The 144,179-nt window shown below is 44.4% G+C and overlaps 1 protein-coding gene across 2 annotated transcripts; it reads left to right on the top strand.

Moving 5' to 3' along the window:
- Positions 1-11,031: 11,031 nt before the first annotated feature.
- CDX1 (caudal type homeobox 1) lies at positions 11,032-70,822 on the top strand. Of its 2 annotated transcripts, none has more exons than XM_078653583.1 (3): positions 11,032-11,567; positions 68,486-68,631; positions 69,540-70,822. In XM_078653583.1, exons 1-3 carry the CDS (start codon positions 11,111-11,113, stop codon positions 69,744-69,746), a joined length of 810 nt encoding a protein of 269 aa, XP_078509709.1. In that variant the 5' UTR covers positions 11,032-11,110; the 3' UTR covers positions 69,747-70,822. The 2 variants fall into 2 exon arrangements, with proteins under 2 accessions (XP_078509709.1, XP_078509708.1); XM_078653582.1 differs by having other exon boundaries at positions 11,034-11,624.
- The last annotated feature ends 73,357 nt before the right edge of the window (positions 70,823-144,179 follow it).

The raw sequence follows: 144,179 nt of genomic DNA on the forward strand, positions 1-144,179 counted from the left end.
AAAGTGCACGCCTTTATTGTCCAAGAGGGATCTGTGGTGTTTCTTCAGGACTAGTGATGTGTAACCCTACCCTTCATCAGGGTCAGGTGTGTGATCTATGGTCTTCTTCGCAAGAAGGACAATCTGCCCGCATTCTTTTTACCTATACCAAGGAGACCCTCCATTAAATCCATTGTAGGGTACCCCTTATGTATTTTAACCACTATTAGCACCTATACTCTGCACACTCATAATCGCGGCTGTATCAAAAGATCTCTGCCAAAGAGCTCTCTTGCGGGGCCTGTGGTGTACTGAAACACGACTCCATGAGGAGCAAAGTCCGATGATGAAGCATGACACTCTGACGGGTTTGTGAGGGCATAACTTCCTTATAGGGAAGCCGCCCATCACCCTCCAACCTTGTGCTTTATACACACTGTATATAACTCTTTTCTTTAGGAACAGCTACCACCCTAAGTCATGATCTTGGCTACTCTACATATGCTCATTCTGGTGGGTATCCACTGAGGGTCTGATTTACAAATGGCCTCCATAGTCATGGCAGAGGCATCACAGTCGCTGCAGGGGGGTCCACTCTCTAACGGGACCTCTGCAATGGGAAACTGCTGTAAGGAGGTCTGCCACGAGAGTGGGACCACTGCAACGACTGCAATGCCTCCAACACAACTGCAGAGGCTGTTTGTGAACAGAGTCCTCAGTGGTGTCCTCAGTGTCATTTTGTGGTTCCTCTTCAGGACTACTGTATGAAGTAGTGAATGGGCAGGACCAGAGGCAGAAAAGTTTTGCTGAGGCAACCACCACCATTTCAGGAATCAGGGATATGGGAATAAAACACTGCAGATAACTCCTAGGTTCCCAGCAGCACCATAGCCCCCGGCACAATATGTACACACAATACCCATGGAAAGTGATGGCCGCAGAGTCATAGGAGAACAAATCATTTAGCAAATGGGAAATACAGCACAAGAAGATGGTATGCTGTAGTACGTAGGAACACAATCAGGAAGTGGTAACAGAGTTGATAGAATTGATAAAGAAAAACAATGCCCTATTCATAGAAAAATACATTTGAATGTTACTCACTTCCTGCATAGGCTGGGGACTGCTGTCCTACATGAAGTGAAGGAGACTGTTCCTATTAGAAACAACTAATTACAGAAATGAAGTACAATCACCCAGAAACAAAGACCAATCCCTGTGAGAACTAAGGGCCTGATTTAGATCTTGGCGGAGGGGAATACGCCATCACAAACGGGACGGATGTCTCGTCCGCCATATTACAATCCCATGATATCCTATGGAGATCGTAATACAGTGGGCGAGATATACGTCCTATTGTGATGGAGTATTCCATCCACCGAGATCTAAATCAGGCCCTAAGTCAAGGGAAGGGATGTGAAGAAGACAACAAACGTGAGCAAGGGAGGAGCCAGATGACGAGCACCACTGAAGAACAGAAAAACTATCAACTAACAATGTTGCCAGGCAGTGTGGCTTTCTAACCTTCGCCTTTTTTACTGTGAGAGGTCAATTATAATACAAATGCTTTCAACCTCAAATACCCTGATTATGGATTCCACAATATTTGGTTCAAAGAGATGAATCCTCAGTGTGTTGAGCCTGGCACGGTTATCTAAATATAAAACAATTTTTGAAAGATAGTCTGTCATGGCAGCCCTTTATGACATGGCAGGCTGTAGTGGGCCATTTCAGATTCACACTACTGCTAGCTAGGGTATTTGCCGCCCTTGGCAGCAGGCACATTAACCCAATAAACTGACTTGTGCAAACAGAATAACAATCTCTAGAGCAGATTCATTATCTCGCCAGGCTATATTTCAAAACAGGCCAGTGTGGGCTAATGCCTGTCAAATGTAAGTCGTATCTGACTTCTGATAACTCTGCCCCAGCACAAAAGGACAATAGAAGCACCATACCATATTGGAATAGGAAGTTTCCTGATTGGAAATTGTTTCAGATGACTGGTAAGTTTAGGTAGTGACAACCACTTATCTACCAGGAATTGGAAATATTGTGAAAGTTAGTGGAGAACAACATGACTCAATGTCCGGTACAGTTGTGCAATCTCTTCACGCCGGAAATTCTTGTTTGACATACCATACATGAAAGGTGAGACTGGAGTTCTGCTAATGCCCACTGAATTCTTGGCATCATATTAGTGATAGTAAACTAGTGTTGGTACTACCGTTTATATACGTTTCCCACACATAACACTGTGGTGTCCCACAGAGGTCCATCATATTCCCTCTATTATTCAACATCAACCCAACCCACTTACCAAACCTGATTAAATCATTCAACCTCAGCTGCTACAACCATGAACATGACACCCACATTTTAAAAAATTATTGTCAGGAAGACCTCTGCAACTTGATGACTTGCTTGGGCCATAAACACATGGATGATGACTAACCTTCTGAAGCTAAATACCACATGGACAAAGCTTATGCCCTGCGGATGAAAATATCAGACTACCTCTGTATGGCCTAAGGAACATGAGTCCCCTCCAACAATGTCAAGAGAAGTAAGAAACCTAGTGGCAACCATTGATTCAGACCTATATTTGATACCACATGTTACAACGTAAAACAGAATTCCCTTTACACAATGCAAACACTATGTTACATTCTCCCATTCCTTGGATACCAACAGAAACTGCAAACCATCCTCCAATTTTGACTGTGCTGACAGCTTTTACCTTGACACACCTGCATTCATCATATGCACAATACAACTTATCCAAAATGTTGCTGCAATACTTGTTCCCTGCCTTCACCCAAGAGAGCCCATGACTCCAGTCTTGCAGTCACTCCCCTGGAAATCTATAGATAGATGGGCAATGTTCCAGGCACTTTGCTTTGTTCACAAAGCCTCCAATGAAAAGGACCACTATACCTAGAAGATAAATTCAAGCAGTTTAAACAAATCAGGACATTGTGCTCCAGGCTTGCAACGCTTACCATCATTCCATCTTACCATAGGAAATTTGTAGGAGGTAGTGCTTTCCCAGTGCAAGCACCCAACATCTGGAGCTCACTACCAGCCGGCATTGTAAGCATCCAGGAGCCCATGAACTTCATGTGACTGTTTAAAACATGGATATTTCCAAGACAACTACACCACCCACATACCAGCCTCAGAACCTGGAAAGACAGTCACACTCTCAAGCTCAATCTTTAGTTTACAATCCACAGGCTGAAAACAATCCAACCAGCAAACTACTATTGATAAGAAGGTAAGTTAAGAAGGGCTGAGCTATGCTTTGCCAGGTATTATATAGTTCTGTATGTTCATTCATAACATTTCTGGCCCACACTAATACTAATGCTGTAAGATCCAGCGGCCAGCAGCCAACTGTAACTTACAACTCTTACATTCAATTGTGGCATATTTGCTACAAGGGTTGTCCATCACCAGCATTGTGCAGCCAATAAACCAGCCATCACTAAATAAACAGAAATGGAATAACTGAAGAGATCTGGCACATACTGTAGATCAATTAGAGGACTTTAATCCAGTCTATGACTGCAGGTTCTAAATATCTATTTATTTTTTTATATTTATTTTATTTAACATTTGTATGGCGCAGGGAATCATCCCCGGGGGGATCTCTCGGCGCCCGGCAGAACAGAGAAGCAGGCCCGTTGGACAGCCTAGGCTCCTAAAACATCCAGGTCTTTAAGCTCTTTTTAAAGTGTGCCATGGTTGTACAGCCACATAGTGATTCCGGTAGCCTGTTTCAATGGAAGGGGGCTAGATGAAAAAAAAAGCCCGCCCGCCATTATCACTTTCTTAATTTTGCAGGGGGCCAAAAAATGTTTGTTGCTGGATCTTAGTTGACGCCCCGGCACCTATGCTCTTACCTTCTTTTTTAGGTAAGCCGGACCCAGGCCCTGCCCAGCCTTAAACACCAAGATCAAAAGTTTAAAGACTGCTCTCTTCTTCACAGGCAGCCAATTTAAAGACTGCAGCAGAGGGTGAGATGGGGTACATCTCGGTTTATTCAAAACCATTCTGGCTGCAGTATTCTGCAGTACCTGGAGCCTGGAGAACAGATCTTCTCTGGCCCCGCCTAGTAGGGAATTTCCATAGTCCAGCCTACTCACAATCAACGCCTGAATGAGAGTCTTTCTTGCCTCCACAGGGATCCAAGGAAAAACTTTCCTTAGCATTTTCAAGATGCCAAAACAAGAGCTAGACATGATTTTACATGCTCTTTAGAAGATAAGCTGATGTCCAGAAGGATTCCCAGATTCCTGGCCTGCTTTAGTGGGGCGGGGACCCTGCCCCAGTTCCGCCAGCCACCACTCCGGAGTCCATACTTCCTCCGCCTTTCCAAAAAGGAGGATCTCCGTCTTATTAGAGTTCAGCTGGAGGAAATTGTCCCTCATCCAGGCCGCAATGTTCAACATACAGGTCTTGAATTTCATTCTGCTGACCTCGGGATCCGGATCGAGTGGGATAATCGCCTGTGTGTCGTCTGCATATGAGATCGTCTCGAATCCAGACACCCTTATAATTGCAGACAACGGAGCCACATAAATGTTGAACAACGTTGGGCTCAGAATGGAACCCTGCGGTACCCCCTTGTCCACTAGGTTGGTTGCTGACAAAAATGGTTCCAGTTTGACCTGCTGAGATCTCATTAGCAGAAAGCTTACCAACCATGCCAGAGCTTGCCACTCGACACCAATCTCCTGTAATCTGCGAAGCAGGATGGAATGGGAGATGGTGTCGAAAGCCGCCGATAGATCTAATAATACCAACACAGTAGGCGTCCCTTTATCCAGGGACATTCTAATTATGTACGTCACTTCCATCAGGGCAGCCTCCGTACTATGTCCGGCCGGAAGCCCGATTGGGCGGGATCTAATAATTGGTTCAGCTCCAGATAGCTTGTTAATTGTTGGTTGATCAACTTTTCCATCACCTTAGCCCCACACGGCAACAGGGATATTGGCCTGTAGTTCTTCATTTCTAAGGGGTTAGCTGATGGCTTTTTTAAGAGCAGTCTCACCAGAGCGCACTTTCACTTGACTGGGAAGGTGGCGGTGGCTAGGGAGATGTTGCAAACATTCCTCAATGAAGGAGCTAAGGTAGTGGCCAAGGCTGCCATAACAAAAGGAGGGGCACAGTGTGATTCTGCTCCTGACTTGGTTGCTTCCAGGGCTACTCTTATTTCCTCCGTTGTGATAGTGGAAAAGGAGTCCAACTTGGGTAGAGAGGAGTCCCTCGCCCTTGGATTGGGTGGATTTATGCTCTTTCCTCCCCCCAGAGAATTATAGATGATATCTATCTTTTCTCTGAAGTGGGTTGCCCCTTATCGCATAGATCTTGCGTATGTGGGACAAACGAACTGCTTACAGAGGGGTTCGTAAATTTTTTTAATATTGCAAACAGTTCCTTAAAGGAATTATTTGCTTCCCCAATCCTCCTGCTCAAATGTTCTCTTCTAGCGGGTTTACAATGGCCCAAATAGGCTCTATGTACCTCGTTATACGCCTGCTTGTCCACTGCACATTTAATTCTTCTCCATTTTCTTTCCCGCCCCCTACACTGAGCTTTCTCCTCCTTCAACTCCACCGAGTACCATGGAGCAGGTGCTCACTTTTCCTTTAGTTTAACCGTTTTGAGCAGCGCAATACTATCCTAGGCTTTCACCACCGCCCATTCCCACCTCTCCAAAGCTCTATTGCTGTCCCTGTCCTCTGACGGCGGGGCTATGAAAACTCCCCTAAGTGCTTCAGGAGTAACTTTCCTCCAGGCACTCCGCACGCCCTTCCTATCCCGGTTCTTCATTACCCTTTCTGATTGCGTGAAGGAGAACCTTAAGGCCCAATGGTCGGACCATATTAGCTCCTGGGGTATTTCTACTAACAGTCCTGGGACATTAGTAAGGATAGAGTCCAGGGTGTGCCCTGCCCAGTGCGTCGGATCCTGTACTCTGGATTGTAACCCCAATGATTCCACTGCTGAGAGAAGGGCCCTTTCAGGGATCTTCCAGATGATGATTAAAGTCCCCCACTAATGTAAAATACTCTGACTGTAAAATGTAAGGGGCGAGTGTTTCCAGAAGGGAGGCACAGAACAATTGCTTGCTTTCCCCCGGGGGATGGTATTCTACTGCCCCCATCCATCTGGTGTCTTTGAGAGAATCTAGTTGAAACACTAGTAACTCGAAGAAAGATGTAAGCACTGAGTCTATCACCTTGATTTGATGGGGCATCCTCGTCGCTACTGCTACCCCACCTCCCCGTTTACCCACTCTGTCCAGTCTGGTAACCTTATGTTCTTCAGGGAATGCCACTGCTAACACAGGGGAGGAGTGGTCATGAAACCAAGTCTCCGTCAGAAGACATAGGTCGGGCTGCCCTTCTTCCAGAAGGTGCCATAGTTCTCCTGCATGTTTGGAGACTGATCTAGCATTCATGTATAACCCCAGAAACATTCCTCTACCTAAGTGCTTGTCTAGCAAGGGGGAGCCTCCCACCCTCCCTGACTGGAACACTATGAGCGTGTGGGTTATAGGCTTTCCCAGAGATTCCGGCCCCTCCTGTTCCCTCTCCTTGCCCTCTGACCTCTACTCTCTGTAGGCTCCTAACCCTACATCCTTGTCTTAATCCCAGGAGTTGTTCTCTGGTTTAGGTGACCGGAGTCATCCTATCTTTGAACACGGGCAGCACTTCCTGGCAGCCGGCAGCATCCAGGTGCGGATGGGCGCAGACGGGCTTGCCTTCGGCGCGCCCGTTGAGTGTGTCCGCTGCGCTCTCGCATTTTGTGGCCTCTTTTAAAGCCCGGAGCCTAGAGTGGTCCCAGCTCCAATATGGCCACCGCCGCTGGCTGAATGTGTCTCTGCTCGCCCGCAAGCTCTCTCCACACAAACGGCTCTGCTGCAGCCGCCGCGGTGGACCGGAGAGCTTGCCAACACCCACACACAAGGTACCAATATAAACAGTCCCCCCAAATTCCCCCTTTAAAAACACAATACTATTTTTAAAAAGTTGCCGATTTTGCCAATTTTAGCCTGCCGGACCAAATGGCTGCTTACTGTTGCAGTGCGCCCTCGTTTTGTGGCCTCTTTTATAGCCCCGAGCCTAGAGTGGTCCCAGCTCCAATATGGCCACCGCCGCTGGCTGAATGTACCTCTACTCACCCGCAAGCTCTCTCCACACAAACGGCTCTGCTGCAGCTGCCGCAGTGGACCAGAGAGCTTGCCAACACCCACACACAAGGTACCAATATAAACAGTCCCCCCAAATTCCCCCTTTAAAAACACAAAACTATTTTAGAAAGTTGCCGATTTTGTCGATTTTAGCCTGCCTGACCAAATGGCTGCTTACGGATGTATGACGTTACAACGCATGCTTTTACCACGCATGCTGTTACAACGCAAGTATTACAACGCAAACCTTTACAACGCATAGCGCTTTGGGGTGCTGGATAGTGAATAGTTTAATTTACTATTCCAACTCCAGTCCCCGTGGACACTAGGGAAGGTGTTGGATAGTAAATTAAATCTATTCCCTATCCTAGAGCGCCCCCCAGCGCAATGCGTTGTAATGGTTTGCGTTGTAAAAGTTGCGATGTAAAAGCACTGCGTGGTAAAAGTTGCGTTGTAAAGGATGTTTCCCCTGCTTACTGTTGCAGTGCGCCCGCATTCTGTGACCTCTTTTATAGCCCCGAGCCCAGAGTGGTCCCAGGTCCATTATGGCCGCTGCCGCTGGCTGAATGTGCCTCTGCTCGCCCGCAAGCTCTCTCCACACAAACGGCTCTGCTGCAGCTGCCGCGGTGGACCGGGGAGCTTGCCAACACCCACACATACACTATGGCCACTTCTTTCTTCTCACAATGACTTTCAGATATGAGATGATAGTAACAAAGAACATCCACACAGAACTCTCCACTTCTTTCTCCCTCCAACAATGCCAGCTCTGGCCAAGAACTATACACTGGGGAAGGATTTATTAAGATTTTGTTTTAGGGTTGCATCACTTTTGTGGTGCAGCCCTGACGCAAAATCATTTTTGGTATTTATGAAGCTATGCAAAGCTGCTTTACGTGGCTTTGTGAGGTTTAGTCTGCCTAGAGTTATCTTGCATTGGGAAGGCGTTCCATGGGTTTCCATGTATCCTCCCATAGATTTTGTAGTGTCAGATTTACTAAAGATAGTAAACCTGAACATTCTTCAAAATGCTATGCCTTACCCAGAATGGCGTAAAGAGTTGAAATACCTTTAATTCTCCTTGTTACTTCCTCGTTCTAAATGAGCTGCATTCAGCAGCACATATGGAAAGAGGAACATGACTAGGCGCAACTAGAGTAAAATTTCGGGGGGGGGGCGGCTAATAAAAATTTCAGGGAGGGCTAATTCTTCCAGTATTCGGCAGAGTGAAGATGCAGGGGCCCTAAGAAGGGGTGAAAGAACAACAAAGCCTTGTTAACAAGTAATTGGTCTTTTAAAATACCTGTGAAGTACTCGGGTGCGGCTGCAATAAGACGGTTGTCAGCCCGGGAAGCTGTCTCAGCGCAGACTGACACACATGTCGGGAGGGGCTGAAGTCCTTTGAGCCCAATGGGCATTGCGTGCCTGACTCTAAGGATTGTGCTGTGCAGGAAGGTGCGCCTTCCTGCACAAAAACAATAGTGCCCTTAAAGCAGCCACCCTTGCACCATGGTGCAAGAGTGCCGGCGTTAGCGCAAGGGAGCACACTTGCGCCAGCACTAGGAGACAGTAGAAATGCTCCCTATTGCTGTAAATATGGCGCATTTCCGTGGCTTCCCTTTCACACAACGCAGCACAGCAAGTTGTGTTGCTGTGTTGAGCCGTATGAAATGTAAGTAAATCTTTCTCGTAAATACTGATTGGACAACCCAATGCAGTAACCAGCTAGTAGATTATAATCATATACTACCATAAAGGGATCTGCATAGCCGTTCAAACCCGCAAGTATACTGAAAAACATAAACGCCGAGTCTGTTTGTGATCATCCACCACACTGCTACAAGCTTTACCCCATAACACAAGAACTGAACCTTGGAGGCCATGGTGCAAAGTATGGAATCACTTCCCACATAGGATCACAAAACAAAGACGCCGCCCTTCTAACCACCCCCTCCCCCCCCTCCGGGGGATGTAGATTGCTGCCCATGTAGGTAAGCACTTCAGTGCCACACGTAGGTATAGTAAGAACTATACGAATAAAATGCAGTATTTATCTTTTGTGCATCACCACTATTTGCTTTGAGCTTATTAAAATATTTGTTTCCATCACACTTAAGAATTACAAAATAAAATGTGCTTCATTTGTGCTTTTATGACTGCCGGTATATGTTGAAATATGTGTATCGTTCATTTACAGGTTTTTATAGACATCCTACAGTACTTTCTTTCACACTCCTTGTACGCAGAGTCACTGGAAATATGTGATTCTTTGACATTTTCTCCATAATAATGAATTTGCTGCATTTTCCACATATTCCATCATCTCCTGTATAATCTGCAGAGTTTAACAATATCAAACTTTTTTCTAATTAAAAAATTACTAGAAACGCTGCAACATGTGCTGCCTTTGCAAAAATGAATACTGGTCACCTTTTAGTTATTTATACTTGTTTTGGGATGTGGAACTGGTACTAATGAAGTGAACCATTGGTCCAGACACTGCTAACGTGTAAAAATTACAAAATAGTGAAGTGAAACTATCACAAAATGTGTAACAATAAGCTGCATAGTTTGAGTTTTCTTGTAACACAATTTAGTCAACATTGCTGCATAATTTAGCCCCCCCCTCCCCCACCACTTTATAATTCCATTGGTCCTTCCTGTCTGTACCCCAGCAAGATTGTCACATAGTTCACTTTACAAAATCCTGTCAAATTGCAGTCAAGTAAACAACATTTCCACTTTTAAAAGAATAGAAAGCAACTTTACAGAAGACATAACCTGAAATTTACGAAATTTAAAATGTCTTTGGAAAATGCAGCAGATGTAGCAAAATAAGAACAAAATGTACAGGCATTTTTATTGCTCAAACACCTTCTGAACTCCTGCACATCTATACTGTGCCAGCTGCCTCGATCATTTGGGTGGTGCGGGAGGGGAGGGCAAAGATGAATTTGCCCAGATCAATGGACGGAAGGGTAGGCTCTACACTGCAAGCATATGGGTGGTTAGGCACAAAAAGGAGAAAGGTACTTTTGCAGAGGATGGGCAGGTTGCTGGATGGGTGGGTGAGTGTCTAGGTGTCTCGTGGTTGGATTTCGATGGATGAAAGGATAGATGGATTAATTAATGTGTGAGGCAGGAAGAGGGGGATGGATGGATAGATGGATGGATAGACAGACGGACAGACAGACAGACAGACGGACAGGCAGGTGGCGGAAGGATGGACGGATGGATGGATGGATGGATGTATAGATGGGTGGGTGAATGGATGGATGGGTGTGTGGGTCGATGGGTTTGTCGGTGGGTGGACGGATTGATGGACTGGTTTACTTTGAATGATAGATGATAGATAAATACTTTGGTGTCGGTTCTTTTATCTTACATGTAAATAACGCCCTGGAGAGGAGAGCGGTGCACCTGCTACGCTGTACGAGGCCTCATCCAGTCTACCACTTTCAGCTGATCCTATAAGCTGCAGGGTTTCCTTCTGCAGTTACCTCGTAGTCTGCCTGTATATAAAAATCCGCCTCCTCAACCACATTTCTCCTTAAACTCCCGAAGTAACTTCAAGGGTTCGTTAATGAGTTTTGATGCCATTGTCCCGTGCTTCCTGCAGGAGGGGAGGGGTGTCGGGCCAGAGGGAGCAGGGGTAGCCGTTCCCCCCTTGTACCTATAACATAAACACCCTGTTGTTTTCCCGTCTTTATCTCGCTGGGCAATTTGTAGTGTTTGAATTGGCCTGGTGGCCCTCGGCCTGTTTCCCAGGATCCCTTTGAAATGCACGAGGCTCCTTCCTCGCACCCTGTGGCCCAATAAAAGCCCGCGCCCGGGGTGTGGCTGCGCACAGCGGCAGGACTCGCAGGGCGCACAGAGGCTTCAGCAGGGCACCTGGAGGCAGCATGCCCTCAGCACCCCTCCTGGAAAATGTATGTGGGGTATCTTCTGGATAAGGAGTCCGCCATGTACCCTAACCCTGGCACCAGGCACCCCGGGCTAAGCCTGAGCCCGCAAGGGTACGTGCCGGCACCCCCACAGTACCCCGACTTCACCAGCTACCACCACCACCACCACCACCTGACGGGCATCGGCAGTGAGCAGCACCACGGGCAGGGGCCCGCGGCCTGGGGCGCCCCCTACGCGCCCACGAGGGACGAGTGGAATGGATACGGCCCCCCGGGGCCTGCCCAGGCAGCACCTGCCAACCCGGCACAGATGGGCTTCAGCTCCGCGGACTTTAACCCTGTGCCGCCCCCGGGCCAGGGGATGCTGCAGCCGGCCCTGGGCAGCGCCGGGCCCCAGCTCTCCCCCAACTCCCAGCGGCGGAACCCCTACGAGTGGATGAGGCGGGGAGGGGTCCCCGGCAGCACCGGCACCGCCAGTGGTGAGTGGGGAGGGGGTTCTCTCCCTCGGGGGAGCATCACCACCGCGGTGGGCGTGGGTAAGGCCTCTTCCAGTTCCTTATGGGGGTATTTAAGATGGGGCATTCCAGGACGTTTTTATTGAACAGTGAAGGTTATAAAAAACTTCTTCTTGTGGTACAGACTTCTCATAATGTCAATTGTTACGTCAACCGCTTTTTATAGAGCTGTGGGCCGGCCGACGAGCTCTATATTATGCACAAAACGCTTTGCACAGCGAGGGCCCGTGCCTCATGGAAACACGAATTTTATTGCTCTTTGTGCACGTTTCACCTGTTGATCGTCAGGTTCCTTCTGAAATCGTAGTATTTTTTACAAAGACTAGGTGTAGCCTGGCCACATTTCCAGAGCCTATAATGTCGAATTATAGCTTCCATCAATTACAGCACACCACGGATCCTGAGCGTGCGCACACACACACAGAGATCTATCTATCTATCTATCTATCTATCTATCTATCTATCTATCTATCTATCTATCTATCTATCTATCTATCTATCTATCTATCTATCTATCTCTGTCTATTTTTAGATATCCATTTTTTTTAGATATGTGGAAAGGATACTATTATTATATATTAAAATATTTAGATATGAATATAAGTGAATGCACGTATCTAACCTCTGTATTTAATGAAAATATGTGACTGCATGAAAGTGGGTTGCATCGTATGTGTCTGCCTGTCTTTAATAGGACAAGATGAGATTTCTGGCTGGGACACGGACCTGTGCACCTTTTGTGGCGTTAATATTGACACAATGAGTTTCCATTCATTTGAAAATTTTGAATGTGAATAATTACTACTGAAGAGATTGATATGGTAGTAAAGACTATCGCAGAAATATTAAAGACATAAGAATGTTTGAGACTTTTTGGGGGTTGGTTTGGTTGTAAACATAGTGTAATCTCCCAATTCCATCATCCAAATGGGGTGGCACAAAGTTAGGCAAGCCAGCTGGGCAGAGGGGGCCCAGTGTGTGGGTGAAGCTGTAACTTCTCATGTGCAGGATACAGCGGCCTGGTGAGCAGCGCCATGTGTAGGAGGAGCTCGGCCCCTTGTATTCCAGATCTGGTGATCTGCTTCTGCCAGTGCCTTCACTGTCCGTATCATCGTTTGGCCCCTGTGGTGTGAATGGATCTACCTTGATGATCCACTACCCCCTTATATGCAGATAGGCTTCCTGGCTTTGGACGCATGGAATATAAGAGATCTCACCAAGGGGAGGTGAAGGTAGCCATCACCCCGGAAAGAGCCATCACTGTTTGTGAGTTGACTCAGCTTCTGTCCAGCTCCTCTCTGAGAAGGACTCTATACTCAGAGGGGCGCAGGCCATGTCCAATATATAAGGCCAGGACGTCATATGCCTTTCTGGGACTAGGGGTTTCCTCTATATAGTTATGCAGTTTTATATAGCCCAAAGATGCCCCAGGGAAGCCTAGAGCGCTTTATGGTATGGAAGAAAGAAATCTCCAAACTGGAAGGTGACCATACAGAATGTAAAATAATATAGAGTTCGATGTAGGTGAATTGCATAACGTGGTGTAGAGGACTTTGTCACACTACAGAATTTGTCATAATCATTGTCACTTCCCACGTTCACTCACATTAAAAAATAGACAATCTATCAAGTTTTTATTTGAGTTAGACATGTTTTAATATTATTGCATGAAACATAGGGTTTCGAAATATTTACTTTGAGAGCATAGCCATTTAAATATATTCGTATTTGAATCTCGAATTGTACGAGGTTGGTGTTTTAAAGGGTCGATATTTATAAATGCTTATATTTGAGCCAATTAGTTAAATGTAAACACCAGGGACTTATGAGCCCGGCACAATCGAGTGAAATGCATTTTCGAATAGGACGTCGTTTACAATTACTGACAGGTCAGACGGCTCAAGCGGCTAGGCCATATTTATATTTGAGGAAGGCGACCTTTATGACGTTGCATTCACAGTCCGGCGCATTGCAACATCAGACATGGGCCAACCTTTCAAAATATTGACGAGGAAGATAGATTAGGGGACTTATTTACAAGCCCCTGCCCCTTGCTCAGCAGGTGCGTCCCTTTTCCCATATTAAAAGTGACGCACGGGCGGCGCAAGGGGCTAAACAAGCCCAAAGGTTCCAGAATGTTCACAACATAGAGTTAAGGCAGTTATTCTTTTCAATATACAGAAATTCAGATGCGTTAGGAGTACACAGTTCAGAGAGACGACACGAGCCAGTTTGAGTTACCCACCAAATAACGTTCATACCAAAAGGATTGTGTAGATAAAAGGAGTGAACGAACCGGGGGCAGGGCAGCTGGCATGACAGGGTAGCGCTAATAAGACGCACTTTCGTCCTCAGAACAACAGAGATTGGCTCGGTGGGTTTAACCACCCGTCCCTAAGACGTGCCTGCAAAGTGGACGAGAGGCACATCCTTTCATCCGTGCTTGGTGTATACCACGAGCACCGCTGAGTAGAGTGGGCATGGCATGGCTCTAGTTTCCAAGCGCCAGGAGACACCTCGACGTATGGAAGGTTCCAGGTCTACGGCCAACATTCATTACTCCAACATTGGCAGTCGGTTAATGGTCGGTGTGTATCCGGTTTATCGCCGCTGCGGGGTGCAATCGTCAGCTTTATAGTGGGGCATTAACATGTATGTATGTATAACACAACATCACCCACAAATGTAATTTTATTTTTAAACACACATTTGATCATGAAATGTATTGCGCCTAAATGTCTGCATCTGTGAGGAGTGGCTGTTTATCCGTTAGAAGCGCTTAGCTTTGGTGCTCAGTGCCCTACAAGGGCTCCCGCAACCAGTGCTTTTTCTTGTGGGGAAAACTCTTCACCTGAAAGCACCGAGGAGTGATAGAAAATGGATGACAGGTGACGCTGTCGGCGAGTTTCTTCTGTTCATGGAAGTGGTGGATGTAAAATAGAAAGAACACAAACCCCGTCCCCAGGAAGTGCTTTTATTGCAATATCTACATGCTCAGTGGTGGTGTCCCAGGGGCACGTGTGGCCGCAGCAGCCATCTTCAGAGCTACGTGTGCGTCACATGAGAGGGTGCCCGCTCGCGGACAGCGCTGAGGTCATTGTTCCACCGTAACCTATCAGCTGTAGGGAGACACTGACCACTAGGGCCAGGACACAACCGGAAGCAAAGACCCAAGAGCACTGCCCACTAGCTCTTCCTGAAGGATAAAAGAAGTACACCTTTATTGCAGTTTAGAAAAAAAAAATATTTGCAGTTCAGAAAAAAATTAAAGACTTGGCTGTTCTCTACTTAGGCACCATCCTTTCAATATGGTCTTCAACATTTTTCTACAGTCTGTTTTTTACATTGGACTAGCGCTAGGAAGCCCCATTGCTTGGGCACTTATGCGCTTCATAAACTCTATAATATTAAATATTGCAAGCACATTGCAAATACCAAAAGAACAAATCGGAAGTAATTTAACTAAGTTTGTCGCCATTTGTTTTGTAAATACCAAAAACCTTATGCTCCTGATTAATCACTGGAAATTTTTGCTACCTATTTCAAAGACAAACGTTTTAATCGTCTCCAAAAGATGAAAGGCTGAGCGGCGACACATGACAGCTCACATATAGACCCAGCAATCCTTGAGCAATGCAAGCCTTTCATCATAATTTTTGGACATATAATAAGAACCGATGCGGAGCGCTGATAGTGATGACCCTGCTGCGGACAGCGGTGTAGCCAAGAACCCTTGTGCAAAGTAGGGAGACCCCCCTGGTCGCTGTTTAAACTGTGAAATGTGTGTGAAATACAGTGTTAATCAGGATTCAGTGGGCCCCTCTGGCCTCTGGGCACTGCTACCCCTAATGAAAGATGCGTCCTTGACCGGGAAATAAAAGGGCCACGTCGTTTGAGTGCCAATAAATGGCTATTATTACGTGAAAATAAAACAAATACCCAAAGTAACCCAAGAAATGGGAAACATTAGAAACAGAGTTGGTAGGTGTTGAAGCATTCAGCTATTAAAGTATGAATTTTAGGAAATATGAAAGTTTTTATTTTGAAAGCATGCTTAATATTCGATCATTTCAGAAAGTGAAGTTCCTTCCGCGTGCAGGGCGTTCTCCCTGAACCCTTACGTCTGCTAGGGGTGAGGAGGGGTTGGGATTTCCCGTCTTACCCCTGCTCAGGCACCCACATAGGGCCCCCTTTTAAGAGGACGCGGCTCACATGCAATTCCAAATGAACACATGTAGCAGGAGGGCCCGGGCGGTTCAAAGGCTCCCGGGGGAGGGGGCATGCATGGAGAGGGGTCGGAAGAAAGGACCGGGAAGTGGCCCTCTGGGGCAGGCCCACGGTCGCCCCTTGTTATGCAGATGTGGGGGCTCCGGAGTGACTCCGGTGTGCCGGGAGGCCGGCAGCGGAGACCTAATCGGCCCATTGTCCAGGCCTTTGTGCCCCCTTGTTCTGGGGGCGGAGGAACATGGCCTTTGAAGTGGGGCGTCCTCCTCCGACAGCTGACCCTGCCGCCAGGTCACGCAGAATGGAAGGGGGCGACCGGGCGGGGCTTCAGAAGGAGCTTTGTGTAGCCGCACTTCCGGCCGGAATGTGCATGAAGTAGGTGAGTCTGGGGCTGTGACTGACAGCAAGTGCACGGAGGCCCCCAGAATCAGACATTTATATAACAAAATCTTCAAGACGTCCCTTCCCACACTCACTCCGGGGTTAGTTATTTCCTGCTTATCACCCGACGCTGCAGATTAAGAGTGATGACGTCAAATGAAGGACACCTGTTACAAGTGTAATAACAATATGTCGAGTTTCTTTATGGTGCCATAACCAGGTGCTGCTCGTTGACAGCAACGTAAATATCAATATTTATTATTGTCATCTGATTTCATATTAATTGTATACGACTGCTGTGGACTATGCAATGTGGTGCATTGGACTAGTAGTACTACTTCTGCAACTACCATTAAAACAACAATAATAATAATAAAAACGACCACAACAATATTACAACACTCATGATGATGAAGATGATCTGAAATATGCGGTTTGCGTCGCCGGAAGCTCTGGCTATAAGGCTGAATTCAGCGTCGCTCTTGTCTCTTCTTCGTGTCAGAGTGAGTGGCCGGTCCCACACTAACGACAAGGACACTCATTCACTCTCAAAGTTGTTTTGTCAAAGCCTTTTCTGCATTGATGTGCAACTGTGAAACAACGACGGTAACGCGAGTTATTTATAGCGCTGCGAATCTAGGACTGTCAGTAAGCACTACTTAAAACGGGTTTTAATTGCCCATGCACATACATGGCTTTCCATTTGACATAAGGCACAAGGACCCGAGGGAGGGGCTGCCGGGCCCATGTACTGAGCCCATTTCTTGCATGACTTGTTCCTCACACCACGGAGCGCACCCTCTGGTACATGTTCTCTTACTGATTTACCTGAGCTATTTATAAGGCAACCGAACGGCCGCGCAATGTTATGTCTACTTGAAGGATGAAAGGCGGAGTAGACCCTCTTCTCGAGCCAGTGAATGCCAGGTTGTTCATAGATCCGCGGAGCCTGGCGTTTTTTTTTTTTTTTTAGCAATAAAGTGTTATCCTGGATGCTCGACTTTTTTTAAATAATGGTTCCTGACAGGATCAGAGAGGCGACTTTAACAAGGTTCCAGCAGGGCTTCTAACCCCACCCTTACCATGACTGGTGCTAACAAGAAGAACTGTGCCGCCCGGGTCAATGGCGGGGACAACAGAAAGGCCGTGCGATTTTGCTGTACAGTGCATAGTTTCAATGTTAGTATTGTTTACATAGCGCCTAAACCCAAATGACTCAAAGAAGCGCCAATCCAGGCCATTAAAGCGAATGGACCGGCTAGGGTGTTCGAATTGAATCTTCCTTGTTAGCTGCCTAAACAACTGGATTCAGGTGTGGGGCGTTGGAGCACAAAGCCAGGATTCTGGAACACCACGTGACGCTAGTTAACCGATTTTAAAGACCAATGCCTTTAGAAAGAAAACGTCCACGTGGTGCCGCATCTTTAAGTCTTGGCAGCACCGTCCCCTGCCTGATCTTCACTTAAACAAGTCCCAGTAAAATCACAGTGCTGATGCGGTAATCACGCATTGAGAAAAGCCCACCCACCCAGCTGCTGCACGCACCACAAATTAAATTGTCTCAGGACTCAGGGAGTGGGGAGTGTCTGAGAAAACCCGCGGATGGCTCGTGATACTGCAAAATAAACATGGTAAAGCTGAGACGGACACTCTTGTGGAGCAGCACATATTATTTACGGGTTGGGATGTAAATTACCAACTTGATTTAGTGGAAAAACAAATACATTAAAGTGCAGTTTGTCCGACATTAACAGAACCCTCCTTGCCCCACGAAAAGTTACAAACATTAATTCACAAAAGCTGTTCCTAATGGTCAAGGTCACATAGGTTTACTGAGACAGATATGTCCATAAAACAAAAACAACACACACAGATGCATTAAAATCTATTCAAGATCAATTTAAAACATCACAAACTAATATACTTTACGTTATAGATCTGACATGCCTAAAAATAGCATATCAATTAATTATAAAGCCATCCCGTGTGTTAAAGTACCATTTTTAAAAATGCGGTTTAAAACGTTTTTTACGAATATCAGCGAGTAAAAAACAACTAAATAAAATATGTACTGAAATTGCCTTTAGTATTCACTTCAATAAGCAGATATATTTTCCATTATCCCCTTGAATTTTTGGGTGAAGCTGGAGAATGGAGAAAATTAGGCTGTAGCTTACTGTGAATTCTAAAATGCTTGACTGTAAATTGTGATTTATAAGTATATATATATTTCCCAATTCACTTAACAATGGTTCTAATTTGAAGCCAATTGACGGCCTAATTGAAATGTGAGTTGTTTTTTTAAGAACTACGTGGATCCCAGTTAGGGAACATAGTTTTAGTGTAAAATCAGAGTACTAGGAGCAAGGAAATAAAGTTGTGGAGGGGCGAGAGTATAGGAAAAAGGGAAGAGGAAAACTGAGGGTACAGAATGTGAGAACAAAATTGAAAAAGAGGCACTTGGGGTGAGAAAAACGAATTAAAGAAACGTGTAGGAGATAGATGACCCCCTAACAAAACAATAACAAGGGGGTAGGAGTGAGGTAGAAGACGTGGCAGGTAAAAAACAATGTTAAGAGGGAATCGGACTAGATGCTGCGAACCTCCTGGACATCAATTTAAAACAAGTGAAATATTGTTAATGACTGGACTGTGAAGGGAAAAGGATATATGCAAAGCTTGTTGAAAAAAAACATTAGAACAGTGGTTCTTAACCTGTAGTCTGATGACCCCATAGAATCCGCGAAGCCTACTCAGGGGGTCGACGACTGCTTAGAAGTTATATATTATTAACAGATTAATAAAGTGGATGAAATAAAATAAGCAAAATGTACAATTGAACATTTTAAAACATTCTGTAAAAGTTTGGGAATTTGAACCTGGAGGCTAAGCATTAAGTTGGTATCTTCAGACTGATTTGAGAGTCAATGTAAGAGCATCAAACAGAATATAGTATGGAAGAAGAGTGTGCTCAGTTGTATTTAGAACAGCACAAACCTTCCCATAAAAATGAAAAATGTGATGTTTTTTAAATATTTTTTGTGAATTCTTTAAAAAAAATAATTTTTATGCTTGTTTGAGTGCTTGTTTCTTTATTTTCCAGCTATGTATTGTTTTGTGGTTCCTATTATGAAAAGTGCTTAGGCCGTGGTCCCCTACTTTCGTTAACTACTCAATGTGGCCTGGGTACCCAGATTCCAATAACGATTCAGTAGGAGACCCACGGTTCCATTAAAAATCAAGCGGGGTCCACAGAAGTTAAAAGTTAAGAACCACCGCAACAGAGAGAACTAATTTTTAAGTTTCGTAGACTTTACTCCTTAAACTAAAAGCCTCTATAATACAATTTTGAATACAAAAATCTATGAATTCATGTTGGCCAAATAGCAAATACTATTATTTTGAGAAAAAATATTAAATGGTTTAACTGAAATGTAATCTATGAATTCGTTTCTCTCTCGGATCAAATATAACCTTCTAAAGAACGTGAAAGGGATGTCAGCATTTCACACACCTGACCTACATATCATGCCCTTTCTTCCTAATTGTACATATGGAAATATGAAAACGTTTTCACTTTATTGTTTTGCATGGTTGCCCATAGCACACTCAAACACCTGAAATCTGGGGGGACGGGCCAAAGTAACTGCCCACAAATTCCCCCAAGCCCATGCGAGTTTAAGTGGAATCGCCAACAATCTATGCACACCAGTCTGCATTCTGAGAAGGCACCCACCAGCAGCAAGAAAACATGAATCTGGTGAACACTCCACCACAAGAAATCCAAATAGCATGACCTGTCACCTGATCTAATTTTTAGTAGTGGTAAGATGTGGGGGCCAAGCTATAGTTTGCTCTGACTAGGAAAGAGTGCATGGTGACTAGGTCAGACCTCAATGCCAGGGTGTATAGAGATTATTGATGACAGTAGCCTACCTTTTTTGGTAGTATCAAAAAAACAATACACTCAAAAAGCTATACAGCGAGATTAAATAGAGAAAAAAGTAAAAAAAACATCAATACACATTTACATATAAATACCTCTTAATCATCCCTATTGAGCGTTATAATATTACACATTGTACTTCGTTACTTCTCCCAGATAAAGCCTCCTTAGGATAAGGTAGCTTACATATCAAAACTTCCGAATCGCCCAAGATTACCCCAAATTATTTCATATCGGGCCATCGAGTCAATTCTCTTAGAGTAGATAAATTCACAAAATTTAACTCGATTCATTTTTTGTTGCTAGTGAAGAAAAAGGAGTATCTCGGTGGATTTCCAACGTTGCTACAGACATTGCAATAAATATAAAATGGCGGTCTGCTAGAGATAAGCAACATTTTCTAAGATCATCTGTAACAATTACACAAAATACGATTGTAATGTCTCGAAAAATAATGGCTTATTTATACACGGTATAATAAAGCAAATGATGCCTAGGAAAAAATACTCAAATGAATTAAAGGAAAAAGATGCAATTAATTATCTCTTCCTACATAGATTTGATCACATGAAACAAATCTGTGTCTTCATCTATAACCAAAAGCAACCCAAAAACTAGTTACAAAAAAACAAGCTTTTTTATTTTTTTTAGCCTTTTTCTTTCAAAATGAATATGAGTAAATATTTCTTCTTTTTTCAAAACATATATATATATACACAACAAATATATATATATAAACACAATCAATATACTCAATACAAACACATATATATACATACACTATATTTACATTGTTGACAAACTAACATATATTTTGGACCTTTATGTGTCTTAGCCCACATTATTCAAAAAAAGGATGTTTCTAAAAGTATTGCAAAATACATTCCTTCAAAAAGAGATCACCATAAAATAGCGGAGCATGGGAGGTATATTATTTAGACCTCTGTTACTTATGTACTCCTTTTACATTAATTTGCAAGTTCTTGATTTTTTGATGGAGTCTTCAAAATAAATGTCGACGCGTTTCAGCCCTATCATTTTTGGGCCTCATCAGGACTAGGGCTTTCAAGGGTCTGCCGCAATGTATTTTATCCCACGCTTTAGAGATGAAGTGAAATGAAACAAATATATATACTTCTATATTTCCAAGAGTCCAAAAACAGCCAACACGCTTAACATTCAATTATTGGGGCTGTCTCTCTTCCTACAATACATGAGATAATGGACTCAACAAATTTTCACTGTTGTCCTTCTTTCCGCGTTCCTACTCCGCGTCTACCTCGGTCACCATTACGTTATTTATACACAGTGGCGGCTCCTCGAGGGAGTTCTGCGGGGCGGTGAGGCGGGGTGGGGTAGGGGCAGGGTAGGGAGTAGTAAAATCCGGCATACGGCCGAACCGAGTTAAGTACATAAATAAATAAAACAAATTACATTGCGCGCGCTGCATCGCCAATTGGGTTGCAGTGCGCGCAATGTAATTCATTTTATTTATTTATTTATGTACTTAACTCAGTTCAGCCGTATGCCGGATTTTATTACCCCCTCACTGCCCCTCCCCCACCTCACCACCCCGCAGCACTCCCTCGAGGAGACGCCACTGTTTATACATATGCCTAGGTAGGCAGCTAGCTGGTCCCAACATTTGGAAAGAGCTAGACAATGATATGAGTCAATCTCCCTTTCCTTCCAGATAGCACCTAAGCACCTATTTATAGTTGTTGGATAAAAAAGTATTCTTTAATTTAAGTGTATAATACAAAAGAGAACGTGGAAAGAAATCTATTCTCCTAAGTTGGTGGCTCTGAAGAATTTATAACTACATTGCCTACCTTGCAATGTTCATTGATTAGATGCACAGCACTCACAAATGAGTCATACAGTTGTTGGAAAGAGTACCACTATTGTGGTAAGAGAGAGAGAGAGAGAGAGAGAGAGAGAGAGAGAGAGAGAGAGAGAGAGAGAGAGAGAGAGAGAGAGAGAGAGAGAGAGAGAGAGACAAAGAGGACGAGAAAAGAGAGCTATTATTACGAGCAAGATCTGGCCAAGGCAGGTGTCCCAACAACAGAAATGGTTGATTGACTTTTGTGTCCTCATGACCTTCAAGAGTAGTGCATTTGCATGTTATTCCCCATTGCAGGTGGCAAAACTACAAATCAGAGGCAAAACCTGACCAGACGTGTGCAACTCAGAGACGTTTTAAGCAGCCGCGGGCCGTGGAGGGAGTTACGGTGGGGCAGGGTGGCGGGGAGGGGGCGGGGCAGGGTGGAGAGGGCTAAAAACCGGCACCTGGATAATTACAGGTAAGTAAACAATTTGATTAATAAAACGAATTTCGTAGTGCGCACTGCATCGCATTTTGCGATGCAGTGCGCGCTACGAAATTCGTTTTATTATTTAAATTGTTTACTTACCTGTAATTATCCAGGTGCCGGTTTTTAGCCCTCTCCACCCTGCCCCGCCCCTCCCCGCCTCCCTGCCCCACCGTAACTCCCTCCACGGCCCGCGGCTGGTTTTAAGGCATTGGCAAAGTGGCCTCTGGCCCATGGCCCCAGCCAACTCTGTTCTCAGTGAGTCTTGCCCTGATGACCTTGAATAATTCTGAAATAGATTGTTTTAAATACCGTTTCCTTTCATTTATTTTTTATGTGGGTGATGTGTGAGAGTTACAGACATTTTGCAGAGAAATGTTATGTTTATATTCCATGCAACATCCATAAAAATGTTTCTTTTAGATCAAAACAGGAACTCGAATATAAGAAATGAGAGGTTCACAGATATCATTTGCAGTATCAATAGTGAGCTGCTGCTGTGGTACAGTATTGAAAATACACATAATTATTCTTGAATATATGTTTGGCCCAGGGCACCCTTAATCGTTAAGATGTCTCTGGCAGCCTCGCCCCGTGGAAGGAGTTCCGGTAGGGCAGAAAGGCGGGGCGGGAGAGGGACAGGGTGGGGGGTGCTAAAAAACGGAATATAGATAATTGGAGGTAAGTAAACAATTTAATAAATAATACGAATTTCGTAGCGAGCCGTGCATCGCAAAATGCCAGCAGGGTGGCGGTATGGGGGTTTGGGTGTGTCAGGTATTGTTTAAGGAGATTAGAAAACATGTTAAATAAAAGGGCAAGCATTTATATGCAAGTTAATAAATGCTTGCCCATTTATTTAACATTTTCTTCTGAATATTAGTGCTCAACAACTAAACAGCAGCGGGTGCTGCTGTTCACCAAGGAGGCCGCATTTAATGGTCTACAGGGCAGCAAGTGGATCCCGGGCCGTACTTAGTATCACTGCTCTAAGTGCACATCTTGTGGTAAGGAAGCCTTTGGGCGTATGTACGCTTTATAAATTTTAATTAACATAACATAACATGAAGCTGCCTGTTAAATTAATTTAAATTAGTTTCAAATAGGCCCTGTTTTATCATTTAACTTTCCATATTCTGTCCTATTTTTTATTATTAATGTGGTGTACTGCTACTTTTTGATTTAGGATAAGACATGTGGAATTGGGTTTAAAATGGCAATACTTTACATTTTCTTGAAGTGTAAACCATTAGTTTTGCTGGCAGAATTGCAGTACATTATTACTACTGTGCTTTGTGAAATTCTAAAACTATTGAAATTATTGTCTTTCACGAAACATACCACTTTTTTGGTACAATGTAATGATTTGGGCTGCTTTGTATATCACACTCTTTGCCTTAATGGAACAAGAATTGTAATTTTTTTTGGAAGAGGTTCATAGCACAGCACAAGTACAGTGCTTTGAATCTGCTTTACACTAAGCGATTCATTCAGAATATGCCCTCTAAATGTAGCTTTTCAGAGGGGAGTTTCTAAGCACTTTTCGGAGATGCAGCCTGATAGGTATAGATTTTATCCAAAGCCCAGTCTCCCCTCAGAGAAGCACCAGACCCTCTGGAAGGAGATGCATTCTCATTTCTGTTGTTATTTCCATCTTGCCCACTGGGGTCGTTTGGGATACATGTTTCCCATCAGGTAGGCAAGACTCCCCCAAAGTAACACATGCACCAGATCAGATAAGATAGTTCAGTGAGTTTTGCACCTGCTGAAGATATCCTAGTCCATAAACCTGGCAGAATGGACTAAGCTTTTCATCTCCCTAAGGTCAATACAAGGAGGAATATTGGGTTAGGTAATAATAATAGTTTCTGCTATCAGTGATTTTAGTGTGTGAGCTATGTGAAACAGCTGTCATAAACAACTTTATGGTGATCCCCACTACTAATGGTTAGAGAATCCGCTCAGACTCGAAAGTGAAGGTGTTATTCACTTCAAGGACTATCACTGTTTAGACTCTGGCCATGCACTCTTTACCAGACTGTGAGAACTCACTGGGAGCATGGCGCCTCTCCTCTCCTTTTACTTCTTTCTGAAGAAAAAAGTGATATACAAATAACTTATATGATAACACAACAAACATACATTTCTTTGGACTTACAATATATAATTTACAAAAGTGCAATACGCATGGCCTAACAAACCACAAAATATACAGTTTAATGCACATGTTTCTAACCATAGTCACAACTCTAAAATATCAAATAAATCCTGGTAGCAAAATCCCACCTGCTTACAGTTCTGCAAAATGAGATCATGATAATTAGAGCTCCTGGTTTTATGGTATTTTTTATTTTTGCCATTTCTGTCTATATTTATCCATATTTACTTTTTGCAAATTTTACCTGTATTTATCCATATTAATTTTAGGTTTCGTGAAAAAATTAAGCTGAAATGTGTATATTTCTGCATTTATTTAACCAGTTAATAGACACACGTGCCTGAACGCCTGACAGGTTTCAATGATATTTACACACTCAGATGATAAACTATGCACTTATAAGAAAACTTACACATTTTAGTATCAAGCTTGTGCAAATCTTCTGCTGTTTAAGGCTCTTTACTAAAGTACCTTTATTTGTTTAATCCCTTGCCTTTCAATCTGCACAGCTTTTGACCTGGTAGTCATGATTGACAGAATACAGAATCATTAAAAACAACACAATATGCGTTTTTATCCACATTTAAATGCGATGCAGTGCGCGCTACGAAATTCGTTTTATTAATTAAATTGTTTACTTACCTGCAATTATCCATAGGCCGGTTTTAAAAAAGATTCCCTATGTGACAAATATTGAAATTCCAGGTTTAAGTTCTAACTGAAAGCCATTCCAAAATGTGAAGCACCTTTGGACAATGAGCGGTGCCACATCCTAGATTTGGGTACATTTTGGAGTTAGTTTGTAAAGTTAAAATGATGTTTTTGCAAGAATTACACACCCCACCAGAAATTAACACATTGCCAGACATTTAGATATAATCTTTAAATGAACAACTTTAATTGTAAGGCAGGTGATTCCAACACAATTCTTGACTACAAGGGTATTCAATGAACCGAATATTTGTATTGATTGATATACCTATTGCGTTTTTTTCTCTGCTAAAAAGCTCCACCTTTTCAGAATTTCTAGTGATACACTACACTCACTTCCATGGATGGATGTGGTCTAGGAACTGCATGGGGTAGCAGGATCGGCTGTTCCAGAAGTCTGTCGTGATCAAGTGCAGGGCGCAGATCAATGCTACAGCTCTGTTGAGCAGAAGCAACAGCAACCTCTGATTTACAATGCAGAATACAAACATTAATGTGCTCAAACGCATAACGCACATTTTATTATAAATGAAATTGAACCGCACCCACTTTAAGTGGAAAGTATTTTACTATGGCATTTTTTTAAACGTATCAGGGAGACAGAATAGATTTTAGGAACCATCCTTACTGATAAAAATAAATATCACCAAACACAAATACTAAGTGAATGCTAGGGGTGGGCAGCCTAAAAGAAAAAATGAATATTTTTTTTAATCTCATGAAGGTGAACATATTTGAGTGTTTTCAGTTATGTCTGTAGTGAAATAATCGTCTGCTGTAAAAAGCCATGTTTCTCCTTTGCTCCCCAAAATACTTTGCTAAAAAGTGCTAAAAGGACCATTTGTGTCTCTTAACAACGTTTTACTCATTTGCTTTTAGCAAACTATTTTGCTAAAAATATGGAAAAGTGAATTGATTCACTGGGTGCATTTATCTGTACGATTTGACTAAAACTCTAGAAAAAATGCCCACTGGGACATGTGCCAGGCAATGCATGTGTTATGCATGTATCATGCACTGATCACAGCTGCATCACCATTTCAAACCGTTTCTGCGTGTAAAAGAAGCGTGTCCGTCTGCAGTCTGTAAGGAATGAGGACACTGTTGCTGACTTTGTTGTGCCTTCTTTGCGAGTAAATAAAGGTTACACAGCTGCAGTGTATGCGGTATACATACTGTGTGTGAGTGTGTCTGTGTATGTAAGGAAGTCGTGTCCTGATTTTGTCCTTTTTGCACCTGTTCCTTGTGTGTGTTAAGTGTGTACTTCACCCCCTTTCTATATCTAGGCTGTGTGTGAGGGATGCATACATTTGCTACCTTTGTTATACGTGTCCGAAGGGACACTTGCTCTGTTGCTGCCGGGCCTGTATGTCTTGATTTAAACGAGAGCTTATGCTGTTGCTGCCTGCGCAGCTTCTTTGTTCGTATGTGTGTGTGTCTGGTGTGTGCGTGTGTGTCTTTTATCACTACTGCCCGTCAGGGGCGGCCTTAGGCATGTGCAAGCTGTGCAACTGCACAGGGCCACCAAACCCCAGGGGCCACCATGCCAAAATATATCCTTAATATAATAATCCTCTGAGGATGGATACATATTTGCATAGCGGCCCCTGCAAGGATTTGGCGGCCTCCGGCTCTGTTCCACTTCCAAACACCCTGACACCTTGACACCCCCCTCTTCACTGGCCTCCGCGCTCCACCCTGCCCGGACCCCCTCTTCCGGGGCCCCCTACCTACGCTCCCTGCCCAGGGCCACCATGAGCCTAAAGCCGCCCCTGTGCCCGTGCTGTACCCATCCTCTGTATGCAGAAAGCATGCACTGCTACCGCCTGAGCTGCAGCGGGTCGGTCTGTAATAGAAGCCTGCACTCTACCTCCACGTATTATCTTAGGGAAGCTTGTACAGCTGTCTCTGTGCTGGCCTGCCTATTTGTAATGTAACTTTGAACTTGCTGCCTGTGTACCTACATCTATTCCAGTGTGTGAGGAAAGCTAACACTTATATCTGTTATGTACCTAGTGTGCCTATCTGTGGGAAGCTGCACTGCTGTTGACAGTGTGATTTACGTTTAGTTGTTGTTATATTTGTGAGAATTAATAAGAGTTTCCTCGAAAAAATAACTCTTTACAACTTTGAACAGTCCTATATTTGTGCTTCTCACACTGAGGTTGCAAAGGTTTCAGAAGAAGGCACCCAAACTATACTTACAGCAAAACACTACAACGCACGACCAGCCTTGAAATAAATTCACTGGCTCCCAAGAAATAGAGGGTAAAATCTGTGTTAATCAGTGGCGGCTCCTGCGATAAGGCGGAGGAGCGTCGGGCTCACTGCTTTCTGCAGTATAAAAATAGGAAAAATAAAATGATAATCACCCGAGGTTATTATCATTTTAGTTTTCCCAGTTACGACGTCTTGTGAGGTGGGGCTGCTCTCAGAGCAGGGGAATGAGTTGTTTGCTCTTCCTATGTGAGCATGAGTGCTTGTCCGACCCTCTCGGCCCGTCAAAAACAGTCATGTGCACATACCCTGTTCTCCATGCAAGCTGCATTACATTCTGCATGGAGAACATGCCCATCCCTCCATCCCCTGGCTGAGCGTCTGCACGGCGCTCAGACCAATCACAACGTTGCATTGCAGCATTGTGATTGGCTGCAGGGAGACTGGAAGCCATGGTGCTTCCTGCTTTCTGTCTCCCTCCCCCAAGAAGCCAGAAAGAGGACGTAGAAGAGGCAGTGGCCGGCCAGCCGGCCGGGAGGAAAGTGATTTTCTAAACTAATTTTCCCCCTCCGCGCCCCTTCCCTTCACCGCACCACACTGCTGCTAACAGGTAGCAGCCGCCGCTGGTGTTAATAACAGTCACAAGGCCTGTGTTTGGAAGCCTTGAATATTATCCAGCAAAGGACACTCAGATGCCTGAAACATGTCTCTAGAGGTGCAATATACACAAATATGTTTTATGAGTATAAGCCACATTTGTGATTAACAACAAAAAATGGGTTCACACTTGCAAAATGATTCACTTACAAAGATTTTCATATGAGTAAATCTTCTCCCAAGGATAGGGAATGCTTTCCAGAATGGGGCAACCTTATAAGATGTGTGTACCTTAAAACTAGTGCACTTGTGGCCTATTCCTACCCTAGAAACAATATGAGATTTACTTTTCTCAGGACCAGGACTACATCTGTGGCAATGGTAGAGAATAAATCCGAAATACCCCCAGATTTGCTAGTGAGGTCGGGAGACATATTTTCTCTATAGACTCAAAATCCAAACACTCCCAAAACATTAATATATTTTAACTAGCGATGTAAGCATTTGTATATTTGCGTAATTCTAAAATAATTATTTTACAGCGTCCTAAAGCTTCACATTTTGTTTTAAAGATTTTCTTTGCTTATAGAAACTACTATTAAAATACAATTCCAAACTTAATTTCTCTTAAATGTTTCGAATAAAAGTTGAAATTTAGATCGTTGTAGAATCTATGGCCCAGATGCATGACAGGAAAATCTGGCGACCGGTATTTTTGCATTTGGGAAGCATCATCCTAAATGCAAAAATCGCAATTTAAGGAATCTCTAAATTGAGATTCCTTAAATTGCGATTGCATTTAAGGAATCCCAAATTGAGATTCCTTAAATGCAATGCAACAAAGTAAAAAAATTAGCGATTTCACTATTAGGGGGAGCAAATTACCATGAAGTTGAACTTCATGGTAATTTGCAAAAACTTTGAAAAATGCACTTTTGTGCATTTTTCAAAGTTTCATGTTGCGAAGGGCATGTGTGTGCGCAACATATGTGCACAGATTAACTTCAGGGGTGCAACAGGGTGTCCTTTGGACACCCCTGCACCCTTGAAATTGCATTCTCAATTTGCGATTCGCTAATTGCAAATCGCAAATTGAGAATGTCTTCTCATTCATTCTTATGGGCCTCTAGGCCCATTGGAATGAATGGGGAGGTATTCCTTAATTGCGACCGCAATTAAGGAATATTAAGAAATCGCAATTTTTTTAGCGATTTCTTCATGCATAGCATTTTGCTATTCCTTAGTAGCGAATCCTTATTTTTCGCTAATAAGGAATCGCAAAATGGATGCTTGATGCATCTGGGGGTCAAACTTTTAAACAAGTAATTCCAGATTATTTTTACCTCAAAATATTAGAGCAAAGCAAGCATAACAACAGATGTCACATACTCACTCATACATGCCCTTTTTAAAAGGGATAATATCCAGGCAAAACTGTAATTTTTCTACGAAATGCTGCTGGTCACAAAAAGAAAACTTTTTTGCTTCTAAAAAATATGCTAAATATTTTAAGTATCTAACATACAAATTTTAAGTGGCACTGATAACAGAACGAGAAGGTTACACCTTGAGTTTTAAGAGGAATTCTGAGAGTTTGTGGAATCACCACAACAACCCCTTTTAAATAGACGCAGTAGACAGAAAAGGGCTTAACAACCTTAATATAACCAGTGGCGGCTCCTGCAAAAGTTGGAGGAGTGTCACCCCACTGAACAAAAATAAAAATAAAATGATAATAACTGTTGTTATTATCATTTTAGTTTTCCTATCACTGTCAGTGACTCTTAGGTGGGGTGGGGCTTGCCGAGCAGAGAGAGGAGTGTTTTGCCTCTTGAGCTGGCCAAAAAGTCATGCGCACTTTGCATGTTCCCCACCAGGCTACATTACACAGCCTGGTGAAGAACTTGCAAATCCTCCCTGTGCCTGTCTGAATGCAAACAATGGCGCTCTGACCAATTACAACATTGCAATGCAGTGCTGTGATTGGCTCAGAGAAGCCGGGTGATTCCTGCTGCTGGCCGGGAGTCTGCAGGGAGATGACTGAGGACACATGATTGGTGGGGCCTGCCGGCCGGTGGGCTGGCCATTAAAGGTATGTGTTTTTTAAAAATGTTTTGTTGTTCCGTCTTTTACCCTGCCCCTTCCACCACCTCCCGGGTCCGGTAGCAGACGCTACTGTTTATAACCAGCCTCCAAACAACTGAGGAAGGAATGGAGGCTGTGCCTGTTAGCTTGATATGAGTGGGTTGGAACTCTGTCGACACCGGTGTCAAGTAGAATACAGTCCAGTAATGTGATAATGGAATGCTACAGGGTGCACTGCTACATGGTTTAATAAATTATGTTGCAGTGATCTACATGAAGTCTTTAGCTGGATAATCATGGTCCTAGGCACATGTTTGATTGTTGATAAAGTAAAAATGGATGGCAATGCTAGGCCAATTTCGACTCCTTGCTCTTCCTTTCAGTGTTCTATATCGACAGCAAGGTGAAATGATCTGAGCTTTTATGAGATGGGTAAATATATACAATTATAGATGGGAAGCAGTGAATATTAGGGATTTTTTTTACTAAGTCGATCTTATCAACGTCAAACAGACGATGAGAGTGAAGCTAGAGTTGTCTATGATGTCGATCAGAACCCTGCATAAGTGTCATCAGAGTGACTACAAGAGTGAATCTTGAGTTGCCTATGATGTCGCTCAGAACCCAGAGGTGAAAGTCATTTCTGCCGTTTACTTTCTACCCATCCGTAATTTGATGTTATGTATGCCCCCAAAATCATCTGCCCCTGCTTTCAACTGACAAGGAAGTTCAGTGGCGGCTGGTGAGGTTTGTGAGTGGGGGCGCGCATGCAGGAAAATAGAAGACATGGATTGCATGCAGGAAAGTGAAGGGATGCAAAGGAGCAATAACAGAGCTATCATTAGTGCACATAGGAATGCACAGGACCCTTTGTACCTCGATTTCTGTTTTTTTACTGCCTAGTCACTGGGATGGGGGCATTTCCTTGCATTGGGGTCTGTGGCAGCCTTGCTACCATGCTGATTGTTGAAGAGTATCAGCTCAACTCTGCTGCACCACCAGTCATGTCTGAGGCTGACTTCATCCATGCACCAGCACCCCTTTACACTCTTTTGTGAAGCACGAGGCTGCTGCAAACTATGCCTACAGTACTTGTAGCCCAGCAGGTGTTGGTGCAGTTATCAATCAATCAATCAATCAAAGACATTTGTAGAGCGCACTACTTACCTGGAGGGTCTCAAGGCGCTTGGGGGGGGGGGGGGGGGCGCTGCTACTGCTCGAACAGCCAGGTCTTGAGCTTCTTCCTGAAGGAGAGGTGGTCTTGGGTCAGGCGCAGGTTGGTCGGGAGGGAGTTCCAGGTCTTGGCGGCCAGGTAGGAGAAGGACCTTCCTCCTGTTGTCGCTCTTCGGATGCGGGGGACGGCGGCGAGGGCGTGGTTGGTCGATCGGAGGTGGAGTTTGGGGGCGTAGAAGTTGAGGCGGTTGTTGAGGTAGCTCGGGCCTTGGTCGTGTAGGGCTTTGTGTGCGTGGGTGAGGAGACGGAAGGTGATTCTCTTGTTGACGAGGAGCCAGTGCAGGTCTCTCAGATGTCCTGAGATGTGGCTGCGTCGGGGGATGTCGAGGATCAGTCTGGCTGAGGCGTTCTGGATCCGCTGGAGTCTCTTCTGGAGCTTGGCGGTGGTTCCGGCGTAGAGGGCGTTGCCGTAGTCCAGTCGGCTGGTGACGAGGGCCTGGGTGACCGTCTTCCTGGTCTCGGTGGGGATCCACCGGAAGATCTTCCGTAGCATGCGCAGGATGTTAAAGCAGGATGCGGAGACGGCGTTGACTTGTCTGGTCATGGAGAGGGAGGAGTCCAGGATGAAGCCCAGGTTGCGTGCGTGGTCTGTCGGTTTGGGTGCGGTGACCAGGGCGGGGGGCCACCAGGAGTCGTTCCAGGCGGAGGGCGAGGAGCCCAGGATGAGGACTTCCGTCTTGTCTGAGTTCAGTTTCAGGCGGCTGGTCGTCATCCACTCGGCTACTTCTTTCATCCCTTCATGGAGGTCGGCTCTGGCGGCGGCGGGGTCGTTGGTCAGGGAGAGGATCAGTTGGGTGTCGTCGGCGTAGGAGATGATGTTGAGGTTGTGTTGGCGTGCGATGGCCGCGAGGGGGCTCATGTAGACGTTGAAGAGGGTGGGGCTCAGCGAGGATCCTTGAGGGACGCCGCAGATGACTTCGGTGGCCTCTGACTTGTAAGGTGGTAGACGGACTCTCTGTGTTCTTCCGTCGAGGAAGGAGATGATCCATTCCAGTGCCTTCTCCTGGATTCCGACGTTGCTGAGGCGCTGCACTAGGGTGCGATGGCAGACAGTGTCGAATGCCGCAGAGAGGTCTAGGAGGATGAGGGCCGCTGTTTCTCCGTTGTCCATCAGGGTTGGGATGTCATCGGTGGCGGCGATGAGGGCGGTCTCGGTGCTGTGGTTGGCACGGAAGCCAGACTGTGAGGGGTCGAGGGATCCATTTGTCTCGAGGAAGGTGGCCAGCTGTTTGTTGACGGTCTTCTCGATGACTTTGGCTGGAAACGGGAGGAGCGAGATGGGGCGGTAATTCTTGAGTTCGGTGGGGACCGCTGTAGGTTTCTTGAGTAGGGCGCTGAGTTCGGCGTGCTTCCAGCTCTCCGGGAAGGTGGCGGTGTCGAAGGATGTGTTGATGATGTCCCGCAGGTGGGGTGCGATGACAGCGTCGGCCTTGTTGAAGACGTGGTGAGGGCAGGGGTCGGATGGGGATCCGGATTGGATGGAGTTCATCATGCGCACGGTGTCTTCGGTGCAGATCGGAGTCCAGGCGCGGAGGGTGGTGGTGGGGGGCGGTGGTTCGGTCGTGGCGTGCGTCGGTTGAGTGCTGAAGCTGTTGTGTATGTCCGCGATCTTGTTGTGGAAGTAGGAGGCGAGGGAGTTGCGGAGGTCTTGCGACGGGGTGATGTCGTTGTTTCCGGCGTTGGGGCTGGAGAGCTCTTTCACGATGTTGAAGAGTTCCTTGCAGTTGTGTGCGTTGATGTCCAGCCGGTCCTTGAATGCAGTTTTCTTGGTGGCGCGGATCAGTTGGTGGTGCTTCCGGGTGGCAAGCTTGAGGGTGGTCATGTTGTCCGGTGTTGGTCCCCTTCTCCAGGCTTTCTCGAGGGCTCTGCAGTTCTTCTTGGAGCTCTTGAGTTCGTCGGTGAACCATGGGGCCTTCTTGCTGCCGGGTCTGCTGGGCGGGGTCCTCAGTGGGGCGAGTTCGTCCGCGCAGTTGGTGATCCACTTCGTGAGGTTGTCGGCGGCCTGGCTGGGGTTCGCTGAGCTGGCGGGAGGGTGCTGGCTCAGGGAAGCGGCGAGCTGGTCGGCTGTGATCTTGTTCCAGCTTCTTCGCGCAACCTGTTGCTGGTGGTGGTGGATCGTCGTTCTTTTGAAGGTGAAGTGGACGCAGCTGTGGTCCGTCCAGTGGAGTCCGGTGGCGTGGTTGAAGGTGATGTCTTTGCTGGATGAGAAGACGGCGTCGAGTGTGTGTCCGGCGAGGTGGGTGGGGGTGGACACCAGCTGCTTGAGACCGAGGTTGGCGAAGTTGTCCAGCAGGGTGATGGTGTTGCGGTCGTTGTTGTTCTCCAGGTGGAAGTTGATGTCCCCCAGGAGGATGTAGTCAGCGGAGGGGAGGGCATGCGGGCTGATGAAGTCGGCGATGTCCTCGCTGGATTGTGTGCGTGGTCCCGGGGGTCGGTAGATGAGGGTGCCTCTGAGGGTGGTCCTGGGGTTGATGTGGATCTGGAAGTGCAGGTGTTCGGCGGTTGTCAGGGTGTCGTCGGTGTTGGTCTTGATGCGGATGGTGTCCCTGTAGATGATGGCGATGCCTCCTCCTGTGTTGTTGATGCGGTCCCTCCGGATGATTTTGTAGCCCTCTGGGATGGCGATGGCGATGTCGGGCACTGAGGAGTCGTTCATCCAGGTTTCCGTGAGGAAGGCGACGTCTGGGTCTGTGGTGTCGAGGAGGTTCCAGAGTTCGATGGCGTGTCTGTGGACGGAGCGGGTGTTGAGGAGGATGCACTTCAGGTGGTTGCTGCTGGTGTTAGGCTTGGCGGGTGTTGGTGCGGGGTTGGTCCGGATGCAGGTGAACTTGCAGGCGTGGCAGCTGAAGGGTCCGTGGGTTCGTCTCGGGGTGGCTCGGTAGCAGCCCGGGATTCGGCCGGTGTTGAGTGCGTTGAGTTCGGTGGCGTTGTAGGTCCGTCGGGTCGGCTTCCGTCGGTGGGGGCCAGGGGTCCTGGCACTGGGCGCGGTCCAGGCGCAGACGGGCGCAGACGGGCTTACCTTTGGCGCACCTTCGGCGCTCAATCGGTGCTCCCGCTGCGCGCGTCCGCTGCGCGGTCGCTCGGGGGGTGACATAAATCTGTAGCCGGGAGGGCGGGTCAGCTGGGAGGCTGGGCTGGGAGTCACAGTGACTCCTCTTTTGTTGTGATTGGCTTCAACTTCTGTCACAATTTCGACAACTTCCAAAATTACTTCTATAAATATAATGTCAATGTCACATTTAAATGTCATCACTAGATATCCTATGAGTTGAGGAAAACTCAGTGAAATAGAGTATAGAGATGGAAAGGCAGAGGGGACAAAGCACAAGTAGAGAACAAAAGCACACCTTAGGAGAGGCCAGGGGACGCCTGGCAAGACACCAAATGAACAAAGGCGGGCAGAGAAGATACTGGCTTAGCAGAGAACAGCAGGAAACTCCCAATATATAAAGGAATTCAAATAATATTTTTTCACAGCCGGTTTATTGTGACTTCTAACATTCCGATCATACACTCTAAAAAAAGAATATCGGGAACTGTACACAAATTCTTTTTGGAAGAAACACGACCAAGTGGCCGATATTTTTTTTCTTAAAAAGGTGATGACTCTACTTGAGAGTGAAAATATATTTGAGGGAAATCAAGAACACAAGTCATAAATACACATTGATCCCGTAATAAGATTGCAATGTGAGTTTTTGAAGGGGAGGCTTGGAGCATAAAAGCTTAGCTCCCATTACCACCATCGCGCAGTTCGTGTTTCGGAGACACAAAAGCATTCTTTTAAAGCCCAAATTGAATACATAACCTTTGTGAAATTGTGACAAGCTCTTTCCCTCCTAAAGTTGATAATAATATGCAAGTGCCAGCCAGGCAGCTATTTGGCAATATTAATGCTTTGCACTTTAGTATTAAGGCAGGAATCCACTTTTATTACACTTTCTCCATCAAGCATACTTTTTTTGGATTCAATAATATTATTTAAGCTGTTATGACTTAAGCGTATGTTTCTTTTACACTGTACACCACATTTACAGGGTTGCTTATACATTCGTATGCAAATAAGGCCCCATCTGTCATATATATCATCTTACCCTGTATTTGGGCAACCATAGCTGCTAACTGCGTCATGTCCCTGTACTCAACTCGCCCACGGCCGCCTAACCTTAAACGGCTATTATTGCCCTATGTCTCTTTTAAAAGGAGTTCATTATTGTTTCAAACTGAAGGTTTGTTGCTCCTTGATTTATTTTTCTGCTATCTCGTGGCACGTTCAGCGTTACACATGGCTGCTGTAATGCATGTAGCACTGCAGTCGCAGCTCGCAATACACGCGGGCGGGGGGGATTACCGCGAGGGTTGTAAAACAAAAAAATAAATAAATCAAACTTACCTGACCGCCGCCTCCTGTCCTGAACAGGAACAGGCATGCTCCCTCCCCTCCTGTAGCCAATCACAATGCTGCAATGGCAGTGGTGTGATTGGTGCAGAGTCGCGGGCAGCGCCTGGCCGGGCACCTGTAGGGAGGCCATTTTCTCTAAGAGAGAGAGCAAATGTAGAGTGCGCATGACTGCGTTGGTTGGCCCCAGGGCCGACCAAGCAGTCAGGGCACTCAGGGTGGTGCAAACCACTCCTCCAGACCAGCCTGCCCGCCCCCAACCAGACTTATCCTCCCGCCAGCCCCCAACCAGGCATACCTCTGAATACTGCTTTCTCCCAGCGCGAGAAGCAGAAAATAAAATGGTATTTAAAATACCATTTTATTTTCTGCTTCTCGCACTGCGAGAAAGCAGTGAGGCGGCGCTCCTCCGCCCTAATGGAGGAGCCGCCCCTGGTAGTAATGGGTGAGAATGCATAACAACATGGTCTCTCATCCCTTTTCAGCCGCGGCTGGTAGTGGGAGCACCGGCCAGGCGGTGACATGGGGAGGGGGAGGGGCAGGGTGGGGGGGTAGTAATCAGGGCCGGACTGGGAACCAAAACCGGCCCTGGCAAAGTGCTCGGCCGGCCCCCCGCCCCCTGGGCGGGAGGGGGGCGAGCACTTTGCCAGGGCCGCTTTTCAGCCGATTTTGTTACAGGGCCGATTTTGCAGCTATGCTGCAAAAACGGCTCTGCAACAAAAACGGCCCCCAGGGCCCAAAACCGGCCCCACCCTTGCGGCCGCCGGGGGATTGCCCGGTGCCCACAACGGCCAGTCCGGGCCTGGTAGTAATGTATGGATTACGGACCTTAACAGGTAAGTAAACATAAATAAATAAATAAAAATTTTGTTGCATGCACTGCATCACCAAATGCAATGCAGAGCGCGCAACGAAATTCGTTTTATTTATTTATATGGTTACTTACCTGTTAAGGTCCGTAATCCATACATGACAACCCCCCACCCTGCCCCTCCTCCTCCCCACGTCACCGCCCGGCCCGTACTCCCACTACCGGCCGCGACTGTAATGAGAAACAAGAACCTGGCCTGCTTCCCCCGCACCCTCACTCTCTGCCTTCCATTTCCTCTGCTCCAGACGATGTGATCTCTGCCTTTCAGTGCTGCTCAGACAGCTCTCTGAGATCCCAAGTACAGCAGCCCAGATTTAATGGGTGTAGAATCCGGGTGTTCATGCTAATGGCTCTCTGTGGGAATTATACCTAACAGATAAAATGAGGTTCACACTAAAGCTTTTAATATACTTTAATAGAGGAGACTTGTAAACACATTAAACATCTTGGTCACTGGACCCAAAACAATGCTGCGTTTGGTGCTCGCTACGTTCTAAAACACTTCAAGAAAAGTGGTCAATTTCCAACATGACCGGCCAGTGGGGAATTGAACGTGCGCAGCACTCAGAGGTCAGTGGGGCTATCAGATGCAGAGGTTAGCAGGTAAGAGGTAAGTAGCATAGACACCATGGGTGGTGTGAAATAGGACACTGATTGGCTGCAACCGCAAACGTCTAGTCGTTGTGTCAACAAACAATTTCTGAACGGTACAAAGTTACTTATGTTTATAGTTCCACATAAGTCACAGCATATTCTTACTTGAAGGTGTGTTCCTAAGTCCACCAGTGCCTTCCTTCATGTCCATGCAGCCCAACCCTACCAGAGCATGCCACGAATATTATAACATGAACTTTGCTTTCAAGAATTTGACAACTACCTGCACCTGAAACTGGATCCAAGTATTTTGATTCTGAGCAGAATGGCCTCTCAGCTCTCTTTAATGATCCCTCCATAGTCATCCTCTCATGCCTCTGCACTCTTTGGAAGAGTCACAGCCCTCATTCCTCACGCACAGCAGCAGCTAAAGTTCCATTTTCAAGAATGCCTATGTGTAAGAATGGGGAGTCCTATAGCATGGACCCAGCTAAAAAACAGTACAAAGCAAAGATAGCATCTATTTTAAAATATTAAATACATTGGAGGGTCCTCTGCTCTTTGAAAGTGTCTGAGCACGGAAGGGGTTAAACTAAGGCTTTTCTCTTAATTTTCAATAAACCTATTGCACATACCATTTCTAAAAATTGCATTCATAGCTTCCCACCTATTCAACATTCCATATTTCCTTAAAATGAGTTTTAAAAATCTCCACCTTTCCTTCATTAAAAATCATCAAGTAAAATATGGAGATTCATACATTTCTTTTCGTTCGTTCGTTCAGTCTTTATTCGTCCATCAAAAGATAGTCATAAAAGTACATCATACAAAGAATAAACATGTATAGAATATAAATACAGTCCAATTAAACTCCCATTTACAAACAACCCATTTATTTTAACCCCCTGGCCACCTCAACCTTAGAATTCAAGGGATCAAGACCAGTTCCAAATCTAAAAATGTCATACCTAATTTCTGCATTAGCCAAATGATGATAAATAAAGGAATGAAATGTTAGTTTGCCGTGAGTCCCATATCAGAGATGTGGGCTTCTTAGACAGAATATACTCAAAATCCTTTTTGCAGGAGTTTGTCTCCATTCTTAAATGCATATCATTTTAAAAGATTTTTACTGGTACTTTGATGGAGGGAGAGTCCAGGGAGAAGTGATCTTTTACCTTTTACAAAACCCCTAAAAATCACTATCTGCCATACCCCCCAGTAAACCCAATAACCCACCCAAAAAAAAATATAAATAAATATACGCATTTTGATCAATTTCAAACATTTTAATTGTTTTAAACTCGAATCAAATTATTCTAAACAATTATAATAAAATAATCATTTATGTATGTATTTTAAAATAAAACACTACGAATCTGAAAACCCAAATTAAGCCCCAATCTGTAAATAATTAGAATTCAGGTACCAAAATCAAATCATAAAAAATGACATTTCATTTTAAAAAAATGATCAATAGGTTAAGATTAAACCTCCAAAGGAGAAAGTTAGATATATTAAGGCAAAGTGTATCCCTGCCCAAAAATATGTCAGATTTCTACTAATTTACTGACACATGCAGGGCCATGGCGAGGGCCATGAAAGGGAGCATAGGTAGGTGAGAGGGCAACAGGTAGGCGATGGGATGGAGGGAGTGAAGGGGAGGGTTACATGAATATGTGCAGGAAATAGAGAAAGGAGGACTTGTTACGGAGTACCATGTGTGCGAGTGATTGGCGCATAAGTGAAGGGTTTGGGGACAGAGCACCATGCTGCTGGGCACCCACCTCCAGTGGCTCTGATAGCAATGCACCCCATTCCAAGATGGAAGCACGTTTGTAACCTTATGCATTCACATTCCAATGCAGGTGCAGAGATAGGGCTCGTGACGCCTCTACCTCCTGTTCCCTTTTGCACAAACATCAGGACAGGTAAGCCAGAAATTCCTAGGAGAAGGAAGCGGCCCCCAAAAACCAAGGCAAGAGCCAGGCCATCCAAAGAACTATCATTTAAATGATGCAACTGAGGACATTCCCAGTTGCGCTAACTGTTTTAAATTCAATATGGCTCATTGTTTAACAATTGTGTTTTCAATTTAATATATTAGATCGTGTTATTCTGTTGGATCACATTATTTTACATGAATTACTTATAAACATAAAAAGTAAAAGATTTAAGCACTGCTCCCTATAATGCAAACAATAAGTTCGGTATGTGATGCGCATTGTATAAGAAGTAAAAATCATCCTTATGTCCATGAGCAACACTATAGTCTAACCGCTTATGTGTACATTGTGCAATGTTCACTTCGAACAGAGTCACTTTTAGGTGTGTGCTCCCACATGATGGATGAAGCAAAAGGGAATGCGGCGGGGGATTTGTGGGTGGAAGTTTCAGGAGAAGGACAGTGATTCAGGCTTGAACTGAATTTGGCTCAGCCCTCTGAACAAGAGACAGACCTTAGCCCAAGCCAGGTTCGCGCCTTCATTGGTGCCACCGCCAACAGCAAACATACTGACCATTCGCAACGTCCCTCTCTATGATCCCCTTAAATTCTTCATGCTACACATATTCCATCCTCGGTTTCCTCCAGATCCTGTCTCTTCCCTCCTTGTCTCTTTCCTATAGTACTCTGCCCTTTGTTCTCCTGTTCTTCTCCAGTGCTTAATTAGAGCCGGTGGTTTCCGGTGCTTGGTACCGGCACTTGCCAACACCAGCATTTATGACAGCTTCCACCTGGTGGCGCTGTCTGTGAAATATAAAGATGAGAAGAATTTATTATTTAAGGCATTTGTTAAGCGCAGCTGTCACCATTGCAGGCATCCTGGCGCTGACTGAATCCATTGGGGGCAGGAAAGTGAAAACGGCAGGGGCGGGAGTTGTCAGACAGCTGTCTTGGGGAAGAGCCAAGTTTTAATCCTTCTCCTAAAGGGGAGAAGTTCAGAGATGTGTCTAATTTCAGCTGCGAGCGTATTCCAAAGCTTGGCAGCTGCCACCTCGAAGGATCTGCCTCCGGATCTGACCTTCTTGAATCTGGGGACCACTACCAGCTTGGCTTCAGAGGAGCGGAGCTGCCTGACTGGAGTGTACCAAGCAAATTTGGATTGGAGGGAGGCAGGACCAATTCCATGAAGCGCCCTGAACGCAATGCATAGGGCTTTGAATTGTACTCTCTGCCTTACCGGTAACCAATGGAGTTTGCTCAGTGAGGACGATCCGTTTGATCTTCTAGGGAGCCCTAAGGCCAGTTTAGCAGCTGCTGTTTGGACTCTCTGGAGCCTATCCAGCAGAAACCCAGGGGATGCTAACAAAAGGGCATTACAATAGTCAAGTCGACTAAGGATGGTGCATCTTACCACTTGGGCACGTGCATGAGTGGGAAGGAGAGGCAGTACCTTCCTTAGGGAGCGGAGGATGGCAAAGCAACAACCAGTAGTCTTTTGGATGTGCGTCTCCATACTGAGTCTCTGGTTCAGCATAACCCCAAGGTTACGAATTGTTTCCACCGGCTGAAGTATGTTCCCAATTTCAGGGGGCCAGAAGTTGTCTGGAAGTGGCTGAGGAATCTTAGTACCAGCGCTAAAAAGTACCTCCGTTTTTTCCTGCGTTGAACTGAAGGGAGTTGTCCCTTAGCCAACGGGAGGTGTCACGCAGGCAATTGTGGAAGACCTCAGCTGAAGTGGAGTCTTCTCCCTCCAGGGAGAGGATCAATTGCATGTCATCGGCGTAGTTGACAATTTTAATATTGAAACTTTTAATTAACGTGACCAGCGGTCTAAGGTACAAGTTAAAAAGAATTGGGCTAATTGCAGAGCCCTGGGGGACCCCATGCGAGATCAAGGTGAAAGCCGACTGAAAGGGGGGAATAGACACCGCCTGCTGCCTGTCCTGCAGAAATGACTGGAACCATTGTACAGCCGATCCTCTTACTCCCGCCTCAAGCAACCGCTTCAATAAAATGTCGTGGTTCACAGTATCAAAGGCGGCAGACATATCAAGCAGGATCAAAAACGCTGCCTGCCTTCTGTCTGCGCGCCTCTGAAGCTCGTCCATAGCGGTGATTAGGGCGGTCTCGGTTCCATGGGCCGGCCGGAAACCGAATTGATCAACGTCAAGTAGTAAATAACGTTCCAGATGGTTAGAGAGGATGTTACTAACCCAGCTTTCAACAATTTTAGCTGGGAATGGCAGCAAGGAGATGGGATGATAGTTTTTAGAGCAGTCCGGATCGAGAGAGGGCTTTTTTAACAAAGGAGATACTAACGCCCGCTTCCACTGAGCAGGAACAGTCCCAGTCGCAAGGGATTGATTGCAGATTACATGAAGGGAATGAAAAAGTTTCCTCTCAAATTCCTTCCATATTTTATGTGGAACAGGGTCTAAGGGAGACCCAGAGGAAATCTTTCTTGCTAGTTTACAAAAGACTTCATACGTAGAAGATCATTTGAAGCCAGGTTAGGCAACACTGGCTGGTTCGCTGGGGGTCTCGGTCTCAGATCGGGGGGAGGGATAGAGTCAGGTGAGACTTCTAAGTCCTTCTAAGTCCTTAATAATAAGGTCAATTTTTTCTTTGAAGAAAACAGCAAGGTTGTCACAAAGATCTTGAGACGGGACAATGGTGTTTTTTACACAATCCGGGTCGGTAACACTGTTCAGTATATTAAAGATATTTCTGGAGCTATTGGAGGAGTTACAAATCATGGAGGAGTAATATTCGGTTTTTGATTTTTTAATCAGATTCTTGTATTCCCGAACTGTATTTTTCCAGAGTTCCTTAAGAGTTTCTGTATAGTCTCGTCTCCACATTCTCTCTGCATGTTTGCAGCCCTGCTTCAGAACTTTTAAACTATCATTGAACCAGGGCGCAGAGTTGGTGCCCTTACAGCAGCGAGTTTTTAGAGGGGCATGGGCATCGAGGATAGTGGTAGTCCTTGAGCACAGAGAGGAGTAATTGACATCTATCTGTTTTTCCTCGTCAATGAGTTGCTCCAATTGAAACACTTCCCCTGAAGAATGCAGACGTGTGAGAGCTTTCCAATCTCTGCACTTAATTTTGTTGATCAGCCCAGGAGCCTTGTAATGGTCACCATTTAAATGTATAAAGAATTTGATGAGGGAATGGTCTGTCCAGTCCATGGGTAGAATTTCCCCCATTGCTACCAACTGGGGACCTGCGAGCAATAGATCTAAGAGGTGTCCGCCCCTATGGGTTGCACCAGTAACCAACTGGGAGAGTCCAAAGCTTTTGCAGGAGTGTAGTAGGTTACGGAGACCAGAGTCAAGGACGCCGTTCTGCCAGAGATTAAAATCTCCCAGAATAATAAGTTTGTGATGCGAAAGTGCAATATTAGTCAAAGTGACTAAAAGCGCTTGTTGATGCTGAAGGCTGAACGCACCCGGTGGGCGATAGCAGACTATCCCGGTAACAATAGTCCCGGAGTGAGTCTGAATTGATAATCCTAAAAGTTCCGTTCCTTCGGTCGTATCTAGAACAAGAGTCTTAATATTACAAGAAGCAGTAAAAATCACACCCACCCCCCCTTCTCTACCAATGGCCCTAGGGGTGTGTAGGAATTTGTACCCGGGGGACAAGTAAAGCCCGGATCAACCAGGCAGTCAGGACGTGTCCATGTCTCCGTCATGAAAAGAACGTCCAGTTCGTGAGTTTCAATAAGTAGCTGGATTTCGATACTGTGCCTGGGTAGGGACCTAGCATTCAAAAGCCCACATTTTAACAGATCACTGCCCATAAAATCTTCTCGCGGGAAAGCCGCATGTAACAGGGTGAGGGTTCCTTTGTCAGCATGTAGCTTACCCAGTTGTAGGATTGCCTCTCTAGAATAGGGAGGGCCGGAGGGCAACATACTGGGGTCTGTTGGCTCAAGACATGCAGTATAGCTGGCACAAGGCGCTACCTTGGCGCGGACGGGCGCAGACGGGCTTGCCTTAGGCGCGCAAACGGCGCTCCCGCTGCGCTCGTCCGCTGCGCGTACGGAAGTGGCACATGATTTATAGATAGGGGACAGGGAGGGGAGGGCGTGGCCTCAATAAGGGGCGTGGCCTCGGCGAGCACCGGTGATGGCGCCAAGAGTATCCCTGTTCAGCTTCCGCGGCAGCGCTGAATCCGCTGCGCGGCGAGGTCAGGGTCAATCAAGTTTTTTAGAGGTGCTAGAGGGGAGCAGGGGTGAGTAATAAAAATACAGTATATAGTGACACTCAAATTTTAAAATGTAAACAAATCACGCTCCCGGCTTTCCGCCTCAGGAGAAACAGTCAATCTAACCGGCGTTTGTAATCAACGCCTTTTAAAGAGCTTAAGGGGGCGTGGCCTCAATAAGGGGCGTGGTCTCGGAGAGTGCCGGTGATGGCGCCAAGAGTATCCCTGTTCAGCTTCCGCGGCAGCGCTGAATCCGCTGCGCGGCGAGGTCAGGGTCAATCAAGTTTTTTAGAGGTGCTAGAGGGGAGCAGGGGTGAGTAATAAAAATACAGTAGATAGTGACACTCAAATTTTAAAATGTAAACAAATCACGCTCCCGGCTTTCCGCCTCAGGAGAAACAGTTGTTTATTAATTCAATCTAAATTAAAAACAACAAACACCTGCCACCAAGCCATTCTTATAGCTTTGGGGGCCTCGAACATTCTGAACTGTTCACTTATACCAGTGTTATGATTAGTTATTCTATAACCACTGTCATTGGCAGCGGTGACAGTGGCAATATGTGGTGCAAGCTTTTTATTTATTTTACAAATTAAGCACTGCCTCCCCGTGTTCCGTTCGCCTCCTTACCACACCAGTGCACTGTCCTCCAAACCTCTCCTTTAAGCCCCCCCTCAACATGCACAGGGGTCCGCCTAGCATTCCATTCTTCATCTTTATACTCTCGTCAGCCCACACTGCTTCATCCCATGCCCCAGGTGAGCTCGCCCCCTGCCTGTGCATCGTGCACAGTGCATCTGCTGACCCTCTCATTGCTCCTGCAGGACTCCCAGAGGGCCTGTCCAAGACCCTCGCTGCATCTACAGGGGTCACAGCACATATGGGCGTGATGCAGAGCCTTTATAGTATTCTCTTAGTGTGTATGCAGGACTATCACATTTCAGGTCAATAAGTTAATAATAAACATTTTACGTTTTTCCAGTCTGTTTGGCAATGTTGGATTCATTTAGAGTTTTTATTGGCCACATTTTTGCAAATTGCCATTGCGACTTTGTTTTAATAAACTCAAATCCGAAGAAGGTCATGGTTTTAAGCCACTGATTGTGTAGTGTCTGGTTTCATAATTCATAATTCTCCTCTGAGGAGCACAACCAAAGGTTGTGCTTATTTTCAAAAACAGTAGAAAGAAAACTGACATAGAATGTGGCGTCGATTTGCAATGTTATCAAACCACAGTCACCGGTTACACAAGGTAAGCCTCAGAGCAGCTGATACTATGCATTGCTTATACATGTGTGGCTGTACATGTTTCTTACACTACTGTTGGATATGCAGAATCGCCTCTTTTTCTGTGATGAAAACTTGCATTTGTGCTAACCTTACGACCCTATTCTGTGTATGCAAAGGCAGTCTGCACTGCTGCTGCCTGTACTGTACCGGTTCTGTAAGTGGAAGATTACACTGCTGCGGCAGGTACCTGCTCTGTGTGAAGGAAGCTTGCATAATTATCAGTGCTGTATCCTGGGACGAGGGGAAATGTGTGTGTGTGTGTGAGAGGCTTACAGTTCTGTTACCAGTACTATATGTACTCTGAGTGTGTGAAACTTGCACAACTGATTTCTGCATTGCATGTGTGGTGTGTGTATGTGTTATAAGTGTGGACTGCTGCTGCTTCTACTATTGCATATTTGCAGAAATCTTGTGCTGAGGCTGCCTCCCATACTGCAGATGGTCTTTGTATTTTGGAAGCCTGCTCCACTATGCATGCTGAACTTGTTCTCTGTGTGAGAGGAGCTTGACAATCCATTTGTTCTGCAAAAGCAAAGTCGATGGCTTTTCCAGTGCTTGTTGATTTGATACAATTGTATTCATGGGGAGAGAGAAGTAGATTATTCTTTGCAGTTATTGTGGGTGGAATAAGCTGCTTTAGTCATTGTCCACATCATTAAAAGCCCATCATTGGTGAACCTGAGGATCACGGCGCTCCCTTCCTTGAGATGGGCATTCTGTACACTCAGTACCCGGATCCTGATCACTATCCAGCGCAGGGCACGGACTGGGTATTTTTCTTAGATCTGCCACCCCTCACACTACACTAACCCCAGAACTACACTCCGCTTTATTAATAACGCCCTCCTCGGATCTTCTTTTTTTTTTTTTTCTATAGTCCTCATACGCCACTTCCCACCTTTTCGTATCTTGTGACGCCCTTGGGTGGTTTTCAAACTCAACTATGAGAGGTTGTTTCCTACTGCTTACACTGCAAACCTGTAGGCTTGAGAGGAGTGGGAGGTGTCACAGCCGTACCTGATGCAGGAAAGCATATAGGCTACATTAACCTCCAAGAGCATCCGAAGTGTCACAACATTAGAATCAAAAGTTATTTGACTCCCATTTCCCTCACCCATAGTGATTTAAGAATAGATTCCAGAACTGGTGCTTCCTGTTGTTTTGCCCAGCCATATCCAACTTAGCTATAGCTCTAATGGCTCTAATCCACATTAAATCTGTCGGAGGCTCTAACGATATCCATAGTTTACATATTTCTCTTCGAGCGATCAAAATGGCATAGAAAACCAGCTTAGAATTATCATCAAGGCCCTTACCTTGTATGTCCAGTCTGCCCGAGATGATCTGTTCAGGGCTTACCGTGATATTTAGTTCCAACATTTTTGATAACATTATACTTACAGCTGCCCAAAAATCTTGAATCTCTGGGCATGTCACAAACATATGAATGTCATCTTCATTTGGACTTTTGCACTTTGGGCATAACACCATGCCCCCGTCTTTGAATTTAGCAAGCCTCTTTGGGGTCCAGTATGCCCTGTGGAGAGTGAACAAGTGATTCCTCCTTAAGTTTGCAGGTTTTACCACTTTGTAAAGAATCAACATATCTACTTGCCATTGTTCTTCTGTTGCGATCCTCGGCAAGCGCTCTCCCCACAGGAACTCTGGAAGTAGGAAAGGGCCATCCTCCATTTCGACTATTTCCCAGTACCACGTTGCCACTTCTTTTTTCATCCGAGAGTTTGAAACCAGCTTCTCTTCGAACTCGTTGTGTCGTCCAATTAACTTTCCCTTACCTACTACCCAGCTTTGTATCTGCAAGTACTTAAATTTTGCAAAGTTGCGACCCCAAAGTTGCTCGCAAACCGCCCATGGTAGCAGGGCTCCTTCACAAAACAACTCACCCCAGACCTGTGGGCCCTCTGTTTTCAAAGCCCTAGCTAAAGCGTCTTCCGTCCAACTTGGAGCCCCCGGGGCCTCCCAGATTGGTGCAGCCACGCTAAAATAAGGAATTTTTGTCACACGCCTGATACGATACCACACTGTGGCTAGGTCTCTTAAAACCTTCAGTCTAACTTTTTTGAAGTATTTTGGATCTGCAAATTTATATAAGAAACCCCGCGTGTGGCATTTTTCTACTTTCAACATGGCAGCAAAGAGGTCCCCGATTGATGAATTATTGGGAGTTCCAAGAAGCATTCTACAGTTCTTAAGCAAAAAAGCCCAAGAATAGAATTGAAAGTCTGGGGCTGCTAAACCTCCCTTGGCATACTTTCTCCGAATTTTTTTCCAGGATAACCTTGACCCCTTGGAGCCCCATATAAATGAACCAATTTCGCTCTGTAGCTTAGCTAGGCCTTCTTTCTCAAAGATAAGGGGAACAGAATCAAATAAAAAGGTCAACTTAGGAAGCACCGTCAATTTAACTAGATTTACCCGGCCAATCATAGTTAGTGGTATTGAACTCCAATTTCTCAGTATTACTGTAATACCTTTTCTTGCTTTGGCCAGATTTACTAATGTTAACTGTTTTATATCTTGAGAGATTTGTAGCCCCAAGTATCTGATCTGTTTTTTTGAGATTCCAGGCTCCACCGCCATATTCCAAGCCATAATTTCAGTTTTGTCCGAGTTTAATCGATATCCTGAAACTTCTCCAAACTTCTTTGTAATGCTTTCAATTTCAACCAGTGATTTTGTCAAATTCGATGTTAAAACTACAATATCGTAATTAATATTGTAGTTTTAACTCCTCGGATCTTCTTGACACCTACCCTGCCCCTCTACTCTCCAAATACATCACTCTCCTCATCCCTGCCACTTCCTCTGCCACTTCACTACATTCCTCCTTACACTCTGCCTGTTTGGAACTCTTCCACTTCCCTAAGGCTACATTCTTATCCACCTACTTTACCTACCACTGTTTCCATCAGGCACCTCTTCCCTCCCTTCTCTACATCACCACAATACTGTCCATGAACCTCCCTCGACATCTCTAGCAGTGCCTCACTCTGCTCCCACTGAAGTCTCTCCTGCTGTCCTCCCTTTGGTCTTCCTGCTGCCCTCAGTCTGCAAACACTTAGGGTTGGACTACGCCTTCTATTTCTTAGGATAGCCTTCTCCCATTCTCTTGCCTGTGGACTAAGTCTAGGGTGGATAGTGGTGCTTAAATAGCCTCTGGGCATTTCCTTGACAGCCTACTTGAGTAGTGAAGGCCTAGCTCGTGGGCGGGGACTTGAAGGTTAGCCTTAATGTAGGATATTTATAGCCACGGAAATTATGTGGTAATAGAGGACCAAATTGAATGTCAGAGTTGACTAATTTATGCAGCAATACAAGGCACATCATGCATCATTATTCAACACATTCTCTGGCAGTGTTCGCTATTTTGGCATTCAAACACACATTATTACTAGGCCCAGGCTTAATTTTAATTACGCCTGTGTAATCAGAGTAATTTTGGCAATTCCCTGTTACTCTTTGATGCGGAATTACCGATAATTACGCCTGCTCGCTTAATTGAGAGTAATCCTGGGGAAAACAATCCTACTGCGAGGGCACATTAAGTGTCTGTGAGTGGCTGCTCTGGCTTGTTATTTGTGTTCTGCTGAATTTTGCGCTTTTTCCTAAATCAAAATGCATCCTTGCATTCATTTTGGAAGCAGGAGTGCATTTTTCGCTAAGAAAATAGCTCTAGCTGCCAGGAGCAAGTTGGGGGGAATATTCTACTCAAACAGCAAATTTAGCACTATTTCTTAGCACAAATTGCCTTCTCATGGCCATTTTAGACACCAGGGCGGCATTTTGCGATAAAAAAATAGAGATGAATGCTGGGAGACGTTGGGTGAAAATCCTACACCAAGAGAACATGTAGCGAGTGTGATTAGCTGCTTGCGCTTGCTATTCATGTTCTGTTGCATTTTACACTATTTCTTCATGCCTAATGCACGCTTGTGCCCATTTTGGACGCAAGGAGCCATTTTTGCATTAAGAAATAGTGTTAGACGCAGAATTACTCTCCTCACATAATTATGCGTAATGCCACTAAATGTTTAGGTATTTTGGTCATTCTGCGTGACTATGCTACACTGAATTATGGGAGTTACGCCCACCCCTAACTAATACTGCCTGGTAAACCACAGTAGTGTGCGTATAACACCTGCATCCAACACTAAGCAGCAGAAAGTTGATAGTTAGCCTTTGCAAAGGTTCTGCCACTGCGCTGTAACAAATTTGGCTCTTTTTTTATATAACCTTTAATCTGTTTGAGTTAGAAACAAATTATTTTTGTTGAATTGTTCAAATTGTGCACTAAATATTGTACTGTGCAGCAAGTGTGGCAAATCCATAATATAATCATGCAGCAGAACCCACAGAATTGCATAACTCCAGTGCTTCAAATGTAACCTATTATTTACCATCACAATAAGTACGAATGTCAAGCCATGGTTATTTTGTGAAAATGAATAACCATTTTAGGAATATGGGTTCTAGTTTATTTTTTGGACTGGTTTATTCGGGCTCGGTAACCTCTCATGGAAAACAATGGGGCAATGTTATTCCATGATTAACTTTGCAGAGTGAAATCATTTACCAGAAGAAGGCTCACAGTGGTCTCTGGAAAAGAGCACGGAGCTGTTTTATTGGCAAACTGCTCCTTCGTCTCCCTACCATTACATATTATTTTTCTTATGGGATTATTTTGCATAATGGATCAAAACAGCAGGATCAAAGACAAATTAAGTTGAATTAAAAATGTAATGAGACACAGTCCAGATCTTTCAATTGCTACTAGTTGCTATTAGCTTTTTTTATGGTGCCTTCGAAGAGCCTAAAAATCTGGTCCAAGGGCCTCACGGACTAATAGGTGGGGTAAAAAAAATCTTGCTGGTACCAGGGTTTGGGTGGTCCAGCAAACTATAAAAAGCTAGATATTGAGAATTGAGTGACTTGCGACCTTTCATGGTTGTGGCGCTGAATGAATTATATTGGATACTGGGGAGTCACTGTTGCTGCTGGATGCTGTCAGGACAGGCTCTGAAATCAAGTTATTGGAGAACTCCCAAGTTCGACTAACGACAATCCCATTAACCTTAGGGTCAGTAATGAGGTCATAGGTCAGTGGGCTCGGGGGCTAAGAAGAGCTGTGCCCATGCACAATCTAGAAAGATAAGGTGAACCCCAAAAGAGACTTTAGGACACTTTTTCAGCATCCACTTCCAAGGTTGTGACCAGGCAATGCCAAACAAAGGCAAGCGGATATTAAGAACGAAGAAGAACAAGGTGAAACGCTATATAAATGTCCAATTTCAATTCAATAAATTTTTCAAAAGATTGAATTCTATGGTGTACATAGCTGCAGTCTTGCAAAATTGTTCTGCTGGTCCGTTGTTGACTTGAGATTGGGGAACTGATTAAGTCGATGTTTTCCGCGTTAACGTTTAGCAGCAGCGTAACAATGACGTCACTGAGCTCCATGCGTACTTTCTTGGATGTGAAAGCTTCGCATAGAGTGGCACTGTCTCACTCCATTATAATATAATACATGCAGGTGACCATAAAATATAGGTTATTTTTTAAATATACCGGTAAAAAATTCCTTCTTTTAGCGAGAAGGAAATATTGTATAAAAATGTAGACTTTTTTTCCCAGTGGTCTACCTAATCAGTGCATAAGTATTGAAATTGAAAAAGGCAAAATATTGCATATATTTAAAAATCTATGTATTGAATGCTTTACGTTGGTTTATTTGCTTTGGCCAAAAACTTTGCTATTACTAGTTAAAAGATATTCAAAAAGTTTGAAAAGCTTGGAATTATATATCATAAAAACATATTTGTGCCTTTATGAAAGCTGGTAGCTAAGATGACATTTTAGAAAGGCTTAAATTATTAGTTATGAAGTAAAGGAACTCATTAATGAGTTTAACTTAAGGGAAAATCGGAAATTTAATAGTTGAAAAGTTTTCACAGAAGTTCCAATATATATTACTTTTAATTTAAATTGTCAATGTGAAACAATTAAGCAGCGCTAATTAAAATTCTCACGTGTGACAATTGTTTGAGAATTTTAAATGTTGATTTGTTAATTAAATATTATAGATGTGACATAGATATTGAATTTAGTTAGAAAATACTAAACAACCATTTCTTGACTGAAAAAATATTTGGACCAGTTAACGAAAAAAATGTTATTTATAAATTTTGTTTAGGGATTTTAAAAAATGGAGGCTGTTAGTTAACTTTAAAAAAAAAACAATACTCTTTGGCATTTGAAAATGGAGGAGTGGTGATAAAAACATATTAGGCATATTTTTCTGTAATATTAGATGCTTGCAGGGAATTAATTTTAATTGAGTTTCATTATACATTACATTAAAAATTGCAGGCTGGCGGAGACAGCCACACACGATCGCAGACGCAGTTTGCAAGCCCCAAATAAGCCTAGTGATGTTTTGCAGCTTCTGCAGGTCTCTTCCTCTGCACACCACCACCACTGCAGTGAAATAGCACGGTAGGAGCATGTTCAACTGGTATCTTTCAAGAAAGCGGCGTAAGGAGCATGTGAGCTTCGTTCTGTGGAGCAGTCTAGGTCACTCTGAACCTGTGGGCACCTGCCGATTGCTGAGGTGTATTAAGCATTGTTTCTATCCTGGCCCCAAATCCATTGTATTGACTTCTGGATCATAGGTAAGCCACACAGCTCTTTGCCTGAGCATTGTCTTTGCATGTTCACTGGTGCCTGAGCTGTAAATTCGAAAAACTCAGTATTTCTTCCTCATTCGGCTATTAGCCTGTTCCCCTTTAGTTTTGCAAATAATGATATTGTTGTTGTTGTTACTGCACTGACATTGCTTGCTTCACTGGTACAAAAGGAAACAGATTGCTGGACTGAGCAAGTTGGCAGGCATTTCACTGCAGCACAACTCACAGCATCTTCTGTGGCAGTGCCATAGGCTTAGTTACCCAGAGGCAACACGGGATACCAGTAATGCTTGCAAGACAGGCACGCATGCGCATAGCTGTATTCTTTAGATCGTGTGACTGCATCAAATGCACTGTCCACAACCTCCTAAATGTTCACAACCTTAGTAGGAACTGCGCTGCAGAGCCATGGTCAAGCAAGAACAAGCAAAAATGAGGAAATGAGATGAAATGTGGTTGTTTAGGCAGTTAGGCGGGAGGAATAATCCTGAGGGAGAGCACATCAGCTCTATTAGCCCCCTTCCCCAGTCCCCCATTTTGCAGGCAGGGTTAGGGTTTCACTACTTCCAACAGATCCAAGCGAAAACCTATGACTATCCTTGTCACCTTCTTCGTTGATGGGTCCAAGTAGGCCAAAATTGCAGAGCTAAGCGATTTTGGGCCTGTGCGAAGTTTGCAGAGTTCTGCTACACAGAACGCCATGAAGTGACAAAAACTCTAACGCGGTACGCGGATTTCCGCAAGTGACAGAATGAGTTGGGTCTCGCCATTCATGCTGACTTTTAGGGCCAGATGTTTGTCCCGAGCTGGAAAATCACTGCAAATGGCACCAGCACAAGAGGGCGCTGCTTCTTTCTGCTGCTCGAGTAGATTTTCTACTCAAGCAGCAGCTTCCTCAACATGAACGGAAGGTTTCTCAATGCAAGTGGTAGCGGGCATCTGCGACTGCTAGCGTTGAGAAATCTCTCCAGGAGGTGGTCTGGGGTAAGATTTTCCTTGCTCGCCAACTTAACATGAGTGAGAGCGTGTGAGGAAAAAACCCTGCTCCGCTATGAGGAGTGGACTTTTTCAGAACTCCGTAAATGACGTGGGTTGCGGAGTGGGAACATTTTTCGCAAACTCCGCGAACGGAGCAGAATTTCATGCCTAGGCCTAATCGGTACATCAGGAGAAGCAGGTGGATGGTTGGTGAAGAGCAGGAGAGATTAACCTCAGGCATGGCTGTGAAGGGCTTAAATATTACCAATCTTTCTTCTCCAACTGTCCCCTGAAGTTCTTACAGTATCCCAGTCAGAGAGCTTGCCTTTCACTCTTCCTCATCATCGAAGGCAGACAAAGAAGGGACACCAGGGTAAGGCTTATTCACATACAAACACAAAAGGATGGGCAAAAACAGGCTGAGGTCTCCTGAGACGGATGTACGACATTACAACGCATGCTTTTACATTGCATGCTTTTACAAGGCGAGTTTTACAACGCATACCATTACAACACAGAGTGCTTTGGGGCGCTGGCTGGTGAATTATTTAATTTACTATTCCAACTCCAGTCCCCGTGGATAGTAGGGAAGGTGTTGGATAGTAAATTAAATATATTCCCTATCCTAGAGCGCCCCCCAGCGCAATGCGTTGTAATGGTTTGCGTTGTAAAAGTTGCGATGTAAAAGCATAGCGTGGTAAAAGTTAAGTTGTAAGTGATGTTTCCCCCTGAGACTATTGCTCTATTGATGCAAGGGTCTCGTGGAGACTAATTCAATGTATCAAGGTGCCTATGGCATTCTTGAAGGATAAATAAAGGGTGGCAGGGGCTTAAGCATGTCAGGAGAAGACCATCTCCCAATTGAGTCTCCAACTGGGATAGCTAGTAACCTACATTTTTGCAGCGTGAATCTTTCTGGATTCACTATGCTGTGCATTATTCCGCGGTCTTGTGGTTGGGTCCGGATTCGTAGTCTTTTCTTTGTTTTTTGTTTTTTTTTCTTAGCCCAGGTGGGCGTCGGCGTCACACCCCCTTGGGTGTATTTCCGGTGACGTCGGCATGCTTCCTGCGGAAGCTCCCACTCTTGGGCGCCATCTTCAGATTCTTTTTTTCCGCGGTCGGGTCTGGATCGTTCCCGTTTGGGCTCCAGACATTTTTGGAGAAAGAAGAAAGAAAATACAGAAAAGACGAGGAGAAGTCATCTGAAGACCCCAGGGGACTTCATCGACGAGTAACCAGCAAGGATAAGGCGTTTTCCATCGAGATCTTCGACGACCGTCGACGAGTTCGCGACCAGAGAGGCCCTGGACGCTCGAGGATGGACAACACGCCGTTCAAGTTCTGCCGAAACTGCCACTACAAGTACGCGCAGAAGGACCAGCACCCGGTATGCAACCTTTGCCTACCGGTGGACCACGAAAGCGGAGACTGCAACGCCTGTTCCGCCTTCACCCCGAAGACCCTTCGTGTGAGAGAGAGGCAGAGGGTAGCACACGCCGCCCTGCAGGGGAAGGCCCCGACTCCGTCACTCTACGAGCTGGGGATGTCCTCCGAGGAAGAAGACAACGCTGCCGCCGAAGACGACAGCTACACGGTCGTAGAGACCGATTACACGAAGACTTCTGACAAGGTAGGAGACTCTTCGGCCCCCAAGAACCCGAGAGACTCTGAGTCTAGAAAGATCGAGGGCAAGACCCCGAAAGCGCCGACGCCAAAAAAGTCGGCGTCCGCGACTACTCCCAGGCCCAGCGGATCCTCAGAGAAGGAGTCCCCGGCGCCGAGAGCTGCTGATCAGCACAAAACTTCGAAAATCGTCCCCGAAAAGGATCGATCGACGCCGAGGGAGAAAGACCCAAAACTGACGACGACGACCAGAGAACCGAAATCCGGTTCGACGTCGAAAACTTCGACTCCGAGAGGCACGGCGACGAGCCTTCCGCCGAAGAGAGCGGCCGACCCATCCGACGCGGAACACGCGGCCGAGATGGAAAAGAAGAGAAGGCGCCTCGAGGCAGAAATGGAGAACATCATGCAGCGGAAGAAAGATTTCGACGCAAAGATGAAAGCCTTCACGATCCCTCACAAGACCAAGCCACCGGTGATGGAGCCGGTCGAGGAGGAAGAGGAGATCGCCGAAGTCACCGAGGAACAAGACCAGGACGTCGAGGTGATCGACGACCAGGAGGAGTACGAGAACCCCTACGATAGTTACAACTATGGGGAGGAGGAGGAGGGCAGGACAGACACAGAGTCGGCACCCTCGGACCTTCAGGAGGTAGATTACATCGATGTCGACACCGACAGCCCGGAGGAGGTGGTCGACACCTACCCCTCGAGGCCCTCGCCGCCGGACGACATCGGGGCTTACAACTCGGTGATACAATCTGCCGCAGCAGCTTTCAAGCTCAAGCTCGACGAAGAGAAGCAGAAAGCAGACTTCCTTCTAGAAACATTGCTCCCAACACAAACGAGGAGCCAGTTCCTTCCAATGCTCGAGAGCGTCTTGGCTCAGGGGAAGGAAGCTTTCAGGGAGCCCGCAACATGCAAGGCAGTAACTCCCAGAACTGAGAAGAAGTACAAGCATGCCACAAAGGACCCGGCCTACATTCAGGGCACGGTCTCCGCAGACTCCATTATCACGGCCACAGCAAGGAGGAGGGCTAACGTACCCACTACCTCGGGGCCACCACCGGATAAGGAGAGCAAAAGGATGGATCTGGTGGGCAGAAGGATCGAACGGAATGCCGCGACCCACTGGCGCATGGCTAATTCCAACGCCCTGATAAACAGGCACATGTACCAGATCATGGAGGGGCTGGGGCAGTTGGTGAAGGACTTGCCCCAGGATGCCAGGCAGAAAGCCGAAAAGCTGGTTGAAGAGGGAAAGAATGCGGCAAATTCTTGCCTTAAGACGGCCCTGGATGGGGCAGACACCGCCAGCAGGCTCATGATGATGGGCGTCACGGAAAGGAGGCACGCCTGGCTCAGAATATCCGGTTTCAAACCGGAAGTGCAACACAGTATCCTGAACACACCGTTCAACGGCAGCACGCTTTTCGGACCAACAGTGGATGAACAGCTCAGCCAACTGAAGAAGGATAACGAAACAGCAAGATCCATGGGAGCATTGCAGTTCAGAGGGAACAAGAGGGGCACCCCGTCACGGAGGCCCGGCGGGAGAGGCGGAAACCAGCCAGGTACATCACACCAGGCTTTCCAGCAAACGCACCAGGCAGACTCGCAGAGTCAGCAGGGTCATCAGAAGCAGCCCTGGCAGTACCAACAAAGAGGCCAGTCCTTTCGAGGGAGAAATGGACGGGGACAAAATAGAAGAGGGGGCCAGCAGCCCACCTCCAAGTGACTTCAAAAAACTCCGTGTGCCCGCCCGCAAAAAAGACCCCAGAGGGCAGCACGTACAGATGGGTCAAGACAAACTAGACACCTACGACCACAGGACACCAGTGGGAGGAAGATTAAGATTCCACCTCCAAGAGTGGAGAGAAATCACATCAGACAAATGGATCCTCAACATTATCCAATTCGGATACTGCATAGAGTTGGAGGCGAGGCCAACAAGCAGAAAACCAAAAAGAAAACCACTAGCAAGCAAGCAGCTGCAGTGCCTTCAGGAAGAAGCAAAAGAACTCCTGCAGAAGCAGGCCATAGAACGGGTACCCTTCAAGGAAAGAAACACAGGAGTATACTCAACGTACTTCCTGGTACCAAAAGTAGACGAGACAATGAGACCCATTCTCGATTTACGGTTCGTGAACAAATTCATAAGAACGCAAAAATTCAAAATGACCTCCCTGCAAGAAGTGCTCCCACAGTTGCAGATCGGGGACTTCATGGTCACTATAGACCTCAAAGACGCATACCTGCACATCCCAATGAACAGAAAGCACAAGCACATGCTCAGGTTCACCGTCGGAGAAAGCCACTACCAGTTCACGACACTGGCCTTCGGTCTAAAATCGGCACCAAGAGTTTTCACAAAGTGCCTCGCAGCAGTCGCAGCGCACCTAAGAAGGCAGGGAATACACGTATACCCTTACTTGGACGACTGGCTGGTGAAAGCAAACTCATACCAGAAATGCAAGCTGCACGCACATACAGTGACCAGCACGCTCATAAACCTGGGGTTCTCCATCCATTGGAAGAAATCATCAATGGAGCCGGAACAAGTGAAGATCTTCCTGGGAGCACAGATCAACACCTTACAGGGCAAGGTGTTCCCCAGCGAGAAGAGGGCGAGGGCGCTGGTGAAGGAAACTCGCCTCTACCGGAAGGGACAAGCTCGGACAGTGAGGACTGCGAGCAAGATCATGGGGATGATGGCATCATGCATCCACCTGGTACCGAATGTACGACTCCACATGAGACCCATTCAAGAATGGCTACAGGAGCAATGGTCACAAGCTACAGGCAGTTGGGAGGATCTAGTGGTTGTAACGCACGCAGTGCAGAAGGAGATGACATGGTGGACCATGGAGAACATAGCAAAGGGAAAGCCTCTAACGCCCCCAACGCCAACAGTGACCATCACCACAGACGCATCCCTGAAGGGATGGGGCGCTCACATGGAGGAGCTCAAGGTGAGGGGACTGTGGACACCGACGGAGGCCACAAAGCACATCAATTACTTAGAATTGAAGACGATCTTCCTTGCACTGAAAGCCTTCCAAACAAGACTGTACAAGCACAGGGTGTTGATACAAACAGACAACACCACTGCGATGTTCTACATCAACAAGCAGGGGGGCACCCAGTCGGCCCCGCTTTCAACGCTAGCGCAGGAGATATGGAGATGGGCCATCCCTCTCAAAATAGACCTGCTGGCCATACACCTGCCAGGGAAGGACAACATACAAGCAGATTGGCTCAGCAGGCAGACATCGGCATCCCACGAGTGGGAGCTCAATGCTCAGGAGACAAGGCGCCTATTCGACAGATGGGGAACTCCATCGGTGGACCTGTTTGCCACACGCCAGAATGCAAAATGCCGAAACTTTGCATCCAGGCAGCCCGAGGAAGGGTCACTAGGGAATGCCCTATGGATAGATTGGTCAAGGACATTTGCCTACGCCTTTCCCCCGATACCACTGATGCACAGAGTACTGAGCAAGTGCAGAGCGAGCAACATGACACTGATACTGGTCGCACCACAGTGGGCGAGGCAGACATGGTACTCGCAGATCATGGAGATGACACAGTGTGCACACCACAGATTCAGCAGGCGAAACGACTTACTCTCCATGCAGAACGGAGAGGTGCTACACCCAGAGCCAGAGAGCATGAGCCTAGTAGCGTGGCTCCTGAGGACATAGAGTTCGCACATTTAAGATTGCCAGAAAGTACACTGAAGGTCCTGCGGGAGGCAAGAAGGCCTAGCACTCGGAAGTGCTATGTGGCAAAATGGAAGAGGTTCACAATATGGTGTAGACAAGAAAGACTTCACAATAAAATGAAGAAGGATTCCACAGTGCTAAAGTACCTGACGCACTTGCTAGAGAAGAACCTTAGCTCATCCTCCTTGAGGGTTCACTTAGCAGCGATAGTCGCCTACACAAGGGGTGAAACTTGCAGGAGTTTCTTCACGTCACAGGTGGTGAAGAGATTCCTAGAAGGGGCGAAAAGGATCGCACCGCCCAAGCGGGTGCCGCCACCGGCATGGAACTTGAACATAGTCCTAACGGAACTCATGAAAGAGCCCTTTGAACCGCTCCACAAGGCGTCCTTAAAGATGCTAACTATGAAAACAGCTTTCCTGGTTGCAATAACGTCCCTACGCAGAGTAAGCGAGCTTCAGGCTCTGACGCTACAAGAACCCTACATACAAATACACAATGACAGGGTTGTGATGAGGACTGACCCAAACTTCATGCCGAAGGTGGTATCTAAATTTCACATGAACCAGTCTATACAGATACCGAGTTTTTTCCAAAAACCAACAACTGCGGCAGAGTGAGCTCTGCACACCCTGGACGCCAGAAGGGCAGTCATGCACTACATCGAAAGGACGAAGGGACACAGGAAGACAAAACAGTTCTTTGTGTCAGTCGCCAACAGTTACATGGGAAAAGCAGTAACCAAAAAGACCATTGCACGATGGATCGCACAGACAATCCAACTCTGCCACAAGCGGGCAGGACAAGAGCTAGCAGAGGGGACACGTGCCCACTCCACTAGGAAAAAGGGCGCTACAATAGCCTTCCTGGCTAACACACCCATACAAGACATATGCCTGGCGGCAACATGGGCTTCGGTGCACACGTTCACGAAGCACTACTGTGTGGACATACAGATGAACAAGGAAGCTCAAGTTGGACAGAAGGTGCTACAGCACATATTCAATACCCAACGCTCATCTTCCACCCAACCGCCACAGAAATGAGAAACCGCTACAAAATCTATGCACAGCATAGTGAATCCAGAAAGATTCACGCTGCAAAACGAATAGTTTTCTTACCTGTCGGTGTAGTTTTGCAGCTTGAAGATCTTTCTGGATTCACTAGCGAAACCACCCACCTCCGCCAGAAAGATGAGGCTGGAGAGAGAAGAGGTGGTTAACAAAAGAAAGGATATTTAAAAAGTACAAAGCGGTAAAATACCAACTAATTAGAACATTGCCATTACTTCGGAAACGAAAGAAACACGGAAAAAAAGAACCCGAAGATGGCGCCCAAGAGTGGGAGCTTCCGCAGGAAGCATGCCGACGTCACCGGAAATACACCCAAGGGGGTGTGACGCCGACGCCCACCTGGGCTAAGAAAAAAAAAAAAAAAAACAAAGAAAAGACTACGAATCCGGACCCAACCACAAGACCGCGGAATAATGCACAGCATAGTGAATCCAGAAAGATCTTCAAGCTGCAAAACTACACCGACAGGTAAGAAAACTATTCGTTCTTTTCTAAAACATAGTTGCCTGAACCATATCATAGCAACCCGCTGTTAGCTGTAGAACGTCAAGAGCTAGAAATTGCTACTTTGAAGGCAGAACTAAAAGTGTTCAAAGAAAAGCTTGCGTCGATGGGGTCAATGATCTCAGCCAAACCAATAGTGATGTCAAGACTAACACAGACAAGGCTTGTACAGTTTACCTTTACACAGCAAGCACCTATCCTTTTGCTCATCCCCTCCCCCAAGGGTAACGCTGGATCTTCTGGAAGCATCGTCAAGGACAAGGCCATCGGTCACCTAATGGACCAAGGAATCCAAGTACTTCCCAGTTACCCTGTCTCTCTGTAATTGATCAGTACAGACAGGTAAGTCCCCCCTAAGATGTTCCAGATCTGTCCACCCAACTCCTTTGAATAAGAAGCAAAAGGAAATGTGATGATGGGAGACCTTGGAGTGACTAGGTCATCTTTCTTAACCAGTTGGGGCACAGGGAGTGATATACTGAAAAATAATTGTCCACACCATCCTCCAAAATACCCAGTGACTGGCTAACAACTGTAAAAACATTATCATCAACAATGTACCAAAAAGGTGGATAAAAATAAACTCACAATGTCCATGATGCTTTATTGATTAAGAGTGAAGGTGGGTCATGCTTAGGTTAGGACCAAGAATGTCAAGTTTAACTGGGATAAATATCTCTGAATGGAATAAGGCCACTGATTGTATTGTGGTAGGCTGCTGAAACGGCAACTTGACAGATTTCTAATAAGATGTCAATCTGCAGTTTCCCCTGCTTCCACTAAACATAGATGCAGCCACGGCCCGTGGAGGGAGTTGCGGTGAGGCAGGCAGGCGGGGCGGGGGAGGGGCAAGGTGGGCGGTGATAAACACCGGAATATGGATGATTACAGGTAAGTAAACAATTTAATTAATAAAACGAATTTCGTTCCGTGCCCTGCTTCGCAAAATGCAAAGCAGGGCGCGCTACGAAATTCGTTTTTATTAATTTAATTGTTTACTTACCTGTAATCATCCATATTCCGGTGTTTATCACCCCACACCCTGCCCCTCCCCCTCCCCGCCTGCCTGCCCCACCGCAACTCCCTCCACGGGCCGCGGCTGCATAGATGAATGGATTAATTCCTTTAGAAAAAAAATCGAGGAACGTTTTAAAGAGGTCATCTGGTGGATGATGTCACAATGGGGCTGACAGGCCAAGTAGTCATTATCCAACATGGGAATATTTTGGAACGCCTATTGTTGGTTGTTTCTAGAAATGCAGGACTGGGTATGAAGAAGTGTTTTTTTCTCTGCAGTAGAGGCCCTTGCCTCATTAGAGATCTTGGAATGGGAGGTATATTTGCCTCTTCTCCTCACTGATACGTGCAGGTTAGGGAATAAAATAAAGTAGGCACTTTTCCAGTTAAGTTTTGTGCAACCAATGAGCTATGGTAATTGTTTATGACATTATAAATCTGAGACACTCCCTTACGACATATGAAAGTAATGGCCCCGTCCATTCTGACATCAAAAAGCTCCACAACGATGACCTAAGGCTGCTCTTTTACAAGTGAAAGGCCGTCCAAGTGAACAAATATGTAATGTTTGGCTCTTTCAACTGAATTTCCTCATGGTGTTTCTTGACTTGATGCCATGAATGAATGGAGAATTTAGAAAAATTTATTTTTCCCTTTTGATTCTGTGTTGTGGTAGTGCCCGTGCAGATATTGGCATGGAGGGTGTACAATGCACAAAAATTGCCTTTGTGCCACAAGGATTCCTTTGTCTGGGGAGCTGCAGTGCGTGGATTTAGACTCAGCTCTTGAGCTGAATAAGTAACATGCAGGACCCACTGGCTACTACAGGCATGCGCCTCTCTTAATTCTTACTATTCTAACCACTGCATAACACAAGCCACAGCCAGGGACATTTTAAGGATTTTGGGGCCTGTGGGCCAAATGTATTTTGGGGGCCCTGTTCAGACCAGCTTTGATTTTATGATCCAGTCTCAGCTCTTTCATGCCTTTTTTGGTCAAATACTAAATGTGTTTACATTGGATATTCAGGGATAGTGATGCATGTTTTCAGTATGTAACACAACAGCAGTTCACAAATATTACTGCAAATAATCTGTCACACACTTTCATTTCTCATATGTGAGGTCATGTATTGATCTAAAATAAACTTTTTATCTGGATGTCGCATGCCACATAAACACATTTTGTCTGCAAAATGTTTGTAATAGATTTTTACACATTAAAAATGAATGATAGAAAAACGCTATTTACAACATTGTGTTTAAAAATTATTCAAGGTCACGAGGGCAAGACTCTGTAGAGCAGAGCTGGCTCTTTCAAGCCCCCTACCCCCCCACTCCCACCCCCTTTAAAGGCTGGGGCCCTGGGCCAGAGCCCACTTTGCCTATGCCTTAAAACTTCTCTGGCCGCAGCACAGACCTGCCAAAGCCCTAACCAGTGTAAGGACACTGATGAGCAAAGGAGGGTTGTGTGTGATTTGGAGGAAGAAGAGGAAGGTACAAATGTATGCATAAAGGTTTCGTATTTCAGGGCGAATGCGGAAACTAGCCTGGGGATGTTGAATCTAGAATGGCATTGGTGCTTTACACATTAGGCAAGATTTTGAAATCTTAGCGATTGTGCTTCACATTTTGTGAAGCGTGAGAACCACCTCTCCTTCAGAAAACAACTCAAAACTTGGCTGTTCGATAAGTAGCGATCCCCTCTCCCCCAAGCGCCTTGAGACCCTCTGGGTGAGTAGTGCGCTATACAAATTCTTGACTTGACTTGACTTGAATACTGTAATGGCACTAGTGTTTCACACATTATGGGAAAATTGGGGAAGCGTCCTGACAATGAATCGCTTTGTATTCTTGGGCAATGTATAATCTGGTTTGGTAATGGTGCACTGGCAACCACATAAATAAAACTACCATCATAAGTATAACCGCAGGGGAGGCATTGACCTGCCCTTAGCACAGTGTGCATCGTGGGCCAATTTGGGCATCAATGATCAGCCATGGCAGACTGACATATTGAGTGCCATATTATTAACAGCACTCTCGAATAATTGAGCGACACTCAAGTATATGTTGAAAACACTCTGGCATACGACGACTATGTCTGGCATGAAATAGCCCTTAAACTAACTCTGTTTTATCTGCCACACCACATTCTTCTAACCTGGACAACAGATATAATTACGATCTCTGGAGTCCATGTTAAACAAGTAGAAGATACAAGTCCTGCAGCACTTGGGAAAGATTGCTTCAGCAGCCACGGCCGGTGGTAGGTGTAACTGCAGGGCGGTGACGTAGGGAGGGGGAGGGGCAGGGTGGGGGGTTGTAATGTATGGATTACGGACATTAACAGGTAAGTAAACATATAAATAAATAAAACGAATTTCGTTGCACGCGCTGCATCGCATTTGGTGATGCAGTGCACTCAACGAAATTCGTTTTATTTATTTATATGTTTACTTACCTGTTAAAGTCCGTAATCCATACATTACAACCCCCCACCCTGCCCCTCCCCCTCCCTACGTCACCGCCCTGCAGTTACACCTACCACCGGCCGTGGCTGTGCTTCAGTGACCTAAAGCTAAATTTTTCTTAAAGGAGCAGGATGCCACTTTCAACCTTAAGTGAGTTTCCCCTACAAATCACTAATCGTATTTTGTGTAGGCCTGGGTGTAAAATTTTGCTCCTAGCGGAGTTTTTCCCACTCCGCGCTCTGCTTAGAGCGTGGAGTTCCAAAAACTCTGTGTAGTAGAGTTTTTTCCTCTCGCATGGCTATCCGATGCTAAGTTGGCGAGCGCGAGCAAGGAAAATCATAAGCTAGACCACCTTCTGGCGAGATTTCTCAACTAGGGCAGTCACGGCCAGTGCTTGCATTGAGAAACCTTCCACTCATTGAGGAACCTGCCATCTACTCGAGGGGCAGAAAGAAGCTGCGCTACACGTGGTGCCATTCGTGCTGATTTTACAACGTGGGACAAACTCCTGCCGCTAAAAATTAGCGCGCAACTTACCTCACTCTGTCGATTTTGCAACTCCGCATAGCGCTGCATCGTTTTTTGGGCTCTTTGCAGAGTTCAACTCTGCCTAGGCCTAATTTCATGATTTACCATTCTGGCCCTCGCTGAGATTTTTGGGTGAAGGTTTTTACATTGCACTGACCATAGGGCACTGACCACTGCACAGATACTACCACGATGCTGCCATGGAAGCACCTAGCTGAGCCTCCCCCAAGAATAAACGAAAGACCTACTTTAGCCGCTCGGTCACAGCAGAGGGGGAGGTTCAGAATGGTCTAGCAGACATCATCAATAACTATACACAGGAGGAATTAATTTACTTTTTCGGGCTAAGGGCAATGCATCGAGGCGAGAGTCGGCGGCGACCCAGGCCTTATCCTGTAACTAATTCTTTTCCAATTTCAGAACATTAAAGCCTGCTCCTAATCTTATCGGCGGCGCTGAGGTGAGCCCTACAAGCGTTATCCATTAACGCAGATAAGGCTATTCTCTATCCCGCGTGCACATACACAACCCCTGCCCCGTGGCTGCCAGTCACACGCGTTTAACAATTAATCCGCCGGTCCCTGCGACAGCACGAAGGCGGGCTCCGCGGAGAGCCGATTAGGCCCGAGTGCGGTCGATACAGTTAGAAATGAGCTCGTCTCGAGGGGCCCTCGGCTGAGAGAAGGCGCAATGCTGCTCTGTCACCAGAGGCGGCGGAATCAACAGTACACACGTGGAATAATAAATTGCTAAATTAATGAGACGGCGGCGCCTTTAATTTGTGCAAAGGAGTTGCTGCGGTGTGTACCCAGGCTATTAACCTGCTCCGTGCCCCTGGCCGTGAGCGCCCCGTGTTGTATGGATTTGCAATTAGACTGGCGCTCAGATAACACGTTGCGCTTGGCTTGGAAGTTGGCGCCTCGCATCAAAGCAGCATTTCCCGAATGTGTTGAATGTGCTTCTTATGCAAAAAGCTGAATGAGATTGTATTTTTCCAAAATACCGCTCACAATCTGTCCACCTTAGTGCCATTGCTAGTAAGGGCCATAAACGGAATTGTCTAGTCCCAGGTGCACGTTTACACAACACTTTAAATAGTTTATCAATAGAGCCCAGGACACAGGCTCACTCTGTGAGTATGAGGGGGGCGTTTGATGCGGTTTTAAGAGATTAATGATGAACATTATCGAAACTAAACTTGATTCTGGGACAAGGCACGTCCTTGGCATGACATTCAGGCAAAACAAGCCCCAACCTAACATTGAGAGTAATGTCGAGGGAAATCTTTCCACACTGCGGACCAGGGCCGGACTGGCCGTAGCGGGCACCAGGTTTTTTCCCCAGTGGGTCATTGCAGCAGTGCTGCAATATTGCCCCCCTGTAACAAAAGCAGCAGCAGTGTTTCCCACCAGCACCGCCCCCACACACACTCTCTGTGCCGATCCGGCTTAATTGCAGCGATGCAGGGCGCGCTACAAAATTTGTTTTATTAATTAAATTGTTTACTTACCTTCAATCATCCATACTCTGGTTTTTAGCACCCCCCCCGCCCCTGCCCCGCCTCTCTGCCCTACCGAAACTCCCTCCATGGGCCGCGGCTGCTTAATTGCCTGGGCTGGTTTACGTTCTCAGTCCGGCCGTGCTGCGGACCACTGCAACTACCCACCAATGCAAGCTTTTCATTATGCTGTGTACTGGGGTAAGCTTTCACACTGTCCAGCAGTGTAAGATCTTATACTGTCCACAAGCATAAGCTCTCATACTGCCCAACCGAGTGAGCTCACACACGTCCACCAGTGCAAACGTTTCACACAACCCTCTAGTGTAAACTCTCATCCTGTCCAGCAGTATACAGTTTCCACACTGCCCATTACTGTAAGCTCTCATACCGCCCACCAGTGTAAACCCCCACACTGCCCACCAGGGTAACTTCTCATACCACCCACCAATGTAAGCTCTCCGACTGCCCTCCATTGTAAGCTTTTGATGCTGCCCCCCGATTTAAGTCCTCACATTGCCAACCAGTGTAAGCTTCTCATGCCGCCCACCAGTGTAACCTTCTCACAATACCCACATGTGTAGGCTCTATTACTGCCCACAAGTGTAACCTTCCATACTGCCCCCACTAATTAATGTAAGCTTCTTATACTGCACACCAGGGCAGTGGTCTTCAAACTTTTTAATGCTTCATACATGATTGCCAAACATACTATTCTGGTCAGACAGGTCTTACTAACGTGTAAACGTATCCACAGTGTATTTTTAGAAATAGGATTGGGGATGGGGTTTTTGAAGAATATTTGGTGACCATTCCATTTTGACACCTTCGCCCAGCCAAGATATAAATGACAAAAAACCTTAGTGATGGCCCATTACAGAGGGGCTTACTGCCACTCATTTTTCCCTGCTGAAAACAAAGCACTGTTATAAGCATAATGCTTCTTTTGGCCGGAGACTGAACCCCTCCCCCCGGATGAGTTGAGGCCCCCTTAGGGGAGTACACCCCCCAGTTTGAAGACCACTAGTGTAACCTTCCATACTGCCCACTTGTGTAACCTTCCATACTGCCCACTAGTGTAACGTTCTTATACTGCCCACCAGGGCAAGAGTCTCATTCTATTCGCAATGGCCAAATTTACAACAACCATGGAAGCAACTTAAGCTACTCCTTAGAGGCGGTTTATCAGTTGAAGCACTTCACATTGTCCACTCAAGAAAACTTTCACATAGTCCATCATTGCCAACTTCTCAACAGGTCAGCAGTGCCAACTGGACACACTTCCCACCAGGGTCATCTTTATAGATGCCCACCAGAGTCAGCTGCGCGGAGGGCTCGCCTGGATGAGGGACTCAAATTGCCAATCAGTGTTCATCTTATAGGAGCCTCATAGTCTGTTACTGTTCATTTTTAATTGGCCCAGTCCGATCCTGGCGAACGACGATAGGGGGGACACTGCCCACCTGATTTGAAGTTTTGCAGTATCTGTTGAAACCAAATGTGTGCAGGAACAGCCCTGGAAATGGGAAAAACTTGAAAAATTGGGACTGGCAATTCAAGACGAGGAACTCTATTCCCCATTTTGGCCCATACCTCAGAATGGCTGGTAATTGGAGCAGATACCAGAAACCATCTCCCGGCTTTCTATCTCCACAGGTGAACTCGGAATTGCAGCATTAGTGTCTTTAAATGAGTCTGCCACATGATTGACAACTGATAGTGTTTGAAAAGCACTTTCTTACCCCTATGTGGGGTGCTAACAGGTAGCTAAATACTCTGTGTAGGGTATGTGGTTGGAAGGATGTTGAAGGGAGTGGGTTTCATGTAAAAAGGATGTCGCTGGTAACCCCTTACTCGTTACATGCAGGGCTACTCAACAACCGGCCACACAATAATGAATGCTAAGTATAAGTAAGCAAGTGCACGGTGTATCCTGTGTCACGGCCTGAAAACTGTGTAAATAACACAATCTTGAGATCCCATCAGCCCTACCTTAGACACTATTACCATTTGGAGTAAATCAGCAGCTTTGATAATGGCGAGCGAGCTGCCTGGCTTTACCTGTGCTGTGAGTAAGTATGAGGAGATGCAGGGAGTTTGCTGTCAACAGACAGGGGGCAGCTAGAACACAGACCTGGGCAGGGCGTGTGCCAGCGCTTTCATCTTCCATCTCAGATCTGTGCTGGGCCTTCATCTCCTACGAGGTCTTAGGTGCCTAGCGCCAGGGCCACTGATATTTTGTGGCATAGGAGAACCAAATTATGCAGCAGCGTTGACTAAATTATGCATCAAGAAAAGGCAAATCATGCAGCACATTTTGAAGCTATATTTTTCACTTTGTTGTCATTTTTTACACGTTTACACTGTATGGACTAAGGTTTCCACTTATTAATATCAGTTTAGCACTTTAATACGGCAATCAGCAGCTGAAAGGTAACCTACCTCTGTGCGAAAAAATGCCTGTCACTGTAGGTTTTCAGTAACTTTTGATCTGTTTGACCTAAAACGAATTTTTTGTTAACATCTGCAAATTATGCAGATGATTGATATGTAACAAGTGTAGGAAGTCCATAATTATGCCGAAAACGCTATGGCTGCATAATTGCATAATTCCAGCGACCTTGCTTTTCTGTCATGACTAAATATAATGTATATTTTGCTTAAAGAAATGGACAGTCTTAAAACAATATTCCGACCCTTGGTGCTAATATTCGTAGTGCTAAATGTGTGGATTGCAGTACTTACAGTAATGAGCAATCAGTCTATAATAATGCATGTACTGCTTAAGGAAAAGGAAAAGCTGCGCTTACATTTTATAACTTTTTACCAGACCCTCAATATGTGAAATTGCACAAGAATTATAAAAGTTTTGAAGCGTCTGGTTCTTCGTAGTGGGAGGGGGATACAACAGCGTTGTTTAGCGACTCAACACCAAATCTTTAGGTATTTTTGCCTCCCCTAAAATGATGTTTTCCTCAACAAATTAAAAATATCACTATTTAAATAAGCATTGGCAAATACAATAGGTCTCACAGGCCTGCCTTTCGGCTACAAGTGCTTTGCCAGTGTTGTTTGCCAATGCTGATCAACATTAGCAAAAAAGAGGGGAAAAATAATTTTTATCAACATTGCCAAAAAAGCTTGTTGCTTATGCCTGCATTTGCCATTGCGCATGTGCATGTATGCATGATGTATATACAGCAGTCAAGCACGTCACCAGCCATTACCATTGTTCTTATCTGTGGTTCCTATATGGAATACACCTCTGGATTTTAAACGTGTTTCTGGCTGCAGGAGATCCTAAAAGAGACCCAGTGAAGCGGGGGGGGGGGAGGGGGGGGCAACCACCAGTAGAAATTAACCATAGCGCATGCAGTAGGTAAATGAAAAGGATACGCATCCTTTACACACCAGTGCAACCCTAACCTATGCGTATGTGTATCCCGCCATTAGAAGATGTGCTGTCACATGTTTTAAGTGCACAATCTGTGTCCTCAGGGGGGCTTTGACGCTCTTTACTCTTTGAACCTACCTCCTGTCCGTGGTTATCACTAACCCCTTCTCTATGTCTGTTCCTTCTTAGGTAAAACGAGAACAAAGGACAAATACCGAGTCGTGTACACGGACCACCAGCGCCTGGAGCTGGAGAAGGAGTTCCACTACAGCCGCTACATCACCATCCGGCGGAAAGCGGAGCTGGCGGCCAACCTGGGTCTCACGGAGCGACAGGTCAGTAGTGGAAGAGGGGTAAAAACCCTTTCTTGTGCTCTTAGGTCATGTACTGTTCTTCTCAACTTTTCACTAGAATGCACAAGCACCCATCACCTGTGCTCACCACACATGGGTAATTCAGCTCTCTATTAGATCCCCTGCTGCTTCTCTCCCTTCACAACTTTCACATTGTTTATAATACCTGTTCACAGTCACTGCATAGCGCCTGGAAAGAAGCATCCCCCTTGAGCACTTTGATGCACATCTCTACTGAAGCTGAAGGGGTGGGCACACCCCTTGAACACCTTGCATTTCCTGTCTTCCATCCAGAATTACTTTCTGGGATACTTTGCTCTTCTTATGCCCTGGAGTTGCTGGCAGGCAGTGCTTGCTGATGATTAGGTCACAAGACGGTATCTTTCATGTATTCTTATTTGATGAGTATCCTGGTAGGTATCCTGGAAGTTTAGTTTTACGGGGAAACATCTATTACAACGCAGGCATTACATAGTAGTGCCTTTACAACACAGTCAGTACCACGACTGCGACATTACCATGGGTTCCATTACAACGCAAGTCATTAGACGACTTGCTTTAGCGAATGCAGCGTTGGACTGGTGTTGGATTTTAAATCCAACACCTTCCCTACTGATACACCGTCTGTAGTTGGAATAATAATGTAAACTATTTCAAAGTCCGGTGCTTCCCTAAAACAAGTAGCTGTATTGACCTGCGTTGTTAAGCCACACATAGTTTTGGCATGCCTGGTAACAGACGCTATTCATTTTGAGAGGTTGTGTGTAGTTGTCTCCTCCATGTGCCCCTTTCCTTGTCAGCTGCTGTTTTACACGTATCACACTTTAAGTGTCTCATCTTTCACCTGCTCCATCAGCTTATCATTTTTTTACTGTTTCTACTCACTGTAGGTGAAAATCTGGTTCCAGAACAGACGTGCGAAAGAAAGGAAAGTGAACAAGAAAAAAATGCAGCAGCAAAGCCAGCCGGCCAGCACCACCACCCCAACTCCACCCATGGTGGGCTCTAGCGGAGGAGGCATGGGCAACATCTGCAGCAGCAGTGGCACTCTACTATCCCCTTCTCCACTGACTATCAAAGAAGAGTTCATGGCCTAATGAGTGCCTATAAAAACTTGTGCAAAGGACACCTAGAGTCCAGAGAAAGGCACTCTTTCAAAAGACAATCATTCCTGCCAGACAGCCATTTTGGTATGATGTTGATTCTCACCTCAACAATATCACTTCTTGGGGGCTTTAAGGAGGAACCTTTTACATAAATGGATATTGGATAATATGTTCGTATAAAATATACCCAGCAATGTTTTAGTTAACGATACTGTATTATTTTTGAAGAATTGGTCGATCTGGAAGACATATATTATACAAATTTGCAAAGACGGTATATATTATATTTTATAAGGTGGAGCAGATACGGTTTTGAGACCTATGTGAAGGGTGAGAGAAGACATCAGGAAGTCCTTTGTGGGTAAATGCAATTTCTTCTGAAAAGACATGAATGGATAAACCTCTACAAGAACATATTTTTCAGAACATTGGAAAAAACATTCCAAGCATGAAAAATTCACATGGTGTGCAGAAATGTAATCAATGAACTCAACCGTGCAGAGGCAGCATCAAGGCACCATTCCAACGGAGATGCGGGAATCCATATTCTTCGGCCGGAGGGCTTTTGAACATCATAATGTGCAATCTACATATTTGATTCAAATGTCTCAACTTCTACTGGAGTATTTCAGATAGACAGGGAAACAGAGCTCAACGTTTTAACTCTCTATTAGGATAAGATGTTTGACCAGCAACAGTGAATTCCTGCCCACACTGTTGTGTCTTCTTCCTGCTCCTTCTAAAATAGAGATTTCCGAATCTGAGCCCACACAAGAAAAGAGCAGTCTTAGAACCTTGGACTGTACAATCTTGAAACGAGATTTAGGTTCTATGAAGACTGATTTTGTCTAGGTCAATTGTCACTTAGAGAATCAAGAGCACCTCCACAGGGTGAAGCTTTCAGATCATGGCTCAGGTTTCCATTTTAACACTTTCAATCAAGAGAAATCAGAAATCACTTTGCAATGTTGGATGGGCGGTCTCAATGGGGGCACTGGAAACTTAAAACATTGTTGTATTTTTCCATTGTATGGTTTTAAAAAATTAAAAATATTTTTATCCCCAAACAATGTCTCCAGCTCTAGCTGTACAGAAAATAAAATATTATTAGAAAACGTTGAGCAACACAAAGAAAGCCACACTGTGTGTTATTGTAGAGGAGATGGAAGTTCTGTGGAGGCGGGAATGCCCAGGATTGCTCAAGTACTGACAATGAGGATGATCTCAATGTGCTAGCCATTGACTGTATAACTGTATCCGTCCCATAGCTGGGAATAGGACTGTAGCAGCCATATGAAGAGTGAGGCTAGACATGAAACCCACCAGATGGTAGTTGAGCAGTATTTTAATACTGGAGTAGAGAAATATCACCACTTTGGGGATTCTAGGGGAAATGCTCTGTCTCGTCAACAAGACCCTAGCCATGGTCGCCGCTGCTAGATTCAGTGGAGGCCAGGAGCAAGATCATAAACGTAGTATCATCTGTAAACTTCACATGACGTCTATGGGCTTTTTACACAACATTTTTCATATTTTCTGTGGCAACAAAATAACATCATTAAAATTCAATCAATGAAGCTTAAGGCTAACCACGCCAGTGTCAGCTGCAAGTAAATGTAATCACTAGAGCTGTCAACCAAACTCACAGCGAGTCTGAGAGGAGCTGCACCTATGACAGTGTGCGCTGCAACCACACCTGGAAGTCACACACAACGAAGTGTCCCCTGCCCTTCTCACGTGCACCACGGCTCCCATCTCCTAATGATGCATAAGAAGTGCTCTGTGCACGGCCCGTTTCTAGAACTCATGGAACCCTTTGAAGTGAACAGCACCGATACTTCTGCAGGCCCAAGATCAACAAGCATTGGCAAAGCCAATAGGTCGGGCCTTGTCAAGCTAGTGCAATGGTTCATTTTTTGTTTTTATTTTTTATAGAAAATATGTGCAGCAAAAAGGAAGTAAAATGAAAATATGCAGTTGCCTAAAAGTGAATTTTACATATTTGTAACAATTTTGAGGGCAAAAACAACAACTATACAGTTTGTTTACCAGTGATGTTTTTCAAGCCTTTCAGTTTTGTCAGGCGTTTTATTACTTTTGTTTTTGAAGGAGACAAGTATAAATCCCCACCTAACCATGGATTCAAAGCTTAGGCAGTTATTATGTCATTTAAAGGTTTTAGAAAAAAGACAGGAAAATAATTGCCATCTAATTTGGGTATGCAGATTACGGGCAAAATAAATAGCTGGTATTTAAAGTGGATATAAAATAAAAAAGTACGTTTTGAACCAATTTTGTCACTATAGAGAAGGCACTAGTTTTAGGCAGATGTGAACAATGTGCACAGGCTGATCAAGTGCTCCTTACTGTATGCTATTTTGGGCAGAAGAAAAACGTGAATGAGAATTTAACATACCAATTAGTGAAGCCCACTGTCCGAAAGAGCCTCTGTGTGTGTATATTGTGTAGGTATTTATTTGAACAATAATAGTTTGGCGAGACAGCAAAGCAACCTCAAACACCCGAACAAAAAACTCCAGCTTCAACTCCTGTTCCATGCTTTCCCTTGCAATGTCTGAGTGCACAACTGGTAACTCGGCCAGTACCCGCCGCATGCATAAATCCTTCCATGTTCCACACCCACACAAAGGTACAGTTGATTCAGAATTACCTGCTGTGCATGGGTTCTTTGTTTGCCAGGCTTACACCTGTTGCCTCATTCGAGTAAGCTTTAGGGAACAGGACAATGCAGTCTGTTGTCATTTTGTCCTATTTTGATTGTAGTGTATACTGTTTTAAAGTTGAGCCCTATTGTGATTGCATTCGGTTCTCAGTGAGCACTGCTGTGATGCAATTATTTACTTTTGTTTATACCACTAAGCACAACTTTGATATCATGTGGCTTTTCCTGAGATTGTGTGATATCCAAGTGACAGGCTGTAGTTTTCACCACCTTCCTTAGAAAAGGATTCCTAACAAAGATGATGCCTAGTAAACTGGCATCTTCGGAACAATACAAGATGTACAGAGTTTGAGACTAAAACCATTATGGAATCATTTAAAGATATGCAGGAAATATTCAAGGAACAGAGCATTTTAGAGATGCACAATAAAACCAGACTTTTGTGTATTATCCGAAGGTTGGGCGCTATACCATCACAGACTTTACACCTCCAAGAAGGACCCGATTCACAAAGATGACTTCGTTGTTTATTTTTTCATATGTGCTACCTTCAGTACACACCTTGTGTTATTCTCTCTTGTCATTATGGAATGTAGGGGGTTCTAGCTTGTCGAACTTTGGGGGCCGAGGAATTCTTTCTGGAGACCGTCGGTAATTTTTACAAGTTGTCCATAGTTGGTTTAGCTTACTCCTCTTGGTGTTAATAGATTATGTTAACTTTATGCAGAGAAGCGGACGGCTCCTAAAGTTTTTTCTGTGAGCATGTCTGACTTAATGCTGACTTACACATGCATTTACTTTCCATGAGTTGGCGGGAGTAAGTCGTATTGTCTCATCGGTAAAGCATTGTGAAGCAGGCCTTGAGAAATAGGTGAGTACTCTTTCAAAATCACTAGCGAGGGATATGAAAGTCAAAATGCTGAAAATTGAATTTTAAAATTTGCATCGATGAATGCAAGCAATTGTAAAATGAAGTACTATATTTATTTGAATCACTTTGAATCACTTTGAGTTTTATTAACTCACCTTTAATTCCTGTTGTGATGATGATGATTCAATCATGATATCATGCCGTTGTGATGTCATTGGGTACCGCTTCCAAAGATACTTTAAGAGGACATCTTTGATCACTAATTCACAACACCAAAACACTTCCCAGGCAGGCTCACAGCCAATATAACACTCTTCCAATCCAACTCCCACCATCCATTTTGTAGCATGCTACCCATGCAAAAAAGCTACAAAACAATACAATACTGCAGTGATGTCACTAGATACTACTAAAATGTCACTAGGACTCTAGTGCAAATGTCCTTGTCCTATGCTGATTAAGTTATAGGGTTATATGCCTTTGAGTGGTGTGAAAGATCATATATCACTGTTGAGGATTTGGACAGTTCTAGGCAAATGTTATGTTATGTTAATGTTTTCATTTTCCACCACATTTATGTCATTGTCGTGGTACCAAATGATATGGTAGTGTATTGTCGAATTTGAATAGGCTACACATACCTCCGCTTCAGGCATGGTTCTTAGGCAACCTTCTCAGAGTACATGGATGACAGGGTGTTGGTTGTATTTAAGCCTGAACAGGGGTGTTGGAAACGGGGTGGAGCCAGCATTGTGGAGGGAAGGACCATCCCTATTAAGGTCCCAGGTGTACCCCTCCCTCACATCAGCATGCTAATCTCTCCATTCACCACCGGGGCAGACCCATTCTGACTCCTGGAGCCAGGCCCACCAGCCAGCTCCAGCCAATCACACGCCAGACACAAATTACATTAACATGCCAACTTCTAGAAGTGGCACTTCCACACTAGACACAATCATGCCGCATACATCACTGCGCAGCATTCAATCTCACGAGTTCGCACATACCAAACTCGACCCTGCACTCCCCACACATCAGGAACTACCATGGTCACACATATTCCCCATGCATTCCTATGGGAGGGCAGGTCACTCTCACCACACACACAGAGAGCGCACGCACTTTACACTGGACCACAGTGAAAAAGTGTGCAGAGACCTAACATCACCAACACCAGGTTACAGAAACAGGCTAGGCAAAAGCAAAAAGTTTCGAGGTGAACCTGCCAAAAAGGGCCAGGTCCAAAAGTATTGTATTGTCGAATTTGAATAGGCTACACATACCTCCGCTTCAGGCATGGTTCTTAGGCAACCTTCTCAGAGTACATGGATGACAGGGTGTTGGTTGTATTTAAGCCTGAACGGGGGTGTTGGAAACCATGCTCTAAAGAGGGCGTGGAAAACTGGTATCTGCATATAAGTATAGGATGTTGCAGCAAAGAGAGATTAGGCAAAGATGTCCAATTGGATTGCCACTCTATTTTTGGAATTAACATTTTTCTTTCCGGAATCTGATTTGGCTGCCAATTATTCTAATCTCAGCATGAACTGAGTGATATATGTTTGGATCTGAACCAAGAATTTTGAAGTATGGGATGGTCTCGGGGTGGTCCAACCTAGAACAAAGTGTTCTTGATTTGCAATAGAGGTGGAGTTTATCCTGAAATGAAAGTGGAAAAACGTTAAGAATAGCTCGATGTTCCTTGTGCAATGCTTAAAAGTAATACATGTAGAGACAGTAACCCAGTGGAGTGACTCAATAGCAAAGGGCTGTTTAAATATCGGCATTGAGACCGTTTCTTGCAGCTGCATTCAGGGTTATTTGCAATTTGTGAATGAAGTATCTCTAGCAGTGTTTCCAAAGCTGGGGATCGTGATCCACTGTGGGTCCTTAGCCGATTTTTGGCTGGTCGCAAAAAGTCCTAGCAGTAAATAAAACGACCTTTAAATTCTGGATTTCTCTTGTCACATTTTATGTGCGTCAGAGACAGAGGTCAAATGTCAGTCTATGTCTTCTGATAAATTGCTGCATTTTTTTCACATGCTTTAACATTACCTTTGCAGTCATAGAAATACATGTAAAGTGATTTGTCTGACAATCTTCCTCGGCTCCATTTGTTTGAAAGGAAAAGGTGAAGGATGCCATTTGTGTTGCAAACACAGTCTAAATACATGTAAATGAACTGTACACATTCAGCAGTTAGGAAACCAAAAATGAAGCATTTTGTTTGTAATTCTGAAGTGTGATGGAAACAAATAATTTAAAAGGATAACAAATCAAGATACTTTAGTTGTTGTGCACAAAGAATAAATATACACTGTAATCCGATTTCCACACATTATCATTTGTTTGCAATATAGTTTTATCAGTAAATCTATATGCCAGTGCAAATTTTGTTTATGATTTCAATGGAAAAAGTGCCATTTGCAAATGACTCTGCACTATCAAATATGCATTAGTTACATAAAATAAAACCACTGGCTTCATGTCGATTATATCTAGGTGAGTAACACAAGTTTGTCATTCTAAAAATTGGGTTGTGGTTCTAAAGTGTTTGGGAACCACTGCTTTAGGGTATATACCATTGGCACAGTATATACAGGATAGCACTTTTTGTTGAAAAAATCTGGCCTGGATCCGAAGGCCCCGGTCAATTACAGGCCTATTTCTCTGCTGCCGGCTTTCTCGAAGATTGTGGAAAAGCACGTTCAGGCTGTGCTTTCCAATTTTCTTGAAACCAATGAGATCTTGCATGCCACGCAGTCTGGTTTTCGTCCCCATCTAAGCACAGAGACTGCGCTCCTTGAGGTTTCGGAAACCATTAAAGGTGTCCTGGACTCAGGGGGCAAAGTCATGCTGGTGATGCTGGACTTGTCGGCGGCATTCGACACCGTCCCCCATGACGGCCTTCTCGCTAGACTTTTTGAGATAGGTCTACGGGGGACGGTGTTCGATTGGTTTTCTTCCTTCCTAGCCGGCCGCCGGCAAACGGTCTGGGTGCCGCCAGACTCCGCCGTGATGCCGCCTCTGGGAGTCGGGGTTCCACAGGGCTCTATTTTGAGCCCAACCCTTTTCAACATCTTCATGACCCCATTGGCGGCGTTGGCGGAGTCGTATGGCGCCCGGATCGTGTCTTACGCTGATGACACCCAGCTCCTCTTCTCTTGTCAGAGGGGAGGAGACTTTGAGGAGGAGAGTATCCGGGATTGCCTTGGGGCTGTTTTTCATTGGTTCCATCTGAACAGCCTCAAGTGCAATTCCGATAAGTCCGAGGTACTCTTCTTCGGGTGTGACACAGAGCCAGACTGGCAGGCCTGGTGGCCGATTAACATGTTTCCTCCATCCTGCTCTTCCCAGGTCGCGAAAAATCTGGGGGTCAAGATGGACAAAGGATTAACACTGAAATCCCAGATCCTTGGGGTGGCGGGCACTTGCTTCGGCATCCTCAGGATGCTGCGGAGGTTCCTTCCCTTGTTGTCCGAGGAGCACAGGAAAGTGACAGTGCAGGCTCTGATTGGGTCCAGGTTGGATTACTCCAACATTCTTTACCTGGGCCTTCCAGAGTACTTGCTGCAGCGGCTTCAAGTGGTGCAAAACGCTGCCGCGAGAGCAATCTTTGGATTAAACAGGCGGGCCAGTGCATCTGGCCTGTTGATAACTCTGCACTGGCTTCCCATCCGGAAACGGATTGCCTTCAAGGCTTTGACTCTGGCCTACAAAGCTCTCCACTTGGTGGGAGCTAAATACCTTCAAAAAAGACTGGTCTTTTATCAACCGACTAGGTCCTTGAGGTCAGAATCTCTGTTTTTGGCGGTCGTCCCGCGTGTGCAGAGAGCGCGCCTGGGAGGTCGCTCCTTTGGTCTGCTGGCACCACAGTTGTGGAATTCTTTGCCGCTCGCCCTCCGGGGAGCTTCTAGTCTCTTTGCTTTTAGAAAAGGTTTGAAAACCTGGTTGTTCACTCAGTAGCCGGTTTTCTGTTTGCATTTGTTCTGTATTTCTGTTTTTTTCTTTTATTCAGTGTTATGTTATTATGTGGCAGCCTTCCTGCTCCAATAAAAGCGCCGGGACACTCTTTTTGAGTAGCCGTGCGCTATATAAAAGAATAAATAACATAACATAACATAACATAACACTAAGAAGATGGTGGCAGGTGTCCCTTGAATGAAACCTAGATAAGGGAAAATAAGACATATGGATTTCACTCACTTTTTCCTGAGCCCATGATCACCCACAGATTCCTTACTTGATTTAAAGGGGTAGGAGGTAGTCCAAGTTTTTTTTAGAATAGATGGGGGACATGAGGTATTTGGATTATTTCCCACTTACTAGAATTTCTGTTTTCAAAGTGTTTGCAGTGATTAGTTAGCATCCAGTGGTCACCCTCTCTGAGACACTGACCAATGGCATGGAGGTTGAAATCCAAGAGGTTTTTGAGTTTTAGAATGATTTGCATGGCAGATGAATACTGCAGCAATTGAAGTTGTTGGAGGAGATGAGGTAGTTACATGTTAAAGATGAGAGAGGCAATGGTCAGGGCTTAAGAAACTTAGTCTGCTGTTCGCTCTCATGCCAGCTCCTGTGAAAGCACTGAAACGTTGGGGCCTGATGTCTTTGACATTGCTAACTCTTAAAGCGGGAGTTTGTGAAAACCATAAACGAGCCACCTGCGCTCCCTGGAAGTCTTCACCCGGGCCAGGGGGGTGTCTTTATTTAATTTTCTGTGTGAGCACATAAAAGCTGAGAGCCCTAGACATAAGTTAAAAGAAAACCCAGAGAAACTGCATAGGAACATTCACACAAAAAAATCCACACTGGATAAGGCTGAAGGAAAAACCATGAAGGTTTATTTAAAATGGGGGAAACATTACAGTAGGCAAAAGGCAATACTAGTCAACTCAATTAAAAATATTCAAATTCAAATAAATGGGAATCAGCATAGGCAATGGAAATTAAGCCTTATTCTAATTAATAACCAAAACTGACTATGGTCTAGCTGAAGCAAATAGTAAATCAAAGAGCAAATAGTCACAGGGACAACTCAGTTTAAAGGCAGGAGAGAATCATAAAAAATCTCTAAATGTTTATTCAATAAGAGAACTGATATGGACTCTGCCTCAACGGGAAGCAAGTCAAAGACCTATCTAACTACCCAAATACATTTTGTATAACATTTCAGCAACAGAGATCTAGGCCCAAAGCATGGTGTTGTACTAAATGAAATACATTCATATAAACATATCATCATGTAGAAGTTTCACTACCTAAACCAAGTTCACTCTATAAACTCTCCCAAACATGTATACAAGTAGGAATGCAGCAATTCCTAAACACTAGCTGGTTGAAAATAGTAATAAAACACAGTTCTACTAACAAAGACTACAGCCATAAATGTTGAAATATAAAATGTGTTTTTCTTTCAGTGCAGGCTATGAGCATTTAAATTGTTAGATAAAAAATGCATCTCCACAGTACAAAGCAAATCAATTTTGAGTATTCAGTGAAATAAAGGAAAACTACCATATAAATCAAAACATGAATGCAGTGCACATTGCAACTTTTAAATGCTATGTTTTCAGTGGAAATCTTTTTTGTAATTAGGTCTTTGAAGAGCGAGTGTAGTACAGAGACTATGGGTCTGGTTTAGAGCTCGGCGGACGGGTTACTCTGTCATAAATTTGACTGATATCCCATCCCGTGCATTACAAGTGCTGTTGGGTATAATGCACTTGTAATATAGGATATACGGGAAGACAGGATATTTGTCACATTTGTGATGGAGTAACCCATTCATCAAACTCTAAATCAGGCCCTATGTCTGATCTCCCTGACGGTATTCATGCATTCATCGTCCCAAGCAACCAGATCATTCACGTCCCTGTGAGTAAACCTTGGCAAAGGCTTTGTTATCAGGAAACGTTTTGGAATCCACTGAGGACATTAGTCAACCATTCCCAAACACATCCTAACTTCTTTTTGAGTCATTGGTGGGTTCATTTTCAGAATTAAAGAGATGTGTTGTGATGGCAGTTTCCTCATTTGTTTCTGAGTTTTGTTGCCTAAGCAGATAACTTCTTATGGCTGCGTTGAGGTTTTGTTGGGAACACTTTATGACCATTTTCCACAAGATGGCTTATCAATGTTATTGTGTAAATCTTACAATCATCTTTTGTTTAAACTGTGACCATGAATTACAGAACAGATGCAAATTCTCTAAATCTGTCTTTAGAATTAGGGAGACAATTGACAATTCTCTGTATAGCCTGAGGGATTCAAAACAAAACCATTACTCTATTTATAATTTTAAACACAAGAATATGCTGGCTATCCTCATGAAGGGAATGGAGAACAATGCTTGACACTAATCAAATATAGTGAACCACTCTGCATTCACAGGGATTTGGAGCAACATGACAGCTGGATTTGGTACTACAGGACAACATGGACTATAATATTTTTACATTTTTGCAGGTCCTGTGCTATTCTTGATATTCTACTTGGTTTTCCTACAATCGGTGAGTTCCATGGGCTTTTTAGCACTTCTTTTAAAATGTCTTGCTCACTCTTTTTTCAATAACAAGTGCCATTCCCGTCTCTGCCTCACAAGTATGTTTGTACTGAGGAACATGATGATACACCACATTTGGCTTCACTTTGATTTGCACTAGCTCTGCGCTTTTTAATTATCCGACTCCCTTTCCTGTAAAATCCGGAACCTCTTTCACTGTGTATTTTAAGCCAGAGGGTAAGTCCTCTTTTGTGGGAATCAGTAAAAAACTCTCTTTTGGCTCTTGAATTTTTAATTTGAAATCCAAACCCTCATCATGTGTTTGTATCACAAGACCATCAGGTGTGCAATACATTATACAGTTTACCTTGTACTAAAGATCACGGCCCATATTAACAGGACTTGTGTCATATATAATTAACTGATGGCCATGCTCTATTGAGCCAAGTTTACAGGGGCATTTGCCGACACCTTGTCAGCAATATGTGTGGAAGTAATCCCTACAAGTTGGACCTATTTTACTGAGAGGGGTATGTTGGGAACCTCCATCAATTTAACTGTGAAGCAGGTGTCACCTGTATCTATCAAATATGCTACTGTGTGGCCATTTACCTAACCTTCTACATATGGGCACACTCTGGTCCGCCTTTAAGCTTTCAATCTTTCCTCCCATTCAGGCACTGTGTTTGTGCCTGACTTGATCCAGTAGGAACTTAGGTGTTGCTGTAATTTGTGGGAAATTACTGCTAATTACTGAAAGACTGTGTGTTGAAAGCAGGATTATATTGAAAAATATGCATTTTAATCTGCATATTATGATGTATTATTGGGGCTAAAGGCCAATTAGCATTGAACTGTCACTGATACTGTATGTTCTGCACAGAGGCCAGTTGGACTGGGGGTGCAGACTGTTTCAACCCATCTGATTACTGCTCTGTCAGTTATTGACAAAGCATCTACCATATGGAACGATATTTCCAGTTTTCATAAACTGATAATCATTACTCTGTACACTAATAACTTACATTCTCAAATTTGCACCTAACACAAAACCAAAATCAAAACCAGGATCTGGACGTATGTGAACCTTTCTTACCACCTTTCTGAAAATATTTAATCTGCACTACCATCAATGTTTTTCTCGTACAATATTTTGCAAACTACAGTATTTCATCAAGAGATTTGTCTATCAATATATCAGACTTTGCTGAACATGAAAAGTGATTTCCAGAAGCAAACCCCACACAAAAGCAGAAATGAATCCACTAGCGTCCTCATTTGTGGGATCTTCAACTCCGCTATACTGTCTGTAAAACATCATCAGTCTCTCATAATATGAATGCACTGATTCTTTAGGCTCCTGTGTCACCGTTATATATTTTTTACCAATTTATGTCACTCTGTGAAATCATAGGGCCCGATTACGATGCCATAGGAAATGGTTTCGACCCTTGGTAGGATCCGTTTCTATGGCATCGAAATTGGCTATTCGGATTCCTTTCCAACCAACCCATTTTGATGGGGTCAGTCGGAATGGAATCCAAACCAGATTTCCAAATGGCATCCCGCGGGCTCTGAGAGCCTGTCTGCCATACGGAAAGCCTCCAGTAATCCCTCAGGTGGCTCTTTCTGCCAGAGGGATTATGATGGAAGATTCCAACAGCCTTTCTGTGCCGGGCTTTCCGGCACAGAAAGGCTGTTGGAATCCAACTTTGTGGGCCCCCATGAGTGCAAAGCTTCTGGATGGCGGCCTAGGGAGCACATATGGTGCCCCCTTGTTGATCCCTGCACTCGGTGCCAGGCACCTAGAGGTGGCTGCCATGGGGTGCAGGGATGAACTGCACCTCAGCTCTTTACAATGAGAGCATGCATGCATTCCGGTCGGAATACATGCTCCCATTGTAAAGAAAAGGAATTAGGATGTGACCGAACACTGTTCAGTCGCATCCTAATTGCTAGGTTGGGACCGACGATAGAAGGTCATTCGGTCCCGGTTCCCGAACGAAGTCAGACGGACTCAGGTCCATCCAACATCGCAATCAGGCCCTATGTCTTCATATGTTCAATCGCTAATTTACATTTCTTCATCGCAACAGAAGACAAAGTATTCTGGGGCATTACTCTTGAAGGCTTTTTATTTGGCCAATTTACAACTCTCTTGTACTCCAACTATAAATCTTTAGAAAAATAATCTCAAACAATATATTCAAATCTATCCATAGCACTCTTGAAATTGTGACAATCCTTTCAACCTCCGTATATGACGTTTCTGGTGCTTCTCTAAGCTTTAAAAAGTTTTTCATAAATGTCAAAAGATCAGATCTCATTAATGTACATGCACATATGCTCCTCCATGCACTTATCTCAATGGATATCCTGCAGCCATTTAGCACTCAGATCACTCACACTAATTTATTTTTCTCTAGATTTCTTTTGTTTTTCCCCTTTTGTTCACCAATTATCTCTAAAATCTTTCATAACTTCCCACTTATTTGTAGACTTTATTAAATCTCTAATATGTGTTCTCATTTTAACAACACCCTAATTTTGCAACTTAGTGTCCTCTCATGTCATTTTATAATTTCTGCAATTTGAAACAAATTCACGTTAAATTAATTTGCCAATTCCTCAAGCCTCTCATAGGTATCACATGCACCTTTTGCTGCTTTCTTAGTCAGATACCTTAATCCTCCCTTATTATATGATAATATTCTTTCTACACTAATAGTACTATTAACAATTTCTCCAAGTTCAATTTTAAGGCTGTAAATGTCAATTTCTTTTGTGATCATCTTCCTTAATGCTAGTGTTGTTGAACAAGGTACTGATGAAACAGGACTTGGCTCTCCAACTCTCCTATGTTGCGCCTACAGTAATGTTTCCTCATTATATAGAGTTGGCCTCAAACTTAACAAATCAGTTAATAACATATGCATCTCACCGGAATCATTAGAAAGTGATCCCTCTAACTATTTTTCACTTTTGAATTTATTCTTGAAATCTTTTGTTTTCTTTTTGACTGTTTTTTAACAATCGCAGGAAACACTTGAATACCCTCTACCATGTCTTCTTTTCATGTCTTCTTTTGCAGTTTCTTTTTGCATCCAACCAATTACTCACTACATTTCTAATATAGCCTTTCATTGTTTTCCTCTGCTCCTTCTCATTTGCCGCATGATCTCATTCATTCTGTGCCTCAAACTGCGCAGGTCTATAAGGTGACTTCACCTCATACATAGCACACCTTAAGCGATCAATCTTTCTCTGCACCATACAAAGGAAATTGCATGCCTACTCATCTGGGTAATCCTATTCCAGTTTCTGAGCCATGAACAAGTATGAAGTGCTTAGTTTAGTAACAAGAAATGGGCAGGTGAACCTTCAGATGCAATCTTATCATCTTCAAAAGCAGAGATTTTAGACTTCTTCAAACTGCACCCATTTCCTCTCAACATTTAAGTTGAACGTATATCACTACTAACACAAACAACACACCAATCACAATAAGATTTCAAAATAAGACCTGAAACGCAGCCACAAACAAAACAATTACCCTGTCTGCCTACTGGAGTTCATGATGGAAATCAAACTAGTCATTAGTTTAGGGAAAAACTCTAATAAATCTATCTTCAAATAACACTAAATTAGATTTCCAACCAGCGATAATCCCTCTTTGAGTCAGCGTGCCTTATGCACAAATAAATGAAAGACACAGTCCAGATTACTTCAATCACATCTAGACAATTAACCATTGATAGAATTGTCTCCATAGGAGATCGAGTGCAAGTGATCTTTTAAAAACTTTGCATTGGCTGCCTATCAGAAAGCGCATCATCTTTAAAGCGCTTACTCTGGCTTTCAAGGCACTTCAAGGTACTGGCGCCCAGTACATCCGTAAACGGTTGGAGTTCTAACAGCCTTCGAGGGCACTCAGATCAGCTTCTCTCGCCCTGGCCACTGTTCCAACTATCAGGCGGGCCCGGTGTGGCGGTCGTTCTTTCCAACGCTTGGCGCCACTGCTGTGGAATGCCCTGCCTCTGTCTTTGAGGACTAATGTCAACCTTCTGGCATTTAGGAAGAACCTCAAATCTTGGCTATTTGTCCAGTAGTTTCTTCTCCGTCTGGCTCCTCCACTCTGTACCGCTTTGTGATTTTTTTCTAGCGCCGGGACACTCCTCGGAGTAGCTGAGCGCTATATAAAACAAATTTTAACATAACATAACATAATCTTGACGTGACTCCACAACAGCTTAAATATTTATCTTGAGATCTTCAATTACTTCGAAGCCGATAAACCAAAACCCCCCAAAAAAACAGATTAAATCACAATATTTTCATGAAACAATTCAAAAGAATCTCAGCAATTACGATGCCATGCATACTTGACTTTGAAGCATTTAAAGCACAAGTACACCTTCTAATGCATAACAATCCACAGAACACAACACCATTATGAAAGACAAGTCCTATTTATACTCGCGTAATACACTCTCCAACAACTTCTTCAATTGGACCTGTGCATCCACTTGACTGGAAGCTGAAGCTAGGGGATTCTGCAAATGCACATTGCACTGAAACCATCAAAAATGCTGAAGTATCTTCTGCTGCAAAACTGTCAGCACCTAGTGCCATTCAAAGGGTCAGTAAGATTAAGCAGGGCTAGGGCTGAGTCCCTAAGAATGACAACCTTAGATATGAATTACAAGTAAAACCAGAGAGCCCGCATAGGACATTTTACACAAGAAAATCACACTCGAAAATCAACACAGGACAAGGATGAAGTACAAAACATGAAAGTTTATTTAAAATGTAGGAACCATAACAGTAGGCAATAGAAAATGGTTAGTCAGTCCAATTCAAAATATTCAAAATGCAAATATATGTGAATCAGATTAGGCAAAAGAAATTAAATTGCTTTACTAAATAATAGCTGCTTGAAAATATGAAAGAAACGCAGGTTTACTAGCAATGATATCAACCTAGAATGTTGAAACATACTATCCATGTTCCTCCGGTAGCTGGCTGTGAGTTTGTAAATTTGTAACATTAAAATTAACATTTCTACAGAATAGAGCACATTTCGACCATTTAATGAAGTAAAGGAAAAACACTGTAGAAATGAAAACATGAATGAAGTGCACAGTCAATCAATCAATCAATCAATCAATCGATCGATCAATCAATCAATCAATCAATCAATCAATCAATCAATCAGTATTGATGTAAAGTGTGACTACTCACCCGTGAGGGTCTCAACGTGCTGGGGGAGGGGGGTGGAGTGTCTGGGTCTGCGTTTCAGTCAAAGAGCCAGGTCTTGAGGTCCTTCTTGAATTGCAGCGGTGATGGTGATAGCCTGAGGTACAGATGAAGGGAGTTCCAGGTCTGTGCAACTTTTTAAAGCATTGTTTTCAATTCAATCATTCTAGGGCCAGTAAAATAGTTTTTCGACCTACTAATGCTAACTTAGAAACTTTATTATGAACCCTTTACACTATTAACAAACTGTCCATGTAACAAAAACACATAATTTTATCAATTATAATTTCACACTCACAATTGGCAAGATTTTCCTGGGAGTGACAGAGAGAAAAAAAGGATATCAGACCATCTGCTTTAAATAGGTCAACCAGTCTGATCCGTCGGGCCATCGGAGTACGTTTTTCAATGGTGGAGCTAGTGGTGGAACTGCCTTTGGAAAATGGATGTTCCGTCCATCTCATATTTTGTGATGGCATACTCTGTCTGCCAAACTCTAAATTGGGCCTTTAGTGAGTTAAACCTAAGCTTAAAAAAAAAATAACAAAGGACGAAGGAGTAATGTAATACAAATGTTTTACCTGCTGTTAAGTATCTATGTTTTACCTTAGAAAAACCCAAACTAATTAATATTTTGCAGACAACGGTATCATGTTCATCTAGACCAGGTAATGCATGATCCCTTTAGCTGTTTATATTGTATGCAACACTGACCAAAGGCATATGGTCTAGATGGTACATGTACATTTAGTTATTTACATTGCAGTGGCTGTGGACTCAAAGTAATGTAGGACAAACTGTGTGAACACTAAGGGGCCAATTTAGACTTGAGTGGTAATGTAAAGTTCTACAATTTCTTGAGAAAGTGTTCAATGTAAAGAATAACCCTCTGGTGGAATTTCCTTTACTAGCACAATGGTTGTGGAATTCCACCATTTTATAGACCCTCAGTAATGTAGAATAGACGACGCAGTGTTTACACCGCACTACCATTACAACGCTGGTTTTACAATTCAAGTCGTTACCACGACTTGCGCTGGAGGGCGCTCTAGGCTAAGGAATAGTAGATTTACTATTCCAACACCTTCACTACTGTACGTAGGTTGGTGTTGGAATAGTAAATCTTACTATTCCTAAGTCCAGCACCCTACAGCGCAAGTCGTGGTAACGACTTGCGTTGTAAAACCAGCGTTGTAATGGTAGTGCGGTGTAAACACTGCGTTGTATTGACATACAACCCCCTAGGTCGGAGCCGCACATTCCTTGGGGTCCATAGACCACCGATTAAGAAACGGTTCTATAGGAAACCTTAGAAAGTTGTAATGTATCTGTTAAGACCCAATGTTACAACCCTCTGAAATTGAAGGCACTATAATCATGGGTTTGCTATATGGGACATAGGCTTATGCACAATATAAAATATGTATATGACTCATAGTTACTTATATTGTGTTCTTTCACCGGTACTATGCATGGACATATAGATTGTAGACAGGGTTCAATGTTCTGTATAAGATTATATGTAGAGTGTGCATTTTATGGAAGGATTGATAGGTATGTTGCGGGCTGACCAAAAGTTTAAACAGGGTGCACAATGTATGAACTCATAGTTTACACTCACTGAGTTACATATTAACATTTTGCAATATTACCTAAAGTTTCAGTGACATCACAATTTCTGCCAGTGAGAACGACTGCTTGATTTTTTGCCCATTGTTTCTTTCTGTTATGAAGTATCTGTTTTTAATCTGCATTAAAAGTACAGGCAAGTCATAAGCTATCTGTGAAGATTTGAACCATGGAATTGCACAACAGTCAGGGAGGAAGGAATAGATGGTCCTTCATCCCAATGTTGCTGCTGTGACTGAGAAGATCAGAAGAGTGAAGTCCTCGAGACCTGAACGAGGAAATGCAAATTCTGCAGTCTATCAGGTCCATTAGGCACTGTTCAGGTTAATGCAGAGACATAATAGATTCCTCCAACATTCCGAATAACCATATTTCAAAATGAAACAGGTGTCTTCTTAGGTCTGGCTTTACAGTGCTGCTGCCACCAGACGTTATGTGATCAGCCTAAAAAAGTTCTTTCAGAAGGACTTTAGAGAGAGAATTTGGCTCTGCCCACATTAGTAACCATGTTTATGAGATTTAAACGAGCAAAAATGGTGTTCTTTCTCTAAAGAGTGTTTTTATTACACTCATACTGGCAGTTGGAAGATTTCCCCTTACCGAATGTGGCTGTCACATTAAAATGTGATGTTGTAGCGTCTTGCAAGGGAAACCCTAAAAAATGCTGCAATCCAATGGCGGAGGGAGATAGCTGCTCAGTCAAAATGGCGTCCCATCAGGCCTGCCAAATGCCACTCTTGTCAACTTAGTCTAACTCATTGCCATAAGGGCCGGGATTGACACACGGGTCTTTCCCAGGTAAAGCAATTTTAATTAGCGACGCCAGTGGCGCCGTGTCAGGTGTATAGAGAGAATATCGAGTTTTAAATATCGACATACAGCAATATCGAGTTGCAAATATCGACAGCGAGAATATCGTGGTCAAGAATATCGACTTTAAGGTAGGAAAAATAGTTTTTTAAAATATCGACATTAGTAATATCATTTGCAAAAATATATTTGTTTAAAACATCGATTTTTAAGTTAGTGTTATGTATTTTAGTATGTTTTTTAAAAGTTTGTGATTTATTTTTTGGTATGAGTATTACCTAAAAAAAAATGTGTTAAATTTTTAGTAGTTATTGATTTTATGTTAATTAAATTAAGCATTTTTTAGTTCGGTAGCGGGTTGTGGATTTATAGGGGAATAGGGTGGGAAGTATTTTAATTATAATAAATTAATTAATATTTTTTTATTTATTCGTATTTATTTAATTTAGATTTTATAGTGATAATTGCGGGAATACATTTATTATTAGTTGATTATTAATTGGTTTTTTATTTTTATTAATTAATTAATTTGTAATTATGTTAATTGTTTTTTCTAGGAGTGTGTTGTGGGTTTATAGGAGAATAGGTTGGGAAGTAATTTATTTATAATCCAATTATTGATATGTGTAATGTATTAATATTTATTTAATTTATATTTTATATTGTTAAGGAATTCATGTATTATAAAATATTAATTAATTGGTTGTTAATTATTATTAATTAATTGGTAATTGTGTTAATTGTGTCATTTTTGTAGTAGCTGCTTGTGGGTTTATAGGGAAATAGGGTGGGAAGAAATGTATTTATAATTCATTGTTATTTATGGTAATTAATTAATTAAAAACTAAATATGGCAATTGTGTAATTAATTTAAGATGTGAGTTTTGAAGTTTATAGTGGTAAAGGTTGGGAAGTGAATTCTTTTAAATTAATTAATAAGTTATTGGTAATTGATATTAATTTAATAGTGTAAAATTTGCTATGAAAATTGTGAAATGAGTTTTAGATGCGTGTTGTGGTGTTTATTGGGGTAGAGGGTGAAAAGTATTTTAGGTTTTTATTTACTAATAAGTAGTTGCTCATTAATATTCATTCATTAATTAATCATTAGTTATGGTAATTGTTTATTTTGAGTGCAGATTTTGTATTTATAGGGGTAATGTTTGATGAGTAAATTAATTTTATCTGTTTTAATTTGTTTTTTAATTCATAATATTTGTTTATTTGATAATTAATTATGTTTATTATGGGGGTACCATTTGTGTGAAATTTAGTAATCTGTTGTGAATTGTGAGGTGTTATAGGGTAGGAAATAAAAAATAATTATGTAGCAATTAATGTTTTTGTTTATAATTATTTTCTATTAAACATAGTTATTTGTTTGTAAAATACAATTTTTTTATGAAGTATTGTTTGTAGGTAAAACAGATTTAACTTTGCAATATGTTTCTATCTTTTGTAATTTTAAATAATTTTATATATGTTTTCTTTTTTTGTTTTGTATTGAAGTTGATATTTTGTTTGTTTTTAATTTTGAATTGACTTCTGTGGGAATAATTATTTTTACCCCTCCACTATCCAACACTGTTCCTACTGTTGTACTCATTGGAGTGGGAATAGTAATGTGTACCCCTACGCTATCCAACATTTTACCTACTGTTGCAGTCACTGCGGTGGGAATAGTAATTTTTTCCCCTCCTCTATCCAACACTTTCCCTACTGTTGCACTCACTGGAGTGGGAATATTAATTTTTACCCCTCCACTATCCCAACACTTTCCCTACTGGTGCACTCACTGGAGTGGGAATAGTAATTTTCACCCCTCCGCTATCCAATATATTCCCTACCGTTGCACTGATTGTAGTGGGAATAGTCATGTTTACCTCTCCGCTATCCAACACTTTCCCTACTGCTGCAGTAATTGGAGTGGGAATTGTAATTTTTACCTCTCCGCTTACCAATATATTCCCTACTGTTGCACTCACTGGAGTGAAATAGTCATTTTCACCCCTCCGCTATCCAACACTTTCCCTACTGTTGCAGTAATTGGAGTGGGAATAGTATTTTCTACCCTTCCGCTATCCAACACTTTTCCTACTGTTGCCGTAAATGGAGTGGGAATAGTAATTTTTACCCCTCCGCTATCCAACACTTTTCCTACTGTTGCAGTAATTGGAGTGGGAATAGTAATTTTACCCCTCAGCTATCTAACACTTTCCCTACTGTTGCACTCACTGGAGTGAAATAGTAATTTTTACCCTTCCGCTATCCAACACTTTCCCTACTGTTGCACTCACTGGAGTGGGAATAGTAATTTTTACCCCTCCGCTATCCAACACTTTCCCTACTGTTGCACTAACTGGAGTGGGAATAGTCATTTTGACCTCTCTGTTATCCAACACTTCACCTACTGTTGCATTCACGGGAGTGCGAATAGTAATGTTTACCCTTCCGCTATCCAAAACTTTTCCTACTGTTGCATTAGTTGGAGTAGGAATAGCCATTTTTACCCCTCCGCTATCCAACACTTTCCCTACCGTTGCACTGATTGTAGTGGGAATAGTCATGTTTACCTCTCCGCTATCCAACACTTTCCCTACTGCTGCAGTAATTGGAGTGGGAATTGTAATTTTTACCTCTCCGCTATCCAACACTTTCCCTACTGTTGCACTCACTGGAGTGGGAATAGTAATTTTTATCCCACCGCTATCCACCACTTTTCCTACTGTTGCAGTAATTGGAGTGGGAATAGTAATTTTTACCCCTCTGCTTTTCAACACTTTCCCTACTGTTGCACTCAATGGATTGGGAATAATACTTTTTACCCCTAGGCTACCCAACAGTTTTCCTGCTGTTGCACTCAATGGAGTGCAAAATGTAAGTTTAAAAATGATTAAATAGTGCAATGTTTTAATTTATAATATAATGTTTTTATATGATTTTATGTTATAGGTGTATGTATATATATATATATATATATATATAAATATATATATATATATATTTGTAAATTATTATATATTTATAACATTTTAAAATAAATTACAATTATAAGTTTATTAATAGTTTAAAGTGAATATACATATATATATATATTACATTTTATATATGTATGTTTAATGTTTTTAAATTACATTTATTTATTTTATAGGGCCAGATGTATGAAAGAGTTTCACCCATTCTGGGGTCGATTCCGATCCTGGAAAAAAAACGTCCGTACGATTCGTATCCGGAGCCCTCTCCGTACGAATCGTAAGCATGCCGTACGACCCGACGAGTACGATCCGGACCGGGGTATGAGGACGCGATTCGTACAGTCCACGTCGAGTAAGGGCGATTCGTACGGAAAAGCACACAATCACATACACACCGTACGGTCCTAACACCGCTGCTTGTATAGTGTATAGGACTACCATCTGGTCCACCCCCCTCTTGCACGACACAAATGAAAGAGTTTTAAACAATGTGGCATATGGGTAAGCGGTGTCTGAGGGTAAGATACGTGGTAGATGGGTGAAGTGCGAGAGAATGGTGAGTGTAGAGTGTAGAGTGTGCAGTGTAAGAGTGCAAGTTGTGTGTTGTCACTACAGGGTAAATGCATAGTGTCTGGTGGTTTGGGGTGTATGAGTGCAGGAGTTATGCTTTAAGGACAGTCTGAAACTAGTGAGTGAGGAGGTCCTTCTCTTGTCAGGTGGGAGGGACTCAGTTTAGAGACTACCATGACCATAATTATAGGAATCTGGACACCGTTAGTGGCTTGGAGATTTTGATTATCCAAGCATGGTTCTAGAACGCTTTGAAATAGTTATATGGAAATGGTTTCCTGCACAGCCATGAAGTCAAGCGTGAAATGTTTGGAATACAAACATGGGATTGGACGAAAGCTTGTTGATGTGGTGAAAGTAGAAAGAAGCAGCGGTTTGAATAGGGGTTCCAAAAGGATGCAGGTGGAAACGTTCATAACTGTCTATAGCGGAGAAAAAGAACAGTGTGAAGAGCTTCTAAAGCCCTTATTTAGAGTTTGGAGGATAGGGTACACACCACAAATGTAGCGAATGCCCTGTCCACTGAATGAACAATTAATTTTAGTGAGTAGCATTTTTACTGTGGTGGACGGGACATCTGCCATGTTTGTGACAGAGAACCTGCCTGCCAAACTCAAAATAATGCTCTATGTCTGTTTCAGTACTCAATTACACTCATAATTGGTGAATTATTTAGGCTATTGTTGTGTGGAAGGGGAGGTGGGGATGGGTTGGATTTTTCATATTTTCCATATCTGAAATCTCAGGGAAGTTGTTGTTGGGGTAGTGGTGGATATAAACAATTCCAGCCCTACTCTAAAGTGTAAGAGCATGCCAATATTTATGGTGGAGGACGAAGGTGTCGAGAAGTAATAATATTGAAAGAATATCCGTAACAAAAATACCGTGGGGATAGAATATCATATTAAAAATATCTAGGAGCAAAGTATTGAGAAGTTAATTGCAAATAGGTAAGCATAGATTTACTATTCTTAACTCCATATATATGTACCTTGAAGATCTATATATATATCTTAGCAAACTATGCTGTTTGAATAAATATGTGCCACAGAATTCCATGCTGCTTCCGTACTGTTCCTTCATATTTGGAGCAGAAATGGGAGGAGTGTGTATATATATATATATCCATCCATTTCTCCAATACCCACATTGAAAAAGGGAGGCACGCGACTGCAAGCATCCAATCTATTTATATTCATCAGGACATAACAAAAAGAGTGCCTCCCCAATGCATTTCGGTCTCCTGACCTTACTCATGGGTGTAGCAGACTAATTAACTTATCATGTGAGTGCTGTCCTTTATACCAATGGCACTTCTGATACGCCAGCCAATCGGAGTTGCAAATGATGCATTAATGTCTAAATAGAAAATCAAAACAATCATGTTTATATAATCGGCAATCTCACTGGAATACATCTTTAGGTATAAATGTCACTGGTCTTATAATTACTTTCAATAGATTCACTTTTAGTCATGTCCATAAAACAACCACTTTGCTTGCCGTTCCATGTATAGCCCTAATCCAAAGGCAAACACAGGCCCTCTACGCAGTAGAATCAACGGCAGCACAAGTCACCTACGATCCTCCAGGCAACACAGTGCTGATATATATATATGCATATATATCTTCAAGGTACATATATATGGAATTATATATAGTCAATCTTTGCTTGCTCATAGAAGCTACCTTCACCTTCACTATATTGTTGAAAAAATATTGTGTCTATGCTATATTTTTCCCGATATTTTGTGTAAACACACTTTAAAGTAGGGAATTGATTGCTAAGGCACAGAGGAATCAGAAGGTTTCAGTTTCAGAAGAGTCTAGCACAAAACAGTGGAGAGAAGTCCGCAGATGGGTCTCTGGCATACAGTTTGAAATGTGAGCCTGTAGGTGGGAGGTGAAAGCTAGAGGTGATAAAAGATTCTGGTATCATGCTGAATTGAGAGGTCAAATAAGGAGATACTGTTACAAAAGGAGGTGGTGTAAATGGGAATACGATGTGGATTCAGAATTGAGCTTGGGGGACCACAGTGCTTAGGAAGAGGCGAAAGCAAGGACCACCAGGTGAAAGAATAGGTGATCAGAAAGCAAGGGTTTGAACCAGCGGAAGTCTAATACCACAAGTAGCAAGCATGATAAGCAAAAGCTGAACATTTACGATTTGGCATTAAGGTCAGGAAGCATGTGGATAGATGAAAGTTGGGGGTGGTGATAAAGGTGATGAAGTCAAACATGTATGTGAGAGCGATTGTCCTAGGATGAAGTACCTAAAACCTGATTAAAGAGGGTTTGGTGTATTTGTAGAGATAGTGGGAAAGCCAACTCAACACCAGATTATTAAGTGTTTTGGAAAATCAGGGAAACTGAGAGAGACATATTTAAAGGGGAAAACAGCTAACATTGCCTTTCTGTAGGAGTGGTAAGACAGCAGCCAATATAATGCATGGTAGTAGGTGCCCGAGCTTTGGAAATGATTCCCTAATGAAGTCAAGCAGGAGGGAACGTGAGGGTTGAGGGAGAGAGGTTTGATACTAGTCTGGGGGCAGAATGGGCAGGAGGGGACATGGAATGGATGGATTTGCAGGTTTGTCTATTGGAATTTGGTCCATAAAAGAAGTGGGGCAAATTAGGCTATTGAGACAGAAAAAAGAGGAAGTTGAATGTTAATGGAGAGTGCAAAGGAGTCTCTTACGGTAGCTCTGATGATGGAGATATTTGTGAGAAAGTAGCAGGAACACTGACTGGCAGAATTGTCAAATTGAGGGCAGATTTGGGAACTGATGGTTCTGGCTAGCCACAGGATAGGAGTTTGCATATTGCAGTGGGATTGTGCTTTAAAAGTAACTGTTTAAGTGCATCAGGGGCCTTATTGAGGGTGTCCAGATACTTTGGGAGCTCTGAGATATCTTCAGCATTTGCAGAGATGTAGTTGCATGATTGAAGTTATCACAAGCTGTAGGTAAGGGGCAGCTCGGGAATGGCATAAAGAGGTTAGTGAGAGTTGAATTCCAATTGCAGGGTGCCATTGAGCAGGTTAAAAGAATTGTCCACGGGTGAGGTAAGACCTTTGTGAATGTGATCAGAAAATGATGTTGCATAGCTCAGTGAAATCTTATGATGAGCCTTTTGGGTTTTGGTGGTGGGTGCTTCTGGAAAGAAGATCAATAGCGGTTTGTGTATCATGGCTAAGTTAGGAGAGTGGTCAATGATGGGGGAAGATTGGGTCAGTATGTTGGGGATGAGCAAAGGGTCATGGATACTGTCAAGTGCACGTGTAGGAGTCAGAGTGTGTGCTTACTATAACTTGGCCAGAGAAGCGTTGATCAAGATTTGCGAACTGTTGATAATGGTTGAAATGTGGGTTCATGTTGATAAGGATGAGGAGGTGAGTGTCAGGTATGTGCATCTCACACTTCATTTTTAGCCTCTGAAGAAGGATCGTAGTGTCTGGATGCTATATATTTGTGCACAGAATAAAACAGGTGGGATTCAGTCTTCCATCTCTCATTGCCTCCACCAGTGACCACATAGATGTGAATTTGAGGGCCAGGTGAGAGGAATGGGATATGACAGTAAACAGACACGGATCTCAATCACTCTGACTCCTTACTTCTGTTCAAGGATTCCTGCAGGGTGTGGTGGACATCTGCAAGGCAAAGATATACATTAAGTAAGTTACAATTGTTTTCTGTACCTAACAGTAATAATGAATTGAATTTCCATAGCAATATTGCTGTGTATCCGACTCTCTACTTTGATGTGGTGCTTATAATTTCTGAAACCTAAACATACAAAGAATGTTCATCAACAATTCTAAGACTTGAATATCTGCCTCAAGCTTCATCACTATACTCTCTGTGTTGGATAATAGTTATAGTCTCTACTTTTCTCTTGTAAAGGTTCAAAGTAACCAAGTATGTTCATATTCTGCTGATCCATATCCTTGACAATTTGTATGTACATATCGGAACTATGATACTTTATATTTGACATTCATACATAACATGAGCAACATAGTGAGTCTACAAATCCATCTGGCTGCTTTACAGAATAACTCTCAGCTAAGGTAAGATCTCCCCATTTTATATAAAATGCTCGGAAAATAGTTAAAAGTTTGGTTTCCTTCACAATATAACTTTCTCAATGCTTTTTTATGTTCCCAATGTCCTTCAATACAAATCCTTAGAAAAGCAATAGGTCTTAACAAGGAAATCCAAGATCAATTGAAAGGGTTCATGGCCTAAATTGCAATTTATAGCACCAGCAGCTGGACTTCACAACATCCCTTATAGTTACCACTACCTCTCATGTTAGGTGCACTCTTCTCGTGGCACAGATGCCAAAGGCATCAATAGGAATTGCACCAATTGTACTAATTGCACCTATCACAACATTGGAGATGCATGCTTTCAAGTCAGCCAAATCTTACATATAATATGCTGTGAACAATAACAACAATATTTTTGATTCAAATAGATCAAAAGATGCTCATGTGTCATTACTGCAGTACTTGATGAGATAATATTTTTATTACTTTGAGATTCTTCTAATGATACAAGGCAGATCAGCCCAGCTTGTTCATTGCCAGCTGGGAATTGTAGTTCATTGTCATTGCCAGAACACTGTGATGTAGCCTGTTCTCTGAGCACACACAGGCTCAGATTAGACAGTGATGATTGTCAGACTTTACCTTCCTGAAAGAAATTCAGAGTGAAGGGGTTTGAACCATTGCTCTTCTATGCTCATCAGCTATCATACCATAAGAAAACAAAAGAAATACCTAGCAGCGTTATTGCATCTTGAGTCAAGGGAAATGGGTAGTGGAAATTTGAACAATTAGCTTCTGTAAAGTGGAAGGAAGACTAACCACAACAGTCAAATACCTTAGTAACTGCATAGTGGCTATTGTCAATGAGTGCAAAGTGTTGGGGCATGCACATTCTATTTGTTTCAGAACAGTATGCAAGTAGATAGAATTCAGTAATGCCAATCACGTTACTGCATACACACCCATCTGGTTAGGATGCTCCATAAGATGAATTCAGAAGTTTGACAATGATCCTTTACATTCCTTGGTCACTGGAGGTAAAATGAATAGACCACTAATAGTCCTACCTCTGTATGTGCTGGTTATGGGCATCGCTTCTGTTAAAGTATTTTGAAGAGTAAGTTACGTCCTTCTATGAATAATAAGTTAAAAGTTATTGCAGTATAATCACTTGCATGGCTAAACGTTTGGAAGTGTTACAGCCAACAAATGGTGGATGGAATGCTGACAATGAAAACATTCTCCCCCAGTCAAAAGATCTGGGTTAAATCCATTGTTCTTTTGCCCACTACGCCACCCCAGTTTGGACCCAGCCATATGCAAATCAGTCTTGACCCTGTGCCCCATAACTTGCAGGTCAAACAATGGAAGTGCATTTTTAGGTGAGATGTCAGGTGGACTGTCCCAGATGTATGTTTTTTTTTACAATTCTGTAGGCAAGAAGCAAGACAGCATCCAATACAATTTTAGAAGCTACAATCTTGGTGTGAGAAGAGAAAGGGACTCGGGTAAAATGTTGCTGAAAAAGTAACAATCTACACTTCATCCAGGTTTGGAAATACATTTCAGACTCTAAAGATATAGACTGTTTTAAACGCAATGGTCCTAATTCACAAAAATTTAATACACTCATAGCACATATGGAAAGCAGTCACAGCTTTCCATGCATACCACTATTTTGAAGAGTAAGTTACGTCCTTCTATGAATAAAAAGTTAAAAGTTGGTGCACTTATTTCAGAGTATAATCACGAGCATAGCTAATTGTTTGGAAATGTTACAGCAAACAAATGGTGGATGGAATGCTGAAAATGCAAACATTCTCCCCCAGTCAAAAGATCTGGGTTAAATCCATCGTTCTTTTGCCCACTACGCCACCCCAGTTTGGACCCAGCCATATGCAAATCAGTCTTGAACCTGTGCCCCATTGAGACAGTCCAGAACAAACTGCCAGGCCAGGTCCTCCCTGGACCGGAAATAAGCATCCTGGGACTGGTTTCAGGGTATGTCACCCTTCTTCAGCCAGGCTAGCTTGAATCCAGTGGCACAGTGAGCAAGGAACCCACATCTGTGCATACCCAACCCACTTAGGGTGAAAAGTGTTACAGCAAACAAATGCGGGACGGAATGCTGACAATGCAAACATTCTCCCCCAATCAAAAGATCTGGGTTAAATCCATCATTCTTTTGCCCTCTACGCCACACCAGTTTGGACCCAGCCATATGCAAATCAATCTTGACCCTGTGCCCCATGGGAACAGTCCAGACAGAACTGCCAGGACAGATCCTCCCTGGACCGGAAACAAGTATCCTGGTACCGGTTTCAGGGTATGTCACCCTTCTTCGGCCAGGCTAGCTTGATTCCAGTGGTACAGTGAGCAAGGGACCCACGTCTGGGCATACCAATGCCACTTAGGGCGAAAAGTGTTACAGCAAACAAATGAGGGACGGAATGCTGACAATGCAAATATTATCCCCTGCAAAAAGATCTGGGTTATATCCATTGTTTTTTGCCCTCTACGCCACACCAGTTTGGACCCAGCCATATGCAAATCAGTCTTGACCCTGTGCCCCATGGGAACAGTCCAGACCAAACTGCCAGGCCAGGTCCTCCCTGGACCAGAAACAAGCATCCTGGGACCGGTTTCAGGGTATGTCACCCTTCTTCAGCCACGCTAGCTTGAATCCAGTGTCACAGTGAGCAAGGGACCCACGTCTGGGCATACCAATCCCACTTACGGCGAAAAATGTTACAGCATAAAAATGATGGACAAATGCTGACAATGCAAACATTCTCTCTCAGTCAAAAGATCTGGGTTAAATCCATTGTTTTTTTGCCCACTGTGCCACCCCAGTTTGGACCCAGCCATATGCAAATCATTCTTGACCCTGTGCCCCATAACTTACAGGTCAAACAATGGAAGTGCATTTTTAGGTGAGATGTCAGGTGGACTGTCCCAGATTTATGTTTTTTTTTTACAATTCTGTAGGCAAGAGGCAAGACAGCATCCAATACAATTTTAGAAGCTACAATCTTGGTGTGAGAAGAGAAACGAACTCAGGTAAAATGTTGCTGAAAAAGTAACAATCTACACTTCATCCAGGTTTGGAAATACATTTCAGACTCTAAAGATATAGACTGTTTTAAACGCAATGGTCATAATTCACAAAAATATAATACACTCATAGCACATATGGAAAGCAGCCACAGCTTTCCATGCATACCACTATTTTGAAGAGTAAGTTACGTCCTTCTATGAATAATAAGTTAAAAGTTGGTGCACTTATTTCAGAGTATAATCACGTGCATGGCTAAACGTTTGGAAATGTTACAGCAAACAAATGGTGGATGGAATGCTGAAAATGCAAACATTCTCCCCCAGTCAAAAGATCTGGGTTAAATCCATCGTTCTTTTGCCCACTACGCCACCCCAGCTTGGACCCAGCCATATGCAAATCAGTCTTGAACCTGTGCCCCATTGGGACAGTCCAGAACAAACTGCCAGGCCAGGTCCTCCCTGGACCGGAAATAGGCATCCTGGGACTGGTTTCAGGGTATGTCACCCATCTTCAGTCAGGCTACCTTGAATCCAGTAGCACAGTGAGCAAGGGACTCACATCTGGGCATACCCATCCCACTTAGGGTGAAAGTGTTACAGCAAACCAATGAGGGACGGAATGCTGACAATGCAAACATTCTCCCCCAGTCAAAAGATCTCGGCTACATCCATCGTTCTTTTGCCCTCTACGCCACACCAGTTTGGACCAAGCCATATGCAAATCAGTCTTGACCCTGTGCCCCATGGCAACAGTCCAGACCAAACTGCCAGGCCAGGTCCTCCCTGGACCAGAAACAAGCATCCTGGGACCGGTTTCAGGGTATGTCACCCTTCTTCGGCCAGGCTAGTTTGAATCCAGTGTCACAGTGAGCAAGGAACCCACGTCTGGGTTTACCAATCCCACTTACGGCGAAAAGTGTTACAGCAAAAAAATGATGGACAAATGCTGACAATGCAAACATTCGCCCTCAGTCAAAAGATATGGGTTAAATCCATCGTTCTTTTGCCCACTGTCCCACCCCAGTTTGGACTCCGCCATATGCAATTCAGTCTTGACCCTGTGCCCCATAACTTACAGGTCAAACGGATCGATGACAAAATATAGAAACCCAAAATATCGATATACAAAAATATCGGAGCAATAATATCAATGTAAACAATATCGATATCCTACCTACAACAAGGTAAGTACTAAAATATCGAGGAAAAAAATATCGATGTCAAAAATATCGTTATTAAAAAAACATCGTTTTTTTAATTAAAAAAATATGTAAAATTAATAAAAAATACTTAAAAATATAATAAACATAGTAAATTTTTTATATATTATTTGAAATTAATAAGTAATATACATAATTTAATAAAAAATGTATTAAACATATACATATAATATATATCTATATACTTACTTGATAATTAGTTTTAATATTTATTGTAATAACTTATAAATAATAAAAAATATCATAAATTACAAATTCATCTACACACATAAAACAATAACATAAATACAAATAAAATAATTATGCAAAACAAATTTTAAAAAATTAATTTACTTTAAAAATTTTTAACATTAATTATATAATGCATTAACTAAAAAAATACAAAAAATATTAAATAACAGAGGGAATAAAATACTATTCCAACTCCAAAAAAACAACAGTAAGGAAAATGTTGGATAGCGTAGGGGTAAAAATTACTATTCCCACTCCAAAGAGTGCAACAGTAGGGAAAGTGTTAGATAGCGTGAGGGTAAAAATTACTATTCCCTCTCCAGAGAGTGCAACAGTAGGGAAAGTGTTGGATAGCGTAGGGGTAAAAATTACTATTCCCACTCCAGAGAGTGCAACAGTAGGGAAAGTGTTGGATAGCGTAGGGGTAACAATTACTATTCCCACTCCAGAGAGTGCAACAGTAGGGTAAGTGTTGGATACCGTAGGGGTAAAAATTTCTATTCCCACTCCAGAGAGTGCAACACTAGGGAAAGTGTTGGATAGCATAGGGGTAAAAATTACTATTTCCACTCCAGAGAGTGCAACAGTAGGGAAAGTGTTGGATAGCGTAGAAGTTAAAAATAACATACTTAGATGAAATAATTAATATTTTAAATGATTTAAAAAGAATATTTATTGAATTAATCTAAACTATTTCCAAAAACCAATAAATTATTTTAAAAATAATTACCAATTAATAATGAATATTCCAAAAATTAATTATCAATACCCAACTATATATTTAATAACTACTTAATTACATATCAAATACTTAACACACTATTCTCCTATGAACGCACAACAAACACCAATAATAAAATAATACACTTAACATAAGTATCAATTAATCAATTAATTATCAAATATTGAAAATTAATTCACAATGAATAATTGATTAACAATAATATAATTAGCAATAACAATTAATGAAAATAAATTATTAATTAATTACATTTAAATTACTTCCAACCCTATTCCCCTATAAACCCATAACCCACTACAAACATAATTATCAATTAATCAATTAATTAAAATAAATTACCAATAATACAAATTAATTACCAAGTAATTTAAAAGATTGTATAATTCCTAAAAAATTAATAATTAATTTAGTATAATTAAATTACTTCCCACCCTATTACCCTATAAACCCATAACCCACTACAAACATAATTATCAAATAATCAATTAATTAAAATAAATTACCAATTAATAAAAATTGATTACCAATTAATTTAAAAGATTTTATAATTCATAAAAAAATAATAATTCATTTAGTATAATTAAATTACTTCCCACCCTATTCCCCTATAAACCCACAACCCGCTACGGTACTAAAATACAAAATTTACTTAAATTACATTAAAAAAATAATACATAATAATATACATCAAAATAATATAAAAATCGATATTAGTAACATCGATATTACTTACATCGATATTAACAAAATAGATATTACTTACCTATGAAATTCTGTCCCTTCGATATTAAAAAATTCAATATTACTTACCTTCTATATTATGTCCCTTCGATATTTAAAACTCGATATTATGGTATATCGATATTAAAACATCGATATTTTGCCTGCATACCGGTCAAACAATGGAAGTGCATTTTTGGGCCAGATGTCAGGTGAACTGTCCCAGATTTATGTTTTTTTTTACAATTCTGTAGGCAAGAGGCAAGACAGCATCCAATAAAATTTTAGAAGCCACAATCTTGGTGTGAGAAGAGAAAGGGACTCAGGTAAAATGTTGCTGAAAAAGTAACAATCTACACTTCATCCAGGTTTGGAAATACATTTCAGACTCTAAAGATATAGACTGTTTTAAACGCAATGGTCCTAATTCACAAAAATGTAATACACTCATAGCACATATGGAAAGCAGTCACAGCTTTCCGGGCATACCACTAGTAATGTGTTATGTGATGTATTTCATTTCTCTAGGCAATCTACTTCACAAATTAATGTTTTTCTTTTTTTCTTCCCACAGTGAAAATATTGTTCTCCATCAAACCTTTGTTTTCTATACCCGCACAAATCTTAGGGGTCCATTAGGATGGCGGACGGATCACCACCGCCATGCAGGCGGTGGCGATCCATCCGCCACCCTTGCCCGTCCGCCACCTTACAATGGCGGGGGGACCGTGGCGGAGGAGAAGACCGTCCGCCGCTTTTCAGCCGCGGTCGCAAAAGTCCTGATATGGTGGCGGTGTCTATCAGACACCGCCAGCCATATTAGGATGGCTTGGGAGGAATGCCTTTCTGTGGCGCCTTTCTGTGGCAATGCCGCCACGAAAAGGCATACGGTTCCTGCTTTGGGGGCCCGTTGCGGGCCCCCAGGGGGTGGGGGGTGCACATGGGGGGTACCTATGGTACCCCCCTGCATTTCACAGCACAACATGGCAGGCACCGCGCGGTGCCTGTCATGTTGTGCTGTGAAACGCACAACAAGCATTTTTCACATTGTGGCGGCCGGTGCTTTAAGCACCGTCCGCCGCAATGTTAAAAATGCGGGATGCACCCGCCACTGTGGCGGGTGCATCCTAATTGGGGGCACGGTTCCTCCGCCCTTGTGGCAGACGGTACCTGCCCCCGACAGGATGGCGTACAGACTTTGTCCGTCCGCCATCCTAATGGACCCCTTAGTGTGTTCTATTCCCTTTCTCGTCATAGAAGGGTGTTTAATTGTACGGAGCCATGGTGTGAATGCCTGACTTAGCTTTACGGCTTTAAATAGCTTTGTGAATTAGGTCAAAATGAATCTGTAGAAGTCTTTGACTCCCTTGCTCATATTTCTGGTCTTTTCTATACTTAAAAATGTGGATAAATGGCTAAACTGAAACTTTGTTTAGAGGCTACCCCCAGAGACAGTATTACTTAGATATCACGAAAGTAATAAACTTAAATATCCAATAATTTATTTAAATAAAAACGGATTTCTCTTCGAATAAACTACAACAAAAATTATGCGTTCAAAATTCGGCACTTTGGAAAAATTGGAAGGTTATTCCAGAAATTGCTCAACATTTATACCCCAAAACTGTTGGCTTCAGAAAGGGGCAACCACGCCTGCAGAAAGCCATGTGCCCTGTGCTATGCTACTACTGTCGAATTCAGTTGATGGGGATTGCTGGTCAGTTGCGGTTCAGCACCATGGAGAGCGGATACTCTGCTCTTGATGCTGAAAGCTCCCTTCAGCGTTACACAATAACGAAAAATGGCGTTCAGGGTAAAACAACTGGCTGTAGGTTTTTGTGGCTCCGGAAAATTGTGTTTGTAAGTTTCTGAGCCGCCTGCATCTTTTTATCAACTGATAGAATTGCCATTTAGAGAATTAAGGCAGGAGGGACTGCTGCTGAAGTAGTCTCACCTTCAACCAGGAATGGAGGCTTCGGTATGTACTGAGGACTGCTCTTTTGTGGACTAGGGCAGTGGGCCGGACAGAGGCCAGATAATGGTGCTGCAGGGCAACGACTCTTTTTGTAGATGCTTAGAGATATTATAATGGAAGGAAGAGGGAATCGGTGCGTGCGTCGTGCGTGCACAAGGTTTCAACTTTAAAGCCTGAGCCAGTGAGCTTGATGAATCTGGAATATGCAGACCAGTACTGGGAATATGGCCAGTCAAGAGGACTGTCTGGTATATTATAGGATGCCGCCAGCCCGCCAAGCATTTGGGCGAGTGAGTGAGCCCAAACTCCTCTTTAATAAAATTCTTTTGTAGCGCACATGCGCTCAATTCCAATCAAGATTTGTCAGTGATGCCTCAGAAATTCGGCCGAAGTGTTATTTTACAGTCCGACTGACCATTATCATTACATGATTTTAGTAACTGTCTTGCATACATAATTGTACCCTGGTGGAAGGAAGAGGGAATGCCTCTGGCTTGCCTATCTTTTTTAGGCAAGGCTCGGGGTTACTCGGAGCGTGCAGGCCCATTACCCGGCGGTAGTGCGGTACCCAGCCATTTGTTGTGTGAGGCAGGGTGACCACACTTGAGAAAGTGAAACCAAACAGTTTTTCGTCTGGAAATTAATTCCTGTGTTTGGACAAGTCAATGAGCCAGGGGCTGGGCTGGCAGGGCCTTGGCTTTTTAACTTACTTAACCCTGGCAGGTCAGTACTGCGGCGCAGCAGAGCAGGCCCTATCGAGATGTTCCTACGGCCGGTGGGTGCCGTGGCTACTACTGGCCAGGCACTGGTCTGGCAATCAGTGAATGTGAATGAATGAATGATGACCACACAGTACTGTGATCACATCCTGATAATTGAATCTTATGCCGGAGGCGAGCTGCCTACCACCACGGTGATCTGACGACCGGACTGTCACGCCACCACCATGCTCTGAAAAAAAGAAAGCGTTGGTTTTAGCATGTTATTGGAAAGGCAGCACTAATTGGCTACTACTAATACTAAGTAAGTTAGTGATTAACTTCTTACCGTTACTCGTGGTGGGCTGGTGGGCAGGGAGTCAATGACACACACTGGCTGTGCACTCACACTGCCTTTAATAACTGATTAGGTGGCCTGGTGCTGCTTGCTACGCTACCATGCTCTGAGGTGAGTCCTGTGCTCTCCATGCCACTGGAATCAAGCTATCCTGGCTGATGAGGGCTGAAAGCCCGAGACCGGTCCCAGGATGCTTGTTTCCAGTCCAGGTAGGACCTGGCTTGGCAGTTCGGGCTGGACTAGTCCCATGGGGTACAGGGTCAAGACTGATTTGCATATGGCTGGGTTCAAACTGGAATGGCATGGTGAGCAAAAAATGATGGATTTAGGCCCAGATCTCTGTACTGGGGTGAATGTATGACATTGTTCTGCATTCTGTCCATCAACTGTTATTTTTGCATTTGTCACCCCGAGTGAGACGGGTATGCTCAGACGTGAGTCCCGTGCTCTCCATGCCACTGGAATCAAGCTATCCTGGCTGATGAGGGCTGAAAGCCCGAAACCGGTCATAGGATGCTTGTTTCCAGTCCAGGTAGGACCTGGCTTGGCAGTTTGGGCTGGACTGTTCCCATGGGGCACAGGGTCAAGACTGATTTGCATATGGCTCGGTTCAACCTGGAATGGCATGGTGAGCAAAAAAACGATGGATTTAGGCCCAGATATCTGTACTGGGGTGAATGTATGACATTGTTCTGCATTCTGTCTATCAACTGTTGTTTTTGCTGCTTGCTACGCTACCAGACAGTTCTGGCTCATCGATGCCTGCCCAGGCTGCCTTTCCCTCAACGCTGACGTCATCGGTCGGGCTGACTTGAACAAACGATGATGACCCGTGGTGAGCTGCAGTGGTTATGCTGGGGCATGGTAATGTGAAAAAAAGGCTGCGCTCGCTGCTGCACAACCCCTACCCCATCAGAACCAAAATGTAGCCCAAAAACCAGTGTCTCGCGGCCCGCTCACTGGCAAGTGGCAACACTGACTGACTAAAAGGGCCGTCCTGGCCACTGCAGCCATGATCAACAACATAATATATGTATTAATCTGAATCTCCTCTTGGGCTTGCAGCTCAGGGCAGGCTAAGGCTAAGCGACCAAGAAAAGTGACAGCCACAACATTGTTAAGCCCTGTAACTCACTCGGGAGACATGAAAAACACACTGCGGCTGCACTAAGTGTAGTAGTAAGAAGGTAAATTATAAAATACATCAATCAGTGCAATATGTGACGTGCACAGCAGATGCGTGTAGACCCGGCCCTGGTAATTAAGTGCTGGTGCTAAGCACAGAAAGCACCGGCACAAATTAAGCACTGAGGGGCAGCCGTGATGCAGGGCAGTGGCCCACACTGAGAATGTGCTGGCGGGATGATTTGTTCTACGACACTGATTCCTTAGTTTTTAAAAAAGTTTTGAGGAGAAAATGGAGAAAGGGAAAAAGAAGTGTCTGACCAAGTATCAAGGATCGGTGTCTCAATCCTGAGCGTCCTTTTTTCGCGATTAAGATGTCATGAATACATGCGCTCGGACATGTGGAAGTGCAGCTGTGTGGGGGGTAAGCTCACTAATGAGGCAGTGTTGAAAAGTGTGCTAAAATAACAACACCATAGTAAAAGCATAATTCAGTTAAAGAAACATTTTGAACAGTGGGTGGTTATGAAAGCAACTGGTACTGCCTGACATCAGTGTTAAAAAAAAAACTAACGCTATCAGATCAGACATTCTCTGTATGATAAGAAATTCCAAAAGGCAATGTGTGTTGGACACACTGATAACAGAAGAACTCAAGACGCAAAGAATGCTTACAAATGCTTATCTTGTAGTGAGTTAGTCATGTGAGACCTAGCGATGGCTGCAAAGAAGGCTAGGAGTCTTAAGAAATAGAGAGCAGTGATCTTATCTTTGGAATCAGTAACTCATTCATGTAATTTAAAGTGATAACATATTTAGGTTTTTGTCATGTCTGCTTCCTGCACTTGGGGGCATCATTTGTGCTAGCTTTCCACTGACACCGATCCTCTCATCCACTCTGTGATCCAGGTGGCCTGGCTATGGAAGCACACTATCAGCAGGCATTGTCCCAGTGTTTCGCAGAGCCAATGGAAGTGGCCTTTGTTAACTCTTGAAGACTATTACTTCCAGAGTGTGATAGTTAGATTTATGTACGTATGTGGTATTTCTATGACACAAACCTAGCCAGAAAATAGAGCTGTACATGGTCAAAGACAAGCCTAAAGTCAGTGGGCAATAGGAGAGGAAGCTATGTTGTGGTCAGTTAATGCATTGTGATGGAGTGTTCTTTAAAGAGATGAGTCTTTGAGTCTTTCCTAAGTTGGAGCAGCATTATGGCAATCCTGATGTATACAGGGAAATGATTCCAGATCCTGGGTGCATAGATGGAAAAGGCCTGTTGTCTTTCTTTTTTCTTTTTTACACTTCTTAGTCTGCAGTCTGATGGTGTCCTAGATGTGGGTGAGCTGCGAACCACCACAGATGGTGAGCTTGTGTGTAACATAAGCGGGAGTGCTAGTTGTGATGGCTTTGTAAATGATTTAGTTAGTTTTGAAGATCGTACGAGCTGGCAAGGGGAGCCAATGGAGTTCCATCAGGGTGAGGGTGATGTTATCATATTTCTTCAGACCTGCATGAGACATGCTGCAAAGTGAGGGATGCCCTTAACAGGAGCCAGTGTGCAATCTGAGAGGCCAGGAAGTAGGGATTACCACCATAAAGGTGGCAGAGTACCAGGGAATGAATGGTAGTTCTGAAGTCGCAAACGTTTTGACTTTCTTAGAAGGGAGAGCTGGAACCAAGCAGTCTTTGTTTTTTTGCCAATGTGTTCCTTAATGTACAGTTTGGTGCCTGGGTTGAATCAAAGTGATTTGGCATTCAGTGAGCATTGAGGTTCCAAGCTGTAAAGGTACATGTCAGTGAAACAGGTTTGCACTGTATTGTGTTTGTTGTTCTTCATAAATAGCTGGAATTCTGTGTTGATTGGGTTGAGCGCCAGGTAGGCACTGGACATTTAGGTCTGAATGATGTGCAAGCAATGTATGAGGCATTGGATGTCTTTCAAGTCGTGTTGTGTATCATTGGCTTACTGGGGACTCTTGATGGTGTTATCTGTGGGCAGAGCACCAAGTAACGCCATGTTAAGGTTAAAGATGTGACAGTATGAAGCCCTGGGGGGCTCACAATGTGATAGGGATCCTTTGTGACCTGGAGATGCCCGTGTAAACTAACTGGTATCAGTTTGAAAGGTAGGAGGAGAATCAGTAAATGGGCACTACTGGTAAGTCCCGGTCATGACTTGAGGGTGCATATGAAGGTGGGAAGGTCGACTCTAATGAAGGCAGATGAGAGGTCCACAAATATGAGGAGGCAGTGGTCATATTAAACTGCAGTCAAGAGGGCACTGTCTATGATCTGAAGCCAGACTGGTAGTCGTGCAGGAGATGGTTAGCATTGAAATGGTCTTTGAGTTGAACATAGACTACTTTTTAAATTATCTTGCTGATGATAGGTAGGTGAGTGATAGGCTGGTAGTTGGTGAGGTTACCAGAGCCTAGTGCAGGTTTCTTTAGGAGTGGGAAGATCTGGCCAGTCTTGAGCCTCTTAGAAGATGCCTTCAGTAAGGGAGGCATTCGCAATGGTAAGTAGGGAAAAGAGAGCATCTCCAGAGAGAGCTTTGATGAAGGACGATGGCAAAATATCATCTCCATAAGAAATGGCTTTGAGGAACTGAGAATGTCAGCCAGATCTAGGAGTGATAGGACTTTGCTGGCTGACCATTGTAGGAATCTATGGGAAGAGGTGGGTGTGAGGTATGAAGTAGGCTTGATATCTCTGATGAGCTGTCAGATCTTCTGTATTTTTGCCCTGAAGAAGAGGTTGATGACATTGCACTTTTCTGTGGAGTGAGGAATAAGTGAGAGTGGCATGGGGTTGATGCAGTTCTTGAACAGTGTTCTGCTTTTGTTGGTGGCTTCATTAATGGTAATGGTGATGGTATAGCAATTGCTTTTACTGATGTGATGAACTGTCTGAGTGTTGTGGAGAGGGCCTTCAGTATAAAGAGGTCCTCAGAAGCTCTGTTTTTCCTTCCTATCTGCAAATGTATTGTTTATAGTCAGCAGGTCTTTAGAATGTCAGGGTGCTGAAGACTTTGGTTTGCACTTGTGTGTTGTAATTTGGACGTCAACGTTCCCATCGTTTTCCAATAAACTGTTGAAGTTGGTTAGAAGGGTGTTGGCATTAGATGCAGAACTGATAGGGTGAGCCTGCCCAGTGCAATCCAGTAAATCAGTCCACATTTTTGAAAGCTCCCCTTATTCTGCTGCAAGAAATTCTGCCAATTCCTCCTTCTGCCAGGAGTATTGTTTGCTGAGGTATGCTAGCTCGTGCGAGGTGGAGAGGAAAAGAGGCCAAAACCTCACCTTGTGATGCCTTATATGGTGTTTGGGTGCCCCCAGATTACGTTACTGGTGAACATTTCCACTTCCTGACAAAACAGACTCCTGCCTGTGGAGCAACTAAGGGTGCTCCACCACTATTTCCTGGGGGCACCATGTCGTAGTGCGCTCACAACGTGCAACTCGCCACCCCCCCACTGAAACAACTCTCAAGGAGATGAACAATTGCAATTAATGTGGTTCAACCAAGGGCGTAGCCTTTTATTCACATAGTCACATCGCAACAGTGAGGAATAATAACAATAGTTAAGCATACATTATTGTCATAATAATACAGTAAGATCGGCCAAATACCTTGTTATGAGAATACAGTACATACGATCAGCAAAATTGTTCAAAGATTGTGCAAGCAACAAAATAGTTGACAACACTTTGGAATGCAAAAGTGCCAGCAGACCCCTTTTTCACCATCACCCACACCCTCAACCCAGGACATCCGGGGCACAACGTCATGGCAACTTCCCCTCCATCACTCAGAGGGATGAGCAATACCCAGAGTGCCATTCACCAGGGCACCGCATAGCACTACATCCCAGCTGGGGTACCTGTCACCAGGCAAAATCCCCAAAATGTTCAACTCCAGGCATCCTGGGATAGGGCAGAAAGGACCAAGACCACCAGCAGGTCAGTCCCTCCTCCTGCCTGCCTAATGCTCGCACAAAACACCCCTCCAAGGTGTAAGTTCAGTAAATCAGTCCAAATTCTGGGTAGCCCCACTTTATCTGCTGCAAGAAATCTCACCTCAGGGTGAAGAGGTCACTGGAGATCTCACTCTCCCCTCAAACACTGCAGGAGGGCCTCAGTAATAGCCCCTAGAATAGTGCAACTGCTGGTGCATCCATTATCTGAACTGCGTGACATGCCCTGTGTTACAGTCTACTCCTTGAAAAGTGTCAGAACCAAAATATTAATTGCACCTGGAGCTTATGGAACATCTGCTTTATCTATGACGAGTTCCCTTCTTTCTGTGTTTACCGAAAATAGCAAGCCTCACAACTTGACAGAGACTCTACTCTTTATGTGGGAGATGGTGCTTTGCATTTTCACCCGTAAGATTCATGATTAGAGGTCCCTACAGACTATAAAATGTCTGACTCCCTGTGATAATGTAATGCAAGTTGCATAACATATCCAGGACCTCAGGTGAAGCCTGTCAATTGTACCTTCCTACTGCCTCCACCACGAACCATTCATGAGAGCCCGGACCACCTGTGCAACTTGAAGCATACCCTGACACAACCAGTTATCATGTTCAAGACTAGGTGACTCAGCCTGGGCCTTTCTAAAGCATCCACTTTTTCCGCCATGTGATGTTCAATTTCAAGGTGGTCTTCAGACCCTGCCAAACCTAACCACTCTATCCTAGTTCCTGGACCCTAAAATAAAATGCAGGCTTGTTAGGGAGATGAGTCTGAGCAACCTTGAGACTGTCCTCCCCGACCACAATATGTAAACTGTGCAATAAACTCCTGCTTGCATCTACTTCCAAACTTACTCCTGAGAGTGCCGTAGCTGCCTAATTTGGCTTTTCTGAGAGCATAATTAGTCAACCCAGCTACATAATTTAGAGGCATATTTTCAAGAACGGCGTTAACATTATCACCGGTTTAGTGGCAGAAAACTGCCGCTAAAGCGGCGATAATGGGCTTGATAAAATGCCCTGGAGAATTCCAATAGAAGCCCATATTCACACCAGAATATGGACTTCTATTGGAATTCACAAGGGCATATTATCAAGCCCATTATTGCCGCTTTCGTGGCAGTTTTCTGCAGCTAAACCGGCGATAATTTTAACACCGTTCCTTGATCATATGCCCCATAGTCTTCCCCTGTCCAGTCAGAAGAACCGGACATGTGACTGCCTCAGCCCTACAGGCTTTAATGGCAAGAAGCTTCAGTGCATCCTGCCCCGGCTCTGTACCACAGGTCTTGCATGAGTTGCTGCATTGCTGACAACATGCCTGAAAAGGCACGTACATTGCAATTGTGCACTTATTTTGCTAGGAAGGTACAAGCCCCACTGTGCTTTTTTTGTTCTGATGTTCACTATGCAGTGTTTATAATAACAGGGTGGTTCTAAGGCCCAGTGACCATTTTTTCCCTCTCCTCCGCCGGCATGTCCCACACAGTGGGATCACTGGCATAATGGCTCGGATGCAGTGCTGAAGGTACTACAGTGCGGTTTTGATCCCTGCCCGTGTGATATGTTATGTTATGCTATGGAATCTTGTATAGCGCATGACTCACCCGGGGGCATCTCAGCGCTTACCAAGGGGATACCAGGAGGGGAATGGAGAAATAGAGTTTGTAAAAAAACAGATTTAGAACAAGAAAGTTTTTTTATTGTTTTCTGAAAGACATATAGGAGGTGGATTTTCGCAGGGCCACTGGAAGCGAATTCCAGTATTTGGGGGCAATATAAGAGAAAGCTCTGCCACCTGTGCATGTTAACCGGATGTGTGGGACTTTCAATAGAGCTAAAGCATTTGGTCTTAAATTGCATTCAGATATTTGTTTGGAAAGTTTGTTTTTGAGGTAGCTTGGTCCCCAGCCTTTAAGTGCTTTAAAGGAGAGACAGCAGACCTTAAAGAAAGATCTTTTTTTCACCGGTAGCCAGTGCAGTTGTCTGAGTAAGGGAAGGGATGGGGAACCTGGGGGGGCGATTTAGGACCTTTCTTGTGCCCATGTTCTGTATTACCTGAAGTTTTGCTAGGGTGGTAACACCTCCTTCAGCCAACAGGGCGTTACCGTTGTCGAGCCGACAAATAACCATTGCCTGAACTACAGTTCTACGATGTTCAAGTGGTAGATAGGGAAGAATTCTATGGAGTAGGCGCAGGCTATAATAGCAAGACCCTGAGATGTTCTTAACATTGTCTTTCAGAGTGAGTTTTGAGTCCAACTGGATTCCCAGACTCTTCACTGAGGCAGACGGAGTTTGGGCTTCACCCAGTTGGGGAGGCCACTAGTCCGATGTCCAAGAGGGGGCATCTTTGCCTAAGATCATAAGCTCAGTTTTTCCCGGGTTGAGCTGGAGGCAGCGCTCCCTCATCCAGTCCGCAATAGCTAACATTCCACCAGAGAAACATAGTTTCTCATCAGTGGTATTTAAGTCTATTGGGAACAGCAGCTGTGTAATCGGCATACGATATTATCTCAAAGCCGAGTGGTTGGACTATCTTGGCCAGGGGGGCCAAGTACATGTTAAAGAGGGTGGGACTTAGGCATGATCCCTGAGGCACCCCTTTGTCCAACAAGAACTTTTTTGGGGAGATAAACAGACCTAGTGTGGTGGTTTGCCATCTGTCTGTTAGAAAATTTCTTAGCCACTGTAAGGCTGTACCCCCGATACCACACTCAAGCAATCTCTCCGCTAGTCGTTGATGAGATATAGTGTCGAATGCTGCGGAGAGATCTAGGAGGACTAAGATCGTGGATCCTCCGGCATCGAGGATAAGTCTCATCGAGTCGGTCACTGCCAAAATGGCCGTTTCTGTACTAAAGCCTGGGCGAAAGCCCGACTGGGATCGATCAAGAATGTTGTTGGATTCCAGATACTGACTAAGTTGTGTATTTATTATGGATTCCAGCAATTTTCCAAGTAGGGGTAACAGGGCAGGTGATCTCATGAAATGCCTTTACAAATGAGTCACTAATATTAATTAGCCTTCCAGTGTTACTGAATGTTCTGAGTTTTGAAGGTGAAGGAAGGGTAGCACTTGGAATATAGTGATTCACCCGTGATGACGTAGTTTAAGACAGAGTAATTTAGCCAACAGTATTACCACCATTGCTTTCAACAGCAATAGACGTTCAGTAAAATGCAGTCTGACATTGTAACTCTTTCGTAGAACTGCTCTCCCCCGTACAAAGTTTTCTTTCATCTGGGGAGCATTTACATTTTATTGCTTTGCTAATACCATGGTTGCTGCATTGGTAAGAAGGGGCAGACACTTTTTGAAGCCTTGCTCCAGTATTAGTTTTTTCTTTGAATCACCCTCGGTGATCAGATCTGTGGTTGATCACTGTTATTTAGGGGATGTTTGGTCCAAATCCTTCCACTAGTGGCAAAGATGACTATTTTTTCCAAGAGCTGGAAAATATGAATAGTGCAGCATGACATTATTAATTCACACAGGGCCAGGCTCCCGAGCAATAATCCACTTCTGCCAAACACTTGTCACTTACGTCAAATTCCAGCTACACGGAAGCACTACACTTTGTCCAGTCCTGGGAACATCTACCTTGTATCACTTACACATCAATGTTTATGTCTAACTAAGGATGGTGGCAAGGAGAGTGCGTAGATTATGGCAGGGAGCTTGGGTCTCTCTTTGGGTCCTCATGGGACTTTGGATGTGCTGCGGTGGAATTCTAATTCCCAATTCCAGGAGCAAATGGATATGAAAGCTCCTGCTGTTGTGCTTGTTCTGACTTTCTGCTCCTATTGATGCTACAACCAACCTTGCTCTGGCCCAGTTGCTGCATCTTGGGATCTTAGCCTGCAGCCTGCTGGCCGGGATGCGGACCACCCAGCGGAATCCATCTTCGGTCAGCCTTCACAGGAAAGGACCCGACATTGCCTCTACTCATCATGCCCTCAGGTTGGCCAGACAAATCCAGCTAAAATAAAGCTAAACTACAGCCAATCTGCCTATGTCGCATACGAACAATGTCCGCTGGCACAGTGACTGTTAGCTTAGCTGAAGCCTCTGCTGTGCATCACGCTGCTACTGCAGGCTGGCCCAACCTCCAGAAATGTTCATCGACATCTTGTAACCATGTTGACACCCTTCGAAAAGGTGCTCCTCCTGCAAACATAGAAGGGAAGAGAAAAATCCAGCAACAAATGGTTGGTGCACAAGGTTATTGCCCTATTGCATTACTGCAACGCATCTATGGCTATGCGCATGGTAGTCCACTACATCGGGCCCCATCCATCTAACAAGCTCACCTCTGTCGCATCCCCCGACATGTGAAACCAGATGTGCAAAACTTCGGGACCTGTTTGCTGAGGTATTCTGGCTATTGCGCGGTGGAGAGAAAAAGAGGCCAATCCCTCACCTCGTGACGCCTTATATGCTGACCTCAAACTTTGATAACAGATGCCAGTGCCTAAAACTGTCAAACTCTCTGCCCCTTCCAACACATAGTTTCTTATTATTCAGTTTCAATTCTCTCTTCCACTGTCTTTGATTTATAAGTGGGACACATTGCTCTATGATCATGTACTCCAACTTCCGGAACCTTTATGCTAATGACACTCAGCTTTATATGAAAGCACCCCTCCAAATGAGTTTGCCTTCCTTACCTATAGTGCAAGGGAAGCTCCTCCGTAATGCCGGAGGAGCGTCAACCCACTGGTCAAAGTAAGGCACAGAAAAATAAAATGATAATAAAAGAAAAATATTATTTTATTTTTCTGTTACTGATTGAGCCGATGCCAGGGTAGGGTGGGGCTGGGCTGGGTCATGGCAGGGGGAGGAGTGATGGGCACTGAAAAGTGCACATGTCCGTTTGGCTGTCTGCCTTAGGAAGGCCAAACCAACCATCCTAACTCAGCTGTGTTGCAGAGCCGGGTTGGAGAAACAGCACAGACTCCCTTGCACTCTCTGAGAGGCAGGCCAGGACGCTCAGACCCTCCCTGGTGCTGCTCACATGCTATGCATAGCATGAGAGCAGCGTCTTGATTGGGTGGGGAGCCTGTGCTTTTGCAGTAACCGGCGGGAGTAGAGAACCACAGAGGGATCAGTTGGCGTCAGCAACATCCCCCATCCCCCCCACACTTTACTTTTGCAGTGGCTGCCATTGCTATACGGCTTAAAAATATCAACCGTAGGTGACTCACCAATACCTTAAGTTAAAATCCCTGAAAACAGAATTCCTACTGATCTCTTCCCCAACTGTTCCATATCTGTGCATCCCTGGCTGAATACAGTTTACATGCTGGATTGTCCTCCATCAATTATCGAATTCTCTAAATTTGTGGATCCTTCTATTGGACGAGCATTGGAAACTTCAAATTCATAGCATTTCTTTTTCAAATGTGATAGCATTCCAACTCAGACTCCTGCAATAAATAAAACCTTCGTTCGTAAAAGGAATTTAAACAATTCATAGCTAGTTTATCAAGGCTAGACCATGGCAACTATCTACACACTAGAATCCCCGCACCTTGCCCCTCTCAAGGCAGCTCTGCGTGCAGTGGCTAGGCTGGACACTTCCTCTAGGAAGTATGACCATATGCTCTAATACTAAACTCACAGAAGTGACTTCATATATTGAGTCCAGGAGTATATTCAGGTTGTTCCCATACAACTATACCAGGAGTCTCCAACCAGTTGATCGCGAGCTACCGGTAGCTCGCGGAGACCCTGTGAGTAGCTCGGGGCGGGGCGGGCCTGGCCGAAGAGGATGATGTTCCATCAGCGTCACTGGTGGTTCTACGCCCCCTGCCTTTTGCTCAGTAGCACCGCGCTCATTGTGTGATCCGCGAGCGCTAAGTGTGCTAGTGTGGAGCAGTTAGGCATGGCAGGGCAGAGTAGCTGTTTGCAGGTCGCGCAAGGCAAGCAGTAAAGAACTGCCGGGAGCCGCGCCATCTGCCCTTCTCATCAGAGCAGCAGGTAAGCTGTGTGATTACACTCAACACTCCATGTCAGGTGTCTCACAGAAGCTGGGAATAATTATTCTCTTATAGCCAGATTCATCATTCTCCCGTTTTGCGAGCCCCTAATAGCGATTCATAAGGAATCGCTATTAAGGACTTGCAAAACGGGATTCATGTAGGAATTGCAAAAAATATTGCGATTCCTACATGTTCCTTATTCGCGATTAGCAAATTGCTAACCGCAAATAAGGAATAACTCCCCATGCATTCCTATGGGCCTACAGGCCCATAGGTAATGATTGGTGAGTTATTCCTTATTTGCGATTAGCAATTAGCTAATCGCAAATAAGGATGCGATATCAAGGGTGCTGGGGTGTCCAAAGGACACCCTGTAGCACCCCTGAAATGTAATCTACATTGGTGTTGCGCACACACATGTCCAAAGGACATGTGTGTGTGTAACATGCAACTTCGAAAAATGCATTTAAATGCATTTTTCTAAGTTTTTGCTATTTACCACGAGGTCTGACCTCTCGGTAAATAGCGGCCCAAAATTGCAATTTCACAATTTTAAAATGATTCATGAATTGCATTTAAGGAATCTCAAATAGAGATTCCTTAAATGCAATTCTTCGCAAATGTGCGAATTCTTTAATAGCGAATTTTGCATTTGGGATGATGAATCCCAAATGCAAAAATTGCACTCGCAAAAGGCAAGATTCTGAGAATCTTGCCCTTTGCAAGTGCTATTTAGCTTGATGAATCAGGCTGTAAGTCTTTAAGTTTATTTCTACTATACACGGCGCTTCGAGCCAAAAGCACAACTGGTCTTATTTACAGCTGCTACCCGCTGCCATTTTTCAGAGAAAGCTGTTAGTTCAGGAATCTGATGGCCCCATTCCGCTTGCTTTCTGATCCTCTTTGGAATTAATTTGTAAAGGCCTTGAACCCCTTGTGTGACTCTGCATGTTAAAAAAAAAGGTCAGACAACATTTGCGCTGTGGTGATAATGCAAATATGCCTATAAGGGCAGTAAAAACGAACCCGATAGGTATGTTAGTAAAGTTAGTAGTTCAGTAGGGCACGCCTGTCTGACTCTGTGCAATAACCTTGAAGTATCATGAACGGAAATGGAATTAGAGAGGGGCCGGTTAAGTAGATGACTCTTGTTGTGAGTGGCTTATGCAAGGCCTGCACATGCAGGCCCTGGAGGACTGTGGATGGCTTTTTTTAGGAACACACTTTCAGTGCGTTATGTAGAAGGTGAGCCACATATAACGTGACCCTGAAGGTGGTTTTTGGGATGCAGCACAGAGTTCCAGGGTGCATCACATTGCTACACTCTCCCCAGCGCCTTGACTACCTCAAAGGATTACTAGACAAGCGAGGTAGACTGGTAGAGAGACCCTAGTCCGGTCTGTACTGGGCACAGACAAGAAGGGGGAGCACCAACAAAAAGTAGGATTAAAGAAGGGTTTGCACGATTTTTCAAAGAACAGAACGAGCTTCACTTTAATCAAATGAGTATTAATACTTTGTGTGAAGCATAGCACGAATGGTGGCTTACCTTTGTCACATACCTTCCTGGAGGTCCGTATTATAGTGTAACCCCCCCCCCCAAGGATGCCGCATGGGTGCACATTGCCGTGTGAAACTGCTACAATACCTTCCAGCACCCTGAGTGTGCTGCAGTCTGACCTGGCGCTCAGTGAGGCTGCGTAAGCTTCCCATGTCACCCCATCAGTAGGCGTCTGAGGGTCTCTGCACAAAGGTAAGCACAGTGGCTAACACTAACTAACAATAACTACACTACACTACTACACCCACCCTCATTTGTGCCCCGGCCTAGGGCTGGCGAAATGGCTCTCTGATGGAGAGTGGGGCTGCGTGGGTCCACTCTGGATACTGCCCCGTAGTTTTATTGCTAAACTTGTAAAAAAAAAAAAAGGTAGGAAGCCACTGCAGCTTGTAGTGGTGACAGTAACCACGTAACAGTAAGATTCCGTCTAGTATCTCCCACCCACCTACCCGGCATTACAAGTTACCAGCCCTAGAATCTGGTACATGATGCAGGTTAGCTGGCATTACCAGATTCACTTCTATATGTGCCCCCTCTTGTGGACCCCTTTGCGTGCATGTTTTCCTTCTGCTTTGAAGAGGAGAGAAAATGAGCAAGCAACAGATTTGTATTTTTCCTATCCCTGCTTGCACTTGGTAAAAACTGTAATAGGGCGGCAGCCTCTCTTCACAAGATGACCTCTGTCTGACTTGTAGTGGACCCCATAGTGTAACTGTAGCTGTGCATTACAGGTGATCATCACACACTACTCCACATGCTGCACACATAGTGAAATACGGGTCTAATAATCCCAAACTTATCCAAGGGCAGGAGAGTGACCACACAGCCGAGCACATGTACAAACACCCCCTCTGCGCTGTAATTGGCAGGCCTTGTTAGTTACATGGATGTTGTCTGGAGATGGCAGAGACACATTTCCATTTTCATTATTAACTATCATCTGCTTTAAAAATCGGAAATGTAATTAAGGCTGGCGCATTGCATCATCATGAATTGTATTGAAGTGTAAAATTTTATAAAATGTAGTTAAAACCATCAGTACAGGGTTCTGTTTAGTATAGGCCTAGTTTAGTTCAACTCAATCACATCATCTTGGGGTTACAATAATCCAGCCTCAACAGCTCCCTCCCCACTATGCCACTAACAAACCTGCACATTTTGAAGCTATTAATTGAAAGGTCGTAAAGCGTTTTGCCAACAGCACAAATCCAAAGTCATTCCTTTCAGTGTTATTGTATTCAAACCACAGTATGGGCTACGAAGAAATAGGCTTAACGTCAATTAAACTGGGCGTGGGAGGTCTCTCGGAAAAATGCGCGAGTTGCTTGGGGTTTAGTAGCTCACGATGATTTTCACTGACCAGAAGTAGCTCTCACTACACAAAAGGTTGGAGACCCCTGAACTATACACTCTTGAACACGGAACTGTCTAGCACATAAACTGGTCAGCTCAGATTGTTAGCAACAGCCTTGTAGCTTTCACACCCTTCTGCTTGAATACCAAGCCTTAAGAAAGAGTAGAACACTTAAAATAATACTTCTGCGGGTTGTTCACCCAAGGCTTTCAACTCTGTTCCGCCTGCTATCAGACAAACCCCTCTTATGAATCCTTTAAAAGAGAGCTGAAATTTGTGATGTTCTTACGTTACGATGGTCTGGCACAAATAGACAAAGACTATGATATACAAATGTTCATATGTATATCGCATTCCCTATTTTATATTCTATTTTTAACTCTCTCAGTCTTGTAAAAGTGTATGTCTGTATATTGTTGGTTATTCATCTAGCTTCGCCCTTTGTAAAGCACTCTGCCGATCATCTGTGTCTCAATCACGCAGCATAAATATAAATAAATAAATACTTAAATACACATAATTCATCTCCCTGTTTTACAAACATGGGGAACACATAACGTAACACATTTCCACTATAGCAGACACCAGGTACACAAACTCCAAGCATGCAATACATCAGTCATACCAGTATTAATAAAGATGAACAGCAGGGCACTATGGTACACAAATGTCCAGCAAGGGCATCATATAAAGTTGCAGCTCATAGTCCATTCTCGCCACCCAGCACAAAAGTCAATCTGCCCACTCACACTAATGGTTCATTACACTCATAGAAGTCCACACTGATAAAAGTCCTTCTTGCATCCTGGGGTAAAGGAAATTATAAACCCCATGCTCAATCCACAGAAATGATAGCCTGCACACATAAGGATAGTGGAGCAAATTGGAAAGATGTCCTCGAAGTGGAGCCCCTCAACCCGCCTTGAGGGCATCTTGTGAAAAATAAGAAAGAAGTATCTTGTATCCCACAGTGAGCCCATCTTCCAGGGTATCATGTGTACAGCAGAGAAAAGACATGTTGGTCTTTACAGACCTTACAACTCACACGGGGCCACCGTCCCTCACACAATATCAACCCCCTTTACATGCTCACCCGGTGAAGAAGCCATATTGCATGGCGAGCACACAGGTAGCTGGAAACCCCTGAAAAGAAGCCGACGCCCTTCAGGGGTTAAGAAACTTCCCCAGGACTTCGGTGGGAGCGTATACCCTTTTGGGGGGGGGCAAGGGTGGGGGCCAGTGCTTAATTTTAGCCAGGCGTTTCCGGTCTTCAGCACTGGCACTTGTCAAGACCTGCGCTTTGACAGACTACCACAAGTTGGCACTGTCTAGCTAATTTAGAGCTGGCCACAATAACACTTAAGTATTAATTCAATATACATTAAAAATGACTATTACCTGCCACCCAAGGCATTCTTAAAGCGTTGGGGACGTGAAATAATCCGAATTGTCACACTTGTAGAGTGGTATGGTAGTACTTGTGTTACTATCATTGGAGACTGATTTGCATATGGCCATGTCTGAACTGGGGTGGCTTGGTGAGCAAAATAACGATGGATTAAACCCAGATCTGTGTCTGGGGCTGAATGTTTTGCCATTGTGCAACATTCCATCCATCATCTTGTGTGTTTTGCTGTTCACCCTATGTGGGAAGGGTATGCCCAGACGTGGGTCCCGTGCTCCCTACGCCACTGGAGTCAAACTATCCTGGCTGAAGGCAGCTGATAGCCAGAAACCGGTCCTAGGATGCTTGATTCCGGTCCAGGGAAGACATGGCTGGGCGGTTCGGTCTGGCCTGTTCCCAAGAGGCACAGGGTCAAGACTGATTTGCATATGGCCATGTCTGAACTGGGGTGGCTTGGTGAGCAAAATATCGATGGATTAAACCCAGATCTGTGACTGGGGTGACTGTTTTGTCATTGTACAACATTCTGTCCATTATCGTGTGTGTTTTACTATCATTGGCAGCATGGCTAGGGCAATGTGTGGTGCAAGCTGCAGTAGCCTCCTGCCGAGAGCCTGGCATTTATTTGTTTACAAATTAAGCACTGGTGTGGGCTGGTGTGCTTGACAATGTGTCTCTAAGTCCCGACCCTCCACTCAAAACCTGACCCACCCTTTGTGTTTAGACATAGGATGGTAGGCTCAAAGCCCCATCCCCACCACTAGGCCCGGCAGGTCCTCACACAATAACACACATTTCTAAGTTTGGAGGTCTGTCATTAAGGAATGCACATGTCACCACGACGGAGGATGTCAGGTAGGTCACAGGGGAGGAAGAGCAAGAACACAGATTGATGCTGTATATTCAGGGATGATCCCCTGCATATGCATCCGTGACTAATAAAGGACTTCTTTTTTATCTCCTTAGGTCAGCCTGAACATTTTTTGCATTGTTATTTGGCTCATGTTTGTTGAAGACCATTTCTTGGTACTGAGCCGTACAGATGGCTCAGGAATGATAAACTCCATGCTGTTTATGGTTTTGAATCCCAGCAAGAATAACTTAGACTTTCATCCTCCCAATAACTGGGTAAAACAATGTAGGTTATAAATTCCACCTGATATATGCAGTGCTTTTAAATGGCAAAAACTATTTTAACTGCTACATAAAAGAAGCACCGGCAAAGCCAATAGATATTGCATTTGGGACCTATTGGCTTTGCCTGTGCATTCTGGCGATGCTGTGCATCATGGAAAAAAGAAAACAAGCATTTGTAATGCAATATAACGCGCATTTTCGAGAGTTATTGCTATTGGCTTGTAAATGGCAATGACTTGTATTTCTGTTTTGATAATTAACACATAACTAAAAGGCATTGTCATTTACAATGACAATAGCCAAACTCTTGTAAACGCGAGACCTATTTAATTTTCAACAAATCGTCCGCCAATGCTTCTCGCTGTTTGGAAAGTGAGAGTGTGCATGGTACGCTGAATGTTGCAGGAAAGCACGTAGTGCCTGTAGTAGGAGAAACTCATTAACAAAAATAGTGCTTACAGACTAAATAAGACCTACCGTGTAATAGCAGAAGTTAAAGGGCCAGTCCTCATGGGAGGTTACAAATGAAGACAAGGCGGTAATAAGGAGGAACTAACAAGCCTATTAATGAATCAGAAGCCAGCATTTACGAAGGACAATGACATAAGACAGTGACAAATATCGGCGAGGGTGGGCGGGGCTACATACTTGAATACAGCAAGCCTTGCAGAGCAGCACACGTGTTTCCCAGGCTCGACCTATAAAAGAAAATAGGTGAGATGGCGTGACCGCAGTGCCTGCATATTTTCAGAGGACCGCTCATGCATGATGATGAGGATATGTGAATGCATCATTGCGTATGCCCACCTACAAAATGATGCAGGTGTCATTTCTATAATTTACCATCCTGTAATGGTCTGTAAGTTACAAAAATGAATATTTGTTTTGAGTACAAATAATTATTATTGAATTGCCAAATGCCAAAAAGAATTCCAACATCTACTATATTAATAGTCTAGCTGTACATGGCCCACCTCTTACTGGTACAATCTGTTACAATTTTTACCGTTCATGACAACTAGAACAGGAATAACAAGAATTAAAAAGCCTCCACTTCCTCCCTTCCTTCATCCTCTAAGGTACGGCTTATGATCTTGAAGCAAACATTAGTGTCGATCTGCTTAGGTCATTACAGCATGGCCAGCACTGTGGGTACATCGCCTCGATTGAGACAGGTTCATTAACACTTCTTTCCTGTTGTCACACTTGTCTCTGTGAATAGGGATCTTAAAGCAGATTCAGTGCTTTAAGGCTCGGTAAATATGATTCCAGATGATTCATTTGTCAACTCTCCACTGATGTTGTAAATCAAGTCAATCTACCTCAAAGAGTACGTCAGAAAAACTGTCGGGGAGCGAGTATCCCAAAACAGTGTGAGTATTGGCTAGTACCTCTTTCCAGAATGGCTGTATCTTGGGGCAATACCGCCATATATGAGAGCGATCGCCCACCATTCCACGTTCCCTCCGCATAGTGGACTGACTGGTAGCATTTATGTAGTTTATCTGGGTGCTACTCCAGTTGTATACCAATTTGCAGTAGGTTTTTATTTTACCTTTTTGTTTTACCTAGCACACCATTAGATTTTTCATTTAAATCTCTCCACACGTGTCCCTTGAAGTTCTGTGAGTGTGTGTTTGGCAACAGTGTCCCACTTCTCTGTGTATGTGTGGGTGGTTGATATTGTCACGTAAAGTAGTTCTCCGAAGGTGAGCAGTGAAAGGATACAAGCTAGCCAATCAGAGCGATGTAAAATGTTTATGCTCCAGGCGAGGGACAAACACAAGATGGACAAGCTGGGGCAAGGAAAGTCACTTAATAAGAAGCAAGCAAATAAGAGTGAAAATAAAGCCAACTAATGATAAGCAATGTGTGCTCTTTAAGGATCTGTAATTTTTGGCAAGCCCACAGTTGGTCTTTCTTAACCAGACAGCTTGTGCTGGTTTGCTCGACCGAATAACAAGCTAATATTTGTTATTCTCCAGGCTTTGCCACCTAAATGCTAGATTGATGTGCTGAAGGTTATACTTAGCTAGAAGACTCAATTGGTTTACAACTTTTGTTAATAATCATGTTTAATTTAGTCAGATTTTTTGCTGTTCAATTTCTCGACAGTGTATTTAACTACACCTGCCCATTGTCTGTTTTGTTGCATGGAATGCACCATAAAACCTCTTGAGGATACCCTTTCAATATGGATAGATTTTTCTTGCATTTTTTTGTTTTCCGTTAATTCATATTTTTACTTTTAATCTGGTATAGCTTGGCTTGCCATCATTGTTTATTTAATGTGCCAGTTGCTCACTCATGCTTGCTTTTTTAAAATTGTTTACATAAGAGGTATCTTGAGCGCATATGACACAATATCTTTCTTTGGGCAGGGGAATGGACCTAGGGCCAGATATAGAAAATTTAGGGACAGCTATTTTCAAACTGCAATTTTCTATGAATTCCAAATAAGAAATCGCTATTCCTAATGTGTGAAATCTTTTTAGTTTTAATTAGTGATTCCTAGTGGGTCGCAAATTGACCTACCTCAGGAATATTAATGAGGTACGTTGCAGTTTGCGACCCACTAGGAATGATAGCAATCACAGGGATGGTGGCCTACTGGGGTCAAGAGATAGGGACCCTATCCCATTGGTAAACAGGTTACCACCTCCTTTGAAGAGGTGGTAAAAATATTCATTCATGTTTCGCACCCAGAATTAATTTGCAAAACATTGTTACATAGCACTGCTTTTCAGTATTTAGAAAGGGTGCCATAAACAAGCCCCTTCCAAATACTGGTTGGTATTAGAGCACAAACCCAAAGTGTGATCGGTAACTTGTTGCAAATCAGGCCGTATGTGACCCAAATTTTTTTGTGCATTTGGACCCTAGTTGTTAGTGAGCACAAAGTGAGCCCTAAGATTTTCTTAAAAGACTGACAGAATAAATTACAATTTACTCGACTCCAGTCCTATCACATCTTCAGATGCAATTTCATTTTTTGGCATTCCATGACATTGCCCTGCAGGCCAATTTAACAACATCTGTATATACCTCTTCTGGAATCATACCCTGTCCATTCTAGGGTTCTCATGGGAATATAGGTGAGGATACTGTGGAGGAAGGTATGGGGGGTGCAAAGGCATTGTTGGCTGCCCATGAGCACCTGGGCCTCTGCAGTCTCCCAGCATATTCCAATCTTTTTTTGACACTGTCCATAGACTGTGGCCCATATTTATCAAAGTTTTGTGTCACCCTTAGGGCAACAGCAACACAAAACGTAAGCGCGATTTATTGAGCCATGCAAGGCCAACCCTCCTAGTCCTGCAGGGCTTGATAAATCTGTAGTAACGAAAGGCAGCTCAAATCCAGCCCCAGTCGGTGCAGGTAAGCGCGGTGGGGCGGGGACGAGGGGATGTCGAGAGATGAAGGAATATGATTTATTTATTTATATAATTATCCCTATGACCTCGTCTCTCGACATCCCTCAGCCCTACCGCACTTACCTCCTGCCCCGATGCCACAGCTCAAATCACTGCTTACATTACTCTGCGGCAGGGAGGAATAATGCGTGGGTGTTCTCACGCATCAGCCCATGGATTTTGGCGCAGTCCCAGATTAACCATTAGTGGTCGACCTGGGATTGCATCAAAATGATACACCTCCCTAGGTGAGGCATAACAAGGAGAAATATCTTTATTTCTCCTCAGTTTCCCGACTTGATTATTGTAATGCGCTGTATGCAGGAATTAACAAGGGGCTGCTGCAGCGCCTCCAAATGGTCCAAAATGCGGCGGCCAAGTTCGTGTTGGATCTACCCAAACGAGCGTCGGCCACTTCTGCGAGGAAGGCGCTGCATTGGCTCCCGATTGAGGACAGGATTTCTTTTAAAATCCTGTGCATGACATTTGGCGCCTTAGCGAGAAACAGGTCAGTGGGGATTGGGGCTCTGCTGACCGCCTACAGTCCATCGAGAAATCTGCGTTCCGCCAGCAAATCTCTGCTATCGGTACCACGCGTCCGCCGAGCTAAATGGGGTGGTAGAGCTTTTTCCACAATAGCACCAAAGTTGTGGAATGCTCTTCCTGTGGAGATTAAGGCCCTTCCCACACTTCAGGCCTTTAGAAAAGCCCTTAAGACACGGCTATTTGCCAAGGCCTACCCGTAGTTTTGCCTCTGCCTTCTTGTGATTCATTTTTTAGGCGCCTTGATGCCTTCGGGTTTTAGTTGCGCGGTATAAATTTTATTTCATTTCATTCAGTTTTTCCTCTTTCAGTGTGTGCTGCATGCAGCACACAAAGAAAGAAGAAAATGCCTCTCAGGATTGTTTTTGTGCTGAAAGTGTCCCTTCCTGCACCAAAACAATCCTGCCAACAATGCAGGCACCCTTACAACATGATGCAAGGGTGCTTGTGTTGGCACTAGGCATCCAAAAGTGTGTCAGCACTAGAAAAGGACAGAAATGCTCCATGTAATGGTAATTATGGGGCACTCTTGCCCTTAAACTTTTGCACTACATAGCAAGGTGGCTTGCTGCGTTACTGTGGCAAGGGAAATAATGAAGTTCAAGTCGGGCAAGGTTTTAGATACAAAGAAATGTTATTCTTCCATAATAAAGACCCACTACCATGTACACGTTTGGATGCTTCCAAGAACACAGCAAACCGCCCTGGAAGAGCTGACATTCCTAGAACCATTCAGCCGGTTCCAAATAACATGGAACACACAATAAAAGTGCACAACTTGAAACAATGAGTAAAATAATTACTGTAAAAAAACACCTGTAGCAAACTCCCCTTACTTTGGTATGTATTTTAGAAATCGCTGCCACAACAGGTTAATCTGCTACTACATTGACAGGGGGTGAATGAAGTGCATTGGAATGTGTGGACACTTGAGAATTCATAACTTGGGATGTTACAATTGACTTCTCTATACTTCTGGCAATGTCAATGGTTTCATTGAGAGTTGGATTCTTGCAAGTCGATAATCACTCTTGTGCTTTCTTGAAAAAACAGTTAAAAACAAACTGGTCCCTTATGTAAATGTCAACGTTATTCTCGAATTCGCTTTTCGCAACTAAAACACGTAAAGTGGCAATGTACTCTTCTACTGTCTTGTCTGATGCTTGCTTGCTCTTGGAAAAATTGCGTCTCTCCAATAAAACACGTGTTTCGTCTGTGTATTGTTTTTGCATTCTTTCCTTAGCCACAATATACACATTCCATTTTGTGCCCTCTCCAGGCGGTGCAGGTACCATAGGTAAGTTATCAAATACCCTCTGACCAGTCAGTCCTAAATGATTAAAAGTAAGTGCTGCTTTTCTAGTAGGCGAATAATCTACAGCATCAATGGCTGTGATGTAATTCTCGAAGATTCTCAACCAATTCTTCCATTCAATATCAGGTCTTCCTCGTTTTTGTAGGAAAGAAGAAGGTTGCACAGCGCCTTGAACCGAGGCCATAGAAACTTGAAGTATAAAACGCACCGGAACAAATACAAAATTGATCTGAAATTTGAAAAGAAAGTCTCACCTGGGCAAACGAAGCAGCTAATTGTTGAGTAGGGTTCGTATGGAAGGAGGCAGACACAGTATGCTTTATACTTACTTATTTAACTACCTCACAAGAGCACCGGGGAAAAGCTCCGGCTGTGTCTGTGGCGGGGCTCAATAACCGGAAATGCCTGCCCGCGGTCCTAGTGTCTCTCGTCACGTGATGACGGAACACTAGAGCGCACACTACATATCTCCCCCCTTTAACAACACTAACAAAGAAAAGCAAAGTACTACTAGAGATAGGATAGTTCAGTCCAAGCAATGATTAAGACTTCCTGTCGAACTCACGGTACTTCTTGGGCATCACCACAGTCCTGCCAGTGCGGGTCTGTCTCAACGGGGTACCTGCTCTCATGCCTGTATTTCCACTGCGAGGGGCCGTTTTGGTTTTCTCCTGTGGTTGATTTCTGGTGACCGTGCTACACACTCTATGTTCTACTTCTCTGGTCTGTGGTTCAGAGCCTTCAGGATTCTCCTGTGTGCTGGTGGTGTTCGTCTCATCTGTACTGGTGTTTTCCGTGTTCCCGCTGGGTGTTTCTGCAGTTCTGATATTTTCCTCTTCCTCCCAGCTTCCATGAGTACTCTCTTCTAGTGGGGACTCCCCTGTCTTGGCCCACTTCATCACCTTGTTACATCTAGACATTCTGTCCATGGACCATATCTTCCCTTCTCTCAATAAGGCTGACCTGGTGTATACGTCTTTGACTTGCATGGGCGTGCTGTACTTGCTCTCGCCATTTCTCCTTAATTGAGCGAGCTTCACCCTGACCCATTCCCCTTATTCCAACAGTGTATCTTTGACATTGTGCCTTTTGTTGTAGTGGTCCGTGTAGATCTTTTGCGCCCTTTCCAGTTGCTGCGCACTACTGCCGGGGACCATTTGCTTTGTACTGTGCGTTGCTTCCACGCCAGATTGTCTCTCGTGAATGGGTCTCACCCCTCAATACTTTGAAAGGGCTGTTTCCTGTCTTCGTGGGAGTGATGCGGTAGGCCCACAGGGTGCACATGAGTTCTTTCTCCTAGTTCTTCCCTATGTTGATGGCCGCTTGGATTGATCCCATGAGGACCCTGTTAAATCTTTCGCCCAGGCCGTTTCCTGCGGGATGGTACACCGGGTGTGCTTGATTTGTATACCATTCCTTTCCATAAATGCGTTCCATTTCTCCGACGTGAATTGGGGTCCATTGTCACAAGTTATGCTTCGTGGGATGCCTTCCCTCAGGAATGTGGATGTAAGGAAAGCCAATACTGCGTCGGTGTCTACGGATTCACATATTTTGATTTCGGGCCACTTGGAATACCGGTCGACAAGCACGATGGCATACTTGGGTACACTGTTGGCATCTAATATGGGACCTAATATGTCTACCGACAGTTCGTCCCATGGATTGACTGGGTTAGCGAACATTCCCAACGGGGGGCGCAGTGTGGTCTGTGTCTTGTCCGCGTTGTTGCACTGTGTGCATTGTCTGACATGTCTCTCCACCTGGCTGTCCAATGCTGGCCACCAGTATGCTTGTTTGGCTCTCTGTTTTGTTTTCACTATTCCCATGTGTCCTCCGTGCAGGATAGGGAGTAACCGGCTCATAAGTCGTCCTGGGGGTACCACTTTGTCTCCTCTGAGGACAAACATCTTGTTGTCCCCCGACTGACAGCTCTTCCCTGACTTCATAGAATTTTCGGTGTTCAGTGTTTAAATGTCTCTTCTCTGGCCATCCCCTGATTATGAATCATTTGATGTCCGTATGCTGTCTTCCATTCTTGCGCACTTGTGACCGCTTCTTGGTCCTCCATGAAGGCTATGGTGTAATCATCTTCTTCTGTTGGTTCTGGTGCCTTCTCCCTTGCTGCTGCCATGCTGAGGAAGTCGGCTACTTTGTTCTTGGAGCCTGGAATGTATTGGACATCGTACACGTAATCCACCAGCCGTAAGGTCATTCTAGCAATGCGGGGCGTGGCCATCGCATGTCCACTTGACGTGAGTACTTTCACTAATGGTTTGTGATCCGTCCATAACAGGAATCTAGAACCCAATAGGAATTGGTGGAAGCGCTCCATTGCCTAAATCGCTGCTAGCATCTCCTTTTCCACCACACTGAACTTTTCTTCGTTCGGGGCCAAGGACCTGGATGCAGAGCTGACTGTTGTAAATTCGCCTTTTGCAGATTGCTGCATCAAGATCGCTCCCAGTCCTCTGTCACTCGCGTCCGTGGTGAGAACGGACTACGCTCTTTGGTCAAATCCGTGTAGGGGTACTGCCTCCCTTATGTCTTCCTTGATTAGTTTGAATTCTTCCTGTGTGGCCTCCTACCATGTGAAGGCTGCCTTCTCTTTAAGCAACTGTGGTACTGAAATTCTGCACCCGTGTCATAAAAGTCGTTGTATCATGACGATCTTGGTAACATCATACCGAAAATGACGAGTGTAAGGTGTGTGAGTATTTTCGTCACGATTAAGTGACAAGATCACCATGAAATAAAAGATTCCGTTCTGAACCCCCAGGTTCCATTTTGTGTACGGCAGCCATTTTGTGGTTGCCCTCACATAGGCCGATGACTAAGGCCAACCGAGTCCTTGGACACGTATACCTTTACCTGACTTCTGTGTGACCTGGGCAAGCTGACTCCGTTGCCCGAAGCCAAACCTGCTCAGCCTGTTTCTTTCCCAGTGGCCGATCGAGATTAGGGATCAAGCCACAACATGCCATAAACCCTTTATTGTACACAACTATGTCTAATCTTACTCACACCTGTCTCTGTCCCTTTCTTTATGGCCTGCTTTACGATGAGGAGGTGCCCGTTTTTATTAGGGGTCCGTCCGATTATCTGATGAAAAGTGTTGGGCCTTGCCGGGTAATTGACTGTGGGCTGGACAAACTGAAATATTGGCTTGTCATCATGATTCTGCCTTTTGTTTGTCTTGAAAATATGTGAATGATCAACTGTAAATAAGGAATGTTTGCCTGAAGCATAATATTTGGTATAAAAGGGATGACTAGCTTTGTAAAGTTGAGCAGTCTCCTGAGAACATACACTGTGTTGTACTTCTAGGATACCTGTTACTGGTTGCAGCCAATAAATTTGATCTTTGACGTCACCAAGAAGTTTCTGTGTTTCTGTAGTCTGAGACAGGAGAATCCGAAGTCTTCGGGTGTGTCCCCTGGCACCGCTGGGTTCTAAATAACCCGGTACTTCATTTGGCGCCCAACGTGGTGCGATTTCAGCGGTACCGGTCCAAGCCAGAGGTTTGTGAGGAGCTTCGTGTGAAAATTCTGGAGGAAGGCCAACCACTTCATCGACCCCTGTATGTCGTCGTGGTCCGAAAGTCTTTGCTGCGAGGTTCCCCGCTTTCCAATGGCTACGAAGGACTGCTGCCCTGACTATCGCCCTGTCTTGGACCCTTTGATGATTTGTAGAGCGAAACGATAGACGAGTCTTCTGGTGACGTCATCGATACCTCAGTTAAGTATGAGTGGAGCGTCTCCCAACCTTAGTTTTGTTTTTGGGTATCCCCTTGGGATCTTTGATTTGGAACTTGCAAGTACCAAAGCCGAGGGACTCGTGTATTCACGAGACTATCGTGTTCGATATTCCCTTGAAGTTTGAAGCTAGACTAGCGAGCGAAGATGCCTGGTCTTAGCAGACTTGGAAATTTGTTTTGTTGTGGTCGAAGTAGGGATTCCCGATTGGAGGACTCGTGTCCGGTTCCTCCAATTGGAACTCCAACCTATGAACTATATGTGAAGCATGGCATGGGCCCCATCGCATATAACGAAGTATGGATTCGTTACACGAAAAAGGACGGTGTCCTAAAGTGGCCCCAATATGGTAGCTATGACACCGAGATTTTAGATAATCTAGAAGTTAGACTCTTCAAGAAGAAAGCCCGGCCGGCGATGTTTGACTCTTTCCGCCTATGGCGAAAGGAAGCCAAACAGAAAGAAATTAAATTAGCAAAGAGAAATAAAAGAGAAACCGCTATCTCGATAATGCAAGCTGCTATACAGTTTAAAGATAACGAAGAAGAACAAGCGAGTGAGCAGTTGCACAGGCAACGTAAAATGGCAATTGATAAATGCTATCCAGTTCTGCCGCTTCTTCAGCAAGATGCAGCAAAGGAACTTGAGAAAGATCCTTTAATGTCACATTTATTGAGTTCGCCACCCCCTTATGCGCAGAGTGCTACAGCACCTCCGCAACCCTTAGTTGTGCAACCTCCGGTTGTTGTGCCTCAAATTCTTCCACAGCCGCCAGCTGCTCTTCAGTTGGCTCCTACTGCTATGGCGCAGCCTCCTCAAGGGCCGCCAACTTTGCTACCTGCTCCGCCTTCACTACCTACGACTTTGCCTACTGTATCGACTACCATTCCCGATATTCCTTCTGATACTGCCTCTGCGTCTGCTTTGCCTCACTCTGTCTTTCCTCTTGTTCTTTTATCAACTTCTTCTTCTGTTCGACAGACAATGACTGATACTGTTGCTAGTCTTCTATCTCCCTTCTTTGGGGCAGCGAGTATGACCCCTGTCTCAACGCGCACACAGTTGCGTAGTCAAATATCAGACACTAGAGAGCGGGAAATATTGGATCATTTGGGACATAAATGGGTTACAGACCCCACAAGATATGAATTAGAGTCTGTTATGGATGTCTTCCGCCAATGGGAAGCACCGAAGCAGACATATGTTTTTGAGAAAATGTGTGCTTTTCTTTGTGAAGAATTGGAGGATAATGATTTGGAACCCTATCCACCTGAGTTGTGCCGTGTACGGTTCGAGTTTGCGAAAGGAACGATTGTGGGTTCCGATGTTGAGAAAGCAGTTGCGACAGTATTGTCGTTTAGGAGTGAGGGTATTTCTCGGTCGTTGTTTGAACATGATCCCTCTGTTAGGAGAAAGGCGCGACAATATCCAATGAGAGAAGTTCCCCCAGTTTGGAAAGAAGGGGATCTAGCCGCTAATCCACCTGTTCAGCCTCACTTTCAGCATGTTTGGGTACATGTTCCATGGAAACGTGCTGAAGTTCTGGCTCTTAAGCAGACTTTACCTGACCCCCGTAAAAATCCTGCAGGGTACTATAAGGAGTTATCACAGACTGCAGACTCATGTATTATGAATCTAGCTGATATAGACATGTTGTTTGGAAATGTTGTTCCGCAGCCTTTATGGGGATTGATTCGTCACACGGATCATGCGCAGGTGTTAGGGGACACATGGGCTAATATTAGTGCGGCAAATGACAGACAAGTAGGCGGTGCTAAACCTGAGCCTTTAGTAGCAGAACTCCCTGGTAAGATGGTTACTTACATGAAGACTTTAATGCCTGCGATGCGTGTAAATTGGGATAAATTGTCTGCATGCAAGCAGAAGAAAGAGGCAACCGTGTCTGACTTCTTCACTAGGTTTGAAGAAACGTTTATCGACCACAGTGGTCAAGACATGAGTACTGAAGGTGGTCAACGGTTGTTTGTTGACAAGTTTGTGCACAATTTGCTTCCCGAGTTGTGTAAGAAATTGAAAGATTCAGAGAGTTCTTGGGCCGTTTCCTCTTCAGCACAGATATTGGCTACTGCACAATACTACGAAAATAGGGATAAGGATGAGAGGGACAGAGCAGACAAGAAAACTAAAGAGTTAAAAACAAAGGTTCTTTTACAGCAAGCGTATCCGCCCCGTAGTAGTCAGCGTGACTATCAGCAACCTCAGCAGTTTCAGCGCAATTCGCAAAGGTTCGAGCATTCTCAACAACGTTTTCCTGTAGGCCCTAATCAGTGTGCATATTGCAAAGAAGAGGGTCATTTTAAAAGTAGCTGCCCTGTGTTGTTACAGCGCATGAATGGTGTTTCTAGCGCAAGAGGTCGGGGCGTTCCACAAGCTCTTAGAGGTAGAGGACGTCAGAACGCGGGTCCATTTCCTCCTCAAAATTCAATGAATAGTTTTGATCAGCAGAATAACGCGTCTGGTAGGACGACCCAGTAGTATGCTGATGACTACTATGCAGAAGGTGAGAATATGGAAGGTGATGATTGCAAGGACAGCCATAGACAAAGAGAGGGAGTTGTTTTAGTTCCAGTAGATCAGAGTGGACCCTATGTTGAGGTGATTACATCAGGTGTGTCAGAGCCTTTTCTGTTGGATACTGGTGCTACGAAGAGTTCTATTATGCACTCTAAACTCCCTGGCGCACCTTTGTCTGGCGAGACGAATGTTTCAGTAGGTTTTTATGGCGCCCCGGTTAGGAACCCGGTTTCTAGTCCTATGTCTCTTTCTGTTGGACCTTGTGAATTCGAAGCACCCCTTATTCTGACGACAGGTTGTGGTGAGAACTTGTTAGGATTGGATCTATTGAAACGATTGTATGCGACATTGTATTGTTCTCCTTCAGGAGTACAACTCACATTGGGCAAGAAAGTGATCTCTCCGATGTATTTGTCGAAGGATAAACTTCCGACAGAATTGTCATCTCTTCCTGATATTTTGTGGGCTACTGGTCCTAATGACGTGGGTCTTTTGGAAATACCGCCATATGTTGTGACGTTGAAAGCTAATGTTAAAATGCCGCGCGTTCCCCAATACAAGATCTCTAATGAAGGTGAAAAGGCGTTGCTAGCGATCATTTATGATTTGATTGAAAAGGATGTGATTGAAGAAACAAGAGGTAACGTTTGCAATAGCCCTGTTTTGCCTTAAAACGCCCTGACTCTTCTCAGCCACCCGTTTACAGATTTGTGATCGATCTTAGAGAGGTGAACAAAATCATTGTACCACAATTTCCTGTTGTTCCTGATATCACTGCCTTACTGACCATGATTCCAGCTTCAGCCACGTGGTTTTTGGTGATTGATTTGAAGAATGCTCCCTTCAGCATCCCGATTGCAGAGGAGAGTAGGGATATTTTCGGCTTCTCTTTAGGAGGTCGAAGCTTCCGGTTTAAGAGAGCTCCTCAAGGCTATTGTGAGAGTCCATCAATATATAGTCAGGCTTTGAAAACACAGCTTGATACAATGGTTTTACCTGATGGTGCTGCTCTGATTCAGTACGTCGACGATTTGTTAGTAGCTGCAGATACCGAGGAGATTTGTAAAGAAGCCACCTTGTCGTTGTTGCGTCATTTGTCTGATTTACATCATAACGTGTCTCTCTCGAAATTACAGTATTGTCGACAAGAAGTGACCTACTTAGGTCATTCCTTATCGAAGGAGGGAAGAAGGTTGACCCCAGAACGAATTCAAGCGATTGCGAGAATGAGTGTGCCAGTTACACAGAGAGAAGTGCGTGCTTTCTTGGGTATCACGTCATATTGCAGACAATGGATACCAAACTTTTCCCTGCTGGCTAAACCTTTGGTGGCATTAACCTGTAAAGATACACCAACCCCCTCCCGTGGTCTGATGATTGTCAGAAAAGTTTTTCGGAATTACGCGATGCATTGTGTTCGGCTCCTGTGTTGGGTACCCCCGACTACAGTAAGCCCTTTACACTGTATGTCCATGAGAAAGAAGGATGTGCGTTGTCAGTGTTGACACAGTCTTTTGGGGACAAGCAGCGTCCATCTGCGTATTTCTCGTCGACTTTGGATCCGGTAGCTAGAGCGTTGCCGAGTTGTTTGAGAGCCACTGCGGCAGCAGCTGTTTCTATTCGGCAGTCTGCTGGCTTGGTAATGAATAATACATTGATTGTAATGGTTCCACATGCAGTGGACACTTTGCTAAACAGGACCAAGACACAGCACTTAACTAGTGCTCGATTGTCAGGTTATGAGTTGACACTTTTAGCGAGTCATGTGCACATAAAAAGATGCAGCACGGTGAATCCAGCTACGTTGTTGCAGATTGTAGCGGAGACAGATGTTCCTGAACAGCATGATTGCCTTCTTAGGACAGAAGAAGAAACGAAAGGGAGAATAGATCTTAGGGACACTCCTCTGGTGAAGTGTGATGGTACCTTATGGGTGGATGGTTCGTGCTTCAAGCTTCCGAATGGTGATACGACTGCAGCATTTGCTGTTACAACTTTGCATACGATTGTTGAAGCTGCACGTATCCCACATAATTCAGCTCAAGCAGCAGAGTTGATTGCACTTACGAGAGCGTGTGTATTATCAAAAGGAATGAAAGTGACCATATATACTGACAGTCAGTATGCGTTTGGTGTGGCTCACAGTTTTGGACGATTGTGGAAGGAACGTGGGTTCCTCACGTCTCATGGAACTAAGAAACAGCATGGTCAGTTGGGGAATGAGCTTCTTGAGTCACTTACCTTGCCGTTGCAAGTTGCGATTGTGAAATGCAGTGCACATAAGAAGGTCACTGACGACGTTGGTCGCGGTAATGCGTTTGCTGATGAAGTTGCGAAAGAAACGGCAAGAGACGTGATGAGTCGAATGTATGTTGCGGGCCCTGCAAGATGGATTGGTGACGTTGGAATGTGTGAAGATACGATAGAGAGTGTGAAGTCTATTCAAGCTGAAGCTACAGAGAAGGAATTGAGTGTGTGGAGAGAAAGTACGGGTAAATTGGATGCAAATGGTTGTTGGGTTGAGTTGTCAGAGCATCAGCGATGGTTGTTACCCGATGCGTACGTACTTGCAGTGGTTACGATGGTGCATGGAATGGCTCACATCAGTATGAAAGGGATCTGTAAGTTGTTGGCTCCAGTATGGCAAAATGCTGGAATTCCCAAGTGTGCAGAGAATGTGGTTAAAAATTGTATGGTTTGTCTGAAATACAATCCTAGTAGGGGAACTCCAACTCCAGCTGGTCATTTTGCACCTCCAACGTATCCGTTTGAGGTTTTGCAGCTAGATTTCATCCACATGGAGAGGTGCAACAACTTGAAATACGTACTCGTTGTTGTTTGTGCCTTTTCAAGATGGGTGGAAGCATATCCCCTAAAAGATAATACTGCCTTGTCCACAGCTAAAGCCCTTGTCAAAGAATTTTTCCCTAGGTATGGTTTACCGAGAATGGTTTGGAGTGATAATGGGAGTGAATTTGTGGGTCAAGTGATGAAGAGAGTGTGTGAAGGGCTAGGAATCCGCCAGAAGTTCCATGCTGCAAATCACCCCCAATCAGCTGGTCTAGTGGAGTGCTATAATGGCACCCTCAAATTAAAGTTGGCCAAGATACAAGCGAGCTCTGGTCTTAAATGGCCTGATGCTCTACCATTAGCACTTTTATCAACTAGGATGACTGTGCATTCACGAGTGGGACTTAGTCCCTATGAAATCATCTTTGGTCGCCCGGCAAACATATGGGGAGTGCCGAGGCCGACGAAATTCAGCGAGATTGAACACCCTGTACTGCTCGATTACTTGCATGATTTGACGGCTAAATTGCGTGTTTTACACCAACAGGTTCACGATACTTTGCCTCAGGCTTCTGAAGATCCAGGACACGTCATCGACCCTGGTTCGTGGGTGTTAATCAGAAACTTCCAGCAGACAAAGAATGATCAACCCCGCTGGATCGGCCCCTATTTGGTGCTTTTGTCCACGAGATCTGCAGTGCGAGTGCAAGGGAAAAAGAACTGGATCCACGGCGTACACTGCAAGAGGGTCCCTTTGCCTCTGCCGTACGACCGGTGGGTCCAGGAGGGTATTGCAGATTCTGAAACTGAGACTGTGCCTCGTTTTCTGCCTTTCAGCGACGTTAGAGGATGGAGTTTTTCGAGATGGAGAGGCCTGCTAAAGAAAGGAACTTTAAGGCCAAAATGTGTATAACGATGACCAGAAAACGTTTTTTGATATTATGCATTTGCATGATGCTTAGTGTAGTGATGTTTTTAATAGGATATGTTTTATTCTCTTTTCGAGTGACGTTTGCACCCACTACACAGCCCATACCTCCTTCTACCGTTTCCTCACATTCTTTTCACCCTCTACCTGAACATGAGTCCGTTAGAAGATTAGAGTTCGTCAATAACTCCTTCGTTCAGCTTTTGCACCAACACCAATTAGTAGTGAACACGACTAACTGTTGGGTGTGTGGTCTTATGCCTCATACTACTGATAAAGGTATCCCTTATCTGATCCTGCCCTTCAGCCATAATGGTTCTGTGTGGGAATACAGAACGATGTTCATCTATGCTCGTGAAGTCCACCCCCTACGTTCTGTAAAAGATAATCCAAAGAATAGTGCTCTAGTTAAGGGTATAGTAGATATGATTGGAGGAGTTACTTCCTATGAGACTACCCCGAGAGATGAGACACTAGCATATATTGGATGGAACGTAACCGGATATGGAGTTAGTCTGAGTGAGAACCAGCGAGCAAAAAGATCCTCCCCGATTTGGGTTGTACCCCATCAGGGTCATCTATGTCTGCAAGGTAATGGCAAAAATCCCAGAGCTCTGCTAGGGAAGAGTATCTGCAATGAGACGTATGTCTTTACGTCCCACGCTTCCCCTTCATTCCTAGCAGCTAAAGGTACTTATTTCATCTACTACGATAGAGCATACACATGGTTGCCCCCTGACTTCTTGGGCACATGTTTTGTTTCGTTCCTGTTGCCTCCCACCTACACAGCCGCGGCAGATTACCACAAGACAAGAGGAGTTAGAGGTGTCCTCAGTCAGAAAGATACTACAGGACAAGAATTGAGTGACTTCTTGAAGGGTTTTCTGCCGTTTTGGGGACCTATGGTTAACAGCAGGAACATACGACAATTGACGAGGGTGGTTGAGTCCACCGTAGTTGAAACTGCCGGTGCCCTTAGTAACTTGACTGCTGAGCTCCAGTCGGATCGCCTTATGACACTCCAGAACAGAGTTGCGTTAGACGTCATACTTGCAGATCGAGGTGGGGTATGTAAAGTGATCCAATCAAGTTGCTGTGTTTTCATTCCAGATAATGCTCCGACAGTGTACCAGGCCATTTCCAAACTGCATAAGCTATACATGTGGATAAAGGAGATTGGTCAGTGATGGGATGGTTCTGGGAACTGTTATCCGCCTGGGGATGGAAGATTCTGATAGTCATTGGGATGATCTTAGCCATTCTTTGCCTGTTCTGCCTGTGCGTACAGTGTGCTCCTACTATATGTGGCCTCTGTGCTACATCATGTGTAAGGAAACCTGTATCGAGAAACGAGCTAAGTAATAGGATGATGCTACAGCAACATCTCAATGATTTTATGAATATAGACCTAGACTCAGATTAGCGTGAGTGTAGGTTATTGCCTATGTAAGGGCAAAAGAAGGTCTGTGGTTCTGAAATTCTGCACCGTGTCATAAAAGTTGTCGTATCATGACGATCTTGGTAACATCATACCGAAAATGACGAGTGTAAGGTGTGTGAGTATTTTCGTCACGATTAAGTGACAAGATCACCATGAAATCAAAGATTCCGTTCTGAACCCCCAGGTTCCATTTTGTGTACGGCAGGCATTTTGTGGTTGCCCTCACATAGGCCGATGACTAAGGCCAACCGAGTCCTTGGACACGTACACCTTTACCTGACTTCTGTGTGACCTGGGCAAGCTGACTCCGTTGCCCGAAGCCAAACCTGCTCAGCCTGTTTCTTTCCCAGTGGCCGATCGAGATTAGGGATCAAGCCACAACATGCCATAAACCCTTTATTGTACACAACTATGTCTAATCTTACTCACACCTGTCTCTGTCCCTTTCTTTATGGCCTGCTTTACGATGAGGAGGTGCCCGTTTTTATTAGGGGTCCGTCCGATTATCTGATGAAAAGTGTTGGGCCTTGCCGGGTAATTGACTGTGGGCTGGACAAACTGAAATATGGGCTTGTCATCATGATTCTGCCTTTTCTTTGTCTTGAAAATATGTGAATGATCAACTGTAAATAAGGAATGTTTGCCTGAAGCATAATATTTGGTATAAAAGGGATGACTAGCTTTGTAAAGTTGAGCAGTCTCCTGAGAACATACACTGTGTTGTACTTCTAGGATACCTGTTACTGGTTGCAGCCAATAAATTTGATCTTTGACGTCACCAAGAAGTTTCTGTGTTTCTGTAGTCTGAGACAGGAGAATCCGAAGTCTTCGGGTGTGTCCCCTGGCACCGCTGGGTTCTAAATAACCCGGTACTTCACAACTGGTGCAAGTTGTGCGTTTTGGTGGCAAAATGTGGGACAAACTTGCTATAGAAATCTGCCATTCCAAGGAAAGAGCGAACATCTTCCTTGTTCCTGGGAGTAGGTGCGTATCGTATAGCTTTTGCCTTTGCTTGTTTGGCTGCAAAGCCATTGATGTTGATTTCATGACCAAGGTACGTGACCGATGACACCCTGAACTTGCACTTGTCCCATTCTGGCGTGAGACCGTTCTGCTGCAGTATACGCAGTACCGTGGCGAGTTTGGCATCATGGTCTGTCTTGGTTCTGCCCATCACTAGTATGTTATCTTGAAAATACTCCACCCCTTCCGTGTGTCTGAAGAGTTGATGCATTCGTTTTTGATAGACCGCAGCGGAAGACGCTAGGCCGAAAGGCATCCTCCGAAATTGGTAGCATCCAAACTGTGTGATGAACGAAGTGAGTTTTTTGCAGGAGGGGTGCAACGCGATCTGATGATAGGCGGAGGTCAGATCTATGGTGGAAAACCATTTGACACCTTTCGTCAGTGCTAACATCTCGTTGATCTTGGGCATAGGGAACTTGTCCACTAAGATGTTTTATTTGAGCTCCCGTAAATCGATGCAGAGGGGCACCTTGCCATTGGGTTTGCGTGCCACAACGAGGGGCGCCAGCCATTATGCACTCTCTATTGGCTCAATTATCCCGTTGTCTCCAAGCGTTGTAGCTCTTGCTGTACCGCTTCCCTGCTTTGAAATGGTATGTTACGTACTTTGTGGCTGACTGGTTGCGCTCCCTCCTTGAGGCAGATCTTGTGAGTGAACTTTGTGAGCTTGCCAATGGTGCCCCCAAATACTGTTGGGAATTCAGCTTTCCACTTTTCTGCTTCATGTGTGGGTGCTGGGGCCGTCATCAGGACTTGCGTGGTGCCTCCCAGATTCAATTGGATAACGAGTTCTCCCTGATCTACCCATCCGAGTACTGATGGACCTTTCTCTGCTACGTAGAGTTTTCCTTCCGCGGTGCGGCCTTCGAAGTTGAAACGTAGGGAACTGTACCCTACCATGGGGATGGGCTCCCCGGTGAAGGTAGCAGGGTGGATGTCCGGAGCCAGGAGATTTGCGCCTATAGTTTGCGCGAAGTCCCTGTCCCGAATGCCACGTTGTAGGATGGTGTATGGGGAACCTGAGTCGGCTACCATTGCCACCTGGACTCCTATTGTAAGTTCGCACAACAGCTTCCGTGTGCGCGAGCAGTCAATGCCCAGGACCTGGTCATCTATGCACAATACACTGTCATCGTCGTCTTCTCCGCCTCCTTCCTCTGTCTCTGAGTCCTGGGCCACGTATTTGACTGACGTCTTCTTGGGTTTTCGTCTGCATACCTTCTTGAAGTACCCCATGATGCCGCAGAACATACATTTGGCTGTGAAGGCGGGACAGCGTCTGTCATTCTCTGCATGTGCTTGACTGCCGCACCTGCAGCAAGCGTTTTTGTCTTCTCCTTGGGTTTTTCGATTCAGTGGCGTCCTGGGTGTGTACCTTTTGGGCTGTCTTGAGCCTCCCGTGAACAATTGCTTGCGTTCTTGAGGGGTGGCTTCTGATACTTTGCCCACCACGGCTTTGTTGGTGCTGTCCTTTTTTGGCTGCTTCCGCGCATCGTTTTGAGATTCCACCTTCTTAACCATGGCCACTATCTCCTTGACGGGGGCTTCTCCGCTAACCCATAACTTCTCCTGAATGGATGTGTTCACCGTGTGCATGATGATCTGATCCCTGATGAAGTCACCGTGAAGGGTTCCAAATTGGCATGTGATCGCCAGTTTTTGCAATGTCGCCACGTAGTCGTCTACAGAATCCCCTTCGCTCTGTTTCCTTTGAAAGAAATTGAAGCAGTCGATTGCAATGCATACCACTGGTCGGTAATGGCAGTCCAAGTCTTCGGTTGCGTGTTGGAACACGTCATCATCGTCCTGCACCCTAGTCTTCTTCACCAAGTTTGTGTACACCCGGATGCCTTCTGGGCCTAAGTTGTGAAATAGGATCTTTGTCTTCCGCTTGCTCAAAAAGACCTCACCCCCCTCGTCCTCCAGCGTTGACAAATAGTTCAGGAAGTATACCTTCCAATCTTCCCATTTCATGGCCGGTTCTCCTTGCTTCTGAAGAAATGGGACAGGGTTTGTGAGGGAGTAGGTCTGGGCACACATGGCGGGTCGCTGCCTGGGTGGAGCGTCCTCTGGTCTGTGTGGCGGGCTCCCTGGTGCACTTTGGTCTTGCGATCCTGCAGCGTCTACCTGGGACTCTAGGTGTTGAGTGGCGTCGTTCTGAACCTGGTGCGCCAGGGTCTGTTGTGCACCGGTTGTTCCGCTCGCTTCTTTCCGCTGGCACTTGGGTGATTGGTAGGCCCCATGCAATTTCTTTAATGTCAACTACTGGCCTATTGGCTGTCCAGCCGGTCCGGGGGCTCCAGGGCGGAGCTTCAGTGTCTTAGGGCGGTTGGCCTGTCTTGCGGTGCACACTTGTGTCAAAAGCTCACCTCCTCCAGTGTTACTTGTGCTCTATTCTTGCTGGGTGACTCTTTGCACGCGTTTGGCTGGTCGTGAGCCCCATGGCTAATGGGGCTGTGTAGTCGCTGGCCGCCTTTCTGGAGCAGGAGGGTATGTGTGTCCCCCTTGCATGTGTCAGTGTGCTCCGCTCTGCAGCTTTCCGGGGTGGGTCTGCTGTGGTGGGTTAGTAAGTTCCTGCAGCTTGGCCCTTTGCATCAGCTACCTCTATGCGTGGGGTCGCTCTAATGTGCCCTTGTCTGCCTGAAACTCGCCACTAGGATGCGGTGCTCTGTCGCACTGCCTGTGCCTCGCTTGCACTTCCTATTCGGGGGATGGGTGCCGCTTACTCACGTGTCCAAAGCATGACCTCGGAATGTGGTCGACACTTATGCAGCACAGTGGGGGCGGTGCGCTACGTCTGCCACCAGCAACGTTGCGTCTTCTGGTGATGCCGTGGCTCCCGCGGCTCCCTGCCACGCTCTCGTCGGATTCTGCCGCTGATGGGTCAGTGGCCGCAAGTCACCTCCTACCACCCTTGTCGCCAATTTGTTGAGTAGGGTTCGTATGGAAGGAGTATGCTTTATACTTATTTATTTAACTACCTCACAAGAGCACCAGGGAAAAGCTCCGGCTGTGTCTGTGGCGGGGCTCAATAACCGGAAATGCCTGCCCGTGCTCCTAGTGTCTCTCGTCACGTGATGACGGAACACTAGAGTGCACACTACACTAATGCATTGAAAATAAGAAGCAGTGAAGATTACGGCGATTGATAAGCAGGATCGCAAAGTGATCAGCTGTGCAGAGCGCAAACTGAAGAAAATAAAGATGGCAACCAACGTACGCACGTACGTGATACAGTCAATGCGCACATGCACTCCTGCGTCTGAACGCTGCGCTTCAGCTTCGAAGTTCAGGAAAGAAGTGCTGGAAAACGTCAGAGAGAATGCGGCACGCCAGTTGAATAATGCCAGTGGGCGCGCGGGCAACGACTCGTCCCAAACTGCAGCAGGTTGTAAGGCAAGTAAAAAAAATATGCACTTACATTTGTGACTTGCCGGCCCAGTAAGAGGTGTACTCCGATCCAAATCAGGAAATAACAGGAAAAATGTTGGTGGGTCTTGATAGCTCGCAAAGTAGAAATGTGAGTTTCTTGGTATGATCGAACCTTTTTCTCAACCCAACTCATGGTACCAAAATGTGGAAAGGGGTGAATGAAGTTCAAGTCAGGCAAGGTTGTAGATCCAAAGAAACTGTATTCTTCCATACTAATATAATAAAGAGAGAGCCCAAACCTTTGAGGCGGGTAATCTCAGGAACCACAGTACCAATCACAACACCCAATACAGCGTTGGAAATGGCAGTTGCAGCAGAAGGACATAGGCTATGCAGACGCCCACCATATACATTTATACCTAAACCCTAAAAATACCAGTGTACCCCAAAACCCAAACCTAGCCCTGAACCCTAAAAATAACCCTGTACCCCAAAACCCAAACCTACCCCTGGACCCTAAAATACCCCTGTACCCCAAAACCCAAACCTAGCCCTGAACCCTAAAAATACCTGTGTACCCCAAAACCCAAACCTAGCCCTGAACCCTTAAAATACCCCTGTACCCCAAAACCCAAACCTACCCAATAACCCTAAAAATACCCCTATACCCCAAAACCCAAACCTAGCCCTGAACCCTAAAAATACCCCTGTACCCCAAAACCCATACCTATCCCTAAACCCTAAAACTACCCCTGAACTCCATAACCCAAAACTATATCTGAACCCTTAAAATACCCAAACACCCCAAAACATATACCTCAGTACCCCAAAACATATAGCCCTATACCCATACTTACCTTATCCAAACATTATAAAAAAACATGCTTTTATCATTCATGCATTTACAATGAATTTCGTTGTAAATGTATGCGTGGTAAAAGCATATAAAATGTAATGCCATGCGTTATAATGGCATTGCGGAGTCATGGTACTTTCGTAATGAAAGTATGCAGAGTGATGGTATGCGGAAAGAAAGTTGCGGAATAATGGGTGTTTACCCTCCCCGGTAAGTACATTGGTGGCACGGCGGCCCACATCTCCAGCAACATACTCATATTTTTTCACCACCCATTTGAAAAATGCACAGGTCTCTCTCATTGATGGCCAGCACGACATACACTTTTAGATACACCTCCCGCCAAAAGTTCTAGAATTGCGAACGTTAGAGCTGGGGAGCTACGTTCGAATCTCGACATCAGCTCAACATCCTGTGATTCCAGGCAAATCGCTTTGTCTCCCTGTGCCTACCACAAATGAATGTGTTCTTGTGTAATGTAAATTGTGCTCATGCCATGTTGTCGAGTTCGCACTATATAATATTGCAAGGAAAAATAAAGTAGGGAAACTCGAGTTCACACACTATTGAAAGCGCACTCTTAAGTGCATCAGAAGTGCACTGTGAATCGGAGCGTTTCACAGGCCTGTCACAGATAAGAAATGCTATCAAAACGAAATCCTACAAAACAATATACTACTGGCCGGCAGCAATTCATACCCGGACAACGTCGGGACGGGCTACTAGTCCATAATAAAGACCCACGACCATGGACACGTCCGGATGCTTCCAAGAACACAGCAAACTGCCCTGGCAGAGCTGACCTTCCTAGAATCATTCAGTGGGTTCCTAAGAACGTGGAACACACAATAAAAGTGCACAACTTGAAACAAGGAGTAAAACAATTACTGCAATAGCATACCACATCAAACAATTACTGCAATAGCATACCACATCTACCCAGCGGAAAGAATTATAAATCTGCCCTTAGTCTCCCAGGGTCATAATCAGCACATCCTTCTGAGACAGGCCTTGGCAGCTGCCGCAAGGGTGGGAGCACTGTGGACCCTGGAAGGATGGAAGACAAGGGGAGGGAGGGAGAGCTCTGCCTGCCTGGGGTACTGCAGGCTCCTTGGCCACTGCAGCACCTGTAGAGCTCTGTGAGCCACTGCAGCACCTGTAGAGCCCTGTGAGCCACTGCAGCACCTGTAGAGCCCTGTGAGCCACTGCAGCACCTGTAGAGTCCTGTGATATGCAAGAACAGCCCAGCAGGCGGGTGGGAGCTAACGCGAGGGAGGTATGGTAGAATGGTTAGGACTTGTCAAAGACTGAGTAAAAATGATGTGTAAGGCAACTAAATCACGGTAGAGATACCTCGGCGTAGAAGGTCAGGGGTTGGGAAAGAGGGAGACTCCAGATTGCATCTCATTCAAATCACAAGCCAGGGATGTGTGAAGGATTGCCTCAGAAAATAGTGTGAAATGTCAGGCTGCCAATGCAGCAGGATTAGGATGTGCTTGAATTCCTTTATCAGCCCCCTCTGTGGTGCGTCATTTGCATTATGTGTGAA

Source organism: Lissotriton helveticus, chromosome 7 (genome assembly GCF_964261635.1).
Source record: "Lissotriton helveticus chromosome 7, aLisHel1.1, whole genome shotgun sequence".
Classification (NCBI taxonomy): Eukaryota; Metazoa; Chordata; class Amphibia; order Caudata; family Salamandridae; genus Lissotriton; species Lissotriton helveticus.

Bases quoted from the DNA above. Each gene is read 5' to 3' on its own strand.
- CDX1 (XM_078653582.1), top strand. From the start codon at position 11,111: ATGTATGTGGGGTATCTTCTGGATAAGGAGTCCGCCATGTACCCTAAC. The intron at 11,625-68,485 runs GTAAGGCCTCTT...GTTCCTTCTTAG, and splicing joins CACCACCGCGGTGGGCGTGG to GTAAAACGAGAACAAAGGAC. The intron at 68,632-69,539 runs GTCAGTAGTGGA...TACTCACTGTAG, and splicing joins TGGGTCTCACGGAGCGACAG to GTGAAAATCTGGTTCCAGAA.